The sequence below is a fragment of the Hakea prostrata genome, chromosome 4 (genome assembly GCF_041222555.1).
Source record: "Hakea prostrata isolate BN-2017 chromosome 4, UWA_Hpros_2, whole genome shotgun sequence".
Taxonomy (NCBI): Eukaryota; Viridiplantae; Streptophyta; class Magnoliopsida; order Proteales; family Proteaceae; genus Hakea; species Hakea prostrata.
This window is the reverse complement of record NC_142603.1, coordinates 28664736-28808914: the sequence shown is the minus strand read 5'-3', so window position 1 is coordinate 28808914 and position 144179 is coordinate 28664736. Positions and strand designations below refer to the sequence as shown.

The 144179-nt window shown below is 39.4% G+C and overlaps 1 protein-coding gene across 1 annotated transcript; it reads left to right on the top strand.

The window, feature by feature from the left end:
• Nucleotides 1–27324: 27324 nt before the first annotated feature.
• Nucleotides 27325–135077, top strand: LOC149018649 (bifunctional dethiobiotin synthetase/7,8-diamino-pelargonic acid aminotransferase, mitochondrial-like). Its single transcript, XM_089152811.1, has 14 exons — nt 27325–28273; nt 48455–48625; nt 48806–49067; nt 49353–49433; nt 50774–50894; nt 74539–74687; nt 101707–101801; nt 102186–102295; nt 102384–102530; nt 107851–107984; nt 108070–108201; nt 108659–108793; nt 126297–126409; nt 134748–135077. The coding sequence occupies exons 1-14, from the start codon at nt 27525–27527 to the stop codon at nt 134950–134952; spliced, it is 2604 nt and encodes an 867-aa protein (XP_089008937.1). The 5' UTR covers nt 27325–27524; the 3' UTR covers nt 134953–135077.
• Nucleotides 135078–144179: the final 9102 nt, after the last annotated feature.

Here is a 144179-nt window from a genome sequence, read left to right as displayed (position 1 = left end):
GGGTACAATTGTCATTCATAATCTTTATCTAATGGTTATCCCTAATTTTAAGGAATAAAAAAGTTAAATTCTAATTAAAAACTAACTCACGATCCATGAATTTCTCCTTATATATTCTCTCATAATTTCATTTCTATTTATTCTCTAATGAATCTCCTCTATTATTCCTATTTTTTCTCTTTTTTTTTCTCTTTTTTTTCCTCACACGTCTCACAAAATATTGAAGTAGTTAGCAAACTTTGGAATTTTCCTAAATCTTCTCCACATTAGGTATTCACTCTCTCTTTCTCAAATTATTCCTTTCTCTCTCTCACACTCACAAATTTTCTATTAATTTACCTAATTTTGAGATGGGACCTACAGTGGGTCCCACATTGGCCCACATACATTCGCCCCCCCCCAATGTTCAATCTGGGCTCTGCCCCTGGATAGACTTGGGCTCATGGGCATTCAGGACCGGTAACCAACCCGTGAGAGGACATGAGAGCTTCCCGTTTACTATATGTGGATAACCTATAGGGTTGATAAGTCCGTATTTGAGAGAGTCGGATACGCTGACTCTAGTGTGAAGGATCCCGAGAGGGGAGGAATGGACGTATCTGGATCTGAGTTGATATGACTAAGTAGAAGACTTGCATTGGGCTAGGCTTTACCTTGACATGCGCCAATACTTCGACCAAAAGGTGATGTGAGAGAGAGGTGACTTAACCCCTAACCATGGATTGTCCAAGATGGATGAAGGACCCACTACCAACCGGCGTTGTGTGATGAGACCTACCCAAAGAAGTATGGTGCTATGACTTAAAGCATGTCTACCTATAGAGACCAGCATATATAGAGTTAGACTCATACATGCATTGTTGTCTCATATCATATCACTTATTGCTTTGTTGTGATACTATGTTATTTATGCTATTATGGAATAACTTGCCTTGCTGACTTTCTTTGAAACTCATTCATTTTTGTACAATATCTTTTGTTAGACTATTCTACAAGATTTGATGGCTATGAAGCGCAATATGAGGAAGCGCAAGATGAAGAAGCGTACCATACGCAAAGTGCTAGCGACTACAAAGATTACTGTGAGGATCCCTCGAGTGGTCTCTCTTGTTACCAGGATTAGCCCTACTGTGGAGTGGGAGCGTTTGAGCATCATCGACGAAGTCTATGTCTATGAGAACATCCTTTATAAAGTAGAAAAGACTCTAGTTTAGATTATATCTTTCTTTCTTGTCTTTAGAATCAGTTGTAATCCCATTTGATTTTCAAACTACATTCCGCTGTACTCGTGGAGTGAGATTCCGCCTCACTCTACTTTTGATTTATATATCTATTGGTATCTTTTCCGCACTCTGATGAATATCTCGTTACTTTACCTTGATTCATTGAATAATATTGTTAACATTGATTTAGTCTTGTTCTTGATTATATTGTTGTGAATGTGGGAGGTTGATTTCTCTAACTACTGGATCTTGTGGACTGTGGATCACACACTCGGGTATGCCAAATAGGGTACCGGCTGGGTGGATGTGACAGAGTGGTATCAGAGCCCACAGTTCCAAGTGAAATCCTAACCACAGAAACAATGATAGAACATTCCTGAGTCATAAATCCAAAAGTGACTCAAGTATTCTTAGAAGTGAATAATAGAACACTTGAATTAGAAACTTAAAAGTGAAGAATAATATACTCTGAATAATACACAATAATTCTGATTTAACAAACATCACTTAATACAATAAAGGAAATGCATAATGTACAATAAGATGGTGAAACAAAAGTGAACTTCATTAATTTTAGGAAAGTTCTACAACAAGTTACATTTGAGAAACATAAAAGGAAATCCTAGTACAATCTATGTAAGACTACTGTCTCTGCTCTCTCAGTGCTCTAACATCCTCTACAACCTGAGTCAACTGTGACTCCATCCTCTCCTGTCTCGCCTCTATCCTCCCTAACATGGAAGTCATAGAGCGCATCTGTGCACACAGCTCCGCAGTCTCTGGAACTGCTAGCGAAGGGCCTCCGGTCTCAAAGTGTGATGATGTGGGAATATTCTGATGACCCTGATCTGCCTCACGCATCTAAATGTCATCTCCTGCCTGGTCATCTGTATCTGGACCTGCATCCTGATCACCATCATCTGACTCATCATCATCCTCACCAGTCTCAAGACCATCATCATCATTTGACCTCTCGGTCTGAGTAATCTGCATCTGCCGAATAGTCCTGGTTCTGATGGCATAGCCAAGCAATCGTCTCTACATCGATGTATCCTCCAGCCTCACACCAAAATGCTGGAAGACAAGTGTGAGTAGACGACCAAAGCAAAGGTTCCTTACGCCCGGTGACGTCACGACCTGTAGCATGACGTTCTGGATGATGAAGGAAAGATCAATCTCGAAACCCTGATATATGCGGTAAATCAGTAGAGCATCCATCACTGATATTCTCTCGTGATGCCCTGCCTTTGGGATGATGTTGTGGCCTACAATACGACCGATGATTCTAGCCGAATCTGTCATCTGTGCACTGGTCTGTGGCATATAGCATCTGTCATCTCTCCAGAGTGTGATGCAAATCTCATGAAGCTCATGTGGTAGTAAGAAAGCATCTATCTCTGCCCCTACCGGTATCCATACACACTCATGAGGATTGTGTGGTACTCTGAAGATCTCGGCCAATGTGCTAGTAGAAAATCGAATCCGTGTCTCTCGAACTCGACTCTCTAGGATCAACTCGAATGGACCTCGTCTCCGACCCTCCTCGACTGATGTAAGGTTGCTGTAGAACAACTTCACTAAATCCGGGTAAACTGGAAGATCCTCAGTGAAAAGATGCGTCCACTCCATCGTATCGAATCTCTGACGGATCCGAAATGTGGTAAGTTGTCGTAGCCTGAGTAATCTGCCATACTCAATGCGGCACCGCTCGAAGAAGGCCTCATATAAGTACTCCGCTCGGGGTGTACTGAATAAGTCTCTGCGGTTAACTTCGTCTCTCGGCTCCAAAAGTGGAACCTGACCTCTAGCTCTGCCTCTCCTCCCACCCTGTCGTCCGCGAGGAGGCATGATGTCAATATAGCTGTAAACAAGACAAGAAGAGAATTGACATTAGTAGAATTTCAAAATTTAGCATGAAGGGTATTTTCGTAATTTTTCGGAGATTTTCGATTTTGGCGAAATTTCAGTTTGAGCATACTAGCATGTGCATGATACTTAGAATAGTAGGTTAGCATGTTTTATTGAAAAAAAAAACTTATCAATTTGATGATCTAAAGGACAAAATTCAGCAAGCATAGAAAGGGGGGAAATTCTCAAATTAGGTCAAAATGCGATTTTTGAAGTTTGGAATTGGCTTAATCGATTTAGATACGCAAGTTCTTCATATCATTGCAAGAATGTAGGAATTGATTTGAAGGCGAACCTCTTTGTGGTTTGAAAATGAGAGAAGATTTTCAAAAGAGGGTTTTCGGTTGAGAAATCGTTAGCAAGAAACCATGAGATCGATAGCAAGCGTTGTGAAGACATGGCATTGTATTAAGATCACCTAGAACACATTCCTATACATTCCTAGACATGTTTCCTAGCAATCCTAACAAGTAAATCATGATATTTGGAAGAATGCATCTCAATTTAGAATTTGTAAAGCAAGGAAATGAGAGGTTTTACCTTAGATGATGTTGCAAGAATGTTGAAGACTTGTTCTTGAAGTTAGATGGCCTAGAATGACTCTTGAAGACTTTAGAGAACCTTGCCCTAGAGCTCTCCCACGAAGCTTGGTGTTTTGAAGTGAGAATGAAATGAAAAATGTGATTTTTAAGGTGTTTTTCACAAGATCAAGTTTGCGTGGGTCGACTGCTTGGGTCGGATTGAAGACTCGACCCAGCCACTCGACCCAAGGTGAAAATTTTGGAAATTTGGGATAATTTTGGGATTTTGATATATAATTCTTGGGTGACTTTTTAATGATTAAAATGATGATTTTTAGTCTTATTTGGATATGCTAAGACTAAGGTTAAGTGGTTATTGATGGTATGTTGGAAATTTTCGATGTTTTTGACTTACTTTGATTTTGCAGAATGGTTGTGCTAAGGAATCGCAATATTGGTTCTAATAGTACTGGAAATGAGGAAGAAGTACTTCATGGAGATACTCCTAATGGTAGTACTGGTCAGCACACTAATGTGAATGGTGATAATACGACCGGTATACCTAATGCTCCGGAATGAACAGTTTTCGTGATATTGCCAACATCATGGGCAATATCATGCAACAGCAGTCGAATCAGTTCAACCAGATGATGACGGGTTTCATGACCCTTCATACTGAGACTCGTACTGGTGTGAATGGGACTTCTCATACCGCAGTCCCTAATGCGGAAAGGTTAGCTGAAACTCCTCATACTCGGCTGATGGAAAGTTTTCTGAAGATGCAAGTGCCTTCTTTCACTAGTGTTACTAAGGACACTTTGTTTCCTAACAAGTGGCTGAGGGAATTAGAGAAAGCATTCCGTCACTTGCAGTGTTCTGAAGCACATAAGATCTTGTTTGCCGAACAAAAGCTTCAAAGAAGAAGCGGATGCTTGGTGGACCTCCACTCGTCCTATTTTGGAAACCTTGCATGTTGGTGGAATAACCTGGGAAATTTTCAAGGATGCATTTTGTAAGAACTATTTCCCTGAAGTAGTGACTGATGCAAAGGAAGCTGAGTTCATGGCCCTTACTCAAGGACTTTTGTCTGTTTTGGAATATCAACAGAAGTTTGAGGAATTATTTTACTTTGCCCCTGAATCTGTAAGACCTGATCGTGCCAAGGCAAAGAAGTTTTTCAAGGGATTGCGTCCCGCAATCAAGGCTTATTTGACTGTGATTCCGATTGAGAGCTACACTCAGGTAGTTCAAGTTTCGAAGAAGATTGAAGAAACTGAAAAAGAAAGTGCACGTGTGCAAAGGACGTGGCAACCAAGGAATAATGGTTTGGTTGACCGTTCGGAAAGAAGATTCGTTAGGCCTACACCGTATCCTACTCCTAGTTTTCAGCCTGGAAGTGTAAGCCAAAATTCTAGTATTTCACCAGCTGGACAGCAGCGTCAATTCAGTGGGAACAGACAAATTGCGAATGTTCCAAGTGCTAAGTCATTGAGTGTGAATCCTCGACCTATGGGTCCGAAGCCTCCAGTAGTAGTACCTTCAGTTGGACCGCCGGTTTGTTTCTTTTGTAAGCAGCCCGGTCATTTTGCTCGTATTTGTCCCAAGAAGCCTAATCAGCCCTATGCTCCTGTAGCAAAGAGTGTATCTGCCCCTGTGCCTGGAAAAGTGTTTAGTATATCTAGTACTGAACAAGATGCAAGTCATGAAGTTGTGACAATGTACTTTGTTAATCGCTTCTATTCCCGCATTTGTATTGTTTGATACGGGTGCATCTCATTCGTTCATTTCGTCTGCATTCATTAGGAAGACTGACTTGATACCTAAGAATTTGTCTAGTTGTTTAATGATTAGTACTCCTACTAGATCAGTTGTGAAACTAGATAAAGTGATAGAAGATTGTCCCGTTATGATTTGTGAGAAGAAATTGAAAGCCGATTTAGTGATTCTTGACATGAAAGATTTTGATGTGATTCTTGGAATTGATTGGTTGACAGCCCATAAGGCTGTAATTGTTTGTTCTTCGAGGAAAATTCAATTTCAGATTAGTAGAAATTCAGCCTTTGAATTTCAAGGTGATAAAGGAAGAGTTAGTAAGAAGACTTTGTCTGCTTTGATGCAAGTCTGTGCATTAGTGGAAAGTGCTGCAGCTGAAAGTGAAGTCAAGGAAGTGAAAAAGAAGCTTGAAGAAGTGGAAGTTGTTTGTGATTTCAAGGATGTCTTTCCGGATGATTTATCAGGATTACCTCCGAATAGAGAGTTGGAATTTTCGATTGAATTAATTCCAGGAGTCGCTCCGGTATCTAAAGCTCCATATAGAATGGCGCCTACCGAGTTGAAAGAACTACAAGACCAGCTGAATGAACTCTCAAATAAAGGTTATATACAGCCTAGTGTATCGCCTTGGGGAGCCCCGGTTTTGTTTGTTAAGAAGAAGGATGGTAGTATGCATATGTGCATTGATTACCGTGAGTTGAACAAATTGACCATTAAGAATAGGTATCCGCTGCCTCGGATTGATGATCTTTTCGACCAGTTAAGAGGTGCAGCAGTGTTCTCGAAGATTGATTTGAGATCCGGATATCATCAGTTGAAGGTAAAAGCTAGTGACATTTGTAAGACAGCTTTTAGGACAAGATATGGTCATTTTGAGTTTAGAGTCATGCCTTTCGGTTTGACTAATGCTCCTGCTGTGTTTATGGACTTGATGAATCGAGTATTTCATGATGTGTTAGATAAGTTCGTTATTGTCTTTATCGATGACATTTTGATTTACTCAAAGAGCGAAGAAGAGCATCGGAAGGAACTCACTCGGGTTTTAAACCGATGCCTTTACTTAAGGATTTCCGGAGAAATACAATAAGTCTAAGAAGGAACTCACTCGGGTTTTAAACCGATGCCTTAACTTAAGGATTTATGGAGAAATACAATAAGTCTGAGAAGGAACTCACTCGGGTTTTAAACCGATGCCTTTACTTAAGGATAATTCAAAAATTCAATAAGTCTTGAAGGAACTTACTCGGGTTTCAAACCGACGCCTTGCGGAAGGAACTCACTCGGATTTTCATCCGATGCCTCGACTTAAGAAATTCCGAAAAAATTCCATAAGTGTTGAAGGACCTACACGGATTTTCATCCGATGCCTTATAGTTGGATCTTGTTCTTGAATGTGGTGTATGATGCCCCCCAATCAAAAGATAATTTGTTGAAAGCCAAAAATTTCATTGATTGAGTTGAAAATGTTTACATCACGAACAAAATTGAAATCATCATCAAGGATAAAAAATTTTGAGATGCCTGGCATTCCACGAACGATCAAACTCTTTCTGGGTGTTGATGTTCTTCAGCCTGTAAGCTCCTGAACCAACTGGTTTTACAACCATATAAGGTCCTTCCCAAAAAGGATCCAATTTTCTTTGGTGACGCAGGTCGGAATCTAAGGTGTTTCTCAACACCAAATCTCCGGCTAAATACCGACGATTCTTCACTCGAGTATTATAATGAGATGCTATCCTTCCTTGATAATGTTGAGTTCATGCTATTGCCTTTGCCCGAACTTCGTCCAACAGATCAAGACTATCAAGCAGACCCTGCTCATTTGCTTTTTCCTGGAACTCTCGATCCCGTAATGTCCCCGCCATTATCTCCACCGGTGCCAATGCTTAAGACCCATATGCTAACCTGAATGGAGTTTCTCCTGTGGGTGTTCGAACCGTAGTTCTATAGGCCCACAGTACATTATGAAGTTCTTCGACCCAAGAAGCCTTGTCAGCTTCGAGTCTTCTCTTTATCCCCTCCAGTAGCGTTCGGTTAGTAACCTCTACTTGTCCATTGCTCTGGGGGTATGCCACTGAGGACATACGATGCTCGATCATATATGTTCAGCAAAATTGCTCGAATTTGCGGACAGTCGAACTGAGTACCATGGTCAGTGACGATAATCTTTGGAATCCCAAAGTGATATATGATTGATTCAAGCACGAATTTCTCCACTTTTTTCTCAGTAATTGTTGCCAGGGCGCTGGCTTCAACCCATTTTGTGAAGTAATCAATTGCTACTATCAGATATTCCCGTCCGCCTGACGCCTTGGTGAATTTGCCCATGATATCAATTCCCCACATCGCAAAGGGAATGGGATCTAGAATTGAAGTCATGGTTTCCGTTGGGCGCTTCGATACTGTAGCATGAATTTGACAGTTGCCACATCGACGAACATATTCCATAGCAGCCTCTTGGATCTTATGCCAATATAACCCAAGTCTTAGAATTTTGTGGGCCAAGGCTCGTCCACCCATGTGAGCTCCACAAATTCCTTCATGAACCTCAGCCAAAGCTGAGTTTGCTCCTTCGGGGCCTATACACCTCATAAGGGGTCCAGAATAAGATATTTTGTATAGTCTCCCATTATGAATGACAAATCTCGCCGATCGTATCTTGATCAACCTTGCCTCTTTCGGATCCTCAGGTAATTTGTCATCTCTCAGATACTCAATTATCGGATCCATCCAGCAACGCTCTTCTTCAATATAAGAAATTTCTTTCTCAAATATAGACCGAAGGGTCTAGATTCTTTTCTTTGGCATTGGCTAGTCGGGATAGCTCATCTGCCACTAAATTTTCAGTCCTCGGAATCTGAGATATCTTCAAATTCCGAAATTGGTTTTGAAATGCCTGCACTATCTCTTGATATTTTTGCAAGCGTGGTTCTTTAATACCATACTCCCCCTGGACTTGGTTGACTATAAGTTGAGAGTCACTATAAATAGTAACATCTGCGATAGACAATGATTTTGACAACCGAAGTCCAGCTATCAGAGCCTCATATTCTGCTTCGTTATTACTTGCTCCGAATGCAAATCTCAAAGCATATCGAATAATAAATCCTCCTAGACTTTTCAATAGAATTCCCGCTCCTGCTCCATCTTTATTACTCGAACCATCCACATATACCTCCCAAGTGGTTGGTATAATGGGATCCTCAATGGTGGACTCCATTGGTGCAGTAGTTTCTACTACAAAATCGGCTAACGCCTGAGCCTTGACTGCGGTTCTAGGCTTAAAGCTCACTTGGAACTCGCTGAGTTCAACCGACCAGGACACCATCCTTCCAGATAAATCAGGTTTATTAAGAACTTTATTGAGAGGAAAAGTTGTAAACACCTCAATTGGATGAGCCTGAAAGTATGGCCTTAGCTTCCTGGCGACCATCATGAGAGCTAGAGTCTGCTTCTCAATCTGCGAATATCGTGTCTCCGCATCTAACAATACGTGGCTCACATAGTAAATCGGCCACTATTTTTTATCTTTCTCACGAACAAGTACTGCACTGACCGCTGAAAGGGACGTCGCTAGATATAGCTGTAATATTTCCCCCTTCTCTGGTCGGGACAAGATCGGCGGTTGTCTGAGTGCTTCTTTTAACTCCTCGAAAGCTTTCTGGCATTCTTCAGTCCATTTTGCCTCCTTGTTGCCCCTCAAATCTTTGAGTGCCTTGAAGAATGGCAAACACTTTTCTCCAAACTTGGAGATGAATCGATTCAAAGCAGCAACTCTCCCTGTTAAACACTATACATCACAAACAGTTTTGGGAGCCTCCATATCAATCAGAGCCTGTATTTTGGCAGGATTAGCCTCAATACCTCTCTATGACACCATGAAGCCCAAAAATTTGCCTGAGGAAACTCCAAAGGCGCACTTTTCTGGATTCAGCTTCATTTGATATTTTTGCGGTACTGAGAATACCTCAGTCAAATCTGCAATATGATTTGCTTTTATAAAGCTCTTCACAAGCATGTCGTCAACATAAGCTTCAACATTCTTTCCTATCAAATCTTTAAAAATCTTGTTGACGGCTCTCTGATATGTAGCTCCTGCGTTCTTCAGGCCAAATGGCATGACTTTATAGTAGTAGCTTTCACGATCAATCATGAAAGCCGTAAATTTCTCATCTTCCTTATTCATAAGGATCTGATTATACCCTAAGTAGGCATCCATGAAACTTAGAGTTTCATATCCTGCAGTCGCATCTATCAAGAGGTCAATCCGAGGCAACAGATGCTATCTTTAGGGCAAGCCTTGTTGAGATCTGTGTAATCTGTACACGTTCTCCACTTCCCATTTGCCTTTTTTACCATTACCACGTTAGCTAACCAAGTTGGGCATTCAATTGGTTCTATGAAACCAGAATTCTTCAGTTTTTCAACTTCGCCCCGAACGGCTTCATACTTTTCAATGGAGAAATTTCTCCTTTTCTGTATCACTGGTTTCACTTTCGGATCTATCCAGAGTTTATGCTCTGCGACAGCCCGATCGATTCATGGCATGTCTTCAGCAGACCATGCAAATATGTCTTTATTCTGTTGAAGAAATAACTTCAACTCATCTTTGAATTCCTCCAGCTGTTCAGACCCGATATAAGTAATCTTCTTCTTATCTTCGATACACAGTTGGATTTGCTCCAGCTTCTCCACTGGTTCGGGCCTTTGCATTTCTGCTTCTTCCCGATCGTCTCGAACTTCTATAGGTAGGGCAGTCACCTTCCTCGGGCCCTCCTTGTCTTTTAAAAAGGCAACGTAACATTGCCGAGAGATCCTCTGGGTCGAGGAAACTTGACCAATTCCCATATCAGTCGGGAATTTTATCTTCAGGTGTTTTGTCGAAACAATAGCACCTAGCTTGGATAAAGATGGTCGCCCGAGGATAACATTATAAGCTGGCAGTTCCCGAACCACCAAAAAATTGATTCGGACGGTTGTTTCCTTAGGAAAACTTCCAATAGATAAGTCCAACTGGACAGATCCTTCTGCCACTACAGACGACCCTGCAAAACCATATATATGCGTGGATGAAGACTTCATCAAGTCCTCATCCACCTTCAATTTTTGATACACTTCATAAGAAATTAGGTCAACTGCAGCCCTTGTATCAACCAAAACTCTATGCACTTCCCGACGTGCAATTTCTACCTTGATGACTATGGCATCATCATGAGGTAAACAAACGTCTCTTTCATCGTCCTCGCCAAAGGTGATAGAATCGTCACCATTTAGCTTCTTTCGCTTCTGCATCTCTCCGGTTCCGACAAATTTGGATTTTGTTTTCAAACTTCGAAGTGATTCGGGCTCTGGTCCTCCGAAAATGGTAAGGATCGGTGACCGAGTAGCTTCCGTCACCTCCTTGCCCTTCTTACACTTCGGAGCCTCCCTTGATCGTTCTGAACTAACCGAACGATCCCTTTTAGGAGCAGCCGCATGTGGCTCATGTGGCTCCTCCCTTCTTCTGCTAACAAAATTGGACAAGTGTCCCTGAGATATTAATCTCTCAATATCTGCTTTCAGATGACGACAGTCATTTGTATAATGACCATAGTCCTTGTGGAATCGGCAATACTTTTCTCGATCCTGCTGCTCTCTAGGTTTCAAAAGAATTTTAGGTGGCCACTTCAAAATATTTTTTCTTTTGATGATATTTAGAATATCAGCCAGAGGAACATTCAATGGAGTATATTCACTTTTACCAGGAGACCTCTGGCGCCAAGCTTGAGATTTTCCAACCCGATCGCGGACATTTTTCTTCGGCTTCTGCTTCTGCTCAGGAGCCTTCTGTTCCTTATTGGAGACTTTGTTATCTCCTTGGCGCTCATCTAGGATCTCCATGACTTCGGCCTGTTTCTGGCATCTCTGTACCAACTCAGCATAAGTTGCAGGCATATCCTGTAGTAATAACTCCAGGAGTTTCCGGTTAGTGAGTCCAGTGAATAGAGCAATTTTGGCTACTTGCTCATCCAAATTTTCTATCTCCATCGTTACTTTGTTGAATCTTTTCAGAAACTCTCTGATCGATTCGCTTTTTCCTTGTCTGACAGTAAACAAGGTTTCTTAGGTTTTCTTGACCTGTATCCCACTCTGGAATCTCCCTATGAATTTGCACGCCAATTCATCAAAGTTTACGATCCTTCCAGAGGGGAGGTTCGCAAACCACTTTTGTGCTGCTCCGGTTAAAGATGAACCAAAAACCCTGCATAAAATTTCATCAGAATTACCTGAAACTGCCATGGTCTGCTGATAATAGCCAATGTGGGCCATTGGGTCTCCGGAGCCATCGAATGTAGAAAAGGTAGGCAAACGGAAGTTATGGGGAAACTGATATCCCGCAATTGGCTCGGCAAAGGGGGTTTTCCGAATGACTGAGTAAATATCCTCAGTTATTCTTCCCTTAGCCAACTGCCCTAACTTCTAATTGATATTGGCCAATTCCTGACCAATCTGGGTTGGGTGATTTTCAGCAATATGATCACGACCTCGATTAACACGATCTTCACGAGCTATTCGATCATCACGAACGGCCCGTTCATCACGAACATTCCGCTCATCGTGAACTGCTTGATCATCAAGAACGGTTCTTCTGACAGTTGGTGAGTGTGTTCTCACCCCTGTGTCCAACCTTGTATTTGAATCGGTCGTACTTTCTGCCGGTCTGTCGAACCGATCGTCTCGCCTAGGTTGATCGTCAATTCTCCTAGGTCCTTGGTCACTTTCACGAAAGTTCTGACCGATATTCCGGTCTTCAGCCAATCTTTGATCACGTGGCAACGCACGCCTCCCTGAATCGCGTTGATCAGGTTCTTGTGGTAAAACCACTCGTCTGGTGAGCATGCGGAGTGCTTGGCTCACCTCCAAGAGTTGAATCTTTACCTGATTTAACTGATCTTGGAATGTATCAGGAGGATTGCGTCTTCCCTTACCACCATCTACTTCGATAGGATTTTGGCTTCCCTTGGGAACATATGGATTATTCACACCAGGGATCTGAACACCGAAATCGCGCTGCGCAGCGGCTGCTGCTGCTACTGCTGCCGATCTAGTCACCATGGCTTTACAAGTCAGTTTCCCACAGACGGCGCCAAATGATGCGTCCAAAATCTGCTCAACCCTTAGATCTCCTCGTGATGACCTGCAAAACGAAAGCGTCAGATGTGGCTCGACCGCGGGGGTCGGGAGTCCACCTCCGAAGGCTAAGTCAGTTGATGAACTTAATCACAAATGGCTCTGCTAGAAGCACAGAGCTAAGGAATAAAGAACTGGGAAAGGTGATCTAGATCGTAAGCCTCTGATAGTTTACGTCTACCAGTATGTATTTGAATCTGAGTCCCTCACCTCGTATGGCAGTGAGGTTTATATAGAGTGTACCTTTGAATCTCCTTCGTTGGATGCACTTGAGCCTTCTTCGGATAGTCGTTGGATCTTAACAGTTAGATCCGTTGAGTGATAGACTTCTACTAGTTTGGACTAGTAGAGGACTCCTGAGATAACCTTTAGGTTATGCGATGTTTATCCCTTCGATAATGATTAGCCGCAGCCGTCAATTCGAGTCTGCCATCATTAGGGTAATTAACCTAATCCATAAGTTGAATTAGGGCGTGCTTGTAGCTGAATAAGTTTTCTTCCTCAGCAAGCCACCTTACGGATTCGGTTCGCTCGGGAGCTAGTCGATTTCTTCTGTCTCGACCGGAGTCAAGGATCAAACCAGGTATGAACCTGGTTCGATCATATTTTCTCCATATCAGCAACAAAACGAGGATCTTGAACATAAATTTGTTGATGAATGTAAATGAATAAATGATTGGCCAAAATTGAAAACACAATTCAAGAAGAGTTGAATTCGTTCGAAAAAGTAGAGTTTTTGGACCTGTAGTCCAAATATCTTAAGGTATAAAGCTAGTGGGGTATAAATGAGTTTTCGTGTGAAAATGAAATGATAAAAATAATGAAATCGTGATATATAAAGCATGAATTATGGCATAAAAATTTTTGCAAAAGTCTGGCATTGATTATATGGAAACATGTTCTCTTGTGATCGATGCAATCACATTTAGATGTCTTATTAGTTTGGCAGTATATAAAATTTTTGATGTGCATCTAATGGATATTATTACAACCTATTTATATGGCTCACTCGAGTGTGAAAATTATATGAAAATCCTTGAAGGATTCAAAATGCCTGAAGCACATAAAAATTCATAGGAAGTTTGTTCAATAAAGCTTCAGAGATGATCATGGCATATATGGTATAATTTCCTTAGTGGATATTTAATAAATAAATAGTATAAAAATGATCAAATTTATTACTGTCCTTTTATTAAAGGATATTGATATAATTTTATTATAATAAATGTATAATGACTTAAATATCATCGAAATTCCTGAAGAGTTTCAAAAAGCAATAGATTATTTAAAAAAAGTTGAAATGAAAGATTCTAGAAAGGCAAAGTTTTGTCTAAACTTGCAAATTGATCATTTGACGAATAGAAGATTCGTTCTTCAATCAATTTCTATAGAGAATGTTTTGAAGCAATGTTACATGAATAAAATTAGGGGTGTCAACGGTGTGGTTTGGAGCGGTTTGGAGATGGAAACCCCCAGCCCAAACATAGCCCATTTAAAAGATAATGGTTTCGGTGCAATTTCAGTTTGGTGCAATTTGGGTTTGGGTTGATTAGTGGTTTGGGCTAACAGTTTGGACTAAATTAAAAATCAATATTGAAACTTATTTTTATTTTTCCTCAACTCTTCACACAAAAAACTACGAAAGAGAGAGGAAGAAGACTCCAAGTAAATCTAGTGATGGCATTGGCTTGATGCCTTGATCCAAACACACCCCCCCCCAACCCCAAAAAATAAAAAATTTAGATTCTTCTATCATGTGTAGGTCAACCTTACAATCTTCACCCAATGAAATTAGATTTATATGAAGGCTCAACTTGAAATTACTTGTGGTAAGGAATAGATTTGCTAGAGCCTAGTAATAACACATGGTCCATTAGTCCTACCATCATCGCATACAATGTAACAATTATGAAAACATGATTCTAATTTCTAAATATTACAGGAATAAAAACACTTAAATACCATTACAAAAAATCTCTATTTTAAAAGGAATAAACAAAGGGTAACAACAAATACATGAAAGTAACTTAGAGAAACTTCAATGAGTTCATCCAAATTCCAAAAGCATAGAATTTCAACCTCCTTCTTAACTGTTGAATACTTTGTTCAAGTCCACCTGTTTGAACCAAATCAAATAAAACATGAGAAATGAGAATAAAAATAAAAAATAAAAAGCTAAGCTACTTTAAAATCTGAAATATTTATAAAAAAACATGTCCTTGAAGTCTTAACAACATGACAAAAAAAATCATAACATAATAGAATGTATGCTACTAGATTTCAAATGGCTTAATAGTACACTACCTTAGTATTCAAAAGTTAGAACAAACAGAGGAAGTAGCAGCTGTTGAACTTGATGCCATGACGCTTCCTAGCACATTATGGTCTAACGCATTGTTTAACTCATCAAGATCATCAGTAGGTTCAGCTATACACCAAAGTAAACAAGTTATTAATTGATAAACGAAAGTTTATTTTAAAAAATGTGATTAAAGGGGAGGAAAGGGAAATGGAAGAAGAAAAAAAAAACCTCTGAAATCAACATCAAACATCCAATCTCGAAGACATATTAAGGCTTCAGCGTTGGTTGGTAGTAGCTTGCTTCGGTACTTATCAATGACACGACCTCCAGCACTAAAAGCTAACTCAGATGTTATAGTTGAAACTGGAATAGCTAGTACATCACGAGCCATTTGAGCAACATCTGGATATCTTGACCCATTTGCCTTCCAATAAGCCAACACATCAAAATTATCATCATTATCCATGCATGGGATCTTTGGGTCAGATAGATAGACATCTAGCTGAGATGTACATCCCCTATCCATTTCAGCTATCACAGATGCCGTAAATTCCTAAGGAATACATAAATTGTTAGTAATATTAGTAATTAATATAGAAATTTACAATTCTAAAAAAGTAAAATAATAGAATTTAAGTAAAGACTAAAGAATCACATTTACTTACAGATCTTGTTCTAAATTTTCCAGGATGAGGAGGCATTGCACTTGATAGATTCTCATTTCCACTTTTATGCATACTCTTGTATTCATCAAACAGTTGATATAGTGCAATCTTGATCTTGTTGAACATAACATTGGCGTTTGAGTCTAAAGGAGCAACTTTGAAAATACCAATTTTACAAAATCAAGCTTGTAACGAGGGTCAAATATCAAAGCAATGGCTAAAATCGTACTATAACCACTCCAATACTTGTCAAATTTCTTTTTCATCTCCATTGCCATTGACCTCATGAAACTTCTTTCATTTGAAATCTCCTCTAACAAACTCAAATGTATCTCTCATATACTGACAAAGTATAGATTGTGTAGGATATTTGGAGCTAGACAATAAAACAGTAATTTCATAAAAAGGATGCAAGAAACCTATCAAACATTCAATATTTGACCATTGATCTGAATTGGGGCATGTTTGATAATTGCTCTCCAAATCCTTAAAAACTTCAAATGCTTTTCAATAAAAAATTACAGATTCAAGAATAAGATAAGTTGAGTTCCACCTTATGGTAACATCTCCATGCAATCCCTTATTACTTCCAATCCCACTTGCTTACAAACTTTCAAAAACTTTACTTTCCTTGTTTGAGATGCTATCACATAGGTTACACTAGATTGCACTAACTCTATAGACTCATCAATATATTTCAATCCATCATGCACAATTAAGTTAAGAATGTGTGCACAACACCTATTGTGAAAAAAATTCTCCATTACATAGAAGAGCATTCTTGAAGTTTAAATTCCTTTTCAACATCTCAACAAAACTGAAATTAGAAGTATCATTATTCAAAGTAATTGAGAACAATTTTCTTTCAATGCCCCCAATTGTTCATAATTTGAGAAACCATGTTACAAATATGCATACCAGTATGAGGGGGTGGCATTATGCAAAAACTCAATAACTTCTTATGCAACACCCAATCCTTATCAATGTAATGTGCAATTAATGAAATATACCCATCATTGGATATGGATGTCCACAAATCACTTGTCAAAGAGATCTTACCATTAAAAGAGTAAAGCAAAGACTTGATTCTATTACCCTCTGATCAGAAAAGCTTCAAAATCTCAGTCATCTGTGTATTTCTACTTATATGAGTATAGTCCGAAAAAAGGTAAGAGATCGATTCATTAAACTCCTCATACTCAACAAAAGCTAATGGTAACTCATGTCTAACCACAAGCCTAGTGATTTTGTCACGTACAAAGTCTTGATCCTTCTTTTTGTCTCTTACCATCATTTGCCATTCATTTTGAACCATAAGCATTTGTCCCACATCAACATTTTCCTTCTTTGGACAAATTTGAAGATGTCTTCAAAGAGTTTCAGTTCCATTTCTAGTACTATTAGCCTTATATATCTTTCCACATTTTTTGCATTCAGCTATTTTTATTCCATCCTCAAAATCTTTTACATCAAGTACATTGAAGTCATCCCATACTGTATTTCTCCTACCCCTCTTTAAAAAAGTTGCAGTAGTTATGGTAGCTTCACTAGATTGAGATACCATAGATTGCACTTCAGGATATCCCAATGCATCATCAGACATCTCATCAGCATCAAGCTCATCTACATTGATAGGTCTTCTTGACATTTTCCTAATCAACTAAAATAAATGTGATATACTATTGAGCACAATTAGTAAAATTCAATATTAATAACAAAATGAGATGGAAATGTTTTTAATCGTAATCTATAATTGTCACCATAATGAACACTCTCATGCACACATATTTAGAATATAATAATGAGAAGATTTGATAGATCATAAATACAACTATACAAGGTTAAGGCAAAATGAAAAGAAAATGTTTTGTATGGTAATGCAAATCACATATTGGTATAAGCAAGAGGCATATCCATTTTAAACACTTTCACTCTAAGAGGCGAAAAGTGATCAAACTAATTTATAGACTATTGGTAATTCTCCATATATATCAATATTGTTTAATTGAAGGGGAAAGATTCCTTACCTGGATTCGCTTTCCCTTTTATGAAGTATTCGTAGCGGAAGTCTAGATCCACGTTCTCGTTCAACCACCAAAGCTCTACCGGGGTGATTCCACAATCACTAGGAAAGGGAATGATATCCACAACCCAAATGCTGTGGATTAATGGAATGAAGATCAAAAGTGAGAAAAGGAAAAAAGCTTCCTTGGCCTGCGATTCTAGGAGAGAGAGAGAGAGAGAGATGGAGCGCCGTTTCTCAGAGATAAATCTCGTGCGAATGAATCACACACTTACTCACTAATGCGGTGGTTACCAAAATATATAACCCTATTTTGTAACCGCCCTAATAGTGAGTTTCCAATATTGTCCTTGGGCATTTAATTTATTAATCATATTAATAAATTCCAACAGCTCCCACTTGCACAAAAGCAAGTGTTAATCTTTCAATGTGTCCCAGACACACTTGTATATCCCAGATATACACATTCAATCTCTCTGCTATGTATCCCAGATACATAGACCTTTTGTGTCCCAGACACACATGTATATCCCAGATATACATATATATTGATCTCTTCACTATGTATCCCGAGATACATAGACCACCCGTGTCCCAGGACACTAATATCCACAAGTCATACGGCAAAATGGGTTGTGCGACCGGTGATATACACGCACGCGTGAGCCCCAAACTAGAAACCTTCCCGGGAAGGCGGGAATGGCACATCACTCATAGAAACAAATCAAATAAGCATTAGTATAACACAAGTGTCCTAGGTTTATTCAAACTCACCAGACTAAAGGTATCTCGATCCCTCCGAGAGATCACCTTCTTGTCCTTAAAATGTTCACTATCGTAACACATACGGTTGGCGCCAAGAAACACTTTTTAGGGTGCGATTGAATCAAACCTTTCCTTTCGCCCCAGGCCATCACTACACTTACGATTGACTCCTTTCCCGGTAGTGCCCATTTAGGTCGAATCTATCATGACCATAGGTAACACCCCAAAGTAGCCACATCAACCCTTCGTTTCATGATGTCGACGAAAGTCACTAAGAACACTAATGGACCATAAGGTCCAGGACTCACACAATGAGAGGAGCAGGGATCCATCCTCTCATTTCCAATGATCGCTAAGCACACATAGTATGATATACGTGCTATGGTGGAGCATTCTATATACAATAGAACGTATGCCCATCTCAACACCATACAGGTCTTAGTCCAGTCGCAACCCCTTGCGCCTAACCCGAGTTTCTTTATTGTCGCCACCCTAGCGCCACATAAAGTACTCGCACCTTGCTCCTATAGGCAACATGAATAGTGGGAACATTCATGTCGATTCTCTTCACAATAAAGAAACTCATCTTGATTCCAAATCAAGGCGACATCATGATTATGAATTGACCTACACAAAGTCATTCACAATCCGTCTCATCTCTGCTCGCCTCCAAGGCGCCAGAGGCGAATGCTCGTGTGAGTGAGCCATTCTCTTGCCTATTGACATATCTTGTTTTATGCTAGAAGAAACACAATCACACAGAAAGTGAATAAGAATAAATGCTGGAATGAACTCATATTATTCAATAATAAAAAAGTCTCAGTACAAAAATAAGTCATAATCTACGCAAGCCCAAGGATTTTTCATGAGAAATAAAAAACATCCTTGGCTATAGGTTTGGTAAGAGGGTCAACTAATATCAAACTAGTAGATATATGCATAAGTACAACTTTCTTCCTTGATGTAATGTCTCTAATAAAGTGATATCTCAACTGTATATGTTTGGTCTTCCCATGATACTTGGGGTCCTTGACATAGCTAAGAGCTGCCGTACTATCACAGTAGACAAGGGCAGCCTCTTTGGATGTCATCACAATCCCAGTATGTCGAAGGAATCTCCTTAACCAAACAGCCTCTTGAACCGCAGCTAAGCATGCCACATACTCTACTTCCATGGTCGAGAGGGATATACAAGCCTGCTTCTTGCTACACCACGAAATGGCCCCGCCATTCAACAAGAAAGCATATCCAGAGGTTGATTTGCGCTCATCGATGTCTCCAGCCCAGTTGGCATCACTATAGCCAACTAAGCGCAAATCCAATCCTTGGTAACACAACATGTAGTTACTCGTTCCTCTGAGATATCTCAATATCCTCTTGACTGCTTTCCAGTGCTCTATGCCCCCGGGTTTGATTGGTATCGACTAACCAAACCCATTGCATAACAAATATCCGGCCTAGTACACATCATAGCGTACATAAGGCTACCCACTGCACTGGAATATGGAACTCTTTCCATCTTGGTTTCTCCTCTGGAGTCTTAGGATCCATATCAAGGCTCAAATGCAAACCCTTCTCCACTAGATTATCAATTGGTTTGCAGTGGTGCATCTGGTATCTCGTTAAGACATTGTCAATATAGGTCTCTTGAGATAAACCCAGTAATCTCTTTTGCCTATTTCTGACAATCTTGACACCAAGCATATAGCTTGCTTCACCCATGTCCTTCATATCAAATACGGAGGACAACCATTTCTTAATGGTTTCCAATAGCTCCTTGCTATTGCTAGCCATAAGTATGTCATCTACGTACAGTGTCAGAATGACATAATTATTATCAAATCTCTTGGTGTAAACACAGTGGTCTTCCTCAAGCATGGAAAAACCATTTTCCATCATAGCTTGGTGGAAGTGCACATTCCACTGTCTAGATGCTTGCTTTAAGCCATATATGGACTTCTTAAGCTTGCACACTTTGCGTTCAAGTCCATTTGCTTCAAAGCCTTGAGGTTGATCCATATAGATCTCTTCCTCAAGTTCTCCATTGAGAAAAGCAGTTTTTACATCCATCTGATAAAGCTCCAAGTCCAACTGAGCAACAATGGCTAGTATAAGGCGAATTGAGGCAAACCTAACCACAGGGGAAAAAGTTTCCTCATAATCAATGCCCTCTCGTTGGGTGTAGCCCTTAGCCACTAAACGAGCCTTGAATCTCTCAATAGATCCATCCGCCTTTCTTTTGATCTTGAGAACCCACTTGTTCCCAATTGCCTTTCGGCCTGGCGGCAAGTCAACCAAGTCCCAGACATGATTAACTTTCATCGACTCCAACTCTTCCTTTATTGCTTTCAACCATTCATTTGAGCTTGACCCCGCAAGAGCTTCCTGCACGCTCTTTGGTTCATGCTCATCTACTGAAGTCATCTCACAGTCGATCTCTTCAGGAGTTACCATGTAGGCTTCATCCTCTATGTCGAAACGTCGACGAGGAACTAGCCCACGCCCACTATGGCGCAAGTGCATGTCAGATTGCTCACCGTCTAAGGTAGCTATCACATCTGCACTCCCACTCCCACTAGGATCTTCTGGATGAACCCCAGGTTCATTATCTAGAATCTGAATCCCTGGAGTGACAAGACCACTATCTTGTATCTCAAAGAATTCCGATGATTCTTTGTTAACTCCTGAAAGAGATGGAAAATCATTCTCCAAGAATGTTGCATCCCTAGACTCAAGTTCCGTTCTCCTCTCACTCTCATCTAGTCCAATGAAGACATAGCCCTTTGAGGGTTCAGAATATCTCACAAAGATACACTTTCTTCCTCTGGGTCCAAGCTTTCCATATTGGTGAGAAGTAGAGTGAACATATGCTGCACATCCCCATGCGCGCAAGTAACTCAAATCTGGCTTCCTTCCGGTCCACAACTCATATGGTGTGGAAGGAACCGATTTGGTTGGAACTCTGTTGAGGATATAGGCCGCAGTCAACAAAGCATCTCCCCAATAAGAGATGGGTAGATTTGCCTGCGCCATCATGGATCTCACCATGTCTAGCAAGGTTCTATTCCTCCTCTCAGCAACCCCATTTTGCTGTGGAGTCCCTAGAATAGTAAGTTGTCTAGATATCCCCTTTTCATCACATAACCCTTTGAACATATCGGAGAGATACTCTCTAACTCTATCCGTTCTAAGAGTTTTAATCTTTTTATCTAACTGATTCTCAACTAAGCTCATGAATTTCTTAAAACATTCCAGAGCTTCTGACTTATGAGAAACTAAATAAATGTGACCATACATTATATAGTCATCTATGAATGTGATGAAATAAGACTGTCCTTTTCTAGTATGCACATTCATGGGTCCATACACATCTGAATGGATAAGTTCTAAAGGAAGAGAGGCTCTCAAAAGCCTTTTTAAATGGTTTTCTAGTTGCTTTTCCTGCTAGACATGACTCACAGGTTGGCAAATCAGATAGTGAACCTTGGCCTAAGAGACCTTCTCTTGCCAATCTGTTCATTCTATCTAAGCCAATATGTCTTAGTCAAGCATGCCACAAATTATGATCAATACACACAGTATCTTGGCAAACAAAAGCACTACTAGAATTAAATGAATAATCAATTGTATCTGTTGATGCAGAATTTGGTCCCTCCTTGAAGCTCGAACCTGCAAAAACGTGCTCGACCGATGTGGTCGAGTTTCGTCTCCGATGAACAAGTTAGTTCAGACGAACAAAGGAAGCCAGTTCAATCTCTCAATGAATTCCATAACTCAAGAGTGCATACCTCATAATGATGAATATGTGGGTATTTATAGATCTTAGGAGAGATTACCTTAAGTGTGTAGTAATGGAGTTCGAATAGAACTCTGTCATTGTTGCTAGCTTCGTGAGGAGAGGAATCTTATCTGCCAAGACAGTATTACTTGGATTGTAGTTGTGGAGTCCGATCTGGACTCTAAGTGTAACCCGACTTGTTTGGAATCCTTATCCCTATCTTTAAGGAGGTTGGATATGATTCAAATTGTATACCTTGCTTAGAGCCTCCGTTTTATTCGTGGTCCGGCCAAGGTTTGATCGGTTTGGTTCTTCTTTGGTCGACCCAGACAGGCCTATTATAAAATATCCATAACAGTATCCAATACAATGAAACCATTCAGAAGAAAACCATAACCATAAACTGTATCACCCAGATACAAAACCAAAGAATTGTTTTCAAATACAACTCTAAAACCATGTCTCATAAACCACTCTTGTTTCTGTTCCACCTCTGTTACTTTGACCACTGAGGTTGAGCTCTCTCATTCTTGCGCTTGAAGCCTGCACCCTTACTAGTGCTTGCTTCAGCAGCAACTACTTCAGTGTGAGGGACATCGGCCAACATCCGATCCTCCTCTAGCTCAAGGTGCTTGGCAGCTTGATCAAATGTCTTGACCTCATCAACATGAGTCAAGAAGATCTTCATATGCTCCCAAGTCTTTGGCAATGACCTGATGACTGCGGAGACTTGCTCCTCATCAGTCTTCTGGCGCCCACATGCGCTCAACTCACTAATCATGTTAGACATGATGGTTATATGCTACCTCATGGTGTGACCCTGGCGCATCTTATAACCGTCAAAGGTGAGTCCGAGCTGGCGGCCTCTTGTGGTGGAAGTCCCTCCATACTGGAACTTCACAGCCTCCCATAAAGACTTTGCAGTCCTATGCTTCTCATAACGAAGCATCAGGCCATCCCTCATAGAGCTCAGGATTGTAATCCTGGCTACCCGGTCTTTCCTCTTCCAGGCATTGTAAAGCTCAAGGTCCCTGCTATACTGTGCAGTGGTACCTTCCTCAGGTGGGAACATGGTCTAGTTTACAGTTTCCAGCATGTTCTATTCTTCTAGGAGATATTGCACCTTTCGGTGCCAAAGGTCATAATACCTCTCATTCGGTTTATCTCCTTTCGCGAAGTTAGCAACAATGCTCTTGGTAGCAGCCATTTATTCTAGAAACATTACATACTAGGATGAGTTCAACTATTCTAGCATAAAACACAACTCAAGCAACAGCAAATCACACTAGCATAGTCAACCTATGGGATAAGCATTTAAACCAAAAGAGATGCTAACAAACATTCAATCAAATTCTCATGCAAACCCACATAGACTTATACACTAGTTTCATTCTGTGCAAGAAACATGATTGATAGACCCAAAATAAAAAATAGTTTTATTAAAATAAAACATGCAATCATGTTAAAGCTATGAGGTGGTTCACACAGAAGACTTCTACCTCATTAGCTCCCACTAGGCCCCAATAGGCCCTCAATGCCCAAACATCACACAGATTATCGGGCCATTGGTGTCCAGTAAGTTAGAAACACATTCTGAACTGGACATACCAATATCCAAAAAAATCCATCTCCCAGACGGAATTCGGCGCGCCTTTTATGCCCAGGACGGATGACCGTTTGCCCAGGCGAAAATTCCGTCGGCATTCTCGTGACCGGATCGATGACTGCCTCGGCATTCTCGTGACAGGAAACGGCGTTTTTTTTGGATTTTTCATGAACGAAATTTTTCCAAAAAACGGTAAAACACGTTTTTTCACTCAAAAAATCATCCAAAAACACATGAAAAAATCCAACAATAAATTTTAAACAAAAATTATCATCATGGATTATCAATTCATGCAAATCTTCATTAGGGAAATTCACAAGGATCTCCCACTCGGATCCGAACCAAAATAAGGGTTTCCATAAACCCTATCAATTCTCCCATGGGTTTCGTATTAAACCCTTGATCCTCTCATTGGATCCATACAATTAAAATAAACAATGGGGAGGAACAAAGAACCGTGGGAACCAATGGCTCTGATACCAATGTTGGTAATACTCCATATATATCAATATTGTTTAATTGACGGGAAAAGATTCCTTACCTGGATTCGCTTTCCCTTTTATGAAGTATTCGCAGCGGAAGTCTAGATCCACGTTCTCGTTCAACCACCAAAGCTCTACCGAGGTGATTCCACAATCACTAGGAAAGGGAATGATATCCACAACCCAAATGCCGTGGATTAATGGAATGAAGATCAAAAGTGAGAAAAGGAAAAAAACTTCCTTGGCCTGCGATTCTAGGAGAGAGAGAGAGAGATGGAGCCGCCGTTTCTCAGAAATAAATCTCGTGCGAATGAATCACACACTTACTCACTAATGCGGTGGTTACCAAAATATATAACCCTATTTTGTAACCGCCCTAATAGTGAGTTTCCAATATTGTCCTTGGGCATTTAATTTATTAATCATATTAATAAATTCCAACATAGACAAACACTATTAAACAAAGTTATTTCACCCAAAAAAATTATTAAACAAAGTCCTTAATAAATGTGAAAGCAAACATACCCATGAACATAGTAAAACATATTGAATTTCCACTGTAATTTTCTTCCATATACCCATGAACATAGTAGAACATATTGAATTATTGATGCACAAACCACTCTAAATTTCATCTTTGTTTGCTTTGTTTTGTTACACATTGATACAAAGTTGAACAAAATCACTTTTACTGGTAATGTAACAACAGAGGAAGTGGTGAGGGTTCTTCAAAGAATTGGGAAGACAGCAAGTTCTTGGGAAGAAGAACAGATGGAACTTACAGCATATAACTGAAAGTCACATTACATGAAGATCAAATCAGAACTAGAATTACAAAAAAATGATTTGTGTTCTTGATTTGTGATTGTGTAAAGAAAGCACAGGTCTTGTGCTCTGTTTTGCCATATCAACAAATTACATATGAAATTCATTTTTCTGAATAAAATTTAGGCCTACGATTTCAGTGAGTTTACCATTTTCAAAATATAACCTCTTCTTATCAAATTAATAAATAAAAACAAAAATGATCGTGTAAGAGAATCGATGAGTGATTGTGAGATTATCTGGAATCGCCGAGGAGATTAAGAGCAAGAAAAAGAAGAACCAAGAAAGCAGAATTTCGTTGCTGCTTGCTTGCTTCCAAAGTCACCCCCCTTGATGCTAAAGCCACCGTCGCCGAGAGGGAACAGGAGAGTGGTAAAATGTGAAAGCAACTGAACAAAGAAAGTAAAACTGTAAAAGTGAAAACCCTTTTCGAAACAGTGAAGATAGTCTGCAATTGAAAGTGAAACCGTAAGGATTAAGGAACTAAGGCGTTAGGTTTTTTTTTTTGGTTTTTGGTTGAAAACTAAGGCGGTAGGTTAAAAGGTAAAAAATGATAAAAGTTAAAACTAAAATTGAATTATTAAAACATTAAGTGGAGTAGGGTTTGCCACCGTTTTGGTAAAACTTAAAAATTAAAATAATGAAAACTTTAAAATTTGAAATTAAATTTTAAAGAATATGAAATGTCGGTTGAACAGTGAGTTAATGCACCTTAACCGTAAGGAATAAGGGTTATTATTTTATTTATTTATCCAAACAGGTTAACGGGCTGGGGTTCGGGCCTACCGATTAGGGCTAGTGGGCTGTACACGAGCTGGCCAGACCCAACCCAAAATCGTTCGAGCTGAGGGTCTTCAGCCCAAACACAGCCCATTAAGGTTCGGTTCGGGCCAGTTTGGTCTGGTTTCAACGGTTCGGGTTGAAAATTGACACCCCTAAATAAAATACATCTATTGAGTACTTCAATTGTTGTGACATCGTTCGACATAAAGAAAGATTAATTTCAATCCCATGAAAACAATGAAGAACTTATTGGTCCTGAAGTACCATATCTAAGTGCAATTGAGACACCAATGTATCTTGCTAATTATATACAAATGGATATATCATTTTCTATAAATGTATTAACAAGATTTATCTCTTCTCTAATATGAATACATTGGAATGTTGTTAAACATATATTTCAGTATTTTCGATGAATTATTAACATAATATTATTTTCTGAATGTGGACATCAATTTACTTGTTATGTAAATGCATGATATTTATATGATCCACACATAGCTAGATCTCAAACATGTTATTTATTCACAAACAGAAGTACAACTATTTTATGGCATTCAACAAAACAAAACAAACTAATTGCCACTTCTTCAAATCATGCAGAGATAATAGCGATTAATGAAGCAAGCCGATAATGTGTTTGGTTAAGATTAATGACTGAACACATCCAAGAAACATGTGGTTTTCTATCAGAAAAATGGATTTCAACAGTATTATATGAAGATAATACTACATATATAGCTTAATTGAAGAGAGGATACATCAAAAGAGATAGAACGAAACATATTTCATCGAAATTCTTCTTCACTCATGATCTTCAACAAAATGGTGAAATCGATGTTCATTGAATCGTTCAAGTGATTATTTGATAGATTTACTTATTGAGGCAATGCTTACTTCAAATTTCGAGAAGCTGATATATAATATTGGAATGTGAGTATACAAATATACTCAATGATGTTATCATCAGAGAGAATAAAATGTACTGCACTATTTTTTTCTTCACCAAAATTTTGTCCTACTAATTTTTCTTGATAAGATTTTTAATAAGACAACTACCAATACGTATTATTTAGATATTTATAAATCTTTTTTTTCACTAAGATTTTTTTCACATGATTTTTTTCACATGATTTTTTTCTACATGATTTTTTCTTAGTAAAATTTTATAAGGTATTGTTAATGCAGGGTTGGTAGAATGGTACGATCTATACTTTTCAATGGAGAGGTCATGGGTTTGACCTTTGCGAACGACAAGCATCCCCCATCCTGAGGATGTAATCAAGGTGTGCGCAAGCTGGTCCCGACATGAACCTCAGATAACACAAATTTTTTTTTATAAGGTACATTATTTATTAATAGACATCTAAAGGAAAATGTAATAAATAATATTTTGTTATGAATATTCATTACCTCCAAAAAATCATATAAAAATTGTAACTTCCAAATGAAAATCGTAGATATCTTGGAGAGCCGATCCGGATTAGAGAGCGACTCACCGTCACTCTTAACCCCCTTGAAGGTGATAGGCTTATACCGCGCATTTGAAGCTGAGGGCGACGTTAACGAAGCTCCAAGAAAGCTTACTTGGATCATATCCTCAAGAGCTTTACAGGGTGAACTCTTCTCTTCTCTCTTCTCTCCCTCTCTCTGTTTACGGGGACCAGCTCAAGCTCTTTCTCCATCTACGGGTTTAAGCCATGTCTTCCACTATTGTCATCTTAAACAAGTCTCATCGTCGTCTTCTCTGCAACACTTTCTCTCTGCATTTCCACAGATACATATCGATTCCAACATCTTCAGTTCCTGAGATAAACGTAAACATCTCTCACCCTACTTACATGGTTTGGGGTTCCAATACAGGCCTTGGGAAAACACTAGTTTCAGCTGGTATCGCCTCTTCAGTGCTCTCTCCATCTTCTACTCTCTCTCCAAAGCCAACCATATTCTCCTACATCAAGCCTGTTCAGACAGGCTTTCCTGTTGATTCCGATTCTCGCTTTGTATACCGGAAGTGCTCCGAGATATTTATCCGTCGGAAGTATCCGGTTAGCTTGCTTGCTTCTGATCATGTTGTGAAGGTTTCGGTTTCGGCTGCGGCAGAGGTGATGGGAGCGGAAATGGTGAAGGGAAATGAGGGTGGATTTAGGAATTTATGTTGGTATGAGGAGAGGAGAGAACAGAAGGAGAATGCTGGAGTAGTGAAGTCAAAATTGGTTTGTAAGACAATGTATGCTTGGGAAGAGGCGATTTCGCCGCACCTTGCTGCTGAGAGAGAAGGTGCTGTTGTGCCTGATTCGCAGTTGTTGGATTCCTTGCAGAAATGTCTTGAGGTTTGCTCCATAGATGAAGGCTATGATCGGAAGGAAGGGATCTGGTGCTTAATTGAAACAGCTGGCGGTGTTGCGAGTCCGGGGCCATCGGGTACTCTCCAATGCGACTTGTATAGGTGCGTGTTTAGTCTGTTTAGCTTTTCAATTGCTTCTCTAGACTGGTTTGCTCTGTTCAAGAGAGTACGGATGAACCACTATATTTGTGGCTGTTGTTGATGATTACAGTCTGCCAAGTCAAACAAGATGATAACTTAAAATAATAATTGGCCAAAATACTATCACTGAAGTAAATACTATTGCCCAAAAAACAAGTGAATACTATAACAGAAGTAGATAGCATATTTTATAATAACATTGATGGAATCTTTCAATAGTGATTGTGAGCAATGGAAGCTAAAACTAATTGCTGGAATCAGACAGGAGACTTTAGTTCTTGGAAAGAATGCTTTGAGTGTTATTGGTGTAGGTTCTCTTTGGTTGGATTTCGACTTCAATTTCATATTGTTTTCTTAAAATAAGTCAACAATGAAGATTGCAAAACTGCTTGGCTGAGGGTTGTACAGGGGTCTGCTAAATACAGAGGGGTGGGTGTGAAAGGAGTTGAGGTGGTGAGACAGAGTGTCCATTGCCAGTCGTGCTCTGCCAGATGCTGGGGGCACAACATCTAGCTGCAGTTGTAGCTTCTGGATAGTAGCAAGAGATGGTGATAAACTATGTGCAGCAACATGGACTTGAGGTTGTAATGCAGGCTTTGATTCAAGTGGTAGGGCTGGTGCCTTGGGAGGTTTGTTGTCTTAATCTGTTAAGCATGGCTTTACCTTCTATTCCAAACCACAGTGTGCTGGGACAGTCCAGAACCCAGGATTCAGACCTGGTCCACAGGGCCAATACTGGCCAGGTCGAGCAAACTGCCAATCATGCAGTGGTTATGTCCCTAGGCGATCTGAAACTGCTGCTTTCCCACATTTGCAAAATAAGCAGGGAAGTGGAGGGAAACTGTGCACACTACTAGAGTAGATTTCATATTCAAAGGTTAACACTTAAGGAAGGGCCTCAACTACCGAAGCATAAATACCCCAAAGGAAGAAGAAGAATGGATCAATCAATGATCAAACCTGCATTTGTCTTTTTTTTATTTTTTATTTTATCTATCTTCTTGCTTTTATTGCATTTTTGCAAAATTCTAGATGTAGGCGTAACTTAATCTTCTATAGACCCCCATCCTTCTGTACTCATCATCATCTTAGGACGATTGGTTAATATATTTGGTGTTCAGTCATTATGACTCTTCATTTTCCCTATCTATTTGAAGCACTGTTCTAAGCGATTAAGGCTGGAGTGTAACTTGCAACAGCCTGATAACACATCTAGACCAATCGTTTGGACCAGCTCCCATCTTTGGCCTGTTGGCTGAGAAATGGTGAGCAACGCCACATTGTTGGATTTGGTTCCATTTGATAGCCCGCTTCAAGTCCAAAAGCTGCAACAATTCCTGTATCTCTACAGAGCAGGGTGTGATGGGATTAAACTCTGGTCCTGGAGGGAAAGAGAAGGTCTTGATTTACTAAACGAAGTTGAAGCTGGGCGTAATGTAGTTCAAAAGAACAAATAGCCAGTGCAAGCCAGACCATCAAACTGGACCAAGCATGGATTAATAAGCTGAATCTCAGTACCTGATGGGTTAGAAGGGCAATGGGCTAGATATTTTTGGGTTTACTTCTATAATGGGCCAATTTTATATGCAGAAATATTGGCGATGGATGGTTATTTCTAGTTTTGGAATTTCCTTTCTACCATTTTCTTGATAAATTATTTTGAATCTAATCGTATCATAATCTTACTTAGAGGAAGAACTGATAGTAAATTACAACTGGTCCAAATTTGAGGTTCATCTGACGTAAAGGTTGGGGGCTGGGCTATATCTGGTATTTACCAGCTCTTGGCGATTCGTGTGATTTGGTTGTGGGTAATATTTTTGAAATCTATCATGGCAGTAGATTGAATATTTTAAGGCATGGGAGAGGTGAGAGGTGGGGGCAGGACAGGAGGAAGATTGTCCAGAGAAGGATTTAAAATTTTTTTTTTGAGGGGGGGGGGTTGATAGAGAGAAGGGCGTGGGACGACAGATTGCAAGGAGGGGTTTCAACTTCAATTAGTTTCCATTTCCCATTGATAGTGTGTGCTAAAGTTATGCCAGTCATTCTCATAAATTCAAATATTTTGAAGTGGCAATACCAAATCAACCACATGGATATCTCAAATATGAAAAAGGTGGGTTTGTTCCCTAAGGAATTCTACCCACTCCTTTTCTAAGTGGTGGGTAAGGTGCAGTCAGTTTGGTAAATTATGGCTTAAGTGGATGACATCAATGAATTGGTATGCAGTCTCAAGAGCATTGTTGTTTAATGGTTGTCTGGTCAGCAAATTTTTTCTGTAAATAACCAGAGCATGGGCCTTAGCACAACTGTAAAATTGCTCCAAGACCCAGTAGTCACAGGGTTCGAGTTTGGAAACATCCTCTCTGTGTAAGCAGTGGCAAGGCACAGCTTGCATTATGACCCAACCCAGATTCCACACTAGCAGGAGCTTTGTGCACTATCTCCCTCCAACCAACCTCCCCGCCCCCGGTATTTTATTTAATCATCAACCAGGAAGATAACAGTTTAGCTCCTGGTTTAGTTGGAGTACTCAACGAATTCGGATGTGGTAGTGAGGCCAAATACTTCCTTATATTAATAACCAGAGTGTGGGTCTTGATGCAATGGCAAGTCTGCTCCAGCTTCACATGTTTAAGTCTGGAAATAGCCTCTCTGAGAGTAGGGTGAAGGCTGCTTACGCTATGATTCACCCAGACCCTGCTGAGGGAGCCTTGTGCCTTGAGATATGCCCATTCTTTTATCAGTTACCTGAGTGAGCAAGGTTATGATTATATGACATATAACTTGACAGTTCATGTTTTTCACAGCATGGGAAATTAAGAAAAGATGGGTCTAAAGGATTTAATGTAGATCCATTGGACTAGAGGAAGGTGGAAATCGTATAGTTGGCAATGGCCAACACTGAAATTCATGTTTGGGAGTACATATTCTATCATAGAAGAGTGATATGGCAGTTCTGGCTCTTGGATACCCAATAAATGGTCCAGATTGGTCATTTGTCAAAACTCAGCCCCAAAATCAATCTTTTGTCCTCCCATGCAAGGAAGAAAATTTGATCGATATGAACATTTCGACCTTGGAAAAGGTCGAAATTTCGAGGTTTCGGTCGAAATTTCAACCGAAACTGGATACTTTTTTCCTGATTCTTGAAAACTCAATTTCGAGCCTCAAATGCACTCAAATTGATTTGGATTTTTGCATACTAGATATTTCAAGCATAATAAACACTATAATAACTACTAGTTTACTAAAAAATTACTGAAAATGTAACATTCAACAATCCAAGTATATAGTACATGAATCAGAGAAGAAGCTGTATTGTTATTACTTACAAGTTACAACTTACAAGTTACAAGTTACAACTTACAAGTCTATTCTATTCAAGCCTCAAGGTCTCCCTCTTCCGTCTGCACCCCATACAAATGACAATATAACTCCCATGATGTTTGCCCCCGCCCCATATAGTTTTGGACATAGTCAAGAACTGCACCTCTGTATGTGGCCTCATCCAAATGCATAAGATTCCCTAACGGTGGGAAGTTGTGAATCTCCAAAGGAACTGGTGGTGGTGGGCCTTGTGGTCGTGGGAATAGTGTGGAAGATCCGCTCAACAAATGAAAGACCACCCCGCCCCGGCTCTCGGGACTAGGAGAAGGATAAGGATACCGATAAGGTCGCAGTGGCCGACTCCGATAATCGACAGTGGGAGGGACACCATAAGCTCCATAGGCTGCTCCATAACCATAAGGCTCCAGTCGTGGCTGACTGGCCTGACCCTGAATCGATAGCCAGGAGGGACACCATATGGTCGATAACCATAAGGACCATAACCATAAGTTGACTCGGTAGAACCAATACTCTCCACAGCAGTATCATATGAGGACTCTGCAGGCCTATGCCATCCGGATCCTCTGGAGGTGGAGGAGTCTTTAGCATCATCAATGCTCATCGATCTCATAGATCCCACCAAGCTCTCGGCATCGGATGGACGGTAGGACCCATATGATGGCGTGTCCTCTGTGCTCCAGCCATGCCGTCTCCCCTTCCCCTTCCTCGAATATGTAGAGGAAACATTTTTGCCTCGAGATGCAGCTCCGGTATGGTCCGAATCCGTGTCGCGTGGGTGAACCGACTCTCTCCCCGTGAATCTCGGGGGTCGTCCCTCCCCCCCTTGACTCTCACGTACTGGTGGTGGTGGTGGTCTCTCCCTAGGATCAGCTGAATCCTGATCACGAGGTCCCACACCCTCCTCATCTCCTCCATCATCATCATCACCGTCATCATCACCACCATCGTCGTCATCGCCGGAGGCCTGAGTCACCTCATCCTCATTGTCGGACCAGAAAATCAAATCCTCACTCTAGGTAGATGCACTAGGGTGTGGCACGAAGGGACGGGCGGGCTCTGCATGTGGCCTCCCCTCCTGGGCCATGAACTCCCCCACATCAGCCCCCATCTCCTCTGCAATCTGACTATTGGGAAGACCTCCATCCTCATCCAGCAATCCGTCTCCACTATCCCTGATCCAGTCAACTACTGGGTTATCATCATCATCCATCTCAAATATGTCGGCCAACTCAATATTGGTGCTCTCTCTATCCATCCCCTGTCTAATATGATCCTCTCTCAGTCTTATATTATAGTGTAGGTAGACAAGGTCCTCTAGACGCTTCACACCCAATCGGTTGCGCCTCTTCGAGTGAATGAGGCTGAAGGTGCTCCAATTTCGCTCACAACTAGTGGCAGAACATGTTTGGGAGAGCACTTTGCTTGCAATTCTACTCAAGTTGTGTGAATCACGTCCAAATTGCAACCACCACTCAGCTGCAACAAACATAGACTCCAAGTCATTTTAATACTTAAATAACTAAATTAAAGATAGAATATAATAATTAAATGTATAATGAAATAAATGAATGAACTTACCTGCAGGGGCGGTTTCCCGTCCTGATACGATCGAAGCTACCAGTGGCATCCCTAAAAGCCTTTATCTAATATATAAAGAGAAAAAACAATAACTAGTTAGTAGTTACTACTTACTAGGTTAATGACTTAGTATAAAACTACGAATTGTGAATATCAAATGATTCTAATCACTATCTCACCTCCATAAGGATGACTGCTTGTTTAGCTGTATCCGGTTCGAACTTCTCCACTACAATTTGGACAGCATCCATCAAATCTTGCCTCATCCCAAGATTGTCCTTGTAATGGTACTTGGGATTTAAATAGTATGCTGTGTAAGAAAAAGTATGTCATAAAAGGGAATAGTTAATGCTTAATAGTGTGATAACATAATGAAAATTAAATTAAATACTAGACTTAACAACTCACCAGCCTTATGCAGTGGATGCTGCAACATAGACTCCCATCTAGTGTTGATGATTTGAGGGACTTTCTTGTTGCCGCGTGGGTGGACCTGAGCAACTTGCTGCTTCATCCTATCTACTGCAGCAAATATGTGTGCTAGAGTAGGTTTTCTTTGCTGATCTACTATCCTCAACACATTCACCACGAAGCTCAAGCATCTTCACCACTATCCTCACATTGTGCCAGAAAGTCTCATCAAGGATAGTCAACTGAGCTCTCCTTCCTCCCACTGATGAAGAACCCTCCCAGTTAAACCACTCCTCTGATGCAAACATACTCCTAAGGCCAGTCTTCCTACTCTCAAAGCTCTGCAGTGCTATCCAAGTAGTAGCAAATCTGGTTATGCCTGGCCTCACTAACTCACCCTGACACTTGTCCCTCATCATCCTTAATGCATAGGTGTGGTTATATATGAAGGTGCTAACATGTCGAGCTTGGTCCACCGTATTCTTCACAAGCTTGACATTCCAATCTCCTTCAACATTAAGTCAATGCAGTGAGCAGCACAAGGAGTCCAAAAGAGCCTATATTTGTCCATCCATCAAGGCATCAAGCCATCAATACAAAGTTATAAAGTGTACATGTATATGTGTAATGTAAATATATGTATTTATAAATGAAAATTAATACTATATGTTTAGACTTTAGATACCTGAAGTTCTCCTGCATCTTCAACCCAACTTTCTTGTAGTTGGAGCCATTATCAGTCACAATTTGAACTACATTTTCCACTCCAACCTCCTTCACCACTTGCTTCAGTAATTTGTAAATGTATTTTGCATCCTTCTTCTCACCGGATGCATCTATTGACTTGAGGAACACTGTCCTCCCATCACAATTCAACATGAAATTGATGATGGACTGTCTAGTGGGACCAGTCCAACCATCAGCCATTAGAGTTACTCCATAATGATTCCACATGGGCTTTAATCCCTTAATGTACTCATTTATGTCCTCTTTATGCTTAGGCAAATACACATTATATCTCATATGGAGTGGGGCCTTGTACACCACTCCCAGCCCTGCCTATCTGCTCAATCATATCTCTGTAGTAGGGCTCCTGGGCTGTATGTGCTGGAACACTATGGTAATGCGCCCATTTGGAGAAAGCGATCCCCACTTTCTCCTTCACACTCCCCATAAGTGCTTCAACTTTCTTTGTTTATGCTCAGGCCTCGCAAATAGGGCCGGATCATTGCGAAGAATCTCAAGATCCGGATCTGTAGGATGTGCCGAGGAAGCTCGACCCCTTGTAGGGGCCTGTGGGATAGGAGCCTCCTGCCTCACATTCTGAGACCTCCTCATAGGGACTTGGGAGCCACCTGTGCCTCCCATACCTACTGGCTCTCTAGAGGACCCACAACCCAGACCCCCTCTGTTGCCTCCTGATGTCATCAATCCTATGTTGCTCCCTACTCATCATCATCGCCCTCCTCAGCTGATCGGCCTCTGGATCAGGGTCACTGTCTCCTGGCTCATCCCTACCATAACCCTCAGGATCTGGAAGGTCATCTAAGCGGCATCCTCGAACTCATCCCCTCGTGTTCTCTTCTCTTTCCTCTTTTGCTTTCCACCACTAATATATGAGGCCATTGCCCTCTTGACCTCTCTGAGCACCTTTGGGCACCCTGTTACATCCCTGTTGCCACCAGCTAGATGCACCTTCAATCTAGTGGCCCCACCTCCTCCTATTTGTTTCTTATAGTAATTACACTCGTTCTTCCTCTTATCAGCTGTCAGTGGCCTCCCATGATCCCAAGCTATGTCTGAGATCTTTAAAATAGAGTGCCTGATACAAAAAACACACACTAAGTATCTTGAAAAGCTCCACAATATGCTCCAAAAATGATATACATGCTTCTAATAATAACCTCCTATTTTTAAATATAAAAAAAAAAATATGTATAACTATATAAGTATTTTTTAATATATAAATAATTTTAAAATATATAAAATACACACTAACTATCTTAAAAATATCCACAACATGCTCAAAAAATTGCATACATGCTTCCACTAATACTCTCCTATTTTTAAATTTAAGACAGAAATTAATTATTTTTTTAATATTTAAATATATATTTTTAATTATTTAAATATATATTAAATACAGTAAAATTACATAATTAACAGAAGAAAAAAATTAATTCAACACCATCACAGAAATATGGTGTCTCAACTCTCACATACATTCATTTGAAGCTTATACATGTACTATACATAAACATTTTAAGAATATACATAATTTAGTAAATAATTTTTTAATCAGAAAAAAAAAAATAGTAGGAAGAATCAAAAAATAATTTTGACACTACAAATTCATAGATCATCACTCTAAAGTAAACATATATAAATTTGGAAGCAATCTAACATGATTTAAGGCACAAATGAAACAAAAATAAAAAAATGAGGAAGTTGGTTACTCACCTTGCAAGATTTGAGAAAATGCACAAATGGAGGAGCAAATCAAGTGTTTGAAGGAAATGGAATACTAGAAATTAGGTTTAGAATGAGATGAAAGCAAGAGAAATCAGCAAAAATTGCAAAATCAGGCCGGAATCTCCAGGGCGATATCGCTCGAAACAGTCGAAACTGACGGTAGGTCGAAAATGAGCTCGATTTTGGGTATTTTAAAGCCTATGCAAGTGTCGTTTCGGCCCGATATGGTATCGGGCCGAAATATCAACTCGTATCGACCGAAATTTCGGTCGATACCAAACGAAATGGATACTTTTCGTGCCTACTACTGTATTTCGTTTCGAGTTGGATTTTTGCAGGCATTTCGATCGAAATTTCGACCATTTCGATCGAATTTTCTTCCATGCTCCCATGTAGGTTGATGAACCCCACTTGGTGCTTGGTAGTCATGTGTTCCCTCTTGGCGGTCCTGCACATTTTATTGTCTTGTTCTTCCACTTGGCCAACTCTAATTGGGCAAAATGTTGGCATCTGAGTAGGGGTGATCCAGTAGCACTTGTTTGGACAAATATGACCAACTATAGAAATCCAAGCCCAGATGGGTCTGCTCAAACCTGGGTTCTTGGTTCAACAAGAGTTGGAAGTAGTCTAATTATTTTATGTGTAAACACCCCCAAACTGGCCTCAGCTTTAAGGGTCATCAAGAATCGACAAAATTGGTGGGTTTTTTGATATATGAAACAAAAAATGAACCTTAAATTATATTCTCCAATTAGTCCTCAATAATACTGTCATAAAGCAGTGGAAAACTTAAATAATCAAAATTACATCACGTTAAAATGGATCCATAAGTCCTATGCTTAAAATTCTGGTGACACCGCATACAACAACAACAACAATAAGCCTTTTCCCAACTAAATGGGGTCGACTACATGGACTATTGCCCTCCAATTAGTTATGTTTGAGCCATGTTAGATACAAGGCCTAAGCTATGTATCTTTTCTCACCACTTCTTTTACGGTTATCTTACCCTAGCCCTTTTGGTTCATTCAATTTGGATTATATTACTTCTCCGAACAAGGGCATTTATAGGACTCTTTTGAAGGTGGCCGTGCCACTGCAAACAGCTTTCTCGTAGCTTATCACTTATGGGAGCAACTTGTAGATCAACTCTAATATGATCCTTCCTTTTTTTTATTCATCATAGTTTTGCTACTCATCCATTTTAGCATCTTCATTTATGCTACATTGAGTTTATCTATATGATTCTTTTTAGGGATAATTACTATTGCCCCCCTGTACTTTGATTTTATTACTAATGTATCCCCTGTATTTTATAAAATTACTAATCCAACCTTTAACTTTGTCTATAATTACTAATGCCCCCTACTGTTAAGTTCCGTTAGTTTATTGATGATGTGGCATCTCCAAATTTTTTAAAAATCCCAAAATACCCTTTTACTTATCTCTTTACTTATTTACCCTTTTGTCAAGTTACAGTAATACCCTTAATTAATTGTAGAGAAAAAAATAATCATAATCTGTTTTACTCAAAAAAAACACCAAAATAAAGAAATAATAATTGAATAAAATTAAAATAGAAACCGAAGAGGAGGGAAGATAGAATTCAACTCAAATTTGGAAACTGAATATCACCTACTTCGTTAATTCCTTCTCTGGTAAGATTCCTTCCCTACGTATGCTAGAGGAGAAGGTGGGAAACCAAAATCGAATTTGAATTTTGTCAATTTCTTTAATTCAAAATAAATATGTTTAGTGAAGGTGGAAAACCAATATTTTTTTAATTCAAAATAAATGAAGTTAGGGTAAAATTGACATTTAATCTAGTTTTTATAAATGGGGTAGTATCGTCTTTTGATTTCTTAATTTTAATGAAGGACAAAGTGGACATTACATATTCAAACTTAACGGCTACTTAACACCGTTATAAGGAAGGGGGGCAACAGTAATTTTGTAAAGAACAGGGTTTTATTAGTAATAAAATCAAAGTACAGGGGGGCAACAGTAATTATCCCTTCTTTTTAACAATCTAACACTTCACATTATACATTATAGCTGGTTAAACAACGGTCCTATAGAATTTTTCTTTAAGTTTTAATGGAATATGTCGATCACACAAGACTTGGACACACCTCTCCACTTCATCCATCCTATTTTGATTATTTGGGAAACATCATCCTCTATATCACCTCTTTTATTAATGATTGAACCAATTACCTAAAACAATCACTTTGAGGAATCTCTTTGTCGTCAGGTTTCACTACCTTATTCTCTGCCCGATCATGACTAAAGTTACAAACTAAATATTCTGTCTTCATTCTACTTAATTTAAAGCCTTTTGATTTCAAAGCTACTCTCCATGATTCTAACTTGGTATTAATCCTACTTGAGTCTCATATATCAACACAATATCATTAGCAAAAGGCATACATTAAGGAACCTCGCTGGAATGTTTTTGGTTAATTCATCGATTATAAGTGCAAATAGATATGGGCTTAAAGTTGATCCTTAATGTAGCCCAACTGTAATTGGGAATTCATTATTTTGTCCCCTCACTGTTTTTACACTTGTCACTGAAACATTATACATATCCTTAATTATGTCCACGTATTTACTTGCGACCCTTCTTTTCTTTAGTACTTGCCAAATTAACGCTCTAGGAACTCTATCGTAAGCTTTTTCTAGGTCAATAATACCATATAAAGGTCTTTCTTACACTTTCTATACCTTTTCATAAGAAGTCTCCTAATTAAGTAAATAGTCTCTATCGTAGATCTTCCTAGCATAAACCCAAATTGGTTCTCTGTAATTGAGGTTAAGTTTCTCAATCGAGTTTCAATTACTCTCTCCCATAATTTAATAGTATGACTCATCAGTTTAATGCATCTATAGTTATTACGGCTTTGAGTATCTCCTTTATTTTTGTAAATTGTAACCTCGATGCTTCTCCTCCATTCATCTGGCATTTTCCCTATACTCGTAATCTTATGAAACAACTTAGTCAACCAAACTAGCCCGTGGGTTCTCAAGCTCTTCCATACTTCTATTGGAAAAAAATTAGGACCTTGTGTCTTGCCTAGTTTTATTTCCCTTGGTGCTTCTTTTACTTCAAACATCAAAATTCTCTGCATATATGTTTTAAAATTGGTGCTTTGGTGAATGGTGTAATCGTTCAAATCACAGGTGCTTGAAGTATGCTCGTTTAGCATACTAGAAAAATAGATTTCCCATTTTTTCTTAATGTCCTCATCACATGCTAGTACTTTACCATCTCTACTTTTAATACATCTAACATGGTCAAGATCTCTACTCTTTGTATCCCTTGTTTTAGCTATCTTATAAATAGATTTTTCCCCTTCCTTAGTCCCAATTTATTATATAACTCTTCATACTTCTCCTTTGCTTTTCCTCAATTTTCTTAGCTTCATTTCTAGCCAATCTATACCTTTGAAGATCCTCAATGTCCTTAGTCCTTTGCCAAGTCTTAAAACTAGCTCTCTTATTCTTAATGATAGCTTAAACCTCACTATCTCACCACCAAGTCTTTCTATAAGAATGGACTTTTCCTTTTGATTCATCTAGGATATCTTTAGCCACTTTCTTGATACACATGGCCATTTCATTCCACATCGCATTAGTGTCTCCCTCAAAATCCCACTTTTCCTTGTTTGACTACTTCATTAGCGAAGGATTTCAAGTACTCTCTTTTCAAGTTCCACCATCTTATCATAGGATAGTTAACCTTGCACCTTTTATGAGTTTTTGATGTTAGGCACATATACAAGGCCATAAGTCTATATTGTGTAGTTAAGCTTTCCCTTGGTATCACCTTGCAACCCTGGCACAATAATCTATCAGTCCTTCTAGTTAAGATGAAATCTATTTGGCTTCTATGATGTCCACTTTTAAAGGTAATTAAATGCTCTTCCCTTTTTTTAAAGTAAGTATTTACAATAGATAGATTAAAAGCAACATCAAAATCTGAAATTGAGATCCCTTCTTCATTCCAATCTCCAAAATCATAACCTCCATGTACACTGTCATAGCCTTTTTGATCTTTTTTGTATGTCCATTTAGATCACCCCCTGTAATAATATTTTCTCTTTGATGAATTCCTTGCATTAATCCATCCATATTTTTCCAAAATTCTAAGTTCAGACTTTCATCCAATCCTACTTGAGTTGCATATGCATAAATTATATTTACAATATCTTTCTCCATTACAAGCTTTGATAGCATGGAATAAATTTCGATCAAAATGGTCAAAATTTCAATCGAAGTCAGCATTTTTGGGAGTCAACTTAAACTTCGCAGTTTTCGACCTAAATGTCGCAAGTTTTGATACTCCAACTTATTTTTCTTTGTTTTTGTTGATTTCTATCCCATTTTCGCCTAATTTCCACGACTCCTTTGCCTTCAAACACCTCTTTTACTCTTCTTTTTCCTCCAAACACCTCTTAAGGCACACTAGCTACAAAAAAAACTTTAGTGGCAAATCGGCAATAGAATGTGAAGCATGAGCCATGCCCCACAGTTCCAAACTTCCCCTTTTTTTTTTTTCAATTTTTGTTTTGTTTATGCTTTAAATGATCTTGTATTGCCTTGAAATTAATATATGTTTAGTCTAGGACGATGATCTATGATTTGGTGTTGTTAAACTTATTTTTCTATTATTTGCTACTATTTTTTTTTTTAAAATTTCTGATTTTAAAAATTATTTTTTAAATTTATGTATACAAAATATATGGGCTTCAACTTAATATATATGAGACACCATCACTTGATCTAGTTTGTCATTGTATTTTGTTGACTTGTTGTATATGTAATCATTCTATCAAACAATTCAGATATTCTAATGATTCTATGCCTGTATGCAATATAATTTGTATTTGTCAGAACTAGTCATTTGTTAGTATACCTACATAATAAATTTTTAGTAGTTTTTTTTGGCAAAATACTAGTTCTATTGTGTTTATTATGCTTTAAATAGGGAGGAGGCAAAAAATCAGATGAAATGGAGGTTATATAAGACCCGAAATGTAGGGTTGAAATTAAAAGAAACAAATACCAGGTTTCAACTGAAATTTTAGTTGAAACCTGGAGATTTCGATTTTTGCTTGGGTTGACCGAAATTTGCACCATGTTTGATAGCAATAATCCTATCACCTACTCTTTTAACATTTACCACATCATTCTTAAAGTCTTTATCCACTATTATAACTATTCCATTTTTATTAGTTTATCCACAGTATACCAAAGTTTAAAGTCATCCAACTCTTTAGCTTTTTTACCTTCCATCTAGTCTCCTAAATGCAAGCTATATTAATCATTTTTTTTTCTCATAACATCTATCAATTCTAAGCTTTTGCCTGTTTAAGATCCTATGTTCCAAGATTCCAATCTATTCCTACGTTTTTGGACTAGCTTCTTTACCTGCACTTGTCCATGGCGTGAGAACCCTTGCCTACTCATCGCTGCATTCAGGTGTCGATGGAAAGCGTCGCTTATAGAGGACACCCTAGCTAACTCTTGAGCACTTATCACCACACTTGGGCCAGTGTCGTGCATTGCTTATTTTGTCTGGTGACACCACATCTAAAAGTGATGTCCTTAATTTCAAAATTAACAAATCATTTTAGTTCAAATTCAAATTCTCAAATCTTCGAATTATGCCTTCTCTCATAACCAAGTTCGGGTATAGAAATTTACCCTGGCAGCAGACTGCCCAGTGAGATGAATGTTATGATATATCAAATCATTTCAAGATTTTAATGAATTTGGATTTGGATTTAAACTTAGATGATTTGGCAAGTTTGAGATTTATGGATATGGATGTATGAAGATTTATTTAACTTCTCTATACCAGCATATTTAGATGTTGGATTTATTTAACCTGATGTCGATTATGATTATTTAAGTCTTCCATTGTGTTATATGATGGTGTTATTAAGCATTAATTGGGAAATATGATGTAGGTTCATCTTTTGTTCACATATTTAAAGCCAAAATTGAATCTTTCATTTGCTTGCATGGGTAGTAGGTTAGTTATTTTGTCTAGACTCCAACTTTTTTTTTTTTTTTTTTGGATGAATAAATAAGTATGTTAAAAGAACGGAAACAACGATACAAGGCCGAAAAGAAGAGCTGAGACCCCAGGAGACAACAATGAATCTGTTCCTTGGGGTATCATCAATAGGGGGATGGGGGGTAGCTAATAGCTTAGAGGAAACATCAAAATAGATGGCTTTCCAAATCAAGTCAATAGAGCGAGATTTGGACGTCCATCTCCTGAGATTATGCTCCCACCAAATGTGGTGAATAAAGGCACAGAAAACAAGCTTACCAATCCGATCACAAATGGAAGAGCCTGAAAAGTTTCTCACCATCCAAGACCAATCACGCGCAAACCCATAGGAGCGCCTCGAACGGGACCAAATAGAAGCAAGGGCTTTTCTCCAGATAGATCTAGAGGAAGGGCAAGAGAAGAAGAGGTGATCAATGTTTTCCAAGTCGTTCCAGCAGAGGATGCAGTTGGGGTTGACTGGGATATGGCGGCTAATGAGGAAAGATTGGGTGGGGATAGCTTGGTTGAGAACTCTCCAAAGGGTAAGGGAGTGGCGAGGGATGAAGCCTTTGAACCAAACCAAGGAAACCCAGGGGGGTTTGGGGTTATGAGTATGAAGGTGATGCCATGCAGAGGAGGTGGAAAAGATTTTGGTGGGGGAAGGGAGCCAAATAGTGAGGTCGTGGGCAAAGCTAACGATAGGGGGAAGAGTATCCCAAACCTATGTGAGAAGGGGAAGGGGAGCGGGGTTCCAGGAGCCATCAAAGATAAAAGCAGACAACGGAGTATCTTGGGGATTCGGGAGTCATAAACAGTACGGGGACCAAAATGAGTGTAGAGAATGCCCATCGAATGCCACGGGTGTAGCCAAAAGGAGGTGGAAGGTCCAGAGGAGATGATGGTAGAAATAGCAATGAGAGCTAGAGGACGAAGGGAGAGGAGTTTCCTCCAGACCCAAGAAGGATTCGAGGGCAAGGGAGAAGTCCAGAAGGAGTCAGAGCGAAGAAGGTGAGAATGAACCCAATTAACCCAAATGGAATCTTGCTTTGAGGTAATTTTCCAAATGAGTTTGAGAAGACAAGCGTGGTTGACATCAGAGATCCTACGGATGCCAAGGCCTCCCTCAAAGGTTGGGTGGCAAATGGTTGACCAACAGACAGGATGGATGAAATGGGTGGCCTCCCACCCTTTCCAAAGGAAGCCGCAGAATAGGGATTCCATATCATGGACGATAGATCCCACACCAGTAGAGATAAGAGGATTGAAGCACAGAGTGAATGAGGACCACTCTACCGGCAAAGGACAGAAGCTTACCCTTCCAGAGTTGGAGCTTCTTACGGATATGGTCAAGCATTGGAAGGCAATGGTGGCGGGTAAGCCTGCCAGGGATGAGAGGAAGCCCAAGATAGACGACGGGAAAGGATCCAAGCATAAAGCCTGAGAGCAGAAGGAGAGAGGAACGAAGCTGATCAGAAACCCTAGAGAGGAAGAAAGTGGATTTATCAAGGTTGACACCAAGGCCAGAGAGGAATTCGAAAAGTGAGAGGGCAGAGAGAATGGAAGAAATGGATTGATGATCCGCTTTGGAGAAGATCATAAGATCATCAGCAAAGGCAAGATGGGTAAGATTAAGGGACCTACACTTGGAGATGGGAGAGATGAGGAGCTGACCGGTTTTGGATTGAAGGATGCGGGAGAGAACTTCTAAAGCCAAAGTAAAGAGGTAGGGGGAGAGAGGGCAGCCTTGGCGAATGCCAACGCGGGACGAGAAGAAGCTTGCAGGAGAGCCATTGGTGAGAATGGAGAAGCGGGGCGTAGAGATACAGATTTCAATCCAATGAATGAAGGGGAGAGGGAAGCCCATGGAAGAGAGAACAACACTAATGATGTCCCAGTGAATAGAATCAAAGGCTTTATGAAGATCAACCTTTAAAAGAGCAGCCGGGGAGTGCACAGATCTTTGGAAGCCACGGACAACTTCCGCACAGAGGAGGATGTTGTCCTCAATACTACGCCCTGAGATAAAAGCAGACTGATTTGGGCTAACAAGAGATGGGAGAGTCTTTTTTAGCCTATTCGATAGGACTTTAAAGATGAATTTGTAGATGAGGTTACAAAAGGAGATAGGACGGAAGTCGGAGAGGGAGGAGGCTCCTTGCTTCTTGGGAATGAGGCAAAGGAAAGTTTGATTGATGGAGGAGAGTTGAGAAGGATTGGAGAAAAAACTACGGATGGCCTGAACAAGGTCATTCTTGATGAAATCCTAAGAGGCAAGAAAGAATCCCATGCTGAATCCGTCCGGCCCAGGGGCTTTATTGGGTTTATGGGATCGGATGGCAAGAAGAATCTCTTCAGAGGAAGGGATAGCACAGAGGGAGGGGATGATGGAGGGATCAATGAATTTGTTGATGAGGCCAGGGGGGAGAGGAGGACGGGAAGAGATGGAGGGGGGAGAGAGGAGATTTGAAAAGAAGGAAACAATCTCCTACTTAATACTAGCAGGATCAGAGATCCGAGAGCCATTACTAGTGACGAGGAAGGGAATGGAGTTAAGATTATTTCGAGCTTTGAGGGAGCGTTGAAAATAAGCAGAATTTGAGTCCCCAAGCTCAAGCCATTTGATTCTAGCTTTCTGATGGAGAAAGCTTTCCTCAGAGGAAAGGAGGGAGGAGAGATCAGAGGAAAGGGTCCTTTTGTCTTCAGCAAGAGAGGGATTGAAGGGATCATTTTGAAGGAGCGATTGGACCCGAAGGAGATTAGAGCCACAGGTGGAGAGGCTGGAGGAAATATTCTCAAAGGTGGAAGAGTTCTAGGAGCGAAGGGCTTCCTTAGTGTTGCGAAGCCTGCGAGCAAAGGCAATGAGGGGAAGGGAGAAACAATGGACAGGCTTCGCCCAGGCTTCCATGACAGTGGGGAGGAAAGAAGGACTTCAAGTCCACATGTCGAAGAATTTGAAGGGCTTGGGACCAATCGAGGAGGGGGAAGCGAGTTGGACAAAACAAGGGGAGTAGTCAGAGATATTTAAATTGGAGAAATAGGCATTGGAGGCTGGGAAGGAGGAGAACCAAGGGGCATTAGAGAGGAAACGATCAAGCTTTGAGGCGATTCTGGCATGACCAGAACGGTGATTATGCCACCTAAGGGGGTGGCCGGACCAACGAAAGTCAGAAATACCAGAATCATCTAAGCAGGCATTAAAGTCTCCCATCGCGGCAGGAATCGGGGAGGAACCTCCAACACGCTTATGAGAAAAACGGACGATGTTAAAGTCCCCTCCGATGCCCCAAGGGAGCTCCGGAGATGAGGAAGAAATAGAATGGATAGCCTCCCAAAGGGGGGCGCGATCAGCAACTCGGTTGAAACCATAAACAATGGAGAGGAGAAAAGGGGGCAAGTTATTTGAGAGAATGCTGAGATGCATGAGTTGAGGGGAGGATCTAAGAAGAGAGATTTGGAAAACAGTGGAGTCCCAAAGGATCCAGATACGACCATTAGGAGAGTCGGAATAGTTGGAGATGAAAGACCAAGAAGGGGCTATAGATTGGGCAATCCGATGAGCATTGTTCACTTGGACATGGGTTTCGAGAAGGGCACACAAAGAGACTTTTGAGGTCTTAATTGTATTTTTAATCTCAGCTTGCTTGGCCAGGGTATTGAGACCCCTGACATTCCAGATAAAGAACTCAGACATAAGGATCAAAAGGAGAGGGGGCATCTAAGTTGCTGTTGGGGGAAGAACACAGAGGGGAATTAGCGGCAATCAAAGAAAAGGAGTTGAAGGTTGGAAACTCACACAGGGGGGAGCTGGGGGGAGATGGGGTTACAAAGGGGTCTGGGTCAATGGAGGAGTTGGAGTTTGGGGATGAAGGTTCATGGATGGGAAAGCTAGTCGTAGGGGTGAGCAAATGGTCTGGTTCAATGGCTACGGGTTGAGTGACAGAGGACAGGGGGTTGGGGGAGTTGAGGTCAATGGGCTGTCTTTTGTTGGTGGCGTGTAATCGGTTAAGGGGACGGATGGCTGTGGCGGGCTTAAGAGAGGAACTGGTTAAGTGAAGTAAGTTGGAAGCGGTGGGTTTTAAGGGAATAATGGGCTTATGGGTAATATGGCTGGGGGCTTTTGATGGGCCAGGCGAAGTCAGGGAAGGTCCAAGTAAAATGGGAGGCAAATGGGAAAGAGAGGTAGATGGGCCAGGACAAGTTTTGGGTTTATGAAAAGTGGAATTGGGCTTTATTGGGTAAGGGGTGTTTGAGGTGATGGTTTTGGATAGGGTTGAACCAGAAATGATGGGTCACTGGTCTAACAGGGGGTTAGCAGGTGATAAAAGAGGGTTTTTGGAATTCTGGGTAGAGGCGGAGCTTGTAAGAAAATTAGATTCGTGAAAGGAGGGAGATTGAGAAACTTTTCCAGGACGGGACATACCAGTCGATGATCGGTCAGGTCGGAGCTTGACTTTCGGATCCTTGGGAGCTGTCTCCGAGGTGCAGAAGCTAGGAGAGGCTTCAGTAGTAGCGGCAGCAGTAGCAGGCCCTGTCATGAGATGCGGGTTTGCAGGAATCAGGGATTTGCAGGTTGTAGCAGAACTTTTCATGGCTTTGGGAGCAGCGCAAGTCGCCGGCGGAGGCACCCTGTTTCCTCTTCTGAGTTGCCGGTAAGTTTTGACTATGAAAGGGTTTGAATCATCATTAATGCTGGCTTCTTCAACAGCGGTGGATGGAGCAGAGGGAACCGAAGTAGTGATCTTTTCCAAGATATCAATGGTTCGCGGAGGAGCTATGGGGGGCATTTTCTCAAGAATGGGAGCAGCAGAGACATCTTGAACAGCAGTGTCTATCGTCCGAGAGAGGTCCGTTGAGCAACAGGAAGCACTATCGTGACCGAATGAGAGACAGATATCACAATGCAAAGGAAACCAATCATAAACAATAACTTGATCATACAGCAGGCCATTATTATCAGAGATGGAGATCGAAGCAGGAAGAGGTTTAGTAGCAGGGAAGTCCACACATAATCTGGCATACGAGAGCTTCTCCATGTTGAGAGTCTTGACATCAGCGCGCAGGGGAGTACCAATAGCAGAGCCGATTCTACTAAGGCAATCACAATTCCAGAATTCAAGAGGCAGACCAGGAAGGTTGATCCACAGGGGAAGAGAGTTAAAGTCGACCTTGCGGAGAGGCAAAGATTGAGACCAAGGCTTGACAAAAATTTGAGATTTTCCCACAGACCAAGGAGAGCCAACCAGCGCACGATCTTGACAGTCAGGGGAAGAGAAATTGAAGAGGAAAATACCAGAATCTAAAAGGTAAGCATCCATGAGGCCCGAAGACTTCCATTGTTTGGAAAGGGAAGCTTTAAGGATGTTGAAAGGGGGAACGGGACCAAGAAATTGGCCAATAATGGCAGTTTTCCAGCGGGAGACACCGGGAGCAGTGGAGGAGGAAGGACAGTGAGCAAGAGGGGGGTGATTTTTGGTGGTTGGGGGAAGGAAGGTTAAGATTTCCAATAGGGAGAGAAGGTTCAGAGAAAAAAGAATTCCAAGGTTTAGCTGGTGGTAAAGGAGGTTTGATTGATGGGGAAGAGACAGGCGAAGGTGGGGGAGAGAGGGGTAACGGAGAAAGGGAAGGAGACATCACCGGAGGATCACCGGAAAAGCTCATGGTTGATTCATGGGGAAAAAAGCCAAAACCACTGTGACTTGTTTGAGTTAATTTATGATGTTAATCCATCCTGCTCATGAAATAAGCCACCCAGTCATACGGTGGCTTTGTACTGTGAGTGGGCTTTGGTAGATGCAGCAGCAGTGTATGGTGAGGTGATAAGGGATGCTAATGGTAAACCTTTCTTGGCTTATCCTGGGATACTACTGGTAAACTGTTACTGGCTTATGCTGGCAAACCTTTACATATGCATTTGTTTCATACTTTCTGCCAGTAGATTGGATACTACCAAGGAAGTAGTTCAGGTGGCACATCAAGTTGAAGAAAAATTGGGGAAACCTTACTCAAGGTTCAAGAACTTGAACTTGAGGAACAACATGCAACCCCAGAAAAGTGAGTAGGGACAAGAATATGCAGGTTCTGGGCTTGTCATCTTTATGATTCACAACTTAAAGAGTCTGTACCATCAACTCTCCAGCAATATGTCCTCACGGATACATATCATTAGTGTCCAATTTTACATTTCAGTGACGTGTTTCTAGAGCTATGATAAGTGTTACCATTTGCAACTCTTTTATAATCATGCTTACACTCTTCCGATATAACAGGCCTTTCAGGTTGCCTGCTATTCTTGTGGGGGATGGCAGGTTGGGTGGTATATCTGGGACTGTTTCAGCATACGAGAGCCTAAAACTTCGCGGATATGATGTTGTTGCTGTTATTTTTGAAGATCATGGGCTGGTAAACGAGATTCCCTTGTCTTCTTATCTGCAGAACAGGTAACTGACTAGTTTTGATATTTTCTTTAACAAATACTTTTGGCTACTGATTATTATATTTGTGAATTAAAATAGAGTTGATGCTTGGCCTGTTCTATGTGCTTCTTTTGAAACAGCTACTGTCACTGTGTCCTTACTATTTGTGTTTGTGGTTTCTTTCTTTCCTTTGGGTCCTCCTAGGGTGCCTGTGCTTGTGCTTCCTCCTATTCCACAAGATCCATCAGACAACCTCATGGAATGGTTTGATGAATCTCAGAGTGTGTTTTATGCACTGAAAAATATAATGCTATCAGCTCATTCAGAAAGACTCGAGAGGTTACGCGAAATGCCAAAGAAGGCAGGGGATATTTTTTGGTGGCCATTTACTCAGCACAAACTCATTCCTGAAGAATTTGTGACAGTAATAGATTCCCGATGTGGTGAGAAATTTGCTGTTCATAAGGTTTGTATTTTTCATCTTTTGTTTTCTCTGACTACAAGCTTTTAGTACTATCAGATCACACATTTTTCAGTTCTTGGGATTGCTTATTGACCACTAATTTATTTGTAATGTATGAAGATCTGGTTTCAGTGAACCTCTAGTTGCTAAATTCCTTTTGAACTTCTATTATCTTCTTTCTGCTTTTTGCTGTTTCTTCTTGGTGTATCTTTACCTTATATGTGCTTGTAGACATTGACTCGAATATGTCAACTAACTGTTCACCACTTTTTGAATTTCTGAATGTAGGTTAGGAATAATGATTTTATTACCCACCAATTTGATGCTTGTGCTAGTTGGTGGACTCAAGGACCAGATGCCACTTTACAGGTCATCCCTATGAAACTTTTCATTCTCATCTTAGTTAGATCATTGATTCCGTTATCATTACTTGGTACCGTATTTGTTTACGTATAGCTTATATGCTGCCCCACCTTCCTCCTCTTTTTTTTTTCCTTTCTCCAACATGCACCTTTTTTAATATATTAATTTGTAGATTCTCACTTTTTCCTCTTTGACATTTAGAAATGGCATCTGCAATACTATTCTCCTACTGATGTTAAGCTATATTTATAACTTTAGAGACCAAGAATGGAAATCAAATTGTCTCTTAAGTTCAGCAGAATTCTATTTGCACAATTTACTCAGCTTTAGGAGGAAAAGTATTGCTATAACTCTATGTACAGATTTTTTTTTCTTCCCTTTTTTGTCTTTATGGGTTCACTTTTGGTGCTCCTATCCGAGGAAGTCCTGGACAGTAAGCTGCTTTTTCATATATTATAGAAGTGCCATACCTAAAATTAAAGAAGTAGTACCTAGTGCACAAGGATCCCGCATTTGGCAGGCTCTGTAGAGGGTCAAATACAACAGACATGAGTTCTTCAAAATTTCGTTCTGTTGAATTCCTGTGTCCATGTCATCGTAGGGAACCGGCTCTCCCATTTTTTGTATAAGCCATTTAACTTTCTGCTAGACTGATGGGGGCTGTTTCAGATGCTGACTTCTGTGATAGTGTCCTTGCTGCTTAAAATCGTACTGCTTGAGAGATTATATAGATGAAACAAAATAAATTCACATCCAAGTCCTGTGGGGATGAGCTTTGATAAACAAGCTTTGATATGGTGACCTGCTAATGCTATGGTATATGACATGATATTATGCTTTCATGGCTCAATACCAAATTTGATGAATAGGGTGTGAACTCAGAAAACAAAGAAGTAAGACTAAGGAGGAAAAACATGTAAAAGATGAGATTTACCCAAAATAAAATATAAGATAAGATGAACTAGCATACCATAATAGCACCGTTTGCACCCCAGCACGCTTTTTGTTACTTGTTAGAGTGTATAGATCAAAAGGAACATAATTTCTACTTCAGAATACTGACGAAAGAGATAGAATTGTAAATAATCTTATGCTCTCACTTTATTTGATAACTACTACATTAGTTTCTATCATAATTTTTAGAAACTTGTGTTGCTTACAGTGCCTTTTGAAGATTCACTGGTAAATTTTCTCAGATAATACCGCATTTATGTATATTTTGTCATTAACTAAATGTTCTTTAACCATTACATGAAATTTAAGCTACTTTAGTTCCCTTTTGTTATACTCTAGCAATGGAAGGTGCTCTGAGTTTTTCTTTATAATGGAACTTTAGGTGGTTTCAGATTGATCTTGCAAGAGATATGGGTTATGCTGCTGCAAGATTTGGGCATGTAATGTTTCCTGAAAATGTGTATGAGCCAGCCTTACAATGTGCAGAACTCTTGCTTGAAGGTGTTGGTAAAGGTCAGTTTCATTACTTGCTATTTGTTTCCAATACCACTGAGAATGGCCTCATCTTTTTCCTTATATATATGTCACGTATGAGTGGATGTAATTGGAAGCCTGGTCAACTTGTGAAATTGCCAATCATTGGCACGAATGATATATAAAGAAATTGGGAGATAGCATAGTTACACTATGCACAGAAGTGATGAAGTAAAATATAATGTATATAAACTGTTGATGAATATTATTGTAAAGGGGTATGACCCTTGTGTACCATCAGGGTGCACATGGGTCATGCACATGCTCATTTTTCTCCCTTCTTTAGTTACTTTTTATTTCAGTTTAGTTCTTTTCCTTTTTGTTGCTTGGGTGTCAAGCAAGTCTTTTTTAGGATAGTAATATTTAAAGATATTTGAAGATCTTGCAACTGGGTTTGAGGATATTTAAAGATCTCTCTAATCTGGAAACCTTTTGAACAATTTTATTTTCTCAATGTTATATTTTCTTTCTTTTCTGATGTAATTCATTGTAGGAAAGTATCCCTAGTGTAAAGGGGCATGACCCTTGTGTGCCATGGGGCTGCACATGGGTCATGCACCAAGGGAGAAATTTCGACTTTGCAAAAGGTCGAAATTTCCATGTTTCAGTCGAAATTTCAACCGAAACTGGACACTTTTTTCTGCACCCTTGTAACCTTAATTTCGGGCCTCATATGGGCTCAAATTGATTTAGATTCTTGCATACTACCTATTTCAAGCATAATAAACACTATAAAACTACTAGTTTACTAAAAAAACCACTGAAAATGTAACATCCAACTTTCCAAGTATATAGTACATAAGAGAAGAAGCGAGAATGTTACAACTTACAAGTCTATTCTATTCAATGTCTCCCTCTTCCGTCTGCACCCCATACAAATGACAATACAAGTCCCATGATGTTCGCCCCATATAGTTTTGGACGTAGTCAACAACAACATCTCTGTACATGGGCTCATCCACATGCATAAGATTTTCTGACGGTGGGAAGTTGTGAATCTCCAAACAAGGAACTGGTGGTGGTGGGCCTTGTGGCTGTGGAATAGAGTGGAAGATCTGCTCAACAAATGAAAGAGCACCTGGCTGTCAGGAGAAGGATAAGGTCCATACTGATAAGGTCCCAGTGGCTGACTTCGATAGGTGACAGTGGGAGGGACACCATAAGCTCCATAGGTTGCTCCATAACTATAAGGCTCCACTAGTGGTTGGCTGGCCTGACCCTGAATCTGATAGTCAAAGGGGATACCATATGGTCCTTAACCATAAGTTGACTTGGTAGAACCAATACTCTCCACAGCAGTATCATATGATGACTCTGCAGGCCTATGCCATCCAGATCCTCTGGAGGTGGAGTCTCTAGTATCATTAATGCTCATCAATCTTATAGATCCCACCAAGCTCTCGGCATCGGCTGGACAGTAGGACCCATATGATGGCGTGTCCTCTGTGCTACAGCCGTGCTGTCTCCCCTTCCCCTTCCTCAAATATGTAAAGGAAACATTTTGGCCTCAAGCTGCAGTTCCAGTATGGTTTGAATCCTGTGTCGCGTGGGTGAACTGACTCTCGCCTGTGAATCTCGGTGGTCGTCCTCCCCACCCTTGGCTCTCACGTTGTGGTGGTGGTGGTGGTCTGCCCTAGGATCAGTTGAATCCTGATCATGAGGTCCAACACCCTCCTCATCCCCTCCATCATCACCGCCATTGTCATCATCATCGCTATCGTCATCATCACCACCATCATCGTCATCGTCGAAGGCTTGAGTCACCTCATCCTCATCCAGCAATGGCTGTCCACTGTCCCTGATCCAGTCAACTACTAGGTTATCATCATTATCAATCTCAAATATGTCGGCCAACTCGATATTGGTACTCTCTCTGTTCATCCCCTGTTTAATATGATCCTCTCTCAGTCTCATATTATAGTGTATGTAGACAAGGTCCTCTAGATGCTTCACACCCAATCGGTTGCGCCTCTTCGAGTGAATGAGGTTGAAGGTGCTCTAGTTTCACTCACAACCAGTGGCAGAACATGTCTGGGAGAGCACTTTGCTTGCAATCACACTCAAGTGGTGTGAGTCACGTCCAAATTGCAACCACCACTCATCTGCAACAAAACATGGACTCCAAGTCATTTTAATACTTAAATAACTAAATTAAAGATAGAATATAATAATTAAATATATAATGAAATAAATGAATGAACTTACCCGCAGGGGCGGATTCCCATCCCGATACGGCCATAGCACGACCGAAGCTCTCAGTGGCATCCCTAAAAGCCTTTATCTAATATATAAAGAGAAAAAACAATAACTAGTTACTAGGTTAGTGACTTAGTATAAAATTATTGTTGAAGTATATGCACTTTGAAATATTTACTGTTCACGGTACTGTTCACGTGAATAGTAAAGTATGATATTTACTGTTCACAGGACTGTTCACGTGAACAGTAAAATCTGTTTGTATGATGTTAGTGATGCTACTCTACTTTCTATTTCTAATGTAGGAGTCTTTCTACATAAGTTTTGGTAGTTTCTAAAAAGCATAGTTTCTATGTTGGTGGTGGTTTCTATTTTCATAACTTTCTATTTTAGGAGCTAGGAAGTTACTAAAGCTGTAATTTTTTGTTTCCTTTTTTCTAGAGGACAATTACTTGTCTCTCAAGTTGTATTAGATTCATTAGAAGCTATAAATAAAAGGGCTCTGTGATTCTAGACTCTTAAGCAAGAATCACAGGCCTCTTCTACTTGTTCTTCATCTCTTTTCTCTTCTTCTTCTTCTCTCTTTTCTTTGTTCTAGTTTAGCTGTTGTTTTGATTATTTAATGCTTGTTTTCTAACAATTATGAATTGTGAATATCAAATGATTCAAATCACTATCTCACCTCCATAAGGATGACTGCTTGTTTAGATGAATCCGGTTCAAACTTCTCCACTACAGTTTGGACAACATCCATCAAATCTTGCCTCATCCCAAGATTGTCCTTGTAATGGTACTTGGGACTTAAATAGTATGCTGTGTAAGAAAAAGTATGTCATAAAAGGGAATAGTTAATGCTTAATAGTGTGATAACATAATGAAAATTAAATTAAAATACTAGACTTAACAACTCACCAGCCTTATGCAGTGGATGTTGCAATATAGACTGCCATCTAAGTTCGATGATTTGGATGACTCTCTTGTTGCCGTGTGGGTGGACCTGAGCAACTTGCTACTTCATCCTCTCTACTGCAACAAATATGTGTGGTAGAGTAGGTTTTATCTGCTAATCTACCATCCTCAACACATGTACCACAGGCTCAAGCATCTTCACCACTATCCTCACATTGTGCTAGAAAGTCTCATCGAGTATGGTCAACTGTGCTCTCCTTCCTTCCACTGATGAAGAATCCTTCCAATTAAACCACTCCTCTGATGCAAACATGCTCCTAAGCAAGGAAGAAATTTCGACCGAAACAGAATTTCGACCTTGCAAAAGGGCCGAAATTTCGACGTTTTGGTCGAAATTTCGATCGAAACTGGACACTTTTTCTGAAAATTGGAACTTCAATTTCGGGCCTCATATGGACTCAAAATGATTTGGATTCTTGTATACTACCTATTTCAAGCATAATAAACACAATGGAACTAGTATTTTGTAAAAAACAAAACTATTGAAAATTTATCATTCAAGTATACTAACAAATGATTGGTTCCGACAAGTGCAAACTGTATTGCATACATGCATAGAATCAACAACATACATGAATTGTTTGGTAGAATGGTTACATATACAACAAGTCAACAAAATAAAATGACCGACTATATCAAGTGATGGTGTCTCAAATATATAAAGCTAAAGCCTATATATCATATATACATAAAATAAAAATACATAATTTTAGAAAATAATTATTAAAATAAAAAAAATGAAAAAATGGTAGCAAATAATAAAAAGATAAGTTTAACAAAACACAATTATAGATCATAGTCCTAGGCTAAACATATATTAATTTCAAGGCAATACAAGATCATTTAAGGCATGAACAAAACAAAAATAAAAAAAGGGGAAGTTTGGAACTGTTGGGTGTGGCTCATGCTTCACATTCTATTGTTGCTGGAGTTTCCTTTGTAGTTGTTGTGGCTTAGGAGGTGTTTGGAGGCAAAAAATGAGCAAAAGTGGTGTTTAAAGGCAAAGGAGTAGTGAAAATTAGGTGAAAATGGGATAGAAATCAACAAAAACTAAGGAAAAACAAGTTGGAATGCTGATATGTCGAAATTTTGGTCGAAATGGTCGAAATCTCCGAAATTTCGGTCGAAATTTAACACTTTTCCGAAATAATTGAAATTTCGTTTCGTTTTTTAAAAATGCAGACATTTCTACCGAAATTTCGACAATTTCGGTCGAATTTTCTTCTATGCTCCTAAGGCTAGTCTTCCTACTCTTAAAGCTCTGCAGTGCTATCCAATTAGTAACAATTCTGGTTATGCCTGGCCTCACTAACTCACCCTGACACTTGTCCCTCATCATCCTTAATGCATGGGTGTGGTTATATATGAAGGTGCTAACTTTTTTTTGGATGATTAAATAATTCATTACCAAAAGAAGAAAATACAATAGCACAAGCGACAGAGTGAGAAAAATGCCTCAGCTAACAAGCAACGTAAGAGGCAATGGGCCAAGCAACTAGCAACAATTAAAGCAAATAGATACACAAGCAAAGAGGCTCAAGGTCGAGACAATGAGCCAAGCAACAATATAAGGGCAATAACAATAGCAACTTGTTACATAGCACAAGAGATCCATAGCCATACTTTGCACATGGATCCACGCAGCAGCATCACATTTGCATGGGTAGGTAGCAACATAAGAAAGAGAGAAAGAGCGAAGAATAGATTAGACTCCAAAATAATTAGAGAGTTCAAAATTTAGAGCCCTCATGGCTTTCCCCCAAAGCCAGAGAATCCATCAATGGCTAAACCCTCGACAAAATTGAGAAAATCCTAGAAACAGGAAGGGAAGAGAAGGAAAAGCAAAGGGAGAAAAGGGCTGGAATCAACACAAGGGAGCTGATAAGAAGAGAATATATCAGGGTTGGAGAAGTTCGGAGAGTTCAACAATGATGGCTCTCATGGCTTCCCCCAAAGCTAGAGAGACCATCAGAGGCTAGTACCCTTGACGAACAGAATGAAACCATGATACAGGAAGGAGAGAGGGCCAAAGAAAGAGAAACATCTGGATTTGAGAATGAGCTCGATTCGGAGAAAACAACTATAATGGCCCTTAGGGCTTCCCCCACACCAGAAGAGCCATTAAGGACAAGAACCCTCGACGAGCAAGCTGAAACCAAAAACAGAAAGGGGAGAGAGAAGGAATGAAGAGGAAGGAGATGAGACCATAACTGGGAACGAAATAGAACTTGGGAGATCGGCAATAGTGGCCCTCAAGGCTTCCCTAAAACTAGAGAGACCACTGAAACATAAATCATCAACGACCATATACGGAACCCTGAACGACTAATCTCAAATTTTTTTTTTCCGGACAGAGGAGATGGTAGAGAGGAGAGGGGAGAAGATGGAAGCATGGTTATTAAAGCGGCAAAGCGATTGGGGCTCCGTCTTGGCGTTTAGGCGACTAAGCGGCAATAAAGCGACCAAAGCGGTTTGGTTAATATTTTTAGTTTAACTACTTTTAAACTACTTTTTAATACAAATACTTTTTATAATAAACTAAAGTACTAAACATACATTCAACAATCACATTCACAAAAAATAAAAATAAAAAAAATTCAAGAATCACAATTATGAATATTGCTCATTATTCCGATTTCCAAGTCATTGTTTATTTAATGATTCATTGATTATCAATGTTGTATATGGCTCATGAATTATTTTTAACATGACTTTTTTGTTAAATATACATGAATAATATTCAAATTGGAATCAAAATTGATGTATCCATTTTTTCCTTTTTTTTAACCAAACAGTGCCGACATGATAAATTAATAGATCTCATTATTCTGATTTCCAAGTTATTGTTTATTTAATGATTCATTGATTATCAATGTTGAATATGGCTCGCTTCACGTTCTGTTGCCAACGGGCATTTTGGGCCTTGATTCCGAAATGGCTCACATATTTAAATTTATATACGGCATTGTAGAATAAATTATGATTAAAAAAAAAATAATATGCACAAATTAAAAAATGAAAAAAACGCGGCTGCTTTAGCATCTAGGCAGCAGTATGGCGCAAAAGGCGGCAAAGCGGTAGTGTCTAAGCAAAAAAGCGGCAAGAAATCAGCTCGTTAGTTAAGCGGTTACAATTTAAGTTGTTCAAAAACCGCTTTGCTGCCTAGGCGGCCGCTTTGATAACCATGGATGGAAGCAATGGTAGGGAAACAAGGAGGAAATGAGATCGAGAGGAGAAGAAGCAGAGGGAAAGAGAGAAGAATCAGGAGATAGAGGAGATGAGAAACAACATAGAATCAGGTAGTATATGAGATTGAGAGAAGGAAAAATAGAGAGAGAAAGGAGAATCAGAAAGCGAGGAAGGGAAGGGGGTGGAGAGACACAGGTGGCGACCTGTGTCTCTTTGCCTCTAGAGTCACTCAACGCAACAACAATAGAGAGAAGGAGAGGAGAGATGCAGAGACGGAGGCAAGAGAGGAGGAGAGATGCAAAGACGGAGGTAGTAGAGAGGTCGGATGCAGAGTTCGGTTGCCAAGATCTGACGCTTTGTCGCTGTTGCTTCAAGGGCGACCGAGAGAAGATGAAGACGATGAAAGCTTCCTTGCTTCTACTTCAGTATGGTGGAACCCAGCAGAAGGATGAAGACGATTTAGATCTGGGAGTCAGAGACGCAGCCGCAGAACCGAACCTTGTGATGTAGACCGGAGAAGTCGCAGTCGCTTATCCTGCTGCTTCACCAGGGAGGAGGACCAGATCTAGAATCGCTAATCCAGATGTAGAAGCTTGAGCAGACCGTCACCCTTCGTCGCTCCCACCGTCACCATCACCGTCACCGTCGCAGATGTGGAATGTCGTTGGAGAGGACCGAGAAGACCGTAGTACTTGATCCAGCAGCACCTCAAGAATCTCAGGAAGAATCAATAGCACCTTATGAAGCAGTCCCTTAAGAACCCCAGCAAGAACCAACACCACCTGACACAGCAGCTGATCAAGTAGCACCCCAAGAACCCAATAAGAACTAACAGAACTTTTAGTTGAAGCACACAGTGAAGAACAAAATGATTGCCAATCAAGAAGTAGAGGCCCTTCTTTGCATAGTTTGCCTGGAGGGATACTGAAGAAACTAGCAAATGCTGTAAAGGGTTGTGTTTTGAGATCCAAGGACAAGCTTATGGGAGTCCCTCATGTTTTATGGCCTATTGGCCTATAAAAGTAATTGTTGGTTACAGTTTGTATGAAGGTGCTAACTTGCCGGGCTTGCTCCACGGTCTTCTTCACAAGCTTGACTTTCCGATGTCCTTCAACATTAAGTCAATGCAGTGAGTAGCATATGGAGTTCAAAAGAGCTTATATCTGTCCATCCATCAAGGCGTCAATACAAAGTTATAAAGTGTACATGTAATGTAAATATATGTATTTAGTATTTACAAATGAAAATTAATACTATATGTTTAGATACTTGGAGTTCTCCTACATCTTCAACCCAACTTTATTGTAGTCGGAGCCATTATCACCAAGGTAAAAAATTTGATCGAAATGAACATTTCGACCTTGGAAAAGGTCGAAATTTTCGAAACTGGATACTTTTTTCTTGATTCTATAAAACTCAATTTTGAGCCTCAAATGCACTCAAATTGATTTGGATTTTTGCATACTAGCTATTTCAAGCATAATAAACACTATAATAACTACTAGTTTACTAAAAAATTACTGAAAATGTAACATCCAACATTCCAAGTATATAGTACATGAATCAGAGAAGAAGCTGTATTGTTATTACTTACAAGTTACAAGTTACAAGTCTATTCTATTCAAGCCTCAAGGTCTCCCTCTTCCGTCTGCACCCCTTACAAATGACAATATAACTCCCATGATGTTTGCCCCCGCACCATATAGTTTTGGACATAGTCAAGAACTGCACCTCTTTATGTGGCCTCATCCAAATGCATAAGATTCCCTAACGGTGGGAAGTTGTGAATCTCCAAAGGAACTGGTGGTGGTGGGCCTTGTGGCTGTGGAATAGTGTGGAAGATCTGCTCAACAAATGAAAGACCACCCTGCCCCTGGCTCTCAGGACTAGGAGAAGGATAAGGATACTGATAAGGTCGCAGTGGCTGACTCCGATAATCGACAGTGGGAGGGACACCATAAGCTCCATAGGCTGCTCCATAACCATAATGCTCCAATCGTGGCTGACTGGCCTGACCCTGAATCTGATAGCCAGGAGGGACACCATATGGTCGATAACCATAAGGACCATAACCATAAGTCGACTCGGTAGAACCAATACTCTCCACAGCAGTATCATATGAGGACTCTGCAGGCCTATGCCATCCGGATCCTTTGGAGGTGGAGGAGTCTTTAGCATCATCAATGCTCATCGATCTCATAGATCCCACCAAGCTCTCGGCATCGGATGGACGGTAGGACCCATATGATGGCGTGTCCTCTGTGCTCCAGCCATGCTGTCTCCCCTTCCCCTTCCTCGAATATGTAGAGGAAACATTTTTGCCTCGAGATGCAGCTCCAGTATGGTCTCGAGTCCCGTGTCGCGTGGGTGAACCGACTCTCTCCCCGTGAATCTCGGTGGTCGTCCTCCCCCCCCTTGACTCTTACGTACTGGTGGTGGTGGTGGTCTCTCCCTAGGATCAGCTGAATCCTGATCACGAGGTCCCACACCCTCCTCATCTCCTCCATCATCATCATCACCGTCATCATCACCACCATCGTCGTCATTGCCAGAGGCCTGAGTCACCTCATCCTCATTGTCGGACCAGAAAATCAAATCCTCACTCTAGGTGGATGCACTAGGGTGTGGCACGAAGGGACGGGCGGGCTCTGCATGTGGCCTCCCCTCCTGGGCCATGAACTCCCCCCACATCAGCCCCCATCTCCTCTCGCAATCCGACTATTGGGAAGACCTCCATCCTCATCCAAAGCAATCCGTCTCCACTATCCCTGATCCGGTCAATTACTGGGTTATCATCATCATCCATCTCAAATATGTCGGCCAACTCGATATTGGTGCTCTCTCTATCCATCCCCTGTCTAATATGATCCTCTCTCAGTCTTATATTATAGTGTAAGTAGACAAGGTCCTCTAGACGCTTCACACCCAATCGGTTGCGCCTCTTCGAGTGAATGAGGCTGAAGGTGCTCCAATTTCGCTCACAACCAGTGGCAGAACATGTTTGGGAGAGCACTTTGCTTGCAATCCTACTCAAGTTGTGTGAATCACGTCCAAATTGCAACCACCACTCAGCTGCAACAAACATAGACTCCAAGTCATTTTAATACTTAAATAACTAAATTAAAGATAGAATCATAGAATATAATAATTAAATGTATAATGTATAATGAAATAAATGAATGAACTTACCTGCAGGGGCGGTTTCCCGTCCCGATACGGCCACAGCATGACCGAAGCTCCCAGTGGCATCCCTAAAAGCCTTTATCTAATATATAAAGAGAAAAAACAATAACTAGTTACTAGGTTAATGACTTAGTATAAAACTACGAATTGTGAATATCAAATAATTCTAATCACTATCTCACCTCCATAAGGATGACTGCTTGTTTAGATGTATCCGGTTCGAACTTCTCCACTACAGTTTGGACAACATCCATCAAATCTTGCCTCATCCCAATATTGTCCTTGTAATGGTACTTGGGATTTAAATAGTATGCTGTGTAAGAAAAAGTATGTCATAAAAGGGAATAGTTAATGCTTAATAGTGTGATAACATAATGAAAATTAAATTAAATACTAGACTTAACAACTCACCAGCCTTATGCAGTGGATGCTGCAACATAGACTCCCATCTAGTGTTGATAATTTGAAGGACTTTCTTGTTGCCGCGTGGGTGGACCTGAGCAACTTGCTGCTTCATCCTATCTACTGCAGCAAATATGTGTGCTAGAGTAGGTTTTCTTTGCTGATCTACCATCCTCAACACATTCACCACAGGCTCAAGCATCTTCACCACTATCCTCACATTGTGCCAGAAAGTCTCATCAAGGATAGTCAACTGAGCTCTCCTTCCTCCCACTGATGAAGAACCCTCCCAGTTAAACCACTCCTCTGATGCAAACATACTCCTAAGGCCGCTCTTCCTACTCTCAAAGCTCGCAGAGGCTATCCAAGTAGTAGCAAATCTGGTTATGCCTGGCCTCACTAACTCACCTTGACACTTGTCCCTCATCATCCTTAATGCATAGGTGTGGTTATATATGAAGGTGCTAACATGTCGAGCTTGGTCCACCGTATTCTTCACAAGCTTGACGTTTCCAATCTCCTTCAACATTAAGTCAATGCAGTGAGCAGCACAAGGAGTCCAAAAGAGCCTATATCTGTCCATCCATCAAGGCATCAAGCCATCAATACAAATAAAGTGTACATGTATATGTGTAATGTAAATATATGTATTTACAAATGAAAATTAATACTATATGTTTAGACTTTAAATACCTGGAGTTCTCTTGCATCTTTAACCAGCTTTCTTGTAGTTGGAGCCATTATCAGTCACAATTTGAACTACATTTTCCACTCCAACCTCCTTCACCACTTGCTTCAGTAATTTGTAAATGTATTTTGCATCCTTCTTCTCACCGGATGCATCTACTGACTTGAGGAACACTGTCCTCCCATCACAATTCAACATGAAATTGATGATGGACTGTCTAGTGGGACCAGTCCAACCATCAGCCATCAGAGTCACTCCATAATGATTCCACATGGGCTTTAATCTCTTAATGTACTCATTTATGTCCTCTTTATGTTTAGGCAAATACACATTATATATTTCATATGGAGTGGGGCCCTGTACACCCCTCCTAGCCCTGCCTATCTGCTCAATCATATCTCTGTAGTAGGGCCCCTGAGCTGTATGTGCTGGAACACTATGGTAATGCGCCCATTTGGAGAAAGCCATCCCCACTTTCTCCTTCACACTCCCTCATAAGTGCTTCAACTTTCTTTGTTTATGCTCAGGCCTCGCAAATAGGGCCGGATCATTACGAAGAATCTCAAGATCCAGATCTGTAGGATGTTCTAAGGAAGCTCGACCCCTTGTAGGGGCCCGTGGGATAGGAGCCTCCTGCCTCACACTCTGAGACCTCCTCATAGGGACTTGGGAGCCACCTATGCCTCCCATACCTACTGGCTCTCTAGAGGACCCACAACCCAGACCCCTCTGTTGCCTCCCCGATGTCATCAATCCTCTCGTTGCTCCCTACTCATCATCATCGCCCTCCTCGCCTGATCGGCCTCGGATCGTGGTCGGTGTCTCCTGGCTCATCCCTACCATAACCCTCAGGATCTAGAAGGTCATCTAAGCAGGCATCCTCGAACTCATCCCTCTGTGTTCTCTTCTCTTTCCTCTTTTGCTTTCCATTACTAATATATGAGGACATTGACCACTTGACCTCTACAGGCACCTTTGGGCACCCTTTTACATCCCTGTTGCCACCAGCTAGATGCACCTTCAATCTAGTGGCCCCACCTCCTCCTATTTGTTTCTTACAGTAATTACACTCGCTCTTCCTCTTATTTGCTATCAGTGGTCTCCCATGATCCCAAGCTATGTCTGACATCTTTAAAATAGAGTGCCTGATACAAGAAACACACACTTAAGTATCTTGAAAAGCTCCACAATATGCTCCAAAAATGATATACATGCTTCTAATAATAACCTCCTATTTTTAAATATAAAAAATATATATATGTATAACTATATAAGTATTTTTTAATATATAAATAATTTTAAAATATATAAAATACACACTAACTATCTTAAAAATTTCCACAACTTGCTCAAAAATTTGCATACATGCTTTCACTAATACTCTCCTATTTTTAAATTTAAAACAGAAATTAATTATTTTTTTAATATTTAAATATATATTTTTAATTATTTAAATATATTAAATACAGTAAAATTACATAATTTAGTAAATAATTTTTAATAACAGAAAAATAAAAAAATAGTAGGAAGAATCAAAAAATAATTTTGACACTACAAATTCATAGATCATCACTCTAGAGTAAACATATATAAATTTGGAAGCAATCTAACATGATTTAAGGCACAAATGAAACAAAAATAAAAAAATGAGGAAGTTGGTTACTCACCTTGCAAGATTTGAGAAAATGCACAAATAGAGGAGCAAATCAAGTGTTTGAAGGAAATGGAATACTAGAAATTAGGTGTAGAATGGGATGAAAGCAAGAGAAATGAGCAAAAATTGCAAAATCAGGTCGAAATAGCTTTGGTGATATGGCTCGAAATCTCGAAATAGCGTTGAAGCGGCGAAATAGGGTCGATTTTGGGTATTTTATAACCTATGGAAGTGTCGTTTCGGCCCGATATGGTATCGTGTCGAAATATCGACTCCTATCGACCGAAATTTCGGTCGATACGAAACGAAATGGAAACTTTTCGTGCCTACTACTATATTTAGTTTCGAGTTGGATTTTTGCAGGCATTTCAATCGAATTTTCTTGCATGATTATCACTCACAATTTGAACCACATTTTCCACTCCAACCTCTTTCACCACTTGCTTCAATAATTTGTAAATGTATTTTGCATCCTTTTTCTCATCGGATGCATCTATTGACTTGGGGAACACTGTCCTCTCATCACAATTTAACATGAAATTGATGATGGACTGTCTAGTGGGACCAGTCCAACCATCAGCCATCACAGTTACTCCATAATGATCCCACATGGGCTTTAATCCCTTATTATACTCATTTAATTCCTCTTTATGCTTAGGCAAATAGACATTATATATCTCATATGGAGTGGGGCCGTGTAACCACTCATAGCCTTGCCTATCTCCTCAATCATATCTCTATAGTAGGGCCCCTGGGCTGTATGTGCTGGAATACTATGGTAATAAGCCCATTTGGAGAAAGCCATCCCCACTTTTTCCTTCACACTCCCCCATAAGTGCTTTAACTTTCTCTGTTTATGCTTAGGCCTCGCAAATAGGGCCTGATCATTGCGAAGAATCTCAAGATCTAGATCTGTAGGATGTGCTGAGGAAGCTCAACCCCTAGTAGGGGCCCGTGGGATAGGAGCCTCCTGCCTCACACTCTGAGTCCTCCTCATAGGGGCCAGTGGGATAGGTGCATCCTGCTCTCTAGAGGACCCACAACCCAGACCCCTCTATTGCCTCCTCATGTCATCAACCCTCTGTTGCTCCCTACTCATCATCATTGCCCTCCTCATCTGATCGGCCTCTGGATCAGGGTCACACTCTCCTGGCTCATCCATACCGTAATTCTCAGGATTTGGAGGGTCATCTAAGCATGCATCCTCGAACTTATCCCTCTGTGTTCTCTTCTCTTTCCTTTTTTGCTTTCCACCACTAATATATGAGGCCATTGCCCTCTTGACCTCTACGGGCACCTTTGGGCACCTTACTACATCCCTGTTTCCACCAGCTAGATGCACCTTTAGTCTAGTGGCCTCACCTCCTCCTATTTGTTCTTATAATAATTACACTCGCTCTTTCTTTTATCAGCTGTCAGTGGCTTCTCGTGTTGCCAAGCTATGTCTGACATCTTTGAAAGAGAGTGCCTGATACAAGAAATACACACTAATTATCTTGAAAAGCTCCACAATATGCTCCAAAAATGACATACATGCTTCTAATAATAACCTCCTATTTTTAAATAAAAAAATATATAACTATATAAGTATTTTTTAATATATAAATAATTAAAAAATATATAAAATACACACTATCTTAAAAATATCCACAACATTCTCCAAAAATTGCATACATGCTTCCACTAATACTATGCTATTTTTAAATTTAAAACATAAATTAATTAGTTTTTTTAATATTTAAATATATATTTTTAATTATTTAAATATATATTAAATACAGTAAAATTACATAATTAACAAAAAAAAATTTAATTCAACACCATCACGCAATATGGTGTCTCAACTCTCACATACATTAATTTGAAGCTTATACATGTACTATACATATACACTTTTAGCAATATATATAATTTACAAAATAAATTTTAATAACAGAAAAATAAAAAAAGTAGTAGGAAGAATAAAAAATTAATTTTGACACTACAAATTTATAGATCAACATTCTAAAGTAAACATACATAAATTTGGAAGCAATCTAAGATGATTTAAGGCACAAACGAAACAAAAATAAAAAAAATGAGGAAGTTGGTTACTCACCTTGCAAGATTTGAGAAAATGCACAAATGAAGGAGCAAATCTAGTATTTGAAGGAAATGGAGATATAGAAATTAGGTGTAAAGAGGGATGAAAGCAAGAGAAATAAAAAAAGGTGGAAATGGAGGTCAAAATATCGCTGGCGATATGGGTCGAAATCTTGAAAATGACCGAAAGTTCAATAAATGGCTTGAAACAGGTTATTTTATAACCTGCACATGTATCATATCGGCCCGTAATTTCGACTTGTTTCGACCGATACAACACACATTTCATGCGTGTACCTGTATTCCGTTTCTATTTGAATTTTTGCAGGCATTTCGGTCGAAATTCGACCATTTCGATCAATTTTTTTTTCCATGTCATGCTCAATGTTCCTCCCTTATTTAGTTACTTTTTTTTTTTGGTTTATTTCTTCTTTTCCTTCTTGTTGCTTGGGTGTCAAGGAAGTTAATTTTAGGATAGTAATATTTGAAGATCTTGCAACTAGTTTTGAGGGCATTTAATGATCTCTCTAGTCTGGAAAGTTTTTTGAACAATTTCTATTTTTGCAATGTAATATTCTTCCCCCCCCCCCCCCGGTCTTTTGATGTAATTGAGTTTAGGAAAGTATTCCTAGTGTGAGATTGGATCTTTGACTATTAATAAAGCATGTTTAGGGAGGAGAGGTTCATATGCACTCTCTCCCCTTTTCATTCTCTTCTCTTTCTTCTCTACTCTTCGTCTGCATTGCTCTGACTTTCTAAACTACAGGTTTTGTTACATAAATCTCTTGTCCTAAACAGCCTGGAGCCTCATTGCCTGTATCTAATTCCTTGAAGGTGTGTATGAATCTCCTACTTTTATATGTCCTACAACACAGTAAGAATGAACCTCAATTTGATTCACTTCTTCTAAAAAGTTTCCTTCCAAATCAAGTACTTTTCATGTGGACAAGTATGGTCCAAGAGAAAACCTAAATAAAGGTAATGATTTGCCTCCAAATAAATTGAGTATAATCACCATAAAAAAGGGAATTGATTGATTAATCATTTTAATGCATGTAAGTATATTATTATAGTTTAGAAAAAAAAACCAGGAGCCTTCTAAAGATTTGAAGAGAGCTTGTCATGGCTGTAGGTCCAAGTGCCCTTGTTGCTTGGTTCGGTTTATTTGTGGGTTGGTTTAATTATAAGTTGTGGTTCAAGTTATTATTATTCAGTTGGTTAGTGAGGGTAATTATGTAACTTTGTATGTTTCACATTATTATAAATAGGATGCTTAGGGGTCACATTGATTACCTAAGGATTCAATTATTTCCACATGGCATCACAGCCAAGTTAAATTATAATCGAGCCAAAATATATTTATTTTATTCTTTTTCCTTGTTTCTTTCTTCCACGATTTTTCTTTTCTCTTCTTTCTTCCGCCTTGACTTTCCACTTTTTTTCCTGTTTCTGCCATAGCCATCTCTCCTTCTCCTTTGTTTCTTCTTCTTCCTCTTGTGTTCTACACCACCAAGAACAAATTCCATTTTTTCTTCTGCTTCTCTCTTTCTCCTTTTTTTCTTTTTTTTCCTTCCGCCTACCTCTTTATCGATTTTTTTTTTCTTCCTTCTTTCTTCTTCCGCCTCTGCTTTCTTTCTGGCTGTGTTTCTGCCATTAACAGCTTCTTCCTCCTCTTCTTTCTCCTTTGTTTCTGCTATTCTCTTCTCTACTGCAATGCAGAAAATTTTTTAGGAGTTTTTTACACCTCCTATGATGTTTCAGATTCTTCTAACAGCAGGTTTTATGCAGTATTGATCAGAAAATTACTGCAACATTGCATCCGACAAATACCACTGCTTAGAGAATTTTTTTTTGACCTCTTCCACCTTCTTGGGATATTTCAGACCCAGTTTGCAGCCTGCAGAACAGCAGTTTTTATCAGTTTTTTCTCCGGCAGATTTGATCAGCAAATCATGATATTTTCTGCAGTTTTTTCTGGCCTTTTTCAGAAGGTTTGATCAGCATTTTTTCAAAAGGGTTTGAATTGTTTTGGTGGCGTTCTTGGTGAGTGGATTGAGATATGACTACAATGAATGTTTCTACAGTTCCGACAAGTCATATCCTAGCCTTCCATCACTCTCTGTTAGGTTCGATGGAATTAATTACTTGATTTGGTCTCGTTCCACTTTTGACAATTACTGGAAGAGGTCTAGTCGGTCATATTATGGGCACTACAACCAAACCTTTGACTGCTAGCATTTTTCAGGATAAGTAGATTTCGCACGACTCTCTTATCATGTCATTTCTTTTGAATTCCATGCATCCAAATCTAGTCAGGGGATATTTATTGTTGGATATAGCAGCCCAAATTTGGAAGGCTACTAAAGAGACTTATGGACAACTAGGGAATGATGCGCAGATCTATGAGTTACAAAAGAAACTCCATGAGACCACACAGAAAGAGCTGACAGTTGCCTAGTACTATATTGAATTATGCTCTATTTGGCAAGAGTTAGACCATTATGGTGACTACCAACTGACTAATCCTGATGATGTGGTTGCCTACAAGAAATATGTTGACAAAATTCGGGTGTATGATTTTTTGGCTGGCTTAAATGTGGAGTATGATCCGATTCGAGTACAGGTTTTAAGCCATTCTCCCTTTCCTACATTGGAACAATCCTATGCACTTGTTCAATGTGAGAAGAGTCGTCGTCTGACTATGTTACATCACCTGATAGTGGAAAAATCTGCTCTTCAGAGTGTGAGTATGGTGTCCCGAACAGAATCAATCAAAGATATGATTAAGTATGAGCATTGCCACAAGCCTTATCATACCAAAGCCAAATGCTAGAAATTACATGGGAATCCGGTAGATTTTGAACAAAAAAGGGCTCAAAAGAAGGGTAAACCCAAGGCTCATTATTCAGAAACTGTTTCTACCGCACCTACTTCTGATATCGGTTTTTCCCAGGAAGAGTTGCTTGCTCTAAGGTGCATTCTACAGTTGTCTAACGCTGCTGCCACTGCCACTGCCACTACCACTGCCTCTTCCATTGCCTCGTCAACTGCACATTTGAATTCCTACCTTGCTACTTCAGGTACCGTATTTAATGGCTTCCATGCTTCAGTCTTTGCTCCATGGATTATTGATACTGGAGCGACAGACCATGTGACATGTTCTGCTTCTCTTTCCTTGAATTATTTACCTACCTCAGGGAAAGAAAAGGTCCGTATAGTTGATGGTTCTTACTCTTCCATTGTTGGAAAGGGAACCATACAACATTTACCGTCCCTTTCTTTGTCTTCAGTTTTACATGTTCCATCTTTTTCTATTAACCTTCTTTCCATTAGTAGTCTTACCAATGACTTGAATTGTACGATAACGTTTTTTCCCTCCTACTGTGTCTTTCAGGTTCTGGTAACGGGGAAGGAGATTGGTCGTGGGAAACTAGACAACAACCTCTACTTGTTGGAATCGAATGGAGCCTCTTCTTGTGCTATGCTTGCTACTCCTCTTCTGGTTAATTTGTCAGCTCTCCACCAGTGGCATCATAGGCTAGTCCATCCCCCTATTGGAACTTTGAGAAAACTTTTTCCTGATTTAGTCTCATCTTGTCATAAGGAATTTTTTTGTGAAGCTTGTGTTTTTGCTAAATAGATTCGTTCAAGTTATTTGCCTTCTCATAATAATATAAGTTTTATTCCTTTTATGTTAATTCATAGTGATGTGTGGGGACCTTGTCGCTGTATATCTATTCCTGGCCTTCGTTTTTTTGTTACTTTTATTTATTGTCATTCTCGCTCCACATGGATTTATCTTTTAAAACAAAAAAAATGAAGTTTTCTGATGTTTTCAAGATTTTCATAATATGGTTAAAACTCAATTTAATGCCATTGTGAAGGTCCTTCGTAGTGACAATGGACCCGATATAGTGAAAAAGAATTTCAGAGATACCTCTTTGATTCTGGCATAATGCATCAGACTAGTTGTGTTGCTACTGTGGCACAAAATGGAGTGGCCGAACGGAAGAATAAGCATCTTTTAGAGATTGCTCGATCTCTTCTAATTGCCATGAATGTCTCCGACCAATATTGGAGTGACGTAGTTTTCACTGCATCATACCTCATGAATAGGATGCCTATTAGAATCCTTGACTTCAAATGCCCCAGTGAGGTCCTTCAAGGGACATCTTCCTTTATAGTTCCTCCAAGGATATTTGGTTGTGTGTGTTATGCCAAACCTTCGACCCATAAGAGTAAGTTAGAACCTCGTGTCCTCTGCTGCATCTTTCTAGGGTAAGTGGGTGTTCGTGGTAAAATAGAACATGGATGGTTCAGTCAACCGATTGAAGGCTAGATTGGTTGCAAAAGGGTTCACTCAGACTTATAGAATTGAAAATCAAGAGACCTTTGCTCTTGTTGTAAAATTGAATACAGTTAGGGTCTATTTATTAGTAGCTGTGAATCAAGATTGGTATTTACATCAATTAGATGTAAAGAATGCATTTTTGCATGGAGAATTGAAAGAAGAGGTCTACATGGAAATCCCACATGGATTCTCTGACAACAAAACAAAAGGGAAGGTTTGTCGGTTGAAGCAGTCACTTTATGGGTTGAAGCAATCTCCCCGGTGTTAGTTTGGATGCCTCCAAAAAGCTGTGACATTAATAGGTTACAAGCAAAGTAATGCTGATCGTACTCTCTTTGTGAAAAGGTCAGGAACTCACATCATGCTTCTTATAGTATGTGTAGATGACATTGTCATCACTGGGAATGATAGGGCAGAAATACAAAAGCTGAAGAGCTTCCTCTGCAAAGAATTTGAGGTTAAAGATCTAGGGAAACTCAAGTATTTCCTGGGAATTGAGATTGCTAGATGAGAAAAAGGCATCTATATGTCCTAACACAAGTATATCCTAGACTTACTTTCGGAAGTGGGAATGTTGGGATGTAAAAGCTATGGATACCCCAATTGAAGCAGGCATTAAGCTTAAAGAGAAAGAGGGAGTACCAGTAGATAAAGGAAGATATTAGAGGTTGGTTGGAAAACTGATTTATTTGTCTCACACTAGACTAGACCTGACATTGCTTTCTCAGTAAGTCTAGTGAGCTAGTATATGCATAATGCATGACCCATACTCGACTCATATGAATGTTGTTATTAGAATACTTCAGTATTTGAAATCCACACCAGGAAAGGGAATATTTTTGTCACCCTTAGATAATTTGAAAGTGGAAGCTTATATAGACGCTGATTGGGCCAGTTCACTTGACAGAAAATCAATATCAGGATACTGTACATTTGTTGGGGGCAATCTAGTAACCTCGAGAAGCAAGAAGCAAAATGTGGTGTCATTGTCTAGTACAGAGGCTGAGTATAGATCCATGGTTTGAGGAGTATGTGAACTTTTATGGTTGAAGGGTCTATTAGAAGATATTGGGTTTCCTGTTACAAGTCCCATTATGTTATATTGTGACAACAAGGCTGCCATCAGTATAGCTAATAATCCAGTGCAACATGATCGTACAAAACATATTGAGATAGATAGATTTTTTGTCAAAGGAAAGTTGGAACAAGGGCTGATATGCATGCCTTTTGTGAGATCTGGAGATCAAGTAATTGGCATCTTTATTAAAGGACTGAAGGAAGGAGATTTCTACCCTATTTTGAGCAAGTTGGGCATGATTAACATCTATGCGTCAACTTGAGGGGGAGTGTTGGTTGGTTCAATTTTTTTGTGGGTTGGTTTAATTATAAGTTGTGGTTCAAGTTATTATTATTCAGTCGATTAGTGAGGCTAATTATGTAATTTTGTATATTTCACATTATTATAGATAGGATGCTTAGGGGTCACATTGATTACCTAAGGATTCAATTATTTCCACAGCCTTTTTTTGAAAGAATGCCATTCTTTTATTTTCTCAACATTGTGGGAATTGATGCAGATACATTGTCTTGGACCGACCCAAACCGAGTTCAATTTTGCATTGGCCAGATGAATTCTCTTTTTGCTTTTTCCTGTTTATGGATTTGGAAATGAAAGGAGGGTCTTCGGAAGATGGGAAGTGTTTAAGCTAGTTCCCCCCTCCGGTGTTGGTATTGGCTGTGCAGTAACAGGGTTAAAACAATGTGCAAGATAAGGAAGAAGAAGAGAAGAATGGGAAGAGAGATCACAAAGGGAGGAAGTAGATGGAATTCTTCAGCTCTGATTCCAAACTGGAGGGCCTGTTAGGAGAAGAGGGAAGGTTGGAATGAATCAGATATGTAATCAAAGAAGTATGCATAAGAAAAGCCGGATGAGGGGGATGCACAAACTGGTTTTGCAGGCTCTCAGACTATAATATTTAGTTCATCTTTTTTATCTACTTTGACTTGTTGGTTACACGTCTATTTATAAACACAAAGTAATGAAGCATCTTAATTACTTCTTCAAACATAGGATTAGGAAGCTACCCGAAATCAAAGGTTTCACTTTTTTGTCACTTAATATAATTTATAAATAACCTGCTTGATCCAAGTACTCGGTTAGACCTGGTTCTTCTCTGTTTGGATGCCCAATTGGGTTTGTGTTAGTTCAAGGCAGTGTATCTGCATCAAAGGGCCTGGTGAATACTGTTCTAACATGAACACTGTAATTGCTTCCTGGGCATCTTTCCACTTTGCAGTTCTTCTTGAATCTTGAGAACTACTTTCTGAATTGAATCTTCTTTGTAGTTCTCATAGGTGTTTTATTACCAGGATTTTGTCGCTGCATTGTCGAATGTATGCCCATATTTGTGGTTGTGGAATTGGCCACAGTTGTGCTACCAAGTTGGTGCGGTCAGCGGTAAGGATGCATTAGCATAGGAAGAAATAACCTATTTGAGGTCCAGTGATCTAGGAAGACTCCTGGTTGGTCCAGTGAAATTTTGGGTTTATTCAAACTCATATTGTCACATCCCACCTGAACTACATAGATTTAGGGCCTGACTGGTATGCTAAACTGGCACAACACATAATCTGGGATTGATAGTTTAAGGGCCACAGCTCACAAGTCACAAGTCACATCCACACCATAGATTTCAATATCAATGGCATAAAGAGAATCCATCACTCATTAGTAGTGGGTGAAGAATTAAACTATATTTGTTGAAGTTTGGGCTGTTACTATTTATGTGAACAGTAACGTGAATAGTGTTATGCCATTATTCCTTGTTTCCTTTTTAGATATGCTACTCTACTTTCTATTTCTAATGTAGGAATCTTGCTATACAAGTTTTGGGAGTTTCTAGAAAGCATAGTTTCTATTTTCTGTTAGTTACTAATTTCAGAACTTTCTTTTCTGGACAAATTTTAGGAGTTAGAAGACTAGAAAATTCTGTCCATAAGTTGTACTTTTTATTTCATTTTTTAGAGGGCAAGATGGCTTTCTTCTCTAGTTGTAATCTAGACTATTGATGTCTATAAATAAGAGGCTGTGATTCCTAGGAGTACTAAGCTAGAATCGCAGGCTTATGTGATTCCTATCAATTCTTCTTCTTTCTTCTTCTCTTCTCTTCTTATTTTTTCTTCTTCTTAGTTCTTTTTGTTATTGCATTGTTTTGGTTGATTAAAGTTTTATTTATCTAACAATATTAATTCTTCTTCTTTCTTCTTCTCACAAAACTCTCTATCAAAGTGATACAGGTGAATTTAAGTGACTTTTAAGTAATGGTATTTTGAAGAAAACTCTAATGTCCATAAGCAAAATCTCTACATACATATTAAGCGTCATGTGTCTCTGTCTCTTGTGCCAACCAAAATTGCATACATGTTTCCACTAAAACTCTCTTATTTTTAAAATTTAAAAAGAAATGAATTAGTTTTTTTTAATATTTAAATATATTTTTAAATTATTTAAATATACATTAAATACAGTAAAATTACATAATCAACAGAAAAAAATTGATTCAACACCATCACAGCAATATGGTGTCTCAACTCTCACATACATTAATTTGAAGCTCATACATCTACTATACATGTACATTTTTGCAATATACATAATTGACTAAATAATTTTTAATAACAGAAAAATAAAAAAATAGTAGGAAGAAAAAAAAAATTCTTTTGACACTACAAATTCATAGATCAACACTTTAAAGTAAACATACTTAAATTTGGAAGCAATCTAAGTGATATAAGGCATAAACAAAACAAAAATAAAAAAATGAGGAAGTTGGTTACTCACCTTGTAAGATTTGAGAAAATGCACAAATGGAGGGGCAAATCTAGTGTTTGAATGAAATGGAGTTGTAGAAATTAGGTGAAAAAAGGGATGAAAGCAAGAGAAATAAAAAAAAAAAAAAAATTCAACATAGGGTCAAAATGTCCCTGGCAATATTGCTCGAAATGGCTGAAAATGACGGTAGGTTGAAAATAAGCTGGTAATGGACACTTTATAGCTTACAGGTGTATCGTTTCGGCTCGATACCATATCGGACCGATATTTTGTATAGTTGATACGACACGATACGATACAGGACACTTTATGTGCCTGTCCATGTATTTCTTTTGGATTTGCAAATATGCAGGCATTTTGACCAAAATTTCGTTAATTTCTGTCGAATTTTGTTCCATGATTTTAGCTTGTATGTGGTACTTGTTGTAACCTGTAAAATTTTACATTTAATAGTATGAAATGAATTTTCTCCATCAGTAAATTGCAGTTGCATATTTTAATTGTTTTTGTTTATTTTTAGCTGCTATCATACTAAATTTTGTGTAACTAGTTTATATTTGAAAAAAATACAGACGAGATACACTGTACATTGCCAACCCAGGGTAAACCAAGTCTTTATTCTGAGGGCTTCTTCCCCACCGCCCACCTCCCCAAAAAAAGAAAAAAGAAAAAAGGAAGCAATCTATAGGTTCCATTATGTTTAAGGGGGTGCTTAATTAGGTTCTGACTGGAGTTTTGGGCTAAAATAGGTCCGTTTGACCTTCAAAATGGTCAAATGAAACGACCTACTGGAATGTGCAGAGTTTCAACGACAATTCGGGGGTTTTACCCAAGTTGTTGAACCTTTCTGACTACACTTCCAACTCTAATATCTGTACTTGCATCCTGGTTTGATGGAGTCCTGTAATTGTGACCCAGTGGTCCCCATCCTTGTTGCATTATCCTTTTTGCTTCATCATTTGTTAAACTGCAGTCTGAATAAGGAGGTCAGTAGACAATGGACAGTTCCTTTGGTTGATTTGTGGCGTTGTAATTCTGCATCATGTAAATTCAGTGGTTCGTTTGCTTCTTGTGCAGGTTGGGCATCTCGTGTATTCTTTTCTGACAATGGCTCTACTGCAATTGAAATTGCCCTTAAAATGGCATTCCGCAAATTCTCCCTCGATCATGGAATAATTTTGGATTCTCCTGACAATAACATTGTTGAAAGGTTTCCTGAATTCAAGGTTTGCACATTAACTCGGGTGTATAATCTTTCTCAGTGCATTCAAGCTCTCTCTCTCTCTCTCTCTCTCTCTCTCTTTCTGAAAAAAATATCTTTAACTTAATGCATCTAATTGTTTTAATATTTTCATTTGATGGAACTCTATGTCAGAAATATTCTTTGAATACAGAGAGACAGTCTTCCCAGATGATTGGCAATTAGGAACAAACAATGACTTATAAGTTTATAGAGCAGTCCCCCTTTGATTTTTCACTCGTTGATACATGGGTTCATTTGACAAAGATGTCAATACAGCTGACAGCTTGCATGTCTAAAACTAAAGCTACTTTCTATATGCCATATTTTATGACATGCTTTCACTTCAATGTGATATCTGTATGATAAATCTGTTCTGTATTTGATTTTTCACTCGTTGATGCATGGGTTCATTCGGCAAATATTTCAATATGGCTGACAGCTTGCATGTCTAAAACTAAAAGCTACTTTCTTTATGCCATATTTTATGACATGCTTTCACTTCAATGTGATATCTATATGATATATCTGTTCTGTATTCATCAGATGAATAGTTATTCATCATGTTATATAGTTCTTTCCCTCAACTTGCTTGCTAAGTTGCACTTTTGTGTGTATTTGTTATTTGGGATGCTGGTCAATGCGTGTTTCTCCATGTGTTTACTTGTGCTTGCATTCAATTTTGTTTGCATCGGTTTGCCTTTCAGCTTGCAGAGCAGTTCAAATAATCTATATGTAACTGAAGCATTTTAAGGTGTCATAAGTGTCCTTTGGTTTTGGCCGAAATTTGGAAGTTTAGAGAAGTCATCCTGTTCTGAAATAAGTTTATTCAGAATAGTTCAATTATGTTTTTTTTCTTCAGTTTTATGGTGGGTTTTAGTTGAAAATGCTGGGCTAACCTGGATATGTTAGGCTTTTCTTTTATACAATTTAATTAGAAATTTATGTGTACCTCCCTTTAGGTATCAGTATCACATATCTTTAAAATAAAAGAAAAAAAAAACTGTCAGTTTTGGATACTTACTCCGAACCCTACCGACCGCCTACACCCCCCCCCCAAAAAAAAAAAAAAAAAAAAAAAAAAAAGAAAAAAGAAAAAAAGAAACAGAAAGAACAGTCCTAGAAAATCAACAAATGGACTCCTAGAAAATCAACAAATGCACTCCTGCCATTAGTTGTTCCTGTTAGTTGTTGACTGTGAGGCTTTGAGCTGTTTTATGTTCAACGTAGACCCTTATAGGGTGGAATGACATTATGGTCTTGTTCATCATTTGTAACCTTGAACATCTCCATGGTGGACACCTACAACTGAAGCTTCTCTGCATGACTGCTATGCCATCACCACTACCTGCAATCCTCCTCCCTCTCCTGCTCTCAGTGTGTTATGCTGGACATTTGAGGGCTGCTCCTACTACCCTTAGTTTGGACGAATTAGGTACTCCAAGAGATACCATCTGAGGGCCAAGCTCTCTCAGCCCTGGATTTTGTTTGTATTTCAGTTATTTTTGTGTGGTTAAATTTATATCAGTTTATCTACAGGAGCAGATTTTTCTTTTGTGGCATGTATTTTGATTTTGATTTTTATTATTGGTATGGTGGAGAGTTATAACCACTCCAGAGCAAGTATACAGACATTTGTTCTCTTTGGATCGTAAAGGGATATGAATAAAGGAATAGATAAAGAATACAGAAACAAAACTAGAGGATCTCGAATATTCTTCTTCACCCCCTCCCCTTCTCTTTTTCTTCTTCTCACCTGCTTCACCTTTTATGATTCCATCACCAGGTCTTCCCCTTCTCTACAACTTTTAAGTGCTCCCTTGCCTCTGCTTTCATAAGAAATAAGCAGCTCTAAAGACAAAGTTATCAAAATATACAGAACTCCCAAGGGATTGTTGGACCCGGGATGTGACCACAACTGACCCCTTACTACATTTGTGGTAAAAATCAATTTTACAATGACCATTATCAAAGTGATAACCAACAAAGGATCAAAGGATACACACCAGAAAATGAAATATAGATAAGATTGACAAAGAAGGAACACCTGAATATGATGGTTGAAATCCTATATATCAGCAGGAGGATATCAATATCATCAAAAGGTTTTCTGGCTGTTTCTATCTGATCTGATGCCAAGTTGGCGATAGACATTATTAATGGGAGAATCCAAGGGCCATGGACAGTCCAACCTTCAGAAGGGGAAATAAGACAGATGGCAGCTGTTCTTCATGCAAGGGAGTTCGTGCATGTGTGAAGGAAGCAAAACAAGCCAGCTGATTTCATGACTAGCTCCAGTTGATGCAGCCAGGTGGAATGGGTACCTAATGATTTTACAGGGGAGCTAGAAGCACTTATACAGAAGGATATAGAAGCTCAGGTGTACTTTAGAATGTAATGAGTTTTGGTTGTACTCAACCTATATGGAACCATGGATAGGAGGAAATGCCTTTGATGGGATCTTCTCCCCCTGAATGGGGTTTTAGGAGATTGCCTTTTCAGTATCCCCACTTTTTCTAATACAAAACAATCATTTATCAAAGAACAAAAAAAATTCTTGAGGATGTTCGGTTACAGTGATTGCATTGACAAATTATCCAGTGAAACCAAGGGGTGCTACAGACGAGTTAGATAAGCAAATAAAATAAGAAAATTTGATAAGTGGTCTCAAAGGTTGTGGGAGCATCTCCAATTGCAATGGTGATGAAGATAGACGAGTGACACATTAGAAGCCAAAGAAGATGACACCTTATAATCTGCATGCCAAAGCTTTGCAATCAAGATCATATGGTGACTGGAAAATCTGACACACTCATTCCTGGTTTCAAGATTACAGAGAGCTTAAAAAGGGTCGGTGGCCGATGGATTCTGGTTGTGTTGGGTATGGAAAAAATGTGTTCAGTGAAGATGGAAAGTAAGGAAGGAGATGGTATGGTTTTGATGCATATTAGAAGTGAAAAGAAATGAAGAGAGGAGCTCTAATTATAGGTGAGTCAAGGAGAGAAAATGGCACATTACATGATGCAGAAGACGTGGAAGAAAATAGAAGATGAAGAATAGAATGTGATTCCATCAAAAATGAAAAGAGAACGGTAAACTATTAGTGGATTCAGTCATGATGGAAGAGAGCTTTGGCTGAATGAAATGGTGATGTGAACCAGGATCTGTTGACTGATTGAGATATTGCCCTAGATTTAGGATCACTCTGCAGTCTTCTTGAGCTGTAATTGGCTTTGAAAAAGATTTTGCAACAATATAGAGTATTGAGGGAAGGGTTAAGCTTGATATGGGTTTCAGCCAGGCTAGGAATCTTAGTTTTATGTTTTAGGGTTTAGGACTTGCTGTAATGTATGATTTCTGGTCTGGAGTTGAGGGTTTTAATGGATTGTAGGGTCGGTAAGGTTAGGAATGGGACTCATTTATATTTTATAATTTCATTAGGTTGAATAAATTTAGGGTTTAAATCAAGGTTTCCTACTTGGAGTCGGATCAACTAGAATTCGGATTGTTGAGACTTGGGCAGACTTGGTGTGCAAGCTTTGAGGCTGTTGCCTTGGTGCTCAAGACTTGGGGCAATAGGCTTGGTGCTCAAGGTATTAAGTTTCTATTTTTGGAGAAGGATCCTTGGTGTACAAGTTTTGAAGAGTTAGAATTACTTAGTTTCTATTTTCGGTTTATTATTATTTTCATAATTCTCTTTTCTGTTTTTTCTATTTTGGGCAGAATTCTGTGTTAGTTTATTCTATCCCCAAGTTGTAATTTCTGTTTCCTTTTTTAGAGGACAATAATACTTGTCCCTCAAGTTCTAGGAAGTTGATCTAAAATCCCAGGCTACAGCTGGTTCTTCTCCTTTCTTCTTCTTCTTCTATCTTGTCTTCTCCTTCGATTTAGCAACTGGTTTGATTTTAAGAGCTTGATTTCAACATGGTATTAGAGCTCTTTTAATCAAATCAGATCTCTCCCAATTGAGTTCTTCCCATCATAGTTGTCACGGCGATGAGGCGATGCGAGGCGGTTTAGGCTAGTTGAGGCAATGAGGCGATGAGGCGCCCTCCGAGGCGCTTTTGAGGCGGTTGGGGTGTTTTAAATGAAATTTTTAGTGTACATCTCATTCACTCCAATTCATTATAAATCTATCATATCTTATATGATAATAGTTAAAAATAAAAAATAAAAACCTAATATTAGCCTACCTCAAGTCATCCAACATACTACAAACCACACATGGTAGGTCATAAATAAAAAGTCATGAGAAGAAAGGAAGAGAAGAAGTCATCTGTCGCGTGGCTTGCCAGAGTGTCGTTGCGGGAATGGAAGAGAAGAAGAGAGGAAGAGAAAGAGATTAGGGATTAGAGTGAGAGTGAGAGTGAGAGTGAGAGTGTGAGACTCAAGAACTTATTCTCTTTCAATTTTGTTTGTTTTTTTATTTGTTATTTTAACATTTGATCACATGTAGTGTTATTATAAATATGCATATAGGTTCAAACAATAGATACTTTACAATTGGAATCGAATACGTAATTCAATATATGCCTTCGATTTGGCATCTTTCATGTGATTTAAAAAAGAAAAAAAAAAGCGGACACCTTGGGGTATAAGGCGTCTGAGCCTTTTGAGGCGATGCCTAGGCAATGCCTCATACCCTAAGGCACTCGCCTTATTGCCTGAAAATGAGGCGACACCGATTTGAGGCGCTCCGAAGGTGCCTGGACGCCTAGGTGTCGCCTAGGCGACACCTTGACAACTATGGTTCTTCCGAGACAGATTTCTGCATTCATTTCCTTAGTGCACCTTCTGCTGCAAGTGATGTGCTGATTAGATCAGGTTTTTATGCTAACTGATCTTCCCTACCTATTAACTGTACTGAAGATCCCAAAACTTGGATCATATTCAGATCTATTTACCCCATTCTCACCCCTTATTGTTTCTGCGTTGTGCAGAATTTTTGTTACCCTTTTGCTTCTTCGTTCTGCAGAAACTTTTATTAATCTGGCTCAAGGTAAAAAATTCGATCGAAATGAACATTTTGACCTTGGAAAAGGTCGAAATTTCGAGGTTTCGGTCGAAATTTAGACCGAAACTGGATACTTTTTTCCTGATTCTTGAAAACTCAATTTCGAGCCTCAAATGCACTCAAATTGATTTGGATTTTTGCATACTAGCTATTTCAAACATAATAAACACTATAATAACTACTAGTTTACTAAAAAACTACTGAAAATGTAACATCCAACATTCCAAGTATATAGTACATGAATCAGAGAAGAAGCTGTATTGTTATTACTTACAAGTTACAAGTTACAACTTACAACTTGCTTACAAGTCTATTCTATTCAAGCCTCAAGGTCTCCCTCTTCCGTCTGCACCCCATACAAATGACAATATAACTCCCATGATGTTTGCCCCCGCCCCATATAGTTTTGGACATAGTCAAAAACTGCACCTCTGTATGTGGCCTCATCCACATGCATAAGATTCCCTAACGGTGGGAAGTTGTGAATCTCCAAAGGAACTGGTGGTGGTGGGCCTTGTGGCTGTGGAATAGTGTGGAAGATCTCGCTCAACAAATGAAAGACCACCCCGCCCCGGCTCTCGGGAGAAGGATAAGGATATCGATAAGGTCGCGATGGCGACTCCGATAATCGATAGTGGGAGGGACACCATAAGCTCCATAGGCCGCTCCATAACCATAAGGCTCCAGTCGTGGCTGACTGGCCTGACCCTGAATCTGATAGCCAGGAAGGACACCATATGGTCGATAACCATAAGGACCATAACCATAAGTCGACTCGGTAGAACCAATACTCTCTACAGCAGTATCATATGAGGACTCTGCAGGCCTATGCCATCCGGATCCTCTAAAGGTGGAGGAGTCTCTAGCATCATCAATGCTCATCGATCCCACCAAGCTCTCGGCATCGGATGGACGGTAGGACCCATATGATGGCGTGTCCTCTGTGCTCCAGCCATGCTTGTCTCCCCTTCCCTTTCCTCGAATATGTAGAGGAAACATTTTTGCCTCGAGATGCAGCTCCAGGATGGTCCGAATCCGTGTCGCGTGGGTGAACCGACTCTCTCCCGTGAATCTCGGTGGTCGTCCCTCCCCCCCTTGACTCTCACGTCCGGCGGGTGGTGGTGGTGGCTCTCCCAGGATCGGCCTGAATCCCGATCACGAGGTCCCACACCCTCCTCATCCCCTCCATCATCACCATCACCGTCATCATCACCACCATCATCGTCATCGCCGGAGGCCTGAGTCACCTCATTCTCAGTGTCGGACCAGAAAATCAAATCCTCACTCTGGGTGGATGCACTAGGGTGTGGCACGAAGGGATGGGCGGGCTCGTATGTGGCCTCCCCCTCCGGGCCATGAAGTCCCCCACATCAGCCCCCATCTCCTCTCGCAATCGACTATTGGGAAGACCTCCATCCTCATCCAAAGCAATCCGTCTCCACTATCCTTGATCCAGTCAACTCATCGGGTTATCATCATCATCCATCTCAAATATGTCGGCCAACTCGATATTGGTGCTCTCTCTGTCCATCCCCTGTCTAATATGATCCTCTCTCAGTCTCATATTATAGTGTAGGTAGACAAGGTCCTCTAGATGCTTCACACCCAATCGGTTGCGCCTCTTTGAGTGAATGAGGCTGAAGATGCTCCAATTTCGCTCACAACCAGTGGCAGAACATGTTTGGGAGAGCACTTTGCTTGCAATCCTACTCAAGTTGTGTGAATCACGTCCAAATTGCAACCACCACTCAGCTGCAACAAACATAGACTCCAAGTCATTTTAATACTTAAATAACTAAATTAAAGATAGAATCATAGAATATAATAATTAAATGTATAATGTATAATGAAATAAATGAATGAACTTACTGCAGAGGCGGTTTCCCGTCTCCGATACGGCCACAAACACGACCGAAGCTCCCAAGTGGCATCCCTAAAAGCCTTTATCTAATATATAAAGAGTAAAAACAATAACTAGTTAGTACTTAGTAGTTACTAGTTACTACTTACTAGGTTAATGACTTAGTATAAAACTACGAATTGTGAATATCAAATGATTCTAATCACTATCTCACCTCCATAAGGATGACTGCTTGTTTAGTTGTATCCGGTTCGAACTTCTCCACTACAGGTTTGGACAGCATCCATCAAATCTTGCCTCATCCCAATATTGTCCTTGTAATGGTACTTAGGATTTAAATAGTATCTTTGTGTAAGAAAAAGTATGTCATAAAAGGGAATAGTTAATGCTTAAGCCTTAATAGTGTGATAACATAATGAAAATTAAATTAAATACTAGACTTAAGTACTTAACAACTTAACAACTCACCAGCCTTATGCAGTGGATGCTGCAACATAGACTCCCATCTACTTGTTGATGATTTGAAGGACTTTCTTGTTGCCGCGTGGGTGGACTCGAGCAACTTGCTGCTTCATCCTATCATCGCAGCAAATATGTGTGCTAGAGTAGGTTTTCTTTGCTGATTTACCATCCTCAACACATTCACCACAGGCTCAAGCATCTTCACCACTATCCTCACATTGTGCCAGAAAGTCTCATCAAGGATAGTCAACTGAGCTCTCCTTCCTCCCACTGATGAAGAACCCTCCCAGTTAAACCACTCCTCTGATGCAAACATACTCCTAAGGCCAGTCTTCCTACTCTCAAAGCTCTGCAGTGCTATCCAATTAGTAGCAAATCTGGTTATGCCTGGCCTCACTAACTCACCTTGACACTTGTCCCTCATCATCCTTAATGCATAGGTGTGGTTATATATGAAGGTGCTAACATGTCGAGCTTGGTCCACCGTATTCTTCACAAGCTTGACGTTTCCAATCTCCTTCAACATTAAGTCAATGCAGTGAGCAGCACAAGGAGTCCAAAAGAGCCTATATCTGTCCATCCATCAAGGCATCAAGCCATCAATACAAATAAAGTGTACATGTATATGTGTAATGTAAATATATGTATTTACAAATGAAAATTAATACTATATGTTTAGACTTTAAATACCTGGAGTTCTCTTGCATCTTTAACCAGCTTTCTTGTAGTTGGAGCCATTATCAGTCACAATTTGAACTACATTTTCCACTCCAACCTCCTTCACCACTTGCTTCAGTAATTTGTAAATGTATTTTGCATCCTTCTTCTCACCGGATGCATCTACTGACTTGAGGAACACTGTCCTCCCATCACAATTCAACATGAAATTGATGATGGACTGTCTAGTGGGACCAGTCCAACCATCAGCCATCAGAGTCACTCCATAATGATTCCACATGGGCTTTAATCCCTTAATGTATTCATTTATGTCCTCTTTATGCTTAGGCAAATACATATTGTATCTCATATGGAGTGGGGCCCTGTACACCACTCCAAGCCCTGCCTATCTGCTCAATCATATCTCTGTAGTAGGGCCCCTGAGCTGTATGTGCTGAAACACTATGGTAATGCGCCCATTTGGAGAAAGCCATCCCCACTTTCTCCTTCACACTCCCCCATAAGTGCTTCAACTTTCTCTGTTTATGCTCAGGCCTCGCAAATAGGGCCGGATCATTGCGAAGAATCTCAAGATCCGGATCTGTAGGATGTGCTGAGGAAGCTCGACCCCTTGTAGGGGCCCGTGGGATAGGAGCCTCCTGCCTGACACTCTGAGACCTCCTCATAGGGACTTGGGAGCCACCTATGCCTCCCATACCTCGGCTCTCTAGAGGACCCACAACCTGCACCCCTCTCGTTGCCTCCCGATGTCATCAATCCTCTCGTTGCTCCCTACTAATCATCATCGCCCTCCTCGGCTGATCGGCCTGCGGATCGGGTCATTTGTCTCCCGGCTCATCCCTACCATAACTCTCAGGATCTGGAAGGTCATCTAAGCATGCATCCTCGAACTCATCCCTCTGTGTTCTCTTCTCTTTCCTCTTTTGCTTTCCACCACTAATATATGAGGCCATTGCCTTCTTGACCTCTACAGGCACCTTTGGGCACCCTGTTACATCCCTGTTGCCACCAGCTAGATGCACCTTCAATCTAGTGGCCCCACCTCCTCCTATTTGTTTCTTGTAGTAATTACACTTACTCTTGCTCTTATCAGCTGTCAGTGGCCTTCCATGATCCCAAGCTATGTCTGACATCTTTAAAATAGAGTGCCTGATACAAGAAACACACACTAAGTATCTTGAAAAGCTCCACAATATGCTCCAAAAATGACATACATGCTTCTATTAATAACCTCCTATTTTTAAATATTAAAAAAAATATATGTATAACTATATAAGTATTTTTTAATATATAAATAATTTTAAAATATATAAAATACACACTAACTATCTTAAAAATATCCACAACATGCTCAAAAAATTGCATAGATGCTTCCACTAATACTCTCCTATTTTTAAATTTAAAACAGAAATTAATTATTTTTTTAATATTTAAGTATATTTTTTTAATTATTTAAATATATATTAAATACAGTAAAATTACATAATTAACAGAAAAAAAAATTAATTCAACACCATCACAGCAATATGGTGTCTCAACTCTCACATACATCCATTTGAAGCTTATACATGTACTATACATAAACATTTTTAACAATATACATAATTTAGTAAATAATTTTTAATAGCAGAAAAATAAAAAAATAGTAGGAAGAATCAAAAAATAATTTTGACACTACAAATTCATAGATCATCACTCTAAAGTAAACATATATAAATTTGGAAGCAATCTAACATGATTTAAGGCACAAATGAAACAAAAATAAAAAAATGAGGAAGTTGGTTACTCACCTTGCAAGATTTGAGAAAATGCACAAATGGAGGAGCAAATCAAGTGTTTGAAGGAAATGGAATACTAGAAATTAGGTGTAGAATGGGATGAAAGCAAGAGAAATGAGCAAAAAATGCAAAATCAGGTCGAAATCTCCCTGGCGATATCGCTCGAAACTGACGGTAGGTCGAAAATGAGCTCGATTTTGGGTATTTTATAGCCTACGCATGTGTCGTTTCGGCACGATAGGTGTAGAAGGAAATGTGTCTTTTTGTGCCTACTACTCAATTTCGTTTCGAGTTGGATTTTTGCAGGCATTTCGATCGAAATTTCGACCATTTCGATCGAATGTTCTTCCATGATCTGGCTGCTGTTTCATGCTTCTATTCTACAGTTTGTGTGATTCCTACTTTAGTTTTTCATGTCTTCCATTACTAGTGATTTTGCTTACTCCAAGGGTCCTTTAGGAGATCACGTGAATGTTCAGACTATTTCTATTGAATTAAAAGGTAGTTCCAACTATCTTTTTGGTCCAAGCTGATCGTGTCTATGTTCTTGCAAAAGGTAAGATTAAATTTATTGAGACTAACCCCCCCCCCCCCCGGTCAAGATTGATAAAACCTACTCTACTTTGGCCCAAATGATGCTATCATCAAGATCTGGATGTGGAATAGTACGGAACATAACACCTAACATAGCGGCCAATGTTATGTTCCATAAGACTACTAAGGGAATATGGATGATTTGTAAGAAACATATGCCCAAGCCAAAAATATGACTTGTATTTATAGTATTTATGAAAAATTATTTCAGTTTTAGCAGGCTGACCAATCTCTATAGGGATTATTACAATTCCTTCAAAGGCATGATAGAGGAGTTGAATGTTTTTCAACCCCCATTACTAATATAGAGAAGCTTAGGGCCCAGAGGAATGAGTTTTTTGGGTCTAAGTTTATTGTAGATGTGAATCCTGAACTAAAGGTCGTTAAAGGACATTTCTTAGTTGGTGAGCATGTCTCCAATCTCAATAATGCATACTCTAGACTCTAACGGATTGCTTTGCCAGAAAATTATTCTCTTGGAAATAATTCCAAAGGAGAGAGTTCTGCTTTTACTTCTACTCGGGGCGGGGGCCGTGGCCGTGGTTCAAGGGGAGTTAGTAGATCATCTAGTGGTCGTGGTGTCCAACAGTCAAATAAGTCATCACGCCTGTGTACTCATTGTGGTAAAACGAAACACTTGGTAGAGGCTTGTTGGGCTAAGCATGGGAAGCTAGAATGGCCAAGTAGTTTGCCGATCATGCTGTATTTGATGGTGGTACCAAAATAGTAACATCTAATGATAATGTTTCCGGATCTTCTTCTAGGGAACTATTTAAGACTTGACGAGATGATGTGAGCCAAATCCTATGTCGCCTACAAAATATTGAAACCGCTGCTTCCACTTCCATTGGTACTTTTGCCGCTACCCTTTCTCATGCATGTAACACAACATTATTTCTTCATCCACCCCTTGGATCATCCATTCAGGGGCTTCATCCCATATAACTTGTAAGTCATTCCTTTTTAGTTCATTTTCTAAATCTACTATGAATAGTTCTGTTGTTATAGCTAATGGGACTTCCATTCCTATTTTAGGTTTTGGAAGTGTCTCTCCCACACCCTCTCTTACATTATCATCTGTTTTGCATGTTGCTCATTTTCCCTTTAATTTATTATCTGTTAGCCAGTTGACTAAAGCTTTAAAATGCTCCGTAACATTTACTCCTACCTCTTTTGTTTTTCAAGATATTCACATGAGGAAGATGATTGGTGAAGGGATTGGACGGAATGGACTTTACTATCCAGAGCATGTTGCCCTGATTGTGGCTCTTCCTGTAGATGCCTTTTAGTGGCATTGTTGCTTAGGCCATCTTTCTTTAGCTAGGTTGAAAATTTTATTTCCACCATTTAGGTGTGTGTTGAAATTAAATTGTGATGCGTGTGAGTTAGGGAAGCATCATCGTCCCACCTATCCTCCTCGCTTTGTCCTTCGCAGTGAATCTTTATTTTCTTTAGTTCACTCTGATATTTGGGGTCCTTGCAGAGTCAGTAATAGGCATGGCTTTCGGTATTTTGTGACTTTTGTGGACGACTTTTCCCATCTCACGTGGTTGCACCTTTTAATGAATTGCATTAAGTTCTTATCTATATTTAAAATTTTCTGCATGAAACAAAGGCACAATTTTTATTGCCTATTAAAGTGTTTCGATCCGGTAATGCTTTAGAATATGTGCAAAATGGTATATCTTGCTTTTGTGGTTCTGTTGTTATGATTCATCAAACTAGTTGTTCCTTCTCTCCTAACGAAACAGAGTGTTTGAACGCAAGAATTGCCACCTCTTAGAGGTTGCACAGGCACTTCTACTTCATATGAATGTGCCTAAGAATTATTGGTGTGATAGTCTTTTGACTGCTTGTCATTTGATCAATTTAATGCCTTTGGCCATGCTTTCTAACCAATCTCTTATTTCAATTGTTTTTCCTAATGGAGAACCATTTTTAGTACCTCTTAAAGTGTTTGGTTGTGTTTGTTTTTTCACATACCCCATACTGCGGATAAGCTTTCTCCTCGGTCTACAAGGTGCATTTTTCTTGGGTACTCAAGTATCCAAAAAGGTTTTCGGTGCTATGATCCTATTCAGCATAAACGGTTTGTAAGTGCTGATGTGACTTTTTTTTGAGGATACCCTGTATTATTATATCCATCTTTGTTATGGATGATGCTCCTCCCATTCCATCTTTAGTTCCATCGACCGACAATGCTCCTCTATAGGTCTATCAATGAAAGCGTAAGTTGGCAGATCGTTTTGTAGATAGTACAGTTCCTTATAGTGACACTGGCATTTCTCCTCCAATGGATGTTGTTGCTAGTCCCACTATGGTTCCATCTTCACCCTCTCCACCAGCGGATTCTTCCAGTGGAGACCCTCTTCAAACTTCGGATGCCAATTGCCCTGAGGAAAGGTACATGTACTTGCACTCTACATTCCATTGTTGTTTACCCTATTTCCTATTATGTTTTTGTCTCTCATTTATCTCAGAAGATCCTAGTTGGAGTGGGAGTACAGATGTGATAGCTCCCTTAGAGGGTGAGCAATCTAACATGCACTTGTGCCATAGTGAGCGCGGGTTAGTTCCTCGTTGACGTTTCGACATAGAGGATGAAACCTACATGGTAGCTCCTGAAGAAATTGATTGTGAGGCAACTGAGATGACTCCAATCGATGAGCAGGAACCAAAGAGTGTGCATGAAGCTTTTGTGAGAACTTAAGCAATGGCTGAAAGCTATAGAGGAAGAGTTGGAGTCGATGAGTGTTAACCATGTCTTGAACATGGTTGACTTACCTTCGGGCCGAAAGACAATTGGGAACAAGTGGATTCTCAAGATCTAGAGAAAGGTGGATGGATCTATTGAGAGATTCAAGGCTCATCTGGTAGCTATGGGCTACACCCAAAAAGAGAGCGTTGATTATGAGGAGAACTTTTCCTTGTTGTTAGGTTTGCCTCCATCTACCTCATATTTGTTGCTCAGATGGACTTGGAGCTTTACCAGATGGATGTAAAGATTGCTTTTCTCAATGGGGAACTTGAAGAAGAGATCTATATGGATCAACCTCAAGGCTTTGAAGCTAATGGACTAGAGCACAAAGTGTGGAAGCTCAAGAAGTCCATATATGGCTTAAAGCAAGCATCTAGACAGTGGAATGTGCTCTTCCTTTATGTAAAATGGTTTTTCCATGTTCGAGGAAGACCATTGTGTTTACACCAAGAGATCCGATGGTAATTATGTCATTCGACACTTGTATGGAGATGACATACTCATGGCTAGCAATAGCAAAGAGTTATTGGAAATCATTAAGAAATGGTTGTCCTCCGTATTTGATAAAGGACATGGGTGAAGCAAGCTATGTGCTTGGTGTCAAGATTGTCAGAAATAGGCAAAAGAGATTACTGGGTTTATCTCAAAAGACCTATATTGACAGTGTCTTGAAGAGATATGAGATGCACAACTGCAAACCAATAGATACATCAGTGTAGGGGTGCAACTGGGCCGAGCTGGGCTGGGCTTTTGTAATCCCAAGCCCAGCCCTATATGTTCTAATTTGAGCCCATTCCCGCCCTGACCCTAGTTCAGGGCCAAGGATCATTGTCCTTGGCCCTAAGCCCTACAGGGCTAAGCCCATTCCCGCCCTAATTGGCCCTAATTGGGCCGGGTCGGAATGGGTTGTCCCTGATTGGCCCTGGCCCTGACCTTAATTAACCCTGATTGGCCCTGATTAGCCCTAATTGACCTTGTCCCGGGCCCTAATGGCCCTAACCCTAATTAGCCTTGTCCCTGGCCCTGATTGACCCTATCTTGGCCCTAGCCTTAATTGGTCATATTCTTGGACCTAAAATAACAAGTATAAATTCATAAAAAATAATAATAATAAAAAAATAAAGTATCATAAGTAAATTAAAAATAAAATTCATAGAAATATAAAATGATTCAAGCTCATACAAAATGATAAAATAGTCAATAAGTTGATAGTGTTGCTTTAAACATAAATAAATTCATACTCTATAATTCTATATTGATCTCTAAAAGTCTCTCATTGCTTTGATGATGTAAATTGAAAACCTCTCCATTACTTTGGTGATGAAAATTGAAAACCCCTCCCATTGATATCCTTGTTCAAAAAAAAAAATAATCATATTCAAAACTTTGTTAACAAGTAAATCAACGATAATTTAGTATTGATATTTTTTTCGTGGTTAAAAAAAAGTTATTAAAAATTATATTTTAGTTACAAACATAGCTATGTACTTAATAACTTCTTTTTTTCCTCTGAAATATCATATTGGAGGCAAAAGAAAGATGTCAATATTCATGATGAGAAGTTGGGGTGTAGATTTGTTAGATATTAATTCTCTATATACTAGCTTTTATTATTTATAATATATTATCTCGCCTTAGTAAAAAAAAAAAAAAAAATCAATGATTTTTTGAAACTAAAAATAACTTAATTCAAAAAATAAAAATTATCTTAAAAATAATATAAAAAGTAAACTCATAGTCTAATATTATCAAAATGACTGAAGGTCAAAGTCGAGACTTATAGTTATATCAATGTTAATGTGAAGATTAGGGTAAAAATCTAATACATAATCAGGGTCAAATTAACATTAAGACTAGAGCCAAAATTAGGGTCAGGATCGGGCAAAATCAAGTGGATGCTTACTACATTGGTAATGAAGATATAATTTATTTTTTTAATTTTTTTTACAAAACATGATCATGTCTTTAAAATTTGACAGGTGTCAAATATTCACCCATGTGGATTATAATTAATTCCTCTTCATATGGGTGGAGGGTCTAGACTCAAATCAGGGCCAAAATCATGGGCCTAGATCAAGGCCAAGATTATGGCCAATATCAAGGCCAAGATCAGGGTCAGAATCAGGGCTAGAATCAAGGCCAAGATTAGGGCCAATATTAGGGCCAAGATCAGGGTCAGAATTAGGGCCAAAATCAGGGCCAAAATCAGGGCTAGAATCAGGGCCAAGATTAGGGCCAAAATCAAGGACGGGCCGGGATGGGCCAAAGAGTAATCCCAGGCCTGCCCTTGGCCCTAGTTCAGGGCCAGAATATTTTGGCCCTAACCCACCCTTAGGGCCAAAATCTTTAGCCCAAGCCCTATTCGGGCTTAGGGTAGGCTTAGGGCGGGTCAGGGCCACCAGGGCCAAACTTGCACCCCTACTTCAGTGGAGAAGGGTTTGCATTTGAGCCTTGACATAGGTCTTAAGACTCACTCCATAGGAGAAAACCAAGATGGAAAGAGTTTCATATTCCAATGTTGTGGGTAGCCTTATGTACGCTATGATGTGTACTAGGCTGAGTATTTGTTTAGTCGGTACCAATCAAACCCAAGCATAAAGCACTAAAAAGCAGTCAAGATGATATTGAGAATTGAGATATCTCAGATGAACGAGTAACTACATGCTGTGTTACCAAGGATCGGATTTGCGGTTAGTTGGCTATAGCGATGCCGACTGAGCTGGAGACATTGATGAGCTCAAATCAACCTCTGGATTTCCTTTCTTGCTAAATGGCAGGGCCATATGTGGTGTAGCAAGAAGCATACTTGTATAGCACTCGACCATGAAAGCAGAGTATGTGGATGCTTAGCTGCAGTGCAGGAGGCTGTCTAGTTGAGGAGTTTCCTACGACATACTGGATTTGTGTTGACATCCAAAGAGCTTACCCTTGTCTTTTGTGATAGTATGACAACTCTTAGTTATGTCAAGGGCCCCAAATATTATGGGAAGACCAAACATACACAAGTGATATATCATTTTGTTAGAGACACTACTGCAAGGAAGAAAGTGTACTTAAGCACATATTTACTAGTTAAATGGTAGCTGACCCTCTTACCAAACCTATAGCCAAGGATGTTTTCATTTCTTATACAATGTCCTTGGCTTGCGTAAAATGTGACTTATTTATGTTTTGAAACTTATTATTGTGTTATATGAGTTCATTCCAACCTTTCTTTTGAGTTTCTGTGTTATTATGTTCTTTAGCATAAAACGGGATATGTCAATAGTCATAAGAATGGTTCACTCACACAAGCATTCACCTCTGGTGCTTTCGTAGCGAGCGGAGATGAAACGGATTGTGAATGACCTTGTGTAGGTCGATTCATAGTTATGTTGTCACCTTGATTTTCGAATCAAGATGAGATTCTCTATAGTGAAGAGAATCAACATGAATGTTCCCACTATTCATGTTGCCTAAAAAAGCCAGGTGTGAGAACTTTATGTGGTGTTGGGGTAGCGATAATAAAGAAACTTGGGTTAGGCGCAAGTGGTTTGACTAGACTAAGAACTGTATGATGTTGGGAGGGACATACGTTCTATTGTGTATAGAATGCTCCACCATAGCATGTAAATCATACTACGTGTGCTTAGCGACCATTGGAAATGAGAGGATGGATCCCTGCTCCTTTCATTGTGTGAGTCCAGGACTTTTGTAGTCTATTAATGTTCATAGTGACTCTTGACAACATCATAGAATGAGGGGTTGATGTGGCTACTTTGGGATGTTACTTATGGTCATGATTGATTCGATATAATGGGACATTACCGAGAAATGACTCAATTCCAAGTGAAGTGGTGATCCAGGGGAAAAGGAAGGTTTGATTCAATTGCACCCTAAAAGTGTTTGCTAGCGCCAGCTATATTAGTTACAGTAGCAGGCATTTTAAGGACAAGAAGGTGATCTCTCAGAGGGATCAAGATACCTTTTGTCTGGTCAGTTTGAACAAACCCAGGACATTGGTATACTGATGATTATTTGATGTGTTTCTTTAAGTGATGTTGCCATTCGGCCTTCTTGAGAAGGTTTCTAGTTTGGGGCTGATGAGTGCAGGTATATTTCCAGCGCATGACCCATTTACCAGTATGACTTGTGAATGTTGGTGTCTAGGATACAAGTGGTCCATGTATTTGGGATACACAGTAAAGAGATCAAAATGAGTATATCTGGGATATACATGTGTGTCTGGGACACACTATGATATACATGTTGGGAATTTTAATTATGCCCAAGGGCAATTATGGAATTGCATAATTGCGCTGTTATGATAGATGATGATATATGGTAACCGTTTTCACAAGTGATACTGGATTCGTGGGACACACACTCTCTCTCTCTCTCCAAGAAACGCAAGAACGAAAGGAATAAACATAGGTCTTTGGAGTCTTCTTCTTCCTTGATTCGATCTCACATTTTTGACCGATTAATCCTCAAAGGTATTTGGGTTATGGACTGTATTCTCTTTCCACAAGATTAAGGATATGCCAGTGACGGATTTGTGGAGGAACGACTACGTGGATCCTTTTTTTTCTTCCACTGCATTTTTCTATTTTGGGATTAGCATATCCAGGTAAGATTCGATCCTTCTCCTTATGGATTGATAAATCTAAATGTAATGCTTTCCCATTTAGATATAACCAACAGCTACAATAGTCTTATTGGAAGCTTATCTATCTCATAGTTACACGGCTTTATATTTCCAATTCTGTAGGTGTGTTTAGTTTATGCAATCCCCTAAAAGGCTCATTGGGATGTGGCGATGAGGGTACTTCAGTATCTTAAAAGTGCTCTTGGTAAAAGACTTATCGACCAAATCGAAGTATGGATTTGATTGCTTTTTCTGATATGGATTGGGCATGACTGTAGTTGATCATCGGTCTATTACAGGTTATTGTACCTTCCTTGGTGGGAATCTAGCATAGAAGCAGAATATAGAACTGTGGCCCACGCGGCTGCAAAGTTGATGTGGTTTCTTTCCTTCTTAAAGGAGATGGGGTTTCCAATCTTTGCCCCCATGAGGATGTTTTGTGATAATCAAGCTGCTATTTATATTGCTAGTAACCTAGTGTTCCATGAGAGGACAAAGCATACGGAGGTAGATTGTCATTTTGTTTGTGATGCGGTTAAGAAGAAAATTTATTGGGACACCTTTGTGGGTTCTGCTTATCAGCTAGTTGATGTGTTCACTAAAGCTTTGTTTAGACCTAGTTTTCAGTTTATCTGTTGCAAGTTGGGCATGGGAGACTTGTATGCTCTAACTTGAGGGGGAGTTTTGAGACTTGTGCAGCCTTCGTGCGCAAGCTTTGAGACTGCTGCCTTGGTGTGCAAGACTTGGGGCAGGAGGTTGGTGCTCAAGTTTTTATTTTTGGAGAATGATCCTTGGTGTACAAGTTTTGAAGAGTTAAGAGTTACTTAGTTTCTATTTTCATACTTTCCTTTTCTGTTCTTTCTATTTTGGGCAGAATTTTATTTTAGTTATTCTGTCCACAAGTTGTAAATTTTGTTTCCTTTTCTTTAGAGGACAATGATACTTGTCTCTCAAGTTGTAATTGGATTTGGTATCTATAAATAAGACTAGCCTACGATTTCAGGAAGTTGATCTTGAATTGCAGGCTACTGCTGGTTCTTCTTCTTCTTCTTCGTCTTCAACAACAGGTTTGATTCTTAAGAGTTTGATTTCTAACAAAGATTTGGAAGGGGAAGTAGAGTAGGTGTAGGAGATGCTATTCTTAAGTTGCTTCGGGTTTTAGTTGACGGTTTAGGTTGGATTAGGTTTAGGCCTAGAGGTTGAAGATACAATTGTAGAATTTTAGTGAAGTTGAAGTGCTGGAATGTAGAAATATTAGGGTTTCGGTCTTTTGATGAAAAATAAGAGTAGGGATGGGTTTAGGGGCTAGGTGTGATCCTACTAGAGGGGAATGGAAAGGTATTATTGGACTGGGGATTAGTGAGTTAAGAGGGGAGGGGAGCTGGCTGCCGTAGGGAAGAAGGGATGGGGAAGGGTTGAGTGGGGGATAGGAAGGGAGAAGGGGGTAGGGGAGGTGCTGGTTTAGACTTACTAGAATAGGGAAGCTTGAGCTGCTGTAGTTGCTTGAGTTAGGTTGCTGCTGAAGCTTGGATAAGGATGGAAACTTGAAGCAATTTGCAGAATTATATCACACTCACAGCTGTGGGATTCCTCTTAGGAACCCATAGCTCACTCTTCCTTCAATCTCAGATTTTATTCAATAACTCAACACCGATTGTTACATTCTATTGTGGCTTATTTATAGCCTACAAGAAGGTAAAAATAAGGGGACTCAACTTCCTAAAATTAGACTGACATGGACTCTAACTTGCAAACCAATTCAAGATAAGACTCTTAGTACTTTGACTCATACTAGGAACCTTCATAACTAACTCTACAGAGTTCCAATTTGAATTCTAAAAGTAGATTTTGGTTCCTTGCAAGGACTAGGACAACCCTAATGGATGGTCTTCTTCACAAACTAGGAATCCAACATTGACATGGACTCTTCAATGACTCGCAAAATAATGATGTAATTGCAAAATAAAAATAGATCTACTGTCCTACTAACATGTTGGACCCAACTAGACCCTAAGTGGACTCAACCCAAAAAATGGCAAATTACCAAAATACCTCTATACTTGGCGAAATTACAGGGGTTGCTGGTAGGGCTGTAGGGTGCTGGTAAATCATTTGGGCTCTCATTGGGTGGTCCTAGATTTGGTTTGCATCAATTCTTCCCTTCTTGAAAGCATTCATCTCCTGATGAATGTTCCTATCATGTGGTTCTGGATCAGTTCTCTGGAGATCTTCAGTGTGAACTCATCCTTGCATCTTGCAGTGGGGGGTGTTGCTGCTAGCACCATTCCTATCCGGCAAAGTAGGAACAGTAGGGACAAAATCTTCAAGTCTGGGGGCATATTCCTCCTGAAGATCCAAGGGGGCATGATGAAGTTAACGTGTTCAAGCTCAAAGTCATTAGCTATGCCCCTGGAGTTTTCTTTTTCCACCAATTCTGTCAGTATTACTATCTTGGCTATTCCTTCATGGACTCTTGTAGTGCCATCTCCGTACGTAATTTCTTCAAAGACAGCATCTTGTACTTTAAAGGACTCTAGGGGAGTGCTCTCAATTATTTCCTTCTCTTTTACTGTGTTAGCCTTGCTTGCTTGGTCATTGCCTGCCGTGGTTCCTCCAAGAAACTCTTCAAGACCAGGGGTAGAGTCAGTGTCGCATGGAAAAGGTGCTGGCGTTGCTCTGTAATTTGTGGGCAGCAACTCATTATCTTCAATATCAAGGGCATGTGAACTTCTGATTGAGAAATACTACTTTAGGCATATCTCCAACTTGTGTTGTCGCTTTGACCATCTCTTTGTACTCTTTGGTGGCATCTTCTTCAACTGTTATGACCTTGTCATCAAGGGCTAGGGTCTCCTTCTGGTCTTCCACTGTTTTAGCCTTGTGGTCTCTTTCAGGCTCTTCTGATGTCATTTTAATGGGCATGGGCAGCAACTCTTTTTCTTCCATTACTTCATTAAGATCCTGGTAGTTGTCCAAGTGCTGCTCCTTGTCAAAGAAGTCTTGTAGAGCTGCTTCATGTGGTGGGAAAAGGGCTTCTTTGTCAGGAGTTTGTTGGTGAGTTTCAACGACATCATCTCCTCTTCTTTGAGGGCACTCTCTGGCAAAGTGACCCTTCTCTAGAAACACTCTCTAGAGTTGCTGCTCTTGGTGTAGCATATTCCCATGAAGTCTGTTGTAGGAGGGCATATAAGAAGGGGATTAAATGTGCTGATTGGTGTTGGCAGCAAGAAAGGGTATGTGTCGGCAGTATTGCTAGCGGTAGTGATGGTGGAGCTGCATTAGCACTGGCAGTTGCATTTTGTGAGTCGACAGGTTTACAAGAAGGAGAAGATGTATTGCAGTGGTGAAGTTTGAAGGTCGTGAGGAAATGGTATATTGAGGGCAGTAGCTTCAGAAGAAGACAATAATGTCATTCTACCCTTTCAAGCGGAAGACAATTTGGTCAACATTTAGTTCGTTCAGACATCTTTAGTGGTGCAATTGCTAATTTTTTGGGGAAGTGTTGGTATGAGTAACCATAAAATACTGTTTTTTAGATACATGATACCAAAGGGGAGGTATGTGTGCGTTTCCCTATTTTAATCCAAAATAGAAGGCTTCTGTTTAATGGTTTTTGATTAAGGGGAAGGAAAATTTTATCGTAGAATCCAAACCATGACTTGAAATATATTTTAGGTGAGACAGATCCACAAAGTAACATGATGGAAATTGGTTGCTTAAACACAATCTTCTGAAGATCCTTGTAAACAAAAGCAGATTCACCTCAACAACAGAAAATGTGTAAATGGGAAACTACTGAAGAGAGATGTCACAGATCCCTCTTCATGGGTTTAGTTGAAAAAGATTACTCGTGTTTTTTGTTTCACTAAACTGATGAATTGCAGAATGAGAGATACTTAATTATGAAAAGAAAATTGAAGGATCTCTCTCTCACAGAAGCTATTCTAGTTAGTGTGTGAAATTTCGGTGCTGCCATCACTATCTTTATAGATGCGTTTGGCCACACAATTAGTGTTATCGAAAACATTGAAAGCTTTAACTTACCTTTCTTAGGGATGAGGAGCTTCAAATGTACTAGTTACTTGTGTCTTTGTGATTCTGTTAACAAATCCTTTTGTTGATTATGACAGACCAAAATCTGTGGAAGATGTAAATAGCTGGTTACAAGTGGGCATATATCCATTATCGATTGTCGCATCGTAAGAATCACCAGCAGATGTTGTTGTGCAAACTTATTTTTCTGAGGTTTTACAGTTTCTGTCACATCCACCCAGCCGGTACCCTATCTAGAATACCTGAGTGTGTGATCCACAGCCCAGAAGATCAAGTTTAGGAACGATCATATCCACTTAGCACAATAACATAATCAAAAGCAAGAGCAAAGCATTGTATACAAGTAACTTAATAATAATAATCAATAAAGGATAACAGAAGGATCACAAAAGAATATCAGAGTGCGGAAAACAAGATACCAATTAAAAGATAACTGTAGAGTATAGCGGAAATATACCCCACAACAAACATGGAAGGTAGATCGAAAATATAAAGCAAAGTTTAAAGCTATTACAATTCAAAACAAAATCTAGAAGAACAAGAGTAAACTAATCAACATCTTCCGTCGACTCTTCTTCTTCTTCAGTCTTCATCTTCTTCACCTTAGGGTTGTGCTCTTGTAACTTCGAGTTAGCTTCTAGCTCATGATCCCATCAGCAAACAAGACGATGCCGGCTGCCATCAATAGGACCTGTCAATGTAGTCCAAACCTGTGTTCACACCACTGTTCATGACCTTCTCTAATGATTTCCGAAGTTGAACCATATAGGGAAGGGTCCTCCGTACCAAAGCACGGGTTCTCTTCCGCTCCTGCAAAAGCATAAAAAAACATGTCCCCCGAAGGGTAAGCTCAAAAGAACTTAGCAAGTAGTTCAATCACAGCAGTCATTTACACACAATTCAAATTAAGCATAAATGCAATGACATGAGACAATGAATGCAAATAAGTTTTTAACTCTAAATATGCTGGTCTCTAATGGTAGACACGCTTTAAGTCATAGCACCATACTCCTCTGGGTAGGTCTCAAATCACTCTCCCTCAACCTTCCCAGTATCTTGGGTTCTCTGTTGGTATTGGGTCCTGCATCCTTCCTGGACATTCTATGGCTGGGGTTTAGGTCACCACTCTGTCACATCACCATTGGTCTGAGTATTGGCACATGTTCAAGGTTAATCTTAGCCCAATGCAAGTCATCTACTGAGTCACATCTACTTAGGGTTAGACACGTCCATTCCTCGCTTCCCACGATCCTTTCCGATATCTTTCCCCCTAGAGTCACCGTCTCCTTCCCGGCTCGTAGACTCTTAACCCTATTGGTCATCCATAAATAGTAAACGGGAAGCTCTGATGTCCTCTCACGGGTTGGTTACTGGTCTTGAGAGCCCATGAGCCCAAGTCTATTACTGCAACCCTACCAATGAATGGCCCCCACAATGTGATTCATGTCCTCTTACGGGTTGGTTATCGGTCTTAAGTGCCCACGAATCCCCATTGCTGCCAGGGATCACTCGGTCTCAATTCCCCTTCCGATAGGGTTAGATATGATAGGGTAAATCCTAGCCAAACACTTTTAGACTAATCCTAGGTATGTCAACTAGTAGTCAGGGAAAGCACCAAGGTGCACCATAGGAAATCTTCCGATACCACCTCCACTGGTGTCCAAAGACAGAAACACCAAAAGGGCATTCCTCATCCACAACTACAACCTAGGCATTCACACCATATGATGATTCCATACATATCGCATCATAGACCAAATCACATTCACATCATTCATAATCAATAATAGAATGTAAATCACAATATGAACACGCTACTGTAATTACAAAAATAATACAATGTTAAGAAAGTGAAACAATAGTAGTAAATCATGCATTCGAATCATAACACATCAAAGCATGTAAATATGCATATTGTGAGTGAACATACTCACATCGAATTTCGAATCTATAACCTTTAAGTGAGAGATCAAAGAACAAATTCGAAATCACCTAAACAAGCTTAAACAAACATGTATAGACCATAAGAAGCAAATCCAAAAGATCGAAGTCGAAATGGAGACAAAACAGGGAATTCTGCTGTTAGCAACTTGCTTGGTCGATGGTCCTTGGTCTATGGTATATTGGTATCGACCAAGATGATCGACCAAGCAGACAGTGTACGGACAAAATCTCCAATTTTTGAAAGGAAACTCGCCGAAACACATTGAAACACTCCGAAATTAATAGGAAAAATTCTAAAACAATATACTAAGACTATTTATGAAGGTCTAATCATCTAACAAGGTCAATGGAATAGAATTCTAATAAAACCCTTATTAGGTTAAAACTGCGGATCATCACGGAAATGCTAGAATGAAAGGGGACTCATTCAAAATGATAGAAAACAGTAGATCAGGCATTGAAAACTAAAAAGAAACAAGTCGAACACAGATTAGAATAGAAAACTACAGTAAGGGTAGATCATGCTATCAATTTTAGATCAAATACATGGAGAAACACCATATGGCTTCAAGGTAGAACATAAAGTGAATGAGGGTTCACTCTAAGACTAAGGAGATCAGAGGTTGGGTCATTACAGTAGTGTAATACCTTCCTCATAATCAAAACAACAAGAGAAAATAGTAGAGAGAGTAGATCAGAGACGAAGGAGATTGAATACTAACCTTGAAGAAGAGTAAACAAAAGGGGATCCTTGGTTGAATGCTTGGGGATCTTCATTGGCTTGAGGAGGAGGCTCTAGGGTCCTTCCCACGTTCTCCAACAGTTGAGAGGCAAAATATTTAGGTTTAGATCGAGGTTGCAATATATAGGGGATCCAAAATCCAAAATTTCCAAAATTAGACAATTCTGTTTTCCAGAGTTCCTTTGGTCGATGGTATTGACCAAGGGAGGATCGACCAAATGTCCCCCTTTTCCAGCTTGCTGAATTTTGGATCTCCAGGGAAAGGTCTGACCCGACTTCCTAGGACCTTCCAAAGCTATCAACACTGAACTCAAGGTCCAACTTCAAGGTCAAACACCAATCACAACACTTCTTCATCCAAAACAAACAGGGTGTCCAGGTTGGGGTTCGGTGGGATTTCGTAGTTTTCTTTACAGAGCAGATAATCTTTCTTATGACGTCAATTGCATCATGGTTGAGATATCCATAAAATTCCTGATGCCAATGCACCTAATGATGATTGATAAATAAATTACATAGTATAGATGTTTAACATACTATATCAGGCCGGGGGGGGGGCTATATTTATAAATAATTTTCTGGATATAACATTCTTTCTAAGGAATGATTTATTTTTAAAAGAAAATGTTCAATTTGTATGTGAGGTCCTTGCGATATAAGTTATATGCCAGCTCCATCTTTGTAAAGCAATTTTACTACATTGTTCACTTAATTTTGATATTGTCGGCAAGAACTATTGCTGAAGCATCAACGGATCAAGAGCGATACCTATAGATATAATGAACCAACAGTCTGCAGGTCATGGAATATTCTTCATTCTATTCAAAGAGAATCTATATATTATGTGCACAAATAAACTAAAGAGAAAATAAGGAAATAGAAGAGAAATAAAGGGAAAGAAAATGGGATAGGGTTTTGGGGCTTTATTGACAAAGCCATTAGGACATCCTAGCACAATTGAGAGCCACTCAATCCTCTCTGAAGACAAGCTCTAGATTAATCAACAGTTTTCAGTCTCCTTCTCGTCACATGCACTAGGATTTAAATAGGAATAAGAACTAAAATAACTAGCCGATATCTGACTCGCATAAAACAACTTCCACTTTATTAGTAACTAGCCAGAACCTTAATAATTTAGTACCGCTTAAAACAAACTATGTGTGTACATAACAAATTCGTTCCCCTAAAATTAGTTTTGTCCTTAACACCACTAATTAACATATAAATCAAATTCTCCCAAGAAAAATATATAAAAATCAATTACGCTTCTAAATTAAAAATATCAATCAAATAATCCCCATCAGGATCTTAGATCATGATATGGGAGATATGTAAACTCCCAATTGACGAAGTAGGTATGGTCCTCTCTGAGGAAGAGCTCATTGTGGGACTTGTATCATTTTGAAGGAAGTGATGCTTAATTTGCATTGCTTTGGTATCTTCTCCTTCGTCTTCATTGTTGTCCTCATCTTCTTCTTTATTGGGGGCTCTGGGTGCTCTTTTGTGGTGGTTTCAATTGGTGGATATTCAAATTTGTCAGACAAGGCTTCCAACTTTTTCATGATTTCATCAAACGCAGAAAACATTTCTGCTTGAACATCACCAATCTTCTAGCCACTAGCTTACTCCATTGCATGTGGGCCCCCTGTCTCATGCCAATTTGTTACGTGCACAAATAAATTAATGAAAATAAAGAGATTGGAGAGATCCAATAGGGAGAGAAAACAGGATATGAATTGGGGCTACATGGATGAAGCCACAAGGTGTCCTGGCACAATTGGGAGTCCGACGATCCTCTCTCAAGATAACCTCTAGATTAGTTAGTAATTTTCCATTTCCCTCATTGGGTATACTAGAATTTAAATAGGAATACAACCTAAATAACTACCTGTGTCATTCACTCTTACAACCAAAAATTTAAAACATACTTCAAATAAAGTATGTGCGTACATGACACTATATCAAGAAAAAAATCTGAAGTCTGCACACTCTATAAGCATTTCAAGCGAACCTCTTGCTACATTCACTCTATTCAGTACTAGAAGAAGAGAAAGGCTTGCTGGAAAATTTTGTGGTTTTTATTTTTGGCTGTGGCAGTGGCATCTCTGAATGAAATTTAGTTCTTTCCAAACTCTTTGGGTTCTTAGACCTTGTGATCATCCTAATTTGTTATGTTGCTGTGGTGCTGCTATAGTAGATAAGAAGCACACTTCACAAACTGCTCTCTGGATGGAAATATTTAACATAGCTGGTAGGCTTCTCTGGGAAGGGAAAGTCTGTATTGATTAACATGTTGAATTTAAATCGGGATGATCCTTCTACTTCAGGTTAAAAAAATCAATGTGTAATAGGATTTTTTTTTTTATTTTTTTATTTTTCATTTTTCATTTTAAGGTTTAAGGTTTATCTGATTGGACAGTATGAATGGAGGATTTGCTCAGTTTGCTGGTAACTGTAAAAACAGGTAGTGCTAATCCTTGTTTTCTCTATCCAGGTGCTAGCCCTTAGTGGATCATATCATGGTGATACTTTGGGTGCCATGGAAGCTCAAGCACCGTCTTCATATACAGGTTTCCTTCAACAACCCTGGTACGAATCCTCCTATCAATGTAGCATGTGGAAATGTTTACCCATGGGAATGACTAGATATATTCGTTGCATTATCCTTCACCACATGAGCTGATATTCCTCTTTTTTAATTTTTTCAATTTTTATGTTGCTCCATAACTGTTGGTAATCTGTTGCATATGTTCTGAGTTGTTTTTTAATGTTAAGTTGATTTGCTCCAAGTTTCTGAAATATTGGATGATAGGACAGGAAGTTCTAGTTGGAGCTTTCTGTGTTTGTATTTCATCGAGAATTAGGTCCCTAAATCATTGTAAGAATAATAAACAGTAAAGGAAAGAAGTTGTATTTTCAAAGTGACTATCGCTGTATAACTATATGATTCCAGTAACTATTGGTTTTCTACAGGTACACTGGAAGAGGTGTTTTTCTCAATCCTCCAACAGTCTTTATTGCCGAGAGGAGTTGGAAGCTTTCCATACCCAAACAGTTGCTGAGTGAAAAATTAGAACTTAATGGTAAAGTAATAATGCATTCTCTCATAGGAATTGGAAGAGTTGCGTTGATGCAGTTGACTATATGGTGATCCCTTGACAATTTTTACAGTCTTTGCCTCACGAGATGAGTTGTTCGATAGGAGCCGGGACGATTCTGAACTCGCTAGAAGTTATTCTCTATATATATCACAGCAATTATTGCAGTTTCAAGGATCAAGTGGGTTTACAAAGGTTGGAGCATTGATTATTGAACCAGGCAAGGCTATTTTTTGGTTTCTCAATTTTCTTTGCCACATAATTAAAGATCAGGAATTACATTATGCTTCATGTAATTTCAGTCTTTTATGCCTAGAGTTCCTACTTTCCTTTCCTGATTGTAGTTGAGTTTACTTTGTGCATCATCAATCATAGAAACCCCTGAAGTATCGATTACTGAAAATGCATATGTATTATCTCTTGATAATGGTAGTCTCCTATGATATGTCATATCAGCATTATGTGCATGGCATGGTCCAGTTTTGTCTTTAAAAATGTATAGTTGTAAATTTTTTTTTGATGTGGATCCAAAGGGTAGTGGTCTCTTTAAGAGCGACTCATGAATGCTGCCAGGTCGGAATAACTCTAACGCGTTCGGTCTGTTTTTTGAGCAAGAATCACAGCGTTACCATACCTTCACCATGATACGGACTCCAAGTTCTTATGGCAGAGCACAAGGAGAATTATCATCAATATGATGATGTGAATGGAAACCAGAAGCACGATCGGGGTCTTCATGGTCCGATATAAGACTTACATCAGTAACAGTGACGTAAGCATGAGACTTTTTGGTAGTACTGGTGAACTAGATGGCCGCGTCGATGGAATCTGGGACGGAGGACTCGTAGTATCTCTCTAGATCTAGCAAAAGCGAAAGACCCCCTATTATCAGATGAATGCGACATTACTAAGTGTTGTAATTGGGTATTAGTAAAGCACTATAGCTATACTCTTATCTTGAGGGCATATTTTATATTGTGCATTCTTACCCATTTATTGTGCTTCCTTATGAACTTGGCTATCAACAAAATATCCCCTACTGGTCCTTTCAGATTCTTGGGTTGACTCCCATTCTCTCGTTCTATCGGCTAGGTCTAAAAGAAATTCCCAAGCTTCGGAATCATCAGTGAACAATGTAAATCCTGTGGGGCACGTAGATTCCAAAAGTTGCTTTGTTTGATAATCGATACCCTCATAAATTATTTAGCATAAATGCCATAATTCTAAACCATTGGTGAGGGTATTCTTTAAGAAGGCTTTGGAACCTCTCCATTACCTTAGCAAAGGACTCATTGGATTTTTGACGAAATTGAAGAATATCATTTCTTATTTATTCATCTTAGAGAAAGGAAAGAATTTCTTCAAGAATAGAACAGTGAATTGTTCCTATGTGGTAATGCTATCCCGAGGTAAGCTATAAAGCCACTTTTTGGCTTGGTCCTTTAATGCAAATGTAATAAACCGTAGTCTTACGGCATCATCAGTGAGTTGTTGTACCTTCATAAGGACATAAACCTCTTCAAACTCCCTAAGGAACAAATATGCATCTTGATCAGGTAACCCATGAAATTGGGGTAACATAGACAAATAATGAGATTTGAGTTCAAACTTATTACCTCTCACTTTAGGTAAATGTATGCAGGAGGGTTGTGCAGATCGAGTTGGATAAAATCTATCTTTAAGACTCTTAGGTGGAGGTAGGTCTTCCATGGTCAAGGTAAATCACTCGGACAATTTGATTTGTGGAATCACGAGTCCAAACACACATGCACTAACCACCTAATGCAATTGAAGGCTCTTATGAAAGAATCTATTTTTTTTTTAAATAATATTTTTTAAAATTTTTTATAATAAAGTACCTAAAGAATAAAAAAAATAATAAAAACATGAGGGAAAGTAGTGAATTTCCCCACCACAAAGATTGAAACGATGATTCCAAAGCCGTAAGGTTGCCGTATAGCTGAGCGTTGTATATGTTTGAAAGCAAGGGAATCCGTATAGTCTTCGGAGCCACCTACAATTGAATCCTAGGGATTCTGCAGTAGAGTGGGGACTACTATACGTTTTTGTTTCTACTCTAGTTAAGAGTAATATCTTTGAATTTTTTTTAAAATTTTTTTATTTGTTTAAAACACTTTGATTTACCTAAGAATGAGAAAAATAAAATGGACTAATACCTCCCCGACAACGGCGCCAAAAACTTGTTTGTGAAATAAAAATAACCGCAAGTGCACGGTATCGTGTAGCTAACTGGTCGATCTCAAGGAGATATGCCACTTAGAATTTAATCTCTTAATGGTAATGCGAAAGTGCAATGATTCAAAGATTTTAATTAATAATTAAATTAAACAAGCGGTCCTAATCCATACATCTAATGCAATCGAATTGAGACGAAAAATAAAGCAAACATAACCAACGCATAATTAATAAAAGGCAAAAAAAAATGCGAACAATAAATAAATAAAAATAAAAGGGAAGTGATCCGAGTGTTAGCTCTGGATCTAGGGAAGGGGAGTATAATTATAATGACTTTGACCGTGGATCCTTTCCCGTAGCTTACAATCCACCGATCGAGGGAACGGATATTAGAGAAAAAAATTGCAGAAAGGAAATAATCAAAGCAATAAAATGAAAAGGGAAACCTTAACCAAAGAGAGGCACGACTGTAGGCATCTTTGATCAAGGACCCAGGGGAAGGGAGAACAATAAATAAATGCTGAAAGTAAATTGCAGAAAGTAAATAATAGAGCAATAAAAGGAAAAAGGAAACCTTAACCAAAGAGAGGCACGATTGTAGGCATCTTTGATCAAGGACCCAGGGGAAGGGAGAACAATAAATAAATGCTGAAAGTAAATCCTAAATTAAGAATATGGAGGGGTAGATAGAAGTGGGAATGGAGGGGGGAGAGAAGATTATTGAAGAAGATTACTTACTTGCATCTTTGAACTTCAAATAAAAAAAATAAAAGAAAGAATTGAACGAATGATTCGAATCTCAACCAACCCTAACAACCAGATCTAGAATGATCTAGATCTGCAATTGTTAGACCCAGAGAAAAACGAATCTTGAAACTTGAACCTTGAAACTTGAACTTGAAATTGAACTTGAAATTGCATTACATAGAAAAATTAAACCTAAAGAGAAAAGAAAGAATGCTTCTCCTAAGCTCTAAAACACGTCCTCCCTTGTTGGAGTATGCTCTCTTTTTATAGAATTTACATGGAATATGAATCTTGATAGAGTTTGAATCAAACTCAGAGTTCCTATTTGACTCAACCAATAGGGTTTTGGCGCACTAATCGGACTGACTTAGAGAGATCAAATGCACAATTCCACCGTTGGATTTGAGGATCAAGAAGTCGTGAAGCTCTCTTCCAAAAATCAGCTTGATTGGACACCGGATGACCATTCGATGAAGGGCTTGATCGAAATTGGACAGAGACATTCAAAAACGGGAATTTCCCTCTTCTTTCTCTGAATATAATTCTTTTTCCTCTTTTTCTTTCTTTGATCAAGTCCCAAATAGGAAATAAGATATTGAAGGATGCAAGGACTCTTTTTTCTTCTTTCCATTAGGACTCTCTTAATAATACCTTTGTAGATTTGATTGATAATTTCTAATCTTAGCCGCAGATAAAAATTTGCTTCTTTATCTCTAAAATATTTTGGAGTTGGCCCATAATCACATCTCTAGCCCATCATGCTCTAGATCAGACCCATTTTCACACTTGAGAATTTGAATGGACCTCTTGACGTTTAAAATTGCATATTTCATACCCAAAACTCCAAATATTTGATTAAATCTTGAAAAGTCCTAAAATCTGCAAAAATGACATAAAACCCACAGTAGCTCCACTCTAAGTGTGTAAAATGCATGCTTTATGCCCTAAGATTTCACACATAAATGTGCTCTTCACCAAGGAACCAAAGTTTGCTTGGTTTGCTGGGTTCGCTACTAGGCGAATTGGCGAAATATCGCCGATTGTTCGCCGAAACTCACAAAATTTTTATCTCTTCCCAAATTCCAATATTTCATTTCGATCAACCCAAAGGACACCATCAAATGAAATTTTGAGTTCACGTGGTATGCAAGAGAAAGTGATGGGTTGGATTACCAAAATAAAAAGAGAAAGTGATGGGACAATGGGTCCCATATACATTTAAAGCTGTCTTTTGTTTGATAATAAAGACTTTTCTAAAAAGCTACAGAATGGCGGTGGAGTTCTTATCTTTGCTGCAACTCTGCAAGTGAGAATGGCGGTGGAGTTCTTATCTTTGCTGCAACTCTGCAAGTGAGAATGGCGGTGGAGTTCTTATCTCTATTGCAACTCTGCAAGTGTCCGACGAAAGCAAAATTTCACCGAGAACGGGAAGGAAGAGAGCACTGATAATATCAGAGCAAGGATCTCCAACAGATGCTCACTTCCATTGGTAGGGCAAGAAGCCGTAAGTTCGCAGGTATCTTCCGATGACCACTGACCTGGCGAGCATAACGAACGACGGCTTTCGCCCATTTCTTGATCTCTGTTTTCAGTTTTCAGCATCTAATTCCTTTAGGGCCTGTTTGGTTACATGAATCCAGAGATTTCAAATCTCTGAATTCATGAATCTAAGAATTATACCCGTTTGGTTGTAAAAATCTCTAGATTCATGAAATCTAGAGATTCACCTTTTTACACTAAAAATGTGAATCTGTAGATTTATGGGTAAGGGGTGAAATCCAGAGATTTCAAAAAAGCTATACGTTTGCACATTCACAAAAATCATGTCGATCAAATAGTTTTTTAGGATGAATCCACAGATTTCATTCTACAGCCAAACATCTAATTTTATAAATTATAACTCCATAGATTTGAAATCTATAGATTGAAATCTTTAGATATTTGAAATCTCCAGACTCATGTACCCAAACAGGCCCTTAGTGATTTCCCTGGTTCGATGCTGATCTCCATGAAAGAGAAACATTTATCGAAGCCGTTGTCACTTTGGCAAGTTTGGTGCTCATGAGTGATGCGACTGAGCCTCTTTCTCTCTCTTTCTTTCTTTCTTCTTCTTCTTCTCCTACGGTTTTCTGGCGATTTTTCGGCATTTTTTGCTGATTCGCCGGAAAATCGATGATTTTCCGGCGATATTCAACCAATCTCGTTTCGCCCCACCCTTTCGGTTCGCTGACTACCGACATCAGCGAATTTCGGCGATATTTCGCCGAAATTAAGTTCCTTGCTCTTCACCACCATTGAGAGAGTTGGTACCTAATACAAGCGTCTCCCTAGTTACATGCACATGAGGTCTGTCCTAACTCTGTGGAATTTGTTGGTTTGTTTTCGTCCCCCCCCCCCCATCCCCCCACCCCCAAATTACATGTTTAAAGTAATAGGTGCTCTAAATTACTCTTCACATGTTCACCATATTTGATGATTGTGCTCTCTGAATAGAGTTTACATGTTATGGCAATGTTCTCTTTGTCTGTGACTGGATTTCGTTGGACCTCTAGTGGGTTAGCAATTTTATCGTATTCTCAGTTGGAAATTTTCTGCAGTTATACAAGCTGCTGGTGGAATGCATATGATTGATCCCCTATTCCAGCGGGTAATTGTCAAAGAATGCCGAAGTCGACAAATCCCCATTATTTTTGACGAGGTTTTTACAGGTTTCTGGCGTCTTGGAGCTGAGGTGGGTTGTGGGAACTGTAGCTTGTTTTATTGATTTCTTATTCCCCATCTGATTCATTAACTGGGTGTTAATTTTCATTCCATAGTCTGCAGCAGAACTACTTGGATGTTATCCAGACATAGCCTGCTATGCAAAGCTTATGAGTGGTGGGATTATTCCCTTATCTGCCACTTTAGCAACAAATTCCATTTTTGATGCTTTTAAAGGAGATTCTAAGGTACTTATCCTGTTTGGATGACCCAAGAAAATCTAATCTGAGAAGATTCATTTTTACCTTTCCTTTTCTTGGTTTTTGTGCTACACCTGAAATTTTCTTCATCCTATCGCTTTAATATGACTGTCGCTGAAGCAGATGACTCATCTTACTTTCTGTCATTGATTAAGTTGATAGATTATTGACCAGTTTCAGATTAAAAGTTTGGAATTTTTGAGTTCCACCAAATTAGTGAATACATAATCCGACATAATTTCTCTTATAAATATTTCAATGTTTGGAAATATAGCTATGGTATTCGAAAGAAAAGCTGAGTTTCTCTTGAGCACGTTATATCCTGCAAATGTTTTCCTCTTGTCTCTTTCAAATGTTAATGATATGCTTTGATATGAGAGAAGGTTTGTAGCTCGTACAGGATGGAAGTAAAAGTTCTTATCTTTCGGCTTCCCTCTAATTTCAGCTCATGGCCCTTTTGCATGGGCATTCATACTCTGCACATGCCATGGGGTGCACCGCAGCTGCTAAAGCCATAAGATGGTTTAAGGACCCGCTGATGAATACCAATATTACTTCTAATGGAAGGCATCTGAAAGAGGTAAGTGGGAATTACTGCTTCTGATATGCATTACATGTCACTAGTATTTCTGCTAGATGCATTAAATTTAATATTTTAAGGAACGTTGGACATTGTGAAACCTCTCCAAGATTTTTCTACATGCTCGCGCTGATTACATACAGTATACGTTTTTAGTATCCCTTTCCCGAAGAAAAATAGAAAGAGAAACAGAGCAAAATTGGTCCCCACAGAAGGTATAAGAAATAAACAACCATCCACTGTACTGATATTATTGCCATGGGGGACATTCCAAGGTGGGCCTTTAAATAATGTGTTGTGTTGCTTCTTTATCTGTACATGTGACGAAGTTATGACCAGAAAAAGGTTCAAGGTGAGTATGGAACGTATGTCATAGGTCTTGTGTGCACATCTTCAAGTGAGGAACGTGCAAAAAATAATAGCAAAAGTATGAAGCATGAAGTAATAATGTAATACATACAAATTTGAAAATCAAAACAGGTGGTCTTAGAAGGAAAAGCCAAAGAAGACCGAAAAGGCCTTGTACAAAGAAGACTGAGAAGACAGGTAGTCGAGAGCCTCTCTTCTTTTTTTCTTTCACTAAAATTTAAGAGAGATTGAGAAAGAAGGAAGAAGGTGCAGTAAAATGAACAATGGCATTGCTGTTCCTATCTCTGCTAGGAAACCACAGAGAACTAGGAAAAGGTGTGGGGAATCCACAGGGAATTATATGATCAAGTTTGGGAATATCCAAATCTTGTTTATTCCATAGAAGAGAAAAAACATGGTCAACCAGAGTCCTTGTGATGAAAAGGAACTCTGTTCCATGCTAAAAGTAGTGAGTGAGTAGTTCTCAGGTAATGAACTGTTAACCAGAACTGGATATTTTATTCACAGCAAAGACATGATGTGAACCAGGATCTGGGGTTTGGCTGATTGACGTAATGCCCTATATCTACACTCACACCAGGATCCTCTTCTTGAGAATCAGCAGTCTTCTAGGGTTTACAATACCGTATGGTTGAAGGTTATTGGATGGTTTGAGTACTAGGGTTTAGAAAGGGGTAGGGTTAGCTTCGGCTAGGATTTACAATTTCAGGTTTGAAACTTCGCTTCCTGTTGAATCCAGATCTGAATCTTCAAGTTTTGGGTTTTGGATTTTAGGGTTTGAAGGGAATTAGGGTTTCTAGGGTTTGAATTAGACTAGAGTTAAGGTTAAGTTTTCTTGGAATACTAGTGAAGCTAATTCTTAAAGGGTTTAGGATTTGGTTGATTGGTTAAGGAGCTGAGGGTTTTGAAGTTTTAGGGTTAGGGTTTCCTAATGAAGAAGATAAGTTGCAGAAAATTCTTTAGAGAGAGAAGAGGGGGGGGGCTGTTTGCTTAGGGATGGGGAAGGGATTTTTAGTTCCTAATAGGGGTAGGTATGGGGTAAGGGAAGCCTAGGGTTTTAGGTTGAGTTTATTGTCTGGTTTTGAATTTTAGAGAAAAATACTAAACTGCCGCAAGCTAGAAGGAAGAAGAAGAGAGAAAAGAAAGGGGAAGGGCTGGGAATGTTATCCTAAGGTTGGGGAAGGGAGGGAATTAGAGATGGAGGGCTGGAGCAGGGGAATAGGGGCTGCCACAAGATCTTGGAGGGGGAATGGGAAGATTGTGATGGTGGAAAAGAGGCTGTACTAGCAGGAACTAGGGTTTGAGGGGGATGGGGAGGTCTGCAGGTGGAAGGGATGAGAGAGGAGAGGCTGTTTTGGTGGTGTGGTCTGTCTTACTTGAGGAGGTGAGGAGTCAAGGTCTTCTTTACAATTTCTGCAAAATTGTTCTCTCTAAGCTGCCGCAAGTTCCCCCTTGAGGAACCCACAACTCCAACAAATTGCTCCTTCAAATCTCAGCTTCATTTCATTAGTCATAATCTGATTTGTTACATGATAGAGAGGTTTATTTATAGCCTTTAGAAGGAACTCATGCTAGTACCCTAATTTTAAAGACAAATCGAACCATATCTCCTACTTGACTAAAGACTCTTACTCGTACAAGGACTCTTATCATATCTCACTCCAGAAGGATCCAAATTGAAAACTAAGAATAGTGAAACAATGCAGAAAAAAACTGTAATTTTGATAAGTAGGTTGCTTACCTTGATGGGTAAGTCTTATTTATTTATAAATAAACATGGCTGTTGTACAAGGGTTTCAAATTTGAATTCAAAATAAAAAAGTTGAATTCAAATTTAAAAAAACTTGAATTCAAAAATTAAATTCAAACCATAACAGATCCATTATGGTCTTTCATCCCCCCTTAAACTCTGCATTGGCAGGTGCAAGAGTTTGTCTCTATGCTTGAAGAAAGCTTGTGATGTTAAGCCCTTAGTAAACACATCTGCAATTTGATCATCTGACCGAACAAAGTGCACTTTTTGGTGTTGTTCTGATCCAAGTCTCGGACAAAATGATAGTCCACTTCTATATGTTTTGTGCGAGCATGTAGCACTAGATTTGCAGCCATTTGTGTTGCAGACACATTATCACAATAAATTTCCATTCCTCTTGGAAGTTGTACTTGCAAATCACGTAGAACATAAGAAAGCCATAATAACTCAGAGGCTGTGATGGCAAGGGATTTGTACTCAGCTTCCGTACTTGATCTAGATATTGTAGGTTGTTTCTTGGAAGACCATGATAATAAATTATCCCTAAGAAAAGTGCAAAACCCACTAGTTGATCGGCGTGTGTCAGGGCATCCTGCCCAATCTGCATCAGTAAGCAGCTATGAAAGAAAGTTGGGTTGGTTTCAAGAGAACACCAATAGTATGCTTGACATAACATAAAATACGTTTTGTTGCTTGTAGATGATCTTCTGTGGGAGATTGCATGAACTGACACACTTGATTGATTACACAGGAGATATCTGGTCTAGTGATCATCAGATATTGTAAGGCTCCTACTAATTTTCTTTATGGTGTTGGATCAGGTAGGGGATAACCTGTTGTTGATGATAATTTTGTTCCAACTACAATTGGGGTTGTGCATGGCTTTGAAATTTCCATTCCTGTAGACTTTAATAAATCGATGGAGTATTTACTTTGAGTGAGTAAAAGACCATCTGAACTTCGATTAGCCTCAATTCCTAAGAAGTAATGCTAGTGTCCCAAATTTGTCATTGCAAATTCTTTGCTCAGGCTTTGAATAACCTATTGAATTGCAGCTTCATTAGCTCCTGTCAATATTATATCATCTACGTATAACAACAATGTTGTCATTGTACCTTGGGTTTTGCGTGTAAACATGGAAGAATCTGCCACGTTTTGCTTGAAACCTTCTCCTTGTAGGTATGTTTTGAATCTGTGAAACCAAGCTCGTGGAACTTGCTTGAGACCATAAATTGTTTTTTGTAGAAGATAAACATGTGTTGGTTTAGATGTGGAAACAAACCCCTGTGGTTGTTCCATGTAAACATCTTCTGCTAAGTTGCCATTCAAGAAGGCATTTTTCACATCAAGTTGATGTACTGGCCATGACTTTGAGAGTGCAACAGTTAATACTGTCCGAATGGTGGCTGGCTTTACAACTGGACTAAATGTTTCATGAAAGTTCACTCTTGCCTGTTGGCTGAACCCCTTGGCAACTAATCGTGCCTTATATCTCTCAATGGAACCATCACTTTTTGTCTTGATCCTGTAGACCCACTTACAGCCTACAATATTCATACCATTAGTATAAGGCACCAAGTTCCAAGTCTGATTGTTTATCAACGCTTTGTATTCTTGTTGCATTGCATCAATCCACTTTGGGTCTTTTGAGGCTGATTTGTAGGTTTTAGGTTCAGTTGGGATGTTGGTAAGAAATGTTTGAGGTATTAGGTGTCTAATAGTGAGTAAAGGGAGAGGGGGTTTTGGTTTGGCGGAATTGGTTTTACTCCTAGTAATCATAGGATGAGATGGTTGGTGCTGTCGTTGGTCTATTGTTGGAGGTAGTTGAGGTGGGGATTGATTAACATCTTGGGTTGGATTTGCCATTGATATGGCTGGTGATGATGTTGTAGGGGCTGTTTGTGGTGGTTGATTGTTTGAAATAGGTGAAGAAGAATGTGAAGTGAGTGGGGGCACATTTGGTGGGGTGTGTGGAATGAAAACAGGTAAAGAAATAAATTCTACTGGTGGTTTGTTTGATGATTGGTGTGATCGGGGATTTGAGAAGAGAAATTCATTTTCTTCAAAAATAACATGTCTAGATAAATATACCTTGCCAGTGTCCTTATCTAAGCATCTATAACCCTTGTAATAGAGGCTGTAACGAAGAAAAACACAAGCCTTGGACTTTGGCGATAATTTGTCTTCTCTGTAGGGTGTCAAGTTGGGGTAACAAAGGCAGCCAAAAACTCTCAATAAACAATAATCTGGTTTTAGTCAAACAGTGCTTTATGAGGAGATTTTCCATGCAATATCGGTGTAGGTAACCGGTTTATTAAATAGATAGCAGCAGTAAAGGTTTCTAACTAATATTCTTTGGGCATGTGAGCTTGGAATAGAAGGGATAAACCCATCTCTGTAATGTGTCTGTGTTTTCTTTCTGAAACTCCATTTTGTTCTGGAGTGTGAGGACATGAAATCTTGGATACAATGCCACATTCATCAATATAGTTTTTGAAAGCTCCCCTTGTTAACTCTAAGGCTCCATCACTTTGAAAAAATTTAATAGAAGTAGAAAGCAAGTATTCAGCCATATTTTTATAATGCTTGAAACCAAGGTAAAAATTTTGATCGAAATGAACATTCCGACCTTGGAAAAGGTCGAAATTTTGAGGTTTCGGTCAAAATTTCGACCGAAACTGGATACTTTTTTCCTGGTTCTTGAAAACTCAATTTCGAGCCTCAGATGCACTCAAATTGATTTGGATTTTTTCATACTAGCTATTTCAAGCATAATACACACTATAAAACTACTAGTTTACTAAAAAACTACTGAAAATGTAACATCCAACATTCCAAGTAATCAAGTATATAGTACATGAATCAGAGAAGAAGCTAGAATGTTATTACTTACAACTTTACAAGTCTATTCTATTTAAGCCTCAAGGTCTCCCTCTTCCGTCTGCACCCCATACAAATGACAATATAACTCCCATGATGTTTGCCCCCGCCCCATATAGTTTTGGACATAGTCAAGAACTGCACCTCTGTATGTGGCCTCATCCACATGCATAAGATTCCCTAACGGTGGGAAGTTGTGAATCTCCAAAGGAACTGGTGGTGGTGGGCCTTGTGGCTGTGGAATAGTGTGGAAGATCTGCTCAACAAATGAAAGAGCACCCTGCCCATGGCTCTGAGGAGAAGGATAAGGATACTGATAAGGTCGCAGTGGCTGACTTCGATAATCGACAGTGGGAGGGACACCATAAGCTCCATAGGCCGCTCCATAACCATAAGGCTCCAGTCGTGGCTGACTGGCCTGACCCTGAATCTGATAGCCAGGAGGGACACCATATGGTCCATAAGGACCATAACCATAAGTCTACTCGGTAGAACCAATACTCTCCACAGCAGTATCATATGAAGACTCTGCAGGCCTATGCCATCCGGATCCTCTGGAGGTGGAGGAGTCTCTAGCATCATCAATGCTCATCGATCTCATAGATCCCACCAAGCTCTCGGCATCGGATGGACAGTAGGACCCATATGATGGCGTGTCCTCTGTGCTCCAGCCGTGTTGTCTCCCCTTCCCCTTCCTTGAATATGTAGAGGAAACATTTTGCCTCGAGATGTAGCTCCAGTATGGTTTGAATCCTGTGTCACATGGGTGAACTAACTCTCTTCTGTGTATCTCGGTAGTCGTCCTCCCCCCCCCCCCTTGACTCTCACGTACTGCTTGGTCTGGTGGTGGTGGTCTGTCCTTAGGATCAGCTGAATCCTGATCACGAGGTCCCACACCCTCCTCATCCTGGGTACTTGGGATTTAAATAGTATGCTGTGTAAGAAAAAGTATGTCATAAAAGGGAATAGTTAATGCTTAAGCCTTAATAGTGTGATTACATAATGAAAATTAAATTAAATACTAGACTTAAGTACTTAACAACTTAACAACTCACCAGCCTTATGCAGTGGATGCTGTAACATAGACTCCCATCTAGTGTTGATGATTTGAAGGACTTTCTTGTTGCCACGTGGGTGGACCTGAGCAACTTGCTGCTTCATCCTATCTACTGCAGCAAATATGTGTGCTAGAGTAGGTTTTCTTTGCTGATCTAGCATCCTCAACACATTCACCACAGGCTCAAGCATCTTCACCACTATCCTCACATTGTGCCAGAAAGTCTCATCAAGGATAGTCAACTGAGCTCTCCTTCCTCCCACTGATGAAGAACCCTCCTAGTTAAACTACTCCTCTGATGCAAACATACTCCTAAGGCCAGTCTTCCTACTCTCAAAGCTCTGCAGTGCTATCCAATTAGTAGCAAATCTGGTTATGCCTGGCCTCACTAACTCACCTTGACACTTGTCCCTTATCATCCTTAATGCATAGGTGTGGTTATATATGAAGGTGCTAACATGTCGAGCTTGGTCCACCGTATTCTTCACAAGCTTGACGTTTCCAATCTCCTTCAACATTAAGTCAATGCAGTGAGCAGCACAAGGAGTCCAAAAGAGCCTATATCTGTCCATCCATCAAGGCATCAAGCCATCAATACAAATAAAGTGTACATGTATATGTGTAATGTAAATATATGTATTTACAAATGAAAATTAATACTATATGTTTAGACTTTAAATACCTGGAGTTCTCTTGCGTCTTTAACCAGCTTTCTTGTAGTTGGAGCCATTATCAGTCACAATTTGAACTACATTTTCCACTCCAACCTCCTTCACCACTTGCTTCAGTAATTTGTAAATGTATTTTGCATCCTTCTTCTCACCGGATGCATCTATCGACTTGAGGAACACTTGTCCTCCCATCACAATTAAACATGAAATTGATGATGGACTGTCTAGTGGGACCAGTCCAACCATCAGCCATCAGAGTCACTGCATAATGATTCCACATGGGCTTTAATCCCTTAATGTACTCATTTATGTCCTCCTTATGCTTAGGCAAATACACATTATATATCTTATATGGAGTGGGGCCTTGTACACCACTCCCAGCCCTGCCTATCTGCTCAATCATATCTCGTGTAGTAGAGCGCACGAGCTGTATGTCTTTGGAACACTATGGTAATGCGCCCATTTGGAGAAAGCCATCCCCACTTTCTCCTTCACACTCCCCCATAAGTGCTTCAACTTTCTCTGTTTATGCTCAGGCCTCGCAAATTGGGCCGGATCATTGCGAAGAATCTCAAGATCCGGATCCGTAGGATGTCTTTGAGGAAGCTCGACCCCTTGTAGGGGCCCGTGAGATAGGATCCTCCTACCTCACACTCTGAGACCTCCTCATAGGGACTTGGGAGCCACCTATGCCTCCCATACCTACTGGCTCTCTAGAGGACCCACAACCCAGACCCCTCTGTTGCCTCCTGATGTCATCAATCCTCTGTTGTTCCCTACTCATCATCATCGCCCTCCTCAACTGATCGGCCTCTGGATCAGGGTCAGTGTCTCCTGGCTCATCCCTACCATAACCCTCAGGATCTGGAAGGTCATCTAAGCAGGCATCCTCGAACTCATCCCTCTGTGTTCTCTTCTCTTTCATCTTTTGCTTTCCACCACTAATATATGAGGCCATTGCCCTCTTGACCTCTCTGAGCACCTTTGGGCACCCCTGTTACATCCCTGTTGCCACTAGCTAGATGCACCTTCAATCTAGTGGCCCCACCTCCTCCTATTTGTTTCTTGCAGTAATTACACTTCCTCTTCCTCTTATCAGCTATCAGTGGCCTCCCATGATCCCAAGCTATGTCTGACATCTTTAAAATAAAGTGCCTGATACAAGAAACACACACTAAGTATCTTGAAAAGCTCCACAATATGCTCCAAAAATGACATACATGCTTCTAATAATAACCTCCTATTTTTAAATATAAAAAAAATATATGTATAACTATATAAGTATTTTTCAATTTATAAAATACACACTAACTATCTTAAAAATATCCACAACATGCTCAAAAAATTGCATACATGCTTCTACTGATACTCTCCTATTTTTAAATTTAAAACAGAAATTAATTATTTAATATTTAAATATATTGTTTAAATTATTTAAATATATATTAAATACAGTAAAATTACATAATTAACAGAAAAAAAATTAATTCAACACCATCACAGCAATATGGTGTCTCAACTCTCACATACATCCATTTGAAGCTTATACATGTGCTATACATAAACATTTTTAACAATATAGATAATTTAGTAAATAATTTTTAATAACAAAAAAATAAAAATAAAAATAGTAGGAAGAATCAAAAAATAATTTTGACACTATAAATTCATATATTATCACTCTAAAGTAAACATATATAAATTTGGAAGCAATCTAACATGATTTAAGGCACAAATGAAACAAAAATCAAAAAATGAGGAAGTTGGTTACTCACCTTGCAAGATTTGAGAAAATACACTAATGGAGGAGCAAATCAAGTGTTTGAAGGAAATGGAATACTAGAAATTAGGTGTAGAATGAGATGAAAGCAAGAGAAAACAGCAAAAATTGCAAAATGAGGTCGAAATAGCTCTGGCGATATGGCTCGAAATCTCGAAACAGCGTCGAAATGGCGAAACAGGGTCGATTTTGGGTATTTTATAAGCTGCGCAAGTGTCGTTTCGGCCCGATATGGTATCGGGTCGAAATATCGACCGAAATTTCGGTCAATACGAAACGATATGGATACTTTTCGAGCTTACTACTATATTTAGTTTCGAGTTGGATTTTTGCAGGCATTTCGATCGAATTTTCTTTCGTGCTTGAAACAATGAATTGCATTAGATTTAAATCGCAGAGGATAAAACCAAGTAAATCGACTGAAATCATCAACAAAAATAATGTATGAATTGAATCCACTTTTTGACAAAGTTTTAGTGGGACCCCACAAATCACAATGATAAGCTATAATGGTTGAGTAGTTCTACTAACTGAAATAGAAAAGGGTAATTTGTGATGTTTGCCAAGTTCGCAAGCGTCACTAATTTTATTGGATCTAAGTGTTTTAAACGAATTAAATAAGACACTATTTTTCAAATGAGTAAATACTGCAGAAGAAGGATGACCAAGCCGTCGATGCCAAATATCAGAAGGCGCTTTATTTCCATAAAGATCCAAAGGAGGCATAGCATTGGTTGAGAAAGAATACAATTTATCTTTGACTGGACCCTTCAATAGAGTGATGCTTGACTCCAAATCCTTAACACAGAAACCCCATGGAAAAAATTCAAAAGAACAATTATTGTCAGATGTAAGTTGAGAAATATAAATTAAATTCTTTGACAATTGGGGAACTATTAGTTTATCATTAAGAGATAAATGATTTGAATTTGTTTTCAAAGTTGAGGAGCCTATATGAGTTATAGGGAATTTCTTACCATCACCAATTAAAACTTGGTCTTCTCCTTTGTAAGTGGCAAATCGTTGTAGCATGGTTGGATCAAATGACATATGGTTGGTAGCACCTGAATCCGGTATCCACTGTGCATCATTCTGTGGTGTAATGTGTTGGGTATTTTGGGTACCATGTAAGCCAACATAAGGAATGTGAGGTGGTGGATTAGGATTATTTTGGCTCTAGGCATAACGGAAATAGCATTTATTGGCCGAATGGCCTTGCTTAACACATATTTGACATTTGAAGGAATTAGTATTAAAGGTGTTTTGGTTTGGTCGGTTATAGGAATTTTAAGATCTTGGAGGGCCATTTGATGAATTTCGGAAGTCAGATCTAGGTGGGTTTCGGTTGTTGGGTGGATATGAATCAATACTATTATTAGGTTGATCTGTAACAAGTAATGCAGTAGGGGAATGAGAATCAATTAAGATTGATTGGGTGTTCCCATAACCACGGCGTAACCGTTGCTCATTAGTAAGTAGTTTGGCCCTTAGGTCGGTAAAGGTAACTAGTGGGGTAATATTTTCCACAGTGATGATGAAAGTCAGATAATCCGAACCAAGACCATTTAATGTATATGCTACCAAATCAGAGTCATTTACCTTGTCATTGATTGCTGCTAAGGAATCAACGATGGACTTAATTTTGTGAAGATAGTCCGTAATTGTGCTCGTTCCTTTATTGATCATTTGCAATTCACTGCGAAGATAAGTCCTTCAAGCAGTGGACTGTTGTTGGAAGAGTTGTGCAAGAGAATCCAATACATCTTTCGCTGTTTGAAGGCCAAGAATATGAGAAGAAAGAGACGGTGTGAGGGTGGCATTAATGCATGCTCGAACAAAATGATCATTCTTTCTTCAGGTTTGAAATGCTCGATTCGGCGTTTAAGTTCCTCCAATAGTGACAGTTTGATTTGGCATTGATCCAGTACCATCAAGATGATGCATAAGATCACATGTAATAAAAATGGATTCTAATTGTTCTTTCCACGAGATAATTTGCTCCATCAAGCTTGACAGAAACAAGGTTGGAGAGATTGGTAATGGGGAATGGAGTGTTAGCAGTGGCCATTGAAAATGTAGTGTTTTGGGGGGGAAAAAATCTCAAAACCTTAGCTCTAATACCATGAAACAATGCAGAGAAAAACTCTAATTTTGATAAGTAGGTTGCTTACCTTGACGGGTAAGTTTTATGTACTTATAATTAAACATGGCTGTTGTACAAGAGTCGTTTACAATATTCAAATTTGAATTCAAAATTAAAAACTTGAATTCAAAAATCAAATTCAAACCATAACAGATCTATTATGGTCTTTCAAATAGATATAGATTCCCTGTAAGAAGTACACAGAAACTAGCAGCTCCCTTACAATGTAGGAATCCCAACCTAACAAGGACTCTTCAATAACTCAACAAATAATGACTTATAAATAAAAAATAAAAGGAATCTTGTGTCCCACAAACATTCTTGACCCAATCAAACTCCAAGTGAGCCCAACTGAAAAACTAACAGAATTACCAAAATACCCCTATGCTTGGAAGAAATTGCCTGGATTGCTGTAGGGCCGCAGCGTAGTGCTAAACTCTCTGGGCCCTTTTTGGGTAGGCTTGGATCTGGTTTACATCAAGACAGTTCTTACCTGGTCCAAATTTTGTTGAATAGCCTTATGGGGATGGAGAATGACCCAGTAAGGTCTTGAAAGAGATCTGGTGGTCAGATATAAAGTAATGAAGAACGCTACTGGATTTAGGAAAATGAAACCCTCAGAGAAAATAAGGTTAGACAGACAAGTTAGAAACCAGATCCAGAATTAGAACAACGAATCAGTTTTACAGAACTTTACTATCAGAAATAGAGCAACATTGGGTTTCTGAAAATCAATCAAAGCGTTCTGCTTTTGAAAGCAGAACATGGAAATCAGAATGTATTAATTGATGAAAAAGAAGATAAGAAGCTAGTTAACAAAATAGAGTTAGAAATGAGCATGCATGGGGTTGGGAAATACAGAAGACTGGCCTGAATCAATGGAGAAGATGAATAAAGGATATGATTTGGGATCCACCTGGCCTCAAGGTCGGGAAAACCACTAAAACTTTAACCCTGGTATTTAATTTCATCATGCCTTGCACTGAATCTCACAGTAGAACAATGCTCTGAATCTCAAAGAGTCCAAAGCCAACAAGCGGAGGTTATTTAATACACCAATCCCCCTTTTCTTTTTCTATACAACTTAGGAACTTCCTGTCAACATCCAAAGATGGAAGCTGGAACCAAAGAAGAATTAGGATACCTCTCCCACTTGCAGGCTAGAGGAGAAGTCTATTTTAAGTTGGACTCCAAAAAATGGAAACTCCAAATATAAAAATGAGTCACGAGTAGAATTTATGGCAACTATTTCAGCCTTGAGTCCTTTGCAAGCAGCTTGATAAGTTAGCTATTTTACAAAAGAGAGGAAGATAATTGCCTGTGGAGGACCCCAATGTTTCTTGCTTTTGAGGAGTACAAGAAAATTGAATAAACCATAAAAGTTACTGGAAAACAGTCCAAACCAGAACCAGTACCGCTGGCTATGTTTTTGTCTGCTTCAGCATGAGCACTGAATCTGCATGTGGTGGGTGTTATATGGAGAAAGGGGAAGGCCAAAAAAGACCTTGGTTGAATAGGTGGTAAAATAAATTAAAGCTTATGGATTAGCGAAGTGGACTATTGGAACAGAATTCATGTACCCCTTACCCAAGGAATTAAACTCATTAAGCTCATTCAGTCAGATTTGATTGCATTAGACTGAACTTATACAAGAGAAATATAGGGTTATTTAGGATTCATGAAGTGGATCTGCATCAAGAATGTATTACTATGGATCTAGAAAATATCCATCACGGTTATAGTTATCTCTGGATGCTGTAGGCTGTAGGAATTAGGATACTTACTACATTCCACTCCAAATCCTTAAAATGTGGGTAGCCATGAAACTTTAGGTTTTATCCACTGAAGCTTGAAAGTGTGCTTTGCAATACTTGAATAAATATCTGAAGTGTTTGCAAGATGCCTTTTTAATGATTTTCATCGAAACACAATGCATAATTTATTTAGAGTCATGAGAATAGAGGTAATTCAATATGAATGGAAACTGGATGTGCCTACCATAGAAGCAAATCTTGGTTGAAACAGGCAAGTGAGATATCTCGGATTCTGGTCAAGCTGAGACAAAATGTCAAGGTTAACCCCAAAAAAAATACCGTTACTTGATCAACTTCTTTGGTTTTGGTTGGATTGACCTAGAAACCTATATATGCTTCACTAACGCAATCACTCCCCTCCAGAGATACTTGTTGACCCTTAAATATGCCAAACATTATTTAATTAAATGCTTAACCCACAATAAATAAACAAATGTCAGATTTTTGATAGTAGATGCAATTTTCAACTTTCAAATGCTAAGGGTTTTTATTAAATCTAAATATCTTCTTAAATCATAATATAGTAAAAAATTGCTAAAGACAAAAATGTGGTAAAATATTCCTCTGTTTTGATGTGTTAAAAAAAAAACTTTAATCTAGACTGATTACAAAACATTTGAACGTGCCAAATTAAGTTTGACCAGAACATAGCTTCTTCAACATAAGTCAGATTTAAGTAATCTTGGATTTGTTAGCAAGCTTTCCAACAAATTCAAGATCACCTAGATTTTATTTATATTGTAATTATGTTCCAATCACACTTAATTTGGTGTGTGCGAATCATTGTAAATAAAATACTTTTTTAGACATCAAAGCAAACAAGTATTTTAGCACACTTATGGTTTTTAGTAATACTAGCAAAGTAAGACACGTGCAAATGCACGTGGCCATATGAGAGAGAAAATATATGAGAAAGATATCTCTCAGGGCCTCTCTCTCTCTCTCCCTCTCTCCTTTCTTATGTAGACTCGGCTATTATGAGAAAGACGAAGCAACGTTGTTAGTGCTGCAATCTCTCTTTCAGGGCCTCTCTCTCTCTCTCTCTCTCTCTCTCTCTCTCTCTCTCTCTCGTCTTTCTTAATGGTGGCTTGATTTGTTTCTACACTCTCTCTTCTTTCTTCCAAGAGATTGGGTTTGTTTCTGCGATCTGTCTCTCTGCTCTCTGTCTCTGTTACTTCCTGTAGCACACCGACTCTATCGGTGAACTATTGCAAGTCCTAGAAGCAGAATAATACGATGGATTTTAAACCAAAGATGCGATCGAACAGCAAGATTTCGGAACATATGATTCCAAAATCAAGAAGGTGTTGGAGCATCAGCAGATGAAGAACTATGTTAAGTGAAACCGACGAAGTTATATCAGAGTTAGTTTCTACAATCCGGTTTTTTCCCCTCTTTCTATCTCTATTTTCCCCTTTTCTTATCTCAAAATAACGAAATAAAATTCAATTTTGAATTTCCATTCGATTTCATCGGGTTTTCTTAAAAGTAATCTCAGTTCATTGGAGTGATCAGACATAGTAAAAGTAAATAAAACAAAACAACTTTTAGAGAAGATAACAATGATGACCACGTAAGATTAACTAAATTTCAACATGAGAATTGCAAATTGCATGAATGCTTAAGGTGGAACGAATGGATTCATACCTTAATCCGAAAATCCGTTTCGTCTTTAAATTTATGTCTTCAAATTTGTCAAAGCTTAAACTCTACTCTAGAAATAAAATACTATTCGTCTTCCATGGTCATAGCTTTCTTATATAATACTACTGTTTGACTTCTATTAGGAGTTGTGTTCATATTAGGAATCCTCAACCCAACCATTGCACCAAGGCCCACCCCAGCATAACCACATACTGCAGAAAAAAGAAAATCTTATGTCATGCATCTTTCTTTCTTTTCTTTTCTTTTCTTTTCTTTTCTTTTCTTCTTCTTTTTTTTTTTTTTTTTTTTTTTGGGTGGGGGGGCACGGGGGGATGTTGAATGCATGGAACCACATGCAGTCAACCTTTCACAGCATAAGAATGCATCTCACAAACCTCAATCATCTTGCTATAAAGTCATTTGATATCAGCTACCCAAGAAGTTTTCTTTAATGCCCACCTCAAGGACTAAGGCTTTTGTTGAGTGGAGATGAGAAAATCTTAATGGATCAAAATTAAAATTCCATCATGCACTTGTTGTACTTATGTTATTAGTAGAGCAAACCACAATAGAAGTCATATTTATGGTGTAAATAAAGCCAACTACAACAAGAAGAGAGGGACGAGGGGAATCAACAGGGGGCACATGAGTCCTAAAAAAAAAAAGAGTTCTAGAAAATACCTTACCAATTTCAGTCACTATAGTAGCTATCATACACCGTGGGAGTGGACCATGGTTCAAAAATCATACCTTTCATAATCTCGGGTTCAGTGATGATGATCATCATCTTCTCTATCTTGACCGCACTCTCTTCTGTCACTCCACTCCCTATAGTGGTCTCGATGATCACGGCCTCTATCACGATCCCCCTCCCTATCTCTGTCCCTGTCCTTATCCCTCCCTTTTTCTCTTTCCTTATCCCTATTCCGTGAAGACTCTCTCGTAATCATGTGAGTTGTGCTGCAATGAACCAATGCATTTATGTTGTTACATCGAGAAGGGTAGAACAAATAGCGAACTGAAAATATTCTAGAATGGGAAATTTTAATTAAAAAGTATAATCCAACAATTAAAATATATAGTTTGATCTCCAACTCCGAATATTCAAATAGTTCTTCAGGACGACAAACTTAATTCAGAATTGAGAAATTATGAAAGGAAAAGAAAGAGGTGGGAGAGCAGGACTAAATGCTAGAAGATATAAAATGTCCTTTCCTAGGGGGCTCGATTGATATAAACTGTCCTCTGAAGCACTTGATTCCTATCCAAGTTCCCGTACAATTTCCATTGTCATTGTCATTCCAACTCTGCAAGATCCGATTAGTATCAATAAAATTACGGTATTCAGCTTGAATGATTTGAATCCCATCCAACTCTTCATATGAGATAGATTGGAAGATTGATGCGAACAATAGAACAACCAATGAGAGGCATGATAGACTCCTCTTCTTCTTATTATTATTCTTTTTTACCAACAATTCCACAATAGACAATCATTGGTGGTCACTTTGGGAAGCACAATCTGATTTTGAAGACGAACAGAGTTAAAAGAGACAATAAGGACCTAGAGAGATGTAAATTGAATTTTGAACTCTAGAGAGGGAGGCGTACCTAACCGCCGTTTTGCTGAAACACAGTGTGAAGCAGTCAAAATCCAACAAGAATAAATGTAGAAAATTATAGAAGAGGAATAGAGTTTAAGGGAGAATAGATAACCAAAGCGATTTAAATTGAATTTGAATTTTGAATTCGAGAGAAAGAGAGGGTGGAGTACCTTTTGCTTAAACAAAGCATGGTCAGAGATGAGTACCGAATCATGAGATTTTGAAGTTTGACTTCGTCATTTCAAGTTTTCCAATTTTCATTCATCCACAAATAATACCTGAGGGGAATTCAAAAATATACAAGAGAGATCAAATTTTATTTTCTTGGCACATCCTTCGAAATGCATGTCGACCTTCAAAACCGCCATTATCATCCATCCTCAAGAAGGTATAATCAAGGGTCTTAAGCAAATGACACCAACCAAGTGATGAAGGTATTGAACCTGATAGTTTGTTATTGAAGAGAAACACCCCACTAAGATTATGAAGGAATCCGAGGGAAAAAGGAATTGTTCCACCAATGCTGTTATCATGATTTTCTGAAATACTTGATTCCTATTGCTTGAGGAGAATTCAAAAATATACAAGAGAGATCAAATCGATTGCATACCTTGAAAACACTTGACAACCCGCTTTATTTTCTTGGCACATCCTTCGCAATGCATGTCGACCTTCAAAACCCCATTATCGATCCATTTTCCTTCTTCCCCCATCATCCTTCTTCTCACCATCGTTCGGACTACTGATTATCTTTCTGCAATGAGAGAACAAATACATAGATTCAGAGAGATCAAGAGGGATTCAGAGAGAGTTCGAGAGGGAGAGGGATATAGAGAGACAGACTTTGAGAGAGATTGAGAGAGGTCGTCAGAGAGAGTGGTGATTTAGAGAGAGATTCAGAGAGAGTTGGAGAGGGAGAGGGATATAAAGAGCGACAGACTTTGAGAGAGATTGAAAGAGGTCGAGAGAGAAATCGAGAGATAAATTATGTGAGGGTTAAAATTAATGATAAATTAATAATAATTCATGACTAAAATGTCCAAATTATCTTTGCAAAAATAACTAAAGAAATAACAAATAGTACAACATTATTGGTATTTGGAAAAAAAATAAGGACAGAAAAGGACAGAAAAAGATTTGCGAAAAATGTAGAGTACATGCTTTTATTATAGTAGTATGATTTTATTATATTAAATTTTGTGAGTTATTTAGATTTAATAAAAGGCCTAACATTAAAAAGTTAAAAATTGCACTTACCGTTGAAACTTCACCTTTTGTTCCTGAACTGGGAGGTTGACTATCTTTTTCTTTGAGAATTTATTTTTTTTACTATTTTTGTTGGAAGCATGGGTGTTTGTTTATTTAAGAATAATATTTCAAGCTTAACTGATGTTAGGCATAACTAAGTATCTGTCCTGGTTCTGGCCATTATTTAGCAACAATCTAGGGTTAAAACCAGAAGTTCTAGTGGTTTTTTCACAAAACAACTAATTCTGTATGTGTTGAAGGTCAAAAAGAGGCTGTATGCCAAGAATCAGCTCAAAGAACCACTGATTAGGCATTGAAACCAGTAGCTTGAATTGGCTGGGAAAAGAATATTCCGCTCAACCCAACTCAAGCATATATATATATATATATTTTCCTTTCTTTCTTTTTAATGGTATATGGCACTAGGCAGTAGAGACATTGGGACTCTTACTTCATGAAACTTTAATTTATTCTGGTAAGGTTTTATTACTCATGATCTCTCTTTCTATATATTTTTTTACCATGCACAAATGCTTGCAGTTGTGGAACGTGGAACTTGTGCATCAGATATCTTCAGTTCCAGAGGTGCAAAGAGTGGTTGCGCTGGGGACTGTTTTTGCCCTTGAATTGTGTGCCGAAGGCAATGATGCTGGGTACTATCTCTAACTTCCTCTCTTTTTGTCTTTCACTTATGTGGAACTATTATTGTGAAAATTCAATACCTAAAGTGCATCCTTACAGCTGCATTGGCGCTGTAGTATGTGTCCACCCTCATGATAAGTTGATAATACCAACTCGACGTAAGCTTTGAGGGATGTGAATGGTGACTGCCATATGTCAAATTATTCCCATATGGAACATCTGGCATGAAGACGGTATCATATGATGCTGAGGTTTCAGAATCCAGCTATGTACTTTTTAGCTGTGCCTTTGATGAAGATCAGCTTAAAGACCATCAAGATATAGGTAATTCTAAATAGTATTAAGACGATGAATAAGACCTGGAGGTTCCCTTGAAACACATGACTTAGTTGTCAACTCAGTCCTCAACTTGGGTTGCTGTTCATCTTCAACCAGTTTAGCTGGTTTTGTTCCAGGTTTCTAGGCCAGCCATTAACCGGATCTTGCATTACTATTTCTAGATCCTTTTATTCCTGTTTTGTTGTATTTAGTGGGTTTTCACCATATTATTACACAAATTTTTTTTTTTTTAATTCCCTTCAAAGTCATCCAACGTAGGAGTCAATTTACAAGGTTTCGATCCAGCCTGAAGTCAAAATTTCAGCCAAAACTTAGTATTTTTTTTCTATTAGTTTCAATGAAAGGTTTTAGGGGCCAAATGGCCAGATTTGGGCATGAAACTTGTGGGACAACAGAAGCCTATTTCAGGCCAATCTTAAGAGTCCCTGACTCCTAGTATTAGAACAAGTGACATGCTGGATCGTATCCACCATCCAGTTGCTGCTGCGTAACCAAGTTAGCCTCTAACTGCCACACGCCACCCTAAATAGGCCGGATGCAATGGTGTAACCTGATGCCAGCTGGCATTGGTGTTCACTCAAATTACCTGTGCAGTGTTATAACCGAAAAAGCCAACTCATTAAGCAAGATCAAATGGCAATTACTCAATGAATTCAAGGAAAAATATAAGAAAAATGTATCAACTATCAACATCAAGGGGAGGCTAAATGATAATAACAAAGTTATAATGGATCCTCTTGAGTCTTACTATGTGACCCCACCAGCAAACAGAGAATTTTGACTAACAAAAGGGGCATTTTGGTAATTTTGGACAATTGCGTGGTGTCCTAGGTCTGGGTCCCATTGAGTCCAGGATGTTGTGTGGAGCTTAGATATATTTTTATTTTATTTTTCTGATTAGTATTTTGCAAGTTACTTAAGGGTCCTCATCCAGGTAATATTCCTAGTTATGTAGGGATCCCACAATTTGAATCCAAGTTAATTCTCCTTATTTTTAGGACTCCATATCTACTCTTAGAATTTTGATTGGAGTCCTCTAGAGTTAGTTACTGAGTTTTCTTGTGTTAGTCAAAGTCTTAGTCAAGTAGTAGTTGAGTTAAAGGTGGTTAGCTAGCTAGAGTTTTAATTGGTTCTCCAAGTTAGAGTCCTTTTTCTATTTCCTTATTTGAGGCCATAAATAAAGCCTTCAAACTTGTAATCTACAAGTTGAATTGAATGAAATTAAATTTGAGGTTGAAGGCAAGTCAAGTTGTGGCTTCTTTGGAAGGTCATAGCAGTTGTGTGAGATCTCCTTCCTCAATTCCAACAAGCCAAGGACCCCACATATCAGATGAACTAAAGAGAAAGGTTGGTCAAACCATTTATTAACACAATATGGATGTCTCAGATGGCAAAGCTTTCAAATTGACAAGACTAATATTTAAACTAAGCACATAATAAAAGTAATGTAGTACTATATTTGATTGATCAAAACAATAGCCAAATAGGACCTTTCACTGGAATCAATTTCAGATTTGATAGACTCAAGATGAAACATAATTCATATGTGAAAGAGGGCTGAAATTAGAGTGGTGTTATAAGGATAATAGCATAACATACGGGCTAAATAGATCTTCAAAACAGGAGCAGAACTATGATGAAGAAATTGAAGGGACAATACAAGGGAATTGAGAATAACAATGTAACACCCGGGCTTCACACCGCCAAGGTGTAGCGATTGGATCGAACACCAACCTACCTTGATCAAACACAAGGAGTCTCCATAGAGAAGGAATACTAACAAAGCAATTTGATTTCAATTGATGAGTTGTGTCTCCTCACCTCTTACATAAGTCTCTTTATATAGCATTTTAAAGAGACATAAACATTAATGGTAACATCCAACCACTAGCTAACACCACCTACCTATTAATAACTTAACTACTACCTAACTCTTGACAAAGAATAACTCCTTTGACAATGAGTTCTTTTATTTTCAAAGCACAACCCCTTTTATTGACTTTTTAAGAACTAGACTTGGGCTTAGGTCTAGACCATGGAGATCAAAATATGTGGGATAACTTTAACCCACTAAAATAGTCTTAGCCTTATGCCTTCAATTCTGCATAAAAAAGTGACTAATAATCTTAAATTTTCTAAGGTGTCCTAGCTAACAGTGGATTTGATGTGGAATGGAGATACTAGAGCAAGTAATGGGTGATTTGTCCTCGAACAAGTGCAGCCCCCAGACTCACGGCCTCTATCAAGCGTCTTCTTCGTTGTGAGATCCTAAATAAATAAAAATTTGTAAAAAAGAGAGGTGATAGGACAATTATTAGTGGATGTAAATTTATGAATAGATAATAAATTGAAAGGAAAGTTAGGCATGTAAAGGACTGAAGAGAGGATTAGGAAATCAATATGTTGGACAATGCCCATTCCTTTAACATTAGTATGGAAACCAAGTCAACCAACACCTAGTGAAACTGTGGAGGAAGATGAATAAAAAGAATAAAAGATACTTGTGGCCTGATTCGTATGATCATATGCTTTTGTATGAATGACCCAAGAGCAATATGTGGACGAAAGGCAAGCGATAGCATTACTTGTCTGAACAAGGGTGGCAAGTATAATTCTCATTTGTCATATTTATAGTCTTACCCCCATGTTGAACTTTAGTGGTTGTAGGAGTGAGCTTTCAAGTTGTCACAACATTAGCAATATGTAGTGGTTTTACATGAAATTTCCAACAAAAGCATTGAATATATACAACATGACCACAAGGATGTCAGGCTTTGGTCTGCCCAAAATTGTCAGGAAAATTTTGAAAGCCAGAATTCCTACTAAGGTTACTCCCACAACTCCTATATTGTATCTTGAAGTACTACATGATACTTGGCAAGAGCTGAACTATCTGTAGTAGTGCTGGGTATTCTCTTACAACATGAAAAGAACTCTGGAAAAGGTGTTTGCTAATATGGGTACATGATCACTGCCAAGAACTTGTGCTGGACAGCTTCAAGCTCCTTTCCAAAACCTCCCAGAAAAGCTCATCACAACTGGTTGTTCTATTTATTTTTGCATTGTTTTTACATCAGATGAAATGGCTAGAGTAGAGTTTAATCCTTCATACATTCTTTTGAAGTCTGCAAAATAGAGTGAGATCTTTACCTTTCCTATCAACCCTACAAAAATCCTTGATAGATTGTTCTAACCAGAATATAACACATTTTATTTACAGTCTGCAAGTGAGTCACAAGATCAACAACATGGTCTGTGTTAAAAACCTGCTATTTGGGTACTTGTAATACTAAGTTGATTTACTTAAGTAATAAGCAAGATAAATCTGGTTATAATGCTATCCATCACCCCCACAGCATATACTGCCCTTAGCCAAAGGCTTCTCAAAACCTTATGTGAATCCAGTTCGAGGGTTACGGTTTCTTGGAAAGATTCCCTAAAACTAAGGATTGCCTAGAATCTTCTAGCAAGTAATTCCAATTATCTTATGGGATCCTATGGGTAGATGGAAATTGAAAAGGAAAATAAAGATACACAATTGGCTTGATGAGGGGATTTTATCATGGGTACGGGTTGAATTTTGGGAAAAGGGAAAAATTAGGGAATGATCAATTTGTAATGGATCTTGAAAAATCTTCATTGGATTTTTCCTTCTTTTTCTTTTCTTTTCTTCTCTTTTCTATTCTTTTTCTTTTCTTTTTTCTCTTCTTTTCTTTTCTGCTTTTCTTTCTGTTTCAGATCTGCGGCAAGGCAGAGAGGGGAGGGAAAGAGAGTCTGAGAGAGAGAGAGAGAGAGGAGGTGCTGGAGGCTATTGCAGGGGCAGGGGAGGGTGGCATGGGCTGGGAAGGATCGTAGGAGGTAGGAAAGGGACTAGGGGAGTCGCAGGGGGTGGGAGAAGCTGCTGCTGTGTTGCAGCAGCAAGGGGGAGCGCACTAGCTTCTTGGCTGCTGCAGGGGTGTGGGAGGGGCTGGGGATGCTTGCACAGGAGAGGGAAGGAGGGGGAGGGTCCTTGGTTAAATCACAGGGTAAGGGAGGGGCTGTACTTACTTGATGAAGATTTGCTGTCCTTCGTTCAGTGCCTGGGAGGGATGAGTCGCCACTTGTATCCCCGAGAATTCGTATATGAGGGAGTGACTTACCCACCCCTACCTAACAACATAAGAGGCAGAAATGGAGGCAGAGGTGTGAAGAGAAGGCGTGCTGCCCAACCTAATAAAGGGGGCAAGCACTTGGGCGGGGTAAAGCTGCCTTGAATCTGTTAGGGAGCACCCAACCTAGCAAAGAAAAGGCCTGACCAAGACTGAAGAACAGGGGGCGCGCTTTACATCTTATCCTATATAAATAATATCTCCCAGATCATGCGGAGTGAACCTGACATTGATGGCGCCGGTACATAAGAAAAGTATACCTAGGCATTCAACTTCCCGGTTATTTTCCCAGCCAACACATCATTCTAGCCCGCTCTTCTTATTCTTATACAGAAATACAGGAATGGGTTGCAGTTGAGTTGGTCCTATTAATTGCATTGATCGAAGGAGAAAGAGACTGGATTGCCAATTTAACCATCCAACGGTTTGGTTAAAAATCCCATCTCCGGGAATCCTGGCCAACACCTGCAAATTCCAAGTGCATGGGCATGGCATCCTTTTCTATCAGATAGGAAGGACTGTTGCACAAAATGTACTTTTAAGTAATTGCTCCATCATAAATCCGGCTGTTAATGGCTGCTGGACTTGGAAGAAGTTGCTGGAATTTTTGAAGGACACTAAACAAGGTTGCTGATCATTGAAGAAGAAAGCTTTCTCTAAAATCTGTTCTGGCCCCCTCAAACAGGAATCACGGTCCTTCAAACTCAATTTTCTTCTTCAGATATTTAGACTTAAAAAATTAAAAAGAAACAGAGGCTGTTTATAGCTTGCTAAAAGAGTGACACTATGTGACATTCCTTACTAGACTAGGATCCCACCACATAATCTCAACCTTTGAAATAGAATCTAAACAACTAAAGACACATGCTGAAATCAAAAGATTAAATAACTTAAAACTATTTAAGGAAGTTCACTTGAAAAAGAACACCTTAGGACACTTAACCACCAATTGCTAAAAAGTCAACTTCTAATTAAAAGTAAACTCCTTAAAGATAGGAACCCTCTTTGTACAAGGGTCTTATTTTATCCACAACTTAATCAATTCAAATTGAGAAGTAAAAGTGTAAAACCCAAATTAAACTCTATAAATAATTCTGGAAATAATTCCAGCAATAAAAAAGGGCTGAAAATGCCCTAAATATCCCTATAGGGGTTTCATCCAGTTCATGGGGGCTTCTTGGAGCCATCTAGGGGGGCCCCCCTGGGTGTTGGCTAGGGGTCAAACTCATTGTCACATCAGAACCATTCACATAGCAACTGATATCCTTTCCTCACATCTTCTCCCCCCCCCTCTCTTTTTTATAACCCACCGTGTGTCAGTTATGGCATCTCCCCCACCCTCTTTCCTCGTGTCATGATCCCAAGGCCCTAACAGCTTGCCACTGAATTAAATATCTGTTCAAGTATGTGTGCATGTAATCACCCAAGGACTAGTTTAGTCAAGTGATCTAGCTGTCCTCATCTAGTGCGAACAATGTTTACTATGGTGTTCCACTTATGAAATTTAGATAAGCCTCAGAACTTCTTTTCAGTAAACTGTTCGGAGGATGAGGAGATTATTTCAGTCATGGTGCTCCAATTAGGTACAAATCCGTTTCTCCTATAGATAATCAAAGATAATACCAGAAATTTCCCTACAGAGTCTGCTCAACTAAAACAATATCGCTAACAAAAATAGTGTCCTCCCAACAGAAAAATCATATCCCAACCCTAATAGACAACCACAGGCTACCCACAGAAAATAGGGACTTCAATATGAGGAACTTCAATTTTTTTTTCCCTTTAGAAGCTAGAGATAATCACCAAACAAATTTCAAATTATAATGCAACCAAACCACAACACCAAATCAATAATTCACAAGATCCAACCAGCTCCACATGATAAACAATCGAACAGGGAAAAAAAGCCTGAAAACTCTTTATCAATTCCTCTGAAAAACAGATCCGAGTTGGCACTCCACACAACTACTTCCGGTTACATGCTTCTCAAACGCCAATATGGAACAATACAAAAAACAGAGAGGAAGTATCGCAGCAATAACCCTAGCAGATTCTCCTTGCCAGTCCCAAGAAAGAAAAAAATAGTAGTAACCTCTCCATGAAAAAAACCCAGAAGTTGTGGCCTAAATCCTCAAGTAAGAAGCTGTTATAATACTTCTTCATTCACCACAGAATCTCCCCTAGAAAGGGCAGCGGAAGATGCTTGCTCCCCTTTATTGCAAGTTGAAAATGATTCTTCAAACCAATGTATATGGATCTCCAAGTCCTCAGGACCTGATCAGGGATGGAATAGATTGAACCAGCAATGAGTTATGTACCAATCGGCTCTGATACCATGTAAGTTTCAGAGAATAAATAAGAGAAGAAGGGAAGGAAAGCCACAACTCAGACTGAGAACTTCACTGCTGAATTGTGAAGCCTCTAACCCAAAAGTATTTATTTATATCGACTGTTTACTAGTAGAAATCAAATAAGAAAATAAAAGAACCATGGATTAGGATTTGCAATTGGGATTCTAAATAGGCATCTAACTCCATGGAGAATCTTGATGGGTGTTTTTATGGATTGTTTTTTCCCTCTACTAGACACAAAAGGTCATGATGATGAAACTTCCAACTGACCAGTCCCAATATAGTGACTACACTCAGTTTTTACCAAAATTTGCAACTGAAATATTGTGGTCTTCCCCTATCACACAAAGTTCCATTTTGGTTGCTTTCCACTAACGAGGGAAATGGGGTATGTTCAGAATCTCTAGATTTTCAAAATGACTTGTTGTGAACCCCTATCTGTATAGAGGTCCTTTTTTAGGTGTTTTTTTGTGTGGGGCTGCCGTGGTAATTATTCTGGGACTAGGGTTTATATCTATTTTATTATTAATTAATGTTATCTCGTTCTGAGAGGGTAAAACATGAACTTAAGACTCTTTTCTTTATCTTCCATGTAATGGAAAGCAGCATCATTGCTGAGTTATTGATGCGTCCTTCAGATTAACCATGTAAAATCCTTGTGTTTTGCGATTGTTCCTTATCTTTTTTTGCATTTTCATTCTGTAGCTTTACTAACAGATACCTAGTGACTGGACTCTACATATTATTGTAAAAGCCACAAAGCTGCCCATCAATGTCTCATGTTATACTTTCGTGTGATTCAAAAACTGGTTGTGAAGTTTAACTTTCAGTCACACTCCAAGGCAAGGGATCTTGATCATTTTCTCTTCTAAACCCCTTACCTGTAAGCTACATCAATTAGGTCTGTATTTGTTCAACTCTGTTCTGATTCCAGATCTGAGATTCTATGAACCTGAGCATGTACGTCCTTCAGTTTCTGCCTTTATCTCTTGGATCTGGGACAGATCATTTACTGATTATCACTACTGGTATTTTCTATTCGTTCTTCTTTGAGAGATCAGTACTCTAATGCCATCAAATCTTTATATGTTTAGGTTCCATATCAATTAGTCTTTTAGGGTCTACTGAAACTTCCTCTGAGATGTTCTCCTCTCCATATACTTCTCCGAATCTTGCTCTTGATTAGCGCTTGTCTGGTATTTTCATGGTTACCTGAGTTCCTAGTTTTGAGGACCTTAAGTTGCTAATTCTAAAACAAGACTGTTTCTTTGAGGATGTCGTCTTAATCCTTCAACATGAAGTTGAGCAACCTCTGTTTATTTTATTTTATTTTTCCTCCTGCTATAAAATCCTCTTTAAATCTGATTAATTAATTCTATATGCACTGTGATTTTGGAAATTAATATTCTTTTAACATAAATTTTTAGGTTTCTACAAACCATCAATTTTGGCCCCACTAGTGGTAAACCATTCCTATTTGATTTTAACTGATTTTTCTGAATTATGTGCAGCTATGCGTCGTTATATGCTAGTTCTTTAATCCAGCAGCTCCGTGAAGATGGTGTCTATATGCGACCTCTTGGTAATGTTATTTATCTTATGTGTGGGCCATGCACGGCACCTCATGTCTGTGATCAGCTGTTATCCAAGCTTTATAGAAGATTGCATCAGTTTAGTCAAAGAAAGGGGAAAGAATCACGAGCTTGTGAGCTATAAACTGATACAAGTTGAGGGGTTCCAACACCAGCGAACATCAGCAGCTGTAAGATTGAGTCATGGAATGTAGTTTTGGTATTTTAAACTAATATGGAGAGCAGGAAAATATATAGATGGGATTCATATGTAAAGGGGGGCGGGGGGGGGGACGGGGGGGCGGGGGGGGGGGGGGCCCCCCTTAATTTCCCCCCCCTTTCCCCCCCCCCCCCCCCCCCCCCCCCCCCCTGACAAGTAAATGATGGGTGTAGATCAGGTGTGGATAGGATAATGGCAACCATATCCTCATCAAGTTATATGCAGATGATTTGGATAATATCCTATTGGTTTTTCGGTGGATTCAGGTAGTGTGGGTGTGTGTTTTTTTCTCTTTCTTCTCGTGCATGTATTGAGCGAGTCTAATTGCTTATTGAATACATACACATTTTCAACTATTGGTTGACTATCTTTTCCATTTTATTAGAAGTTTTAGGGTTGAAGAATTTAGCAACTTTTTTATTCTATTCTTCTTGCTTTTTAATTTTCTTACATGTTTTTCATTATAGATTTGTACCACCACGTAAGGGAAGTGAATGCATGTGCTGGTGTTCTGGCTGGATTTGTCAAATTCATACAGGAAATTCATTTTAACCCATTTGCTCTTCCGATGGCACTCTCGGTATTATTTGGGATGATGCTAATGGCAATAAGTACCATAGATTGTAGTCTTTAGGTATCTTGTTAATAAAGCTGCCTTTGAATGATTAATTGGTCGAATAATAGTCAGACAGATTTGCATCATATCAGTAATCAGATAGATTTGATCCCTCAACGGTTATGAATGCGAATGCAGATTTGGGAGTGCACTTCCGTTATTCATTTAGTAAAAGTTACAGCAAACAGTAAAAATTTTAAATACTTCAAATTAATACACCCTTTTTCAAATCATGCAATATCAATTCTCAACATGGCATCAGCGTTTTCCTACTGATGTGGAGAAAATATAATCGAACCGGGTTCAACCTTGGTTCGACCCTTGACCCCGATCGGGACGAAGAGAATCGACTCGCTTCCGAGCGGGCCGGGTCCAAAAGATAGCTTGTTGAGGAAGAAAACTAACTCAGTTACAAGCACGCCCTAATGCGTTATGATAGGAATAGGCTAATAATCAAAGAGACGGGTAGCAGCATTTGCGGCTGGTACTTATCGTTATTATATGGATAACTACCATATAACGATCGTATTATCAAAGGAGTCATCTACTAGTCCAACCTAGTACGCATCTATTACTAAATAGATCTATCCGTTAAGATCTGACGGATAACTGAAGAAAGCTCAAAATACATCTAACGAAGGAGATTCAAAGGTATTTGCTATATAAGACATCACCTACCCACAAGGTAGAAAGAGACACATTCAATTTGAATCGTATTCTCATCATTCATTCCTTAGCTCTGTGCTCAAGCAGAGCTATTTGTGATTAAGTTCATCAACTGACTTAGCCTTCGGAGGTGGACTCCTGATCCCAACGGTCGGGCCACATCTGACGTTCGTTTTTGCAAGTCATACGCAGGAGATCTAAGGGCTGAGTAGATTTTGGACGCATCATTTGGCGCCGTCTGTGGGAAACGCTTCAGAAAGCCATGGTTACTAGATCATCGGCAGCGGCAGCAGATGCTAGCGTTCAAATTCCGGGAGCAAATAATCTAGATATCCCTGAAGGAAGTCGACCCCTTGAAGTGTGGGAAGATGGTGGTCAGGGAGGTAATAATCCTGCAGATCCACTCCAATATCAACTGGATCAACTGAAACTCCAGTTATTGGAGGTGAGTCAGACGCTCCGTACGTTGACCAGGCAGGTGGTGGCCCCACAAGCACCTGATCAACGTGATGCGGGAAGGCGCGCATTACAAAGGGAGCAGAGACTGATCGATGACCAGAATGTCGGTCAGAATTTCCGGGAAGGCGACCGGAGGCGAGAAAGAGAACCTAGGAGAACTGGAGAACTCCCTAGGAGAGATGATTGGTTCGAAGGACCTCAAGGAAGCACAACCGATTCAAATACGAGGTTGGGTGCAAGAGTACGAACTCACTCACCAACTATCAGGCGCGCGGTTCGAGAAAATGATTGTGTCGTTGGAGATCGATCAACGCATATTGGTCAAGAATTGGCCAAGATTTCAAAAACTCGGACAATTGGCGAGAGGGAGAATAACTGATGATATTTATTCGGTTATTCGGAAAACTCCATTTGCCGAGGCCATAGCCGGATATCAGTTTCCTCATAACCGTTTGCCAACCTTTTCCACGTTCGATGGTTCAAGAGTTCACATCGCTCATATCAGCTACTACCAGCAGACTATGGCTGTTGCGAGTAATTTTGATGAAATCCTTTGCAGGGTTTTCGGTTCATCCTTGATTGGAGCAGCACAAAAATGGTTTTCAAATCTCCCGTCGAGAAGGATCGTAGATTTTGAAGAGTTGGCGCGCAAATTCATAGGACGATTCCAAAAGCGGAATCCAGATCAGAAAGACCGAGGAAACCTTGTTCACTATCAGACAAGGGAAAAGTGAATCGATTCGGGAATACCTGAAAAGATTTAACATGGTCACAATGGAGATAGAGAATCTAGATGAACAAGTAGCTAAAACTGCTTTGTTCACTAGACTCACTAACCGATGACTCTTGGAGTTACTACTTCAGGACATGCCTACCACTTATGTTGAACTGGTGCAAACGTGTCAGAAACAGGCAGAGGTGATGGAGATCTTGGATGCACGCAGGGGGACAATAAAGCCTCTACAAAAGAATAGAAGGCCCCTGAGAACAAACAGAGGTTGAAGTAGAATGTTCGTGATCGAGTTGGAAAACCTCGCCAGGTATGGGGGCAGAGATCTCCCGGCAAAAGTGAGTATACTCCATTAAATACTCCTCGGGCTGATATTTTAAATGTTATCAAGAGACAGAACATTTTGAAATGGCCTCCAAAGCTTCTCACGAAGCCTGGGGAGAAGGATAGAGAAAGGTATATTGCCGTTTCCACAAGGATTACGGTCACTATACCAATGATTGCAGACATTTAAAGGCGGATATTAAAAGATTGATATCTCAAGGACACTTGTCCAATTTCTTCAGAGGAAGACGAGCGGAACTGCAAGACGCAGGGAACAAGAGGGAACGTTCGGTTAGTCCAGAACAACCGACGGAGGCTCCTAAATCTAAGAAAGGAAAAGAAGTGATCGATGCCACTCGGTCACCCATACTAACAATATTTGGAGGTCCCGAACCTAAGTCGCTCCGGAAGTTGAAAGCCAAATCCAAGTTTGTTGGAACCGGAGAAACACATAAGCGGAAAAGGCCGAATGGTGAGGGTTCGATCACCTTCGGCGAGGAAGATGAAAGAGGCGTCTGTTTACCTCATGATGATGCCATAGTCATCAAAGTAGAAATTGAACGCCGAGAAGTGCATAGGGTGTTAGTTGACATCGGGTCTGCTGCAGACCTTTTATCTTATGCAGCTTATCAAAAGCTTAAAGTGGATGAAGACTTGATAGAGCCGTCATCCACACACTTATATGGTTTTGCGGGATCGTCCACAATAGCAGAAGGATCAGACAGGCTAGATATATCGATTGGAAGCTTCCCTAAAGAGGTTACCGTTCGGGTAAACTTTTTGGTGGTTCGAGAACTTCCGGCTTATAACGTTATTCTCGGAAGGCCATCCTTATCAAAGTTAGGTGCTATAGTTTCAACAAAGCACCTGAAAATAAAATTCCCGACAAAAATGGGAATTAGTCAGGTTTCTTCTGACCAGAGAATCTTTAGACAGTGCTATGTGGCATATTTGAAGGATAAGGAGGGCCCGAGGAAGGTAACTGCGTCACCAATAGAAGTACAAGACGATCGGGATGAGGCAGAGATGCAAAGGCCCGAGCCAGTTGAGAAGTTGGAACAAATTCGGCTGTATCCCGATAACGAAAAGAGAATTGCTTATATCGGGTCTGAGTAGTTGGAAGAATTCAAGAAGGAGCTGAAGTCTTTTCTTCAACAAAACAACGATGAGTTCCGCATGGTCTACAAAGGATATGCCAGGAATTGATCGGCAGGTTGCAGAACATAAACTTTGGATAGATCCGAAGGTGAAACCGGTAATTCAAAAGAGGAGAAATTTCTCCATAGAAAAGCATGAAGGCATTCGGGATGAGGTTGAAAAATTGAAGAACTCTGGCTTCATTGAACCTATAGAGTGCCCAGTCTGGTTGGCCAACGTGGTGATGGTCAAGAAGGCAAATGGAAAGTGGAGAATGTGTACAGATTACACAGATCTCAACAAGGCTTGCCCAAAAGATTGTTATCCGTTGCCCAGGATAGATCTGTTGATAGATGTCATGGCAGGATATGAAACATTGAGTTTTATGGATGCGTACTCAGGATACAACCAGATCCTCATGAACAAGGAGGATGAAAAATTCACTGCTTTCATGATCGATCATGAAAGCTTCTACTACAAAGTCATGCCGTTCGGCCTAAAAATGCAAGGGCAACTTATCAGTAAGAGCTGTCAACAAAATTTTTAAAGACTTGATCGGGAAGAACGTGGAAGCATATGTTGACGATATGCTAGTGAAGAGCACTGCGAGAACAAAACACATTGAGGATTTAGCGGAGGTATTTTTAGTCTGCCGGAAATTCCAAATGAAGCTGAATCCGGAAAAGTGCGCCTTCGGAGTCTCGTCGGGCAAGTTCCTGGGCTTTATGGTGTCACAAAGAGGTATTGAGGCTAATCAGGCCAAAATACAGGCTTTGATAGACATGGAAGCACCCAAGACTGTTCGAGATGTGCAATGCTTAACGGGAAGAGTGGCCGCGTTGAATCGGTTCATCTCATAGTCGGGAGAAAAGTGCCTACCTTTTTTCAAAGCACTCAAAGATTTGAGGGGCAGTAAAGAGGCAAAATGGACTGAAGAGTGTCAAAAGGCTTTCAAAGATCTGAAGGAAACATTGGGAATACCGCCGCTATTGTCCTGACCAGAAAAGGGAGAAACTTTGCAACTATATTTGGCAACATCCCTTTTGGCAGTAAGTGCGGTACTTGTTCGGGAAAAAGATAAAAAGTAGTGACCAATCTATTATGTTAGCCACGTATTACCGACGCGGAAACACGATACGCTCAGATCAAAAAGCAGGCTTTGGCTCTTATGATAGCAGCCAGAAAACTACGGCCATACTTTCAGGCTCATCTAATCGAGGTATTTACTACTTTTCCCCTTTGTAAAGTTCTTTGTAAATCTGATTTGTCTGGAAGAATGGTAGCATGGTCGGTCGAGTTAAGCGAATTCCAGGTAAGCTTTAAGCCTCGAACGACAATTAAAGCCTAGGCATTGGCCGACTTCATAGTAGAAACTAATGCACCAGTGGAGGAGATTGTCAAACCCACTATTCCGACCATGTGGGAGGTATACGTGGATGGCTTGAGTAATAAGCAAGGAGCAAGGGTTGGAATTCTTTTGAAAAGCCCAGCAGGTTTTATTATTCAGTATGCATTAAGATTTGCATTCGAAGCAAGTAACAATGAAGCAGAGTACGAGGCTCTAATCGCTGGACTTCGTTTGTCAAAAGCATTGGCGATAGTGGAGGCAACTATTTTTAGTGACTCACAGCTTATTGTTAATCAAGTACAAGGGGAGTACGGTGTCAAAGAACCCCGATTGCAAAAATATCAAGAGATTGTGCAAGCATTGCAGAAATAATTCAGGAACCCTAAAAGTATGTCAGATCCCAAGAAAAGAAAATACAATGGCAAACGAGCTATCTAGGCTAGCTAATGCCAAAGAAAATAATTAAGACCCTTTGATCTATATAGAGGAAGTAACATTCCCAAGCCATCAGGAGAAGGAGATATCCTATATTGAAGCTGAACGGTGCTGGATGGATCCGATCGTGGAATCTTTGAGAGATGATAAGTTACCAGAAGACTCGAAGGAGGCAAGATTAATCAAGGAACGAGCAGCATGATTCATAATGCAGAATGGAAGGCTATACAGAAGATCCTATGCTGGACCCCTCTTAAGATGCTTGGGTCCCGAAGGATCTTAATTAGCTCTGGCCGAGGTTCATGAAGGAATTTGTGGGGCTCATATGGGCGGTCGGGCCCTGGCACACAAAATTTTAAGGCTCGGTCTGTATTGGCCTAAGCTTCAACAAGCTGCTATGGAATATGTTCGTCGATGTAGCAATTGTCAAATCCATGCTACGGTATCTAAAAGACCAGCTGAAACCTTGACTTTGATTCTAGACCCCATCCCTTTTGCGATGTGGGGAATCGATATCATGGGAAAATTCACCAAGGCATTTGGCGGAAGGGAATATCTAATAGTAGCGATTGATTACTTCACCAAATGGGTGGAGGCTAGTGCTCTGGAAACCATCACTGAACGAAAGGTGGAGAAGTTCGTGCTCGAGTCTATCATTTATCGGTTCGGGATGCCAAAAATAATCGTGACCGATCATGGCACTCAATTCGACAATCCACAATTTGAACAATTATGCAACACTCATCTGATTGAACATCGTATGTCATCAGTGGCATACCCCCAAAGCAACGGCCAAGTGGAGGTTACAAACCGAACATTACTCGAGGGGATAAAGAAGAGACTCGAGGCTGATAAAGCCTTATGGGTCGAAGAATTGCACAACATTATGTGGGCCTATCGAACTATGGTCCAAACACCCATAGGAGAAACTCCTTTTAAATTGGCTTATGGATCTGAAGCATTGGCACCTATTGAAGTAATGGCTGGAACACTACGGGAAAGAGAGTTCGAGGAAAAAGCAAATGAACAAGGACTGATAGATAGTCTTGACTTATTAGATGAAGTTCATGCAAAAGCAATAGCATGAACTCAACATTATCAACGAAGGATAGCGTCACATTATAATTCCCGAGTGAAGAGTCATCGATGCATAGCGGGAGACTTGGTATTAAGGAATACCTTAGCTTCGGACCCACGCCATCAGAGGAAATTGAACCCTTCATGGGAAGGCCCATATATGGTTATTAAACCAGTCGGTTTGGGAGCTTATAAGCTGAAGAACATGACAACACATAAAGAGCTGGAACGTTCATGGAATGCTAGACACTTGAAGAAATATTATCCTTGAAGAGATTATCATTTTCATTCATGATGTAACAATATTCAACTCAATCAATACAATTCTCAGTTTTCAACATACTGTCTTTTGATTGGGGACACACAACACTCAAGATCAGATCCAACGACAAAATCAAAAGGCATCGGTTTAAAAACCCGTGTGGGACCTTCTACAAGGCGTTGGTTTAAAACCCAAGTGAGTCCTTCTCAAACTTATTGAATTTCTCCGGAAATCCTTAAGTAAAGGCATCGGTTTAAAACCCATGTGGGACCTTCTAAAAGAAAAGAGAGTAATTTTCATCACAGCGGAAAACTGAACTAAACTAGTTCTCTAATGGAATCCCACCCAAAATAACAGTTTTGACATTTGCATGAAGCTTCGTGTGCATCCACTTCTTCTTCGGTCACTCCTTCAAGAAGATATGTTGGCAACGCATCCTCCATTTAGAAGAAGTCCTCATAACATGCAGTGTAATCTAATTGAAAAAGACATATAAAAGGAATGAGTTCAAATAACTCAGTGAGGTAACACAATCACATTATATCTTCATACAACTTCCATGTCATCATTCATAAGATAAACATGCATTTAATAATATAAATAAACAAATGCAAAGTGATGATTTGAGATTCCTAACTCGATAATGTAGTCTCTAAAGTAGACACGCATTAAGTCATACACCAATCTTCTTTGGGCAGTCTCATTACTCTTCCCTCACGGCATTCAAGCACGTCTGTTGGGTAAAGTCTAATCGAGCCATGGTTGGGGATAAAGTCACCACTCTCTCACATCACCATTGGTATAAGATCTGGTGCGTGTTAGGGACAAATCTAATCCCAGTGCAGGGTCATATAGTCTCGTACTACAATGGTCAAGATATCTCCCCTCATGCCTAGTGCTCTGTTGGTTCAATACCTTCCCACCTATGAATGTAATCCTCAATAGGAGGTATTTGTTGGATTACATCCCTTAACCCAGTGGTCATCCACATATAATAGATAGGATGATCTCCATGTCCTCTCACGGGTCATTTCACCGGTCTTGAGTGCCCATGAGCCCTTATCTGTTATATGCAACCCTACCTCTTTATGATGATAGTGGGCCTGCTTGATACAGGACCCAGCCACTACCATCATGGGTTAACCGGCTTCAATACCCCTGCCGGAAGGGTAGGAGTACTCAAGAGGTCACCTAGCCCAACATTTCTAGACATGCCCTAAATATGTCAACCAGTAATTAGGGAAAGCGCCAAGGGCACCATAGGAATGTGTCCCATACCGCCTCCTTTGGTATCCTATGGAAGAAATGCCAAAAGGGCATTCCCCATTCCCCAACTACAACTAAGCAATCACATAACTAGGGTGATGGGCGAACCCATAACCCAAGTAGAAAATATAAGGTAGAGGAAATAATAATATTTCTCCTCTCCCTCCACATAAATTCACATTCCATATTATAACAACATTAATAGATTTCAAAGCAAGGAGCAACATCATAAGTAATAATGATAAACATAAATTATGGCAATTCATATTTAACGAAAGATATAAAATAACAACAATCAATTAAATATAATGGGATTGGTTATTCCTCACCTTCCACTTGATTCTTTTCTCCAAGGATCAGTAATTCCTTCTCACAAATTAGTGAGTAAAGATATATTAACCTATTCATGCAAGAAAAATAATTATTACAAATTAGAGCCAATTTGGGTTTCAAAGGATATCCTAAAATCTTCCCACGAAAACCCAAATCTGAAAACTAGGTTAAAAAGGGTCACTAGTGAATGGTCACTAATTTGCCACCAATTTGAAGTCTATCACGAGACAAAACTTTGGGAAAGTCTAATTGGTAACAAAAGGGTCCTACGGGTACCTTCAATTTGATTAAATTTGACCCATCTCAAAAAGCCCCAAATTTGGCTCCATAATTCACCCGTGGGCTAGGCTTTACCTTGACATGCGCCAATACTTAGACCAACATGATGATGTGAGAGAGCGGTGACCGAAACCCCAGCCAAGGTTGTCCGAAAAGTTTCAGGACCCAATTCCCACCGGCTTGAGTGATTGAGACCTACCCAAAGAAGTATGGTGCTATG

What these genes read in the sequence shown, in the direction of transcription:
- LOC149018649 (XM_089152811.1), top strand. Translation starts at nt 27,525, where the DNA reads ATGTCTTCCACTATTGTCATCTTAAACAAGTCTCATCGTCGTCTTCTC. An exon ending in TGAAAAATTAGAACTTAATG is followed by an intron (nt 102,296 to 102,383) that starts GTAAAGTAATAA and finishes CAATTTTTACAG; the next exon opens with TCTTTGCCTCACGAGATGAG. An exon ending in TCTGGCGTCTTGGAGCTGAG is followed by an intron (nt 107,985 to 108,069) that starts GTGGGTTGTGGG and finishes TTCATTCCATAG; the next exon opens with TCTGCAGCAGAACTACTTGG.